At 35.8% G+C, this 123,020-nt stretch overlaps 5 protein-coding genes across 7 annotated transcripts; all 5 read left to right on the forward strand.

Moving 5' to 3' along the window:
• Positions 1–8,949: 8,949 nt before the first annotated feature.
• Positions 8,950–12,300, forward strand: LOC129453143 (uncharacterized). Its single transcript, XM_055217215.2, has 3 exons — positions 8,950–9,281; positions 9,360–9,807; positions 10,833–12,300. Exons 1-3 carry the CDS (start codon positions 9,111–9,113, stop codon positions 11,840–11,842), a joined length of 1,629 nt encoding a protein of 542 aa, XP_055073190.2. The 5' UTR covers positions 8,950–9,110; the 3' UTR covers positions 11,843–12,300.
• Positions 12,301–13,752: 1,452 nt separating this feature from the next.
• Positions 13,753–16,924, forward strand: LOC129453145 (uncharacterized). 2 transcript variants are annotated; one of them, XM_055217219.2, is made up of 4 exons: positions 13,753–13,857; positions 14,251–14,428; positions 14,512–14,914; positions 15,225–16,924. In XM_055217219.2, the coding sequence occupies exons 2-4, from the start codon at positions 14,258–14,260 to the stop codon at positions 16,229–16,231; spliced, it is 1,581 nt and encodes a 526-aa protein (XP_055073194.2). In that variant the 5' UTR covers positions 13,753–13,857; positions 14,251–14,257; the 3' UTR covers positions 16,232–16,924. The 2 variants fall into 2 exon arrangements, with proteins under 2 accessions (XP_055073194.2, XP_055073193.2); XM_055217218.2 differs by lacking the exon at positions 13,753–13,857 and having other exon boundaries at positions 13,891–14,428.
• A 1,134-nt stretch (positions 16,925–18,058) lies between these two features.
• Positions 18,059–19,558, forward strand: atpv0e2 (ATPase H+ transporting V0 subunit e2). The gene is made up of 4 exons (XM_073861463.1): positions 18,059–18,332; positions 18,482–18,525; positions 18,793–18,896; positions 18,999–19,558. The coding sequence occupies exons 1-3, from the start codon at positions 18,229–18,231 to the stop codon at positions 18,888–18,890; spliced, it is 246 nt and encodes an 81-aa protein (XP_073717564.1). The 5' UTR covers positions 18,059–18,228; the 3' UTR covers positions 18,891–18,896; positions 18,999–19,558.
• A 1,948-nt stretch (positions 19,559–21,506) lies between these two features.
• hoga1 (4-hydroxy-2-oxoglutarate aldolase 1) lies at positions 21,507–34,063 on the forward strand. Its single transcript, XM_055218537.2, has 8 exons — positions 21,507–21,693; positions 22,079–22,293; positions 25,657–25,785; positions 26,435–26,562; positions 27,333–27,467; positions 29,778–29,874; positions 33,312–33,445; positions 33,779–34,063. Exons 2-8 carry the CDS (start codon positions 22,092–22,094, stop codon positions 33,932–33,934), a joined length of 981 nt encoding a protein of 326 aa, XP_055074512.2. The 5' UTR covers positions 21,507–21,693; positions 22,079–22,091; the 3' UTR covers positions 33,935–34,063.
• A 20,090-nt stretch (positions 34,064–54,153) lies between these two features.
• lcor (ligand dependent nuclear receptor corepressor) lies at positions 54,154–110,523 on the forward strand. Of its 2 annotated transcripts, none has more exons than XM_055216744.2 (7): positions 54,154–54,308; positions 84,035–84,100; positions 89,940–90,019; positions 90,555–90,678; positions 93,120–93,461; positions 93,597–93,693; positions 97,140–110,523. In XM_055216744.2, the coding sequence occupies exons 1-7, from the start codon at positions 54,212–54,214 to the stop codon at positions 98,191–98,193; spliced, it is 1,860 nt and encodes a 619-aa protein (XP_055072719.1). In that variant the 5' UTR covers positions 54,154–54,211; the 3' UTR covers positions 98,194–110,523. The 2 variants fall into 2 exon arrangements, with proteins under 2 accessions (XP_055072719.1, XP_055072720.1); XM_055216745.2 differs by having other exon boundaries at positions 93,123–93,461.
• The last annotated feature ends 12,497 nt before the right edge of the window (positions 110,524–123,020 follow it).

The following is a 123,020-nucleotide window of genomic DNA, read 5'->3' on the forward strand; positions in this document are numbered from 1 at the left end:
TTTGCTTTACAGTGTCGTAGAGATAAGTGGGTGGGCTCATTTTACTCGGGCATCCAATCAGTCTCTCAGAATCATCCCAGAGCTATTAAGCCACGCCCCTAGCAACAATTTTTGGCACCCTAGCAACATCTCCCATAGACTGCCATTATAAAATGCCAGGATGGATATCTTTGCAGCACAGTGTCATAGAGCCTTGGGGGTGGGCTCATTTTACCCAGACATCCAATCAGTCTCTCAGGATCCTTATTGAGGTATTAAGCCACGCCCCTAGCAACGACGTTTGAGCACCCTAGCAACATAACATTTAAACAGTTATATCTCGACATCAGAACATCGTAGAGACACGGGGGTTGGACTGTTTTACTTGTGACTCGGAGTGTAATAACTGGCCACATCATTGGCCACTCCCAAGCCACGCCCCTAGCAACCAAATATGAGCACCCTAGCAACCGAATAAACAAAGCCTTATATCTCTGGATCCGAACATCATAGAGACATGGGGGTTGGGTCTTTGGGTCATGTTAGCTTCATGCTAGCTTAATGCTAAGTCATACTAGCTTCATGCTAGTTTCATGCTAGCTTAATGTTAATTTCATAATAAATCTTGCTAACTTCACATTAAATCATGCTAGCTTCATGCTAACTTCATGTTAACTTCTTGCTAATCATGCTAACATCATGCTAGCTTCATGCTAATCATGCTAACATCATTCTATCTTTATGCTAATCATTCTAACATCATGCTAACTTCATGCTAATCATGCTAACATCATGCTAATCATGCTAGCCTCATGCTAATCATGTTAGCTTCATGCTAGCTTTATGCTAATCATGCTAGCTTCATGCTAATCATGCTAACATCATGCTAACATCATGCTAACATCATGCTAACATCATGCTAGCTTCATGCTAATCATGCTAGCTTCATGCTAATCATGCTAGCTTCATGCTAATCATGCTAGCTTCATGCTAGCTTCATGCTAATCATGCTAGCTTCATGCTAGCTTCATGCTAATCATGCTAGCTTCATGCTAGCTTCATGCTAATCATGCTAGCTTCATGCTAACATCCTGCTAACATCATGCTAACATCATGCTAGCTTCATGCTAATCATGCTAGCTTCATGCTAATCATGCTAGCTTCATGCTAATCATGCTAGCTTCATGCTAATCATGCTAGCTTCATGCTAGCTTCATGCTAATCATGCTAGCTTCATGCTAGCTTCATGCTAATCATGCTAGCTTCATGCTAATCATGCTAACTTCATGCTAATCATGCTAGCTTTATGCTAGCTTCATGCTAATCATGCTAGCTTCATGCTAGCTTCATGCTAATCATGCTAGCTTCATGCTAGCTTCATGCTAATCATGCTAGCTTCATGCTAACTTCATGCTAGAATCATGCTAGCTTCATGCTAGCTTCATGCTAATCATGCTAGCTTCATGCTAGCTTCATGCTAATCATGCTAGCTTCATGCTAACATCATGCTAACATCATGTTAACATCATGCTAACATCATGCTAGCTTCATGCTAACATCATGCTAGCTTCATGCTAATCATGCTAGCTTCATGCTAATCATGCTAGCTTCATGCTAATCATGCTAGCTTCATGCTAATCATGCTAGCTTCATGCTAGCTTCATGCTAATCATGCTAGCTTCATGCTAATCATGCTAGCTTCATGCTAGCTTCATGCTAATCATGCTAGCTTCATGCTAGCTTCATGCTAATCATGCTAGCGTCATGCTAGCTTCATGCTAGCTTCATGCTAATCATGTTAGCTTCATGCTAACTTCATGCTAATCATGCTAGCTTCATGCTAATCATGTTAGCTTCATGCTAGCTTCATGCTAACTTCATGCTAATCATGCTAACATAATGCTAATCATGCTAACATCATGCTAATCATGCTAGCTTCATGCTTATCATGCTAGCTTCATGCTAATCATGTTAGCTTCATGCTAGCTTCATGCTAACTTCATGCTAACTTCATGCTAACTTCATGCTAACTTCATGCTAACTTCATTCTAATCATGCTAACATCATGCCAACTTCCTGATAATCATGCTAACATCATGCTAACTTCATGCTAATCATATTAACATCATGTTAGCTTCATGCTAATGATGTTCGCTTTATGCTAGCTTCATGCTAATCATGTTAACATCATACTACCTTCACGTTAATTATGCTAACATCATGCTAGCTTCGTGGTAATCATACTACCTTCAATAAACAAAGCCTTATATCTCCACAACAGAACATCGTAGAGACACGGGGGTTGGACCGTTTGACTCGTGACTCTGAGTATAATCATACATTGCCCCCAGAATTTTGCCACGGCAAGCACCACTTCACATTTTCTTCAGGAAATGTACCTATCTAGTTATTATTCTTCTTCTGATCCCCACTTTTTCTGACTGTAACTCCTCCTAGAGCTTTCAAGCTACACCCACAAAACTTTACAAAACTTTTAAGACTGGTACGTAGATTTATGCTATGACTTTTCTAACTGATGGGACCTACCGAATTCCTAAACGGGGCGCTCAAACACCCCAAAATTTCCATTGACTTAACATTACGACCAACTTTGACGGGTCATAGCTGCGAACGAGAAATTTGTAGAAACTTGTGGCTTATCACAGTTGAAGAGGCTGGCAGGCTGTGTAGGAAGATACATCACAATGGGGTGTAAGCTGTACCCCTGGGGTGTAAGAGGCACCCAAATTTCCCCATTGACTTATAATGGGGCAGGAAACACGCCCATATAAGGGAATAAAAACGTCCCAGATGGAATATCTTCATTCTGGAGTGTCGTAGAGACATGGGGGTGGGCTCATTTTACTCAGGCATCCAATCAGTCTTCCAGTATCTCTACAAAGCTATTAAGCCACGCCCCTAGCAACAATTTTGGGTACCCTAGCAACATCTCCCATAGACTGCCATTATAAAATGCCCAGATGGATATCTTTGCATCACACTGTCATAGAGACATGGGGGTGGGCTCATTTTACTCAGGCATCCAATCAGTCCCTTAGGATTCTTATAGAGTTATTAAGCCACGCCCCTAGCAACCAAATATGAGCACCCTAGCAACAGAACAAACAAATCCTTATATCTCTGCTTCAGAACATCATAGAGACACGGGGGTTGGACCGTTTTACTTGTGGCTTGAAGGGTGATCATTATGGGATGCCAATTTTCTCCTTAGCAACCAAACTTAGTACCCTAGCAACGGAATAAACAAAGCCTTATATCTCTGCTTCAAAACATCATAGAGACACAGGGGTTGGACCGTTTTACTTGTGGCTTGAACGTTGAACATTATGGGATGCCAATTTTTTCCCTAGCAACCAAACTTAGTACCCTAGCAACGGAATAAACAAAGCCTTATATCTCTGCTTCAGAACATCATAGAGACACAGGGGTTGGACCGTTTTACTTGTGGCTTGAAGGTTGATCATTATGGGATGCCAATTTTCTGCCTAGCAACCAAACTTAGTACCCTAGCAACAGAATAAACAAAGCCTTATATCTCCGCTTCAGAACATCATAGAGACACGGGGGTTGGACCATTTTACTTGTGGCTTGAAGGGTGATCATTATGGGATGCCAATTTTCTCCTTAGCAACCAAACTTAGTACCCTAGCAACGGAATAAACAAAGCCTTATATCGCTGCTTCAGAACATCTTAGAGACACGGGGGTTGGACCGTTTTACTTGTGGCTTGAAGGTTAATCATTATGGGATGCCAATTTTCTCCATAGCAACCAAACTTAGTACCCTAGCAACGGAATAAACAAAGCCTTATATCTCTGCTTCAGAACATCATAGAGACACGGGGGTTGGACCGTTTTACTTGTGGCTTGAAGGTTAATCATTATGGGATACCAATTTTCTGCCTAGCAACCAAACTTAGTACCCTAGCAACGGAATAAACAAAGCCTTATATCTCCGCTTCAGAACATCTTAGAGACACGGGGGTTGGACCGTTTTACTTGTGGCTTGAAGGGTGATCATTATGGGATGCCAATTTTCTCCTTAGCAACCAAACTTAGTACCCTAGCAACGGAATAAACAAAGCCTTATATCTCTGCTTCAGAACATCATAGAGACACGGGGGTTGGACCGTTTTACTTGTGGCTTGAAGGGTGATCATTATGGGATGCCAATTTTCTCCTTAGCAACCAAACTTAGTACCCTAGCAACGGAATAAACAAAGCCTATTATCTCTGCTTTAGAACATCATAGAGACAAGGGGTGGGACCGTTTTACTTGTGGCTTGAAGGGTGATCATTATGGGATACCAATTTTCTCCTTAGCAACCAAACTTAGTACCCTAGCAACAGAATAAATGTTAGCTTCATGCTAATCATGTTAGCTTCATGCTAGCTTTGTGCTAATCATGCTAACATCATGCTAATCATGCTAACATCATGCTAGCTTCATGCTAATCATGCTAACATCATACTTAAACATACTAACAGCCGGATAGCCTACTAAACTAAACTTCTGTCAAACCGTTTTAAACGTTCCGGCTACACTTTTTCAAGCCAACATAAAGTTTGTCCTCAAACTTTAATATCTAGTTTTATATATTTTCAGTAGAACATATCTGAACATTGGTACATCACTAACAGGATCATTTACACGTGTGCTCGACTTCATGCTATAATACAGGAACCGACATGCGGATGACATCAACGTGCCGCGAGAGCGGTTTGAAAGCAAACTCTTCTGATGCTTTCTCGCCTCACCCTCGCGGTACTTTGATGTCATCAGCCTGTCGTTCTTGCTTGCAGCGCAGCCCGAAGTCCTTGCAGGATGATGACCGCTGTTGTTATAGTCTTTATTTTCGCAACTAAACTCCTTTTTTGTTTTAACATTCAAACAGACTCACGGTTCTCCCCCACACTCGTGCAATGCATATTGCATACATTATTCCAGAAGTAAAGTGATTTGTTCTCTGTGGATAAATAAACATGTTCTCTTACACTGGGAAATTGTAGCGCAATATAAGTGTATTAATTATTTGCGCGCGTTTTTGAATATGGCGACTTGTGGAATAAAAACTGCACGACGACAAAAGGTAAGACTTGTTTTTGCATTTAGCCCTGTTTTATTAAGAGTTTTATTTAGTGTTTTAGTCTTAGTTAGCTGGCTGGGTTAACTACGTGTGCTCTATCACATCATTAAAAGTCTTTATTGTGTTTAGTGTTTATTGGCGCCTGTCATGACAAGATTTGTGAAGGGATGTTACAGTATGTTTTGATATTATCTTGTTTTAGTTTATCTGTTGCTGGAGTTGCACTTAGTTAAGAATGACAACATTTGAAAAGCATTTTAAACAACCATGATTTCTATTTTTGATTTTCTATTTGTTTTTCAATTGTATTGCTTCCGTATTGTTGTCAGTAAGTGTACATCCGTGCAATCATGTATGATTTTGTACAGGTTGGTGGAGTACACGTAATGGATATAATGTGGCTTCATAGATTCGTTATTTGAATGGCCTTCTTGTACGAATAATTTTTGCCATACCCTAGGTTTTCGTGAAACGCCGCCACTGCATTAATTGCATAGGAGGAAAAGTTCTCTCTTAATTCTCATAGTGATAACAGGGGTGCAAACTTGTCACCTTTCGGCGAAATTCGCCGTTTTTGATCCAAAATAGGTCATACTTGTGATTCGTCTAGATCCGATGAGTTTTTGAAAATGAGGGGTGAGGGGGGTCTGCGACAGGGTAGCAGTAAATGAAATTATGAAAATCATGGGTAACACTTTATTTTACGACCCGCAAAGTACCGCGTAATTAAACCGAATTTACAGCGTACCTATTTGTAACAACAGAGTACCTCTACAGTACGTACTTGTAGTTATAAGGGAACAATATTTTAAGTTTGGGGTAATAAGGGGGTAATAATATATGGAAAATTATTCTCTAAGTATTTCATAACTACAGGGTACCTATTGTAATATTACGTGGTATGTATGACTTACGTCTATGGCTAATATGGTCTATGTGTAATATGTTTTTTTTTTTTCATATTTGCTACTTACCTGATGAAGTGTTTTGTATAGCCTACAGTTGATGTCTACAAGCCACGTCGGCAAATAAAATATAACACACAATAAAAATAATAGCAACTTGTACCTCTTTGATCTGTATATGTATGCATGAGTTACCAGGTAACTTTTATATTTGCCGGCTGTAAATTGTGGGGCTTATTCCCCGCTTGTTCTGTGTATGTACCAGGTAACTCTCATATTTGCGGGCTGTAAATTAAAGTGGGGCTTATTCCCCGCTTGTTCTCTGTATGTACCAGGTAACTCTCATATTTGCGGGTTGTAAATTAAAGTGGTGCTTTGTTCACCTCTTGTTATAAATGTTATAGGGTAAATACCATAAACATACAGAATATTGTTATTTTTATTTTAAAACAACTTATTTCAAAACATCTTTAAAACATAATTAAGCCAACACTTAATGTTTATTATCACATAACTTTTATTTAAAATAAAAAGTCATGACAATTTTTCATTGTTTTGGCGGCTGGCTTCCTCTGTTGGTGTTCTTGTCCACGATCGGATGATGAGTTGATGTCGTCTCAAATTCTGTTCTGCATTACATATAAAAAACATAAATGAAAGCCTTCAGTAAATGTTTCTTCACTGTGCCTTGACAGAAACAGAGTTTTCTGAGCCAGTTACGGTAATAAATTTAGGCTAACTTATGTGCTAGCTAACCTGCTACCGTTAGCTGGCAACTTTCTTGAAAAAACATTGTTTGAAATGCGTGAGTCATGTATTAACAAAACCAGTCACCTTATCCAGCATGCGGATCCTGCTAACATCACTCACAGCCGTATTCCACAGTGTAGAACGTTTTTAAAACCTCTTAAAGAAATTTCACCTCAGGATCGCGTTCCAGCAAACCTCCTGCAGACGGCCGCGCGCTCTACACCTGCGCAGTAGCCTACGCATGTAGTCGTCTTTTGCTTAGCGGGAGCTGATATCTTTTGTTGTTTCATTTTGGTTTGCCATTGCATACATTATATTTGGCTAAAATCCTTGTGTTTACAGTAAATAAATTGCAAAACACCACTTCAAATATGTCCGCAAATGTAGGAGTTTCCTGGTAAATAGGGAATAAGTTGCTATTTTTATTGTACTTACCTTAAAAAAAAGATAACCACATTAAATCAGCTGTACTTTTGTTATTAAAAGCAAGTAATATAGTCTACTAAAATAAAAGTGATGTGCTGTTATATTTATTTGCCGATGTGGCTCGTAGACATTGACTGTAACATTCAGAAGTCAATATGAAAAATTCACAATAAAAAAAAATAAAACATAATTTTCCCATAGACTTGACTAAGTCATACATACCACGTAATATTACAATAGGTACCCTGTTGTTATAAAATACTTAGAGTATAAATAATTTATAATTCTTCATATTCTTAACCCCTTATTACCCCAAACTTAAAATATTATTCCCTTATACCTACAAGTACGTACTGTAGAGGTACCCTGTTGTTACAAATAGGTACGCTGTAAATTCGGTTTAATTACGCGGTACTTTGCGGGTCGTAAAATAAAGTGTTACCCTGCCGAAGTTTAAGCAGTCTGCAGATTGAGCGCACGCACTTAACTCATAGTATTTTCTCATTCGAGGTTACGCGCCCACGTCACGTTGCTGTGCGCGTGGTCATAAAAGCTTAACATTTGTATATACACCGCAGTTTTAAATTAAGTTATTTTAAGACGTTGAAACACAAACAACAGTGCTATATGCGCTATATACCTGTTTCTGTTTGAGAGGAGCGTGGAAGCCGCGTATCCGCTTCTCATTAAGCTTGTGAGTATTTGTGCCGCTTTATTAACCTTTAATACACAAATGCGTCAAAATTCCCGGTTTTTGCAAGTGTCCTCATAAACACGACAATTTTCAGGGCTTAAGAGAAAGTAAACAGCTAAAAGAGAAAACACATGTGTAACAGTATATTAGATCCGGAGTCAGACTTCGGTCTTAAAGGGGAAGTTACCTAATTTTGCTCCTGTCTGTCACTCGTGTTAATCAAACAGTATTGAGAGAAAATCTCTCACTGCTCTTAACTAAATCACTTTTCTACCTTTAATAACATTTGTACGTCGAATTGTACACGAGTTTGATTCGAGTTGCTCGTTCAGGGTTCATATTCTTAGAGCTATGACTGTGGAACAGAAAAAAACTAAATTATTTGTTTATGTGTACTACTAAATAATAATAAAAATGCACATTTCTGTAACACTTTACAAAAAGGTTGTATTTGTTTACATTAGTAAATGCATTATGAACGAAAAATGAACATTATATTGTATATAAGCATTTATTAATTCTTGTTTATGTCATTACAGTAATTGGTGTTAGTAATTGATGTTGCATTAACTAATGCTAACAGTTTCAAATTTGATTTAAATTAAAATGCTAAAATGAATAAGATTTACAATAAATAAATTACAAAGTATTATATGTATGTATGTATGAATGTCATATATATATATATATATATATATATATATATATATATATATATATATATATATATATATATATACATACATATATATATATATGAACGCTTGTGTCTTCGTCACCTTTTTCACCCCTGATGAGTTTGCACCCCTGGATAAATACAAGGTTTGGCGTGTGACCTGACTGAAAATGCGTGTGAGAGCCTTGAGGAAACAGTGGAACATGTAATGATGATATGTAATGTATATTGAAGAGAAATGTAATGTCTTAAAGAGGAACAGGTGGTAATTACAGGGAAACAAAGATTAACAATAAGTGAAATATTGATTGTATTTTAAATAGAATATAGTTATAATCTTCTACACTCCATTGGTGCGCAACCCGTCATAAACTCAAAAAACGAAGAAGACGACGAGTTGAACCTTTTCTCCCTCCAGTAAAGTAGGAGGCGCTCTGGAGCTGTTTAGTCAGACGATAAACACACTAAAGAAAGAACTTAAACCGCTGTGTGTTTACACATCAGTTTTATTTTAATGTTTTTATGTTTTATTGAGTTTAAAGATAGTCTTGTCTCTGTGTACTTAGTGTTGAGATGTTGACGATGGGAGATGAGATGGATGTGACGTGCTGTAAATCAGTAGGAACTGATCTGTCCATGCGGGATATTGATGATTTCATCACAGAAATCTCTCAGCTGAAGAAAGAGGTGGCGTTACTGGAGGCAAAGCTGAGGTCGAGAGGAGATGAAGGACTGAAGAGAGAGGTTTGTACAGCTTTAACATCCTTTACATGAATCACTCAAATCAAATCATTAAAAATCTTACACTGAGTGTGTTGTCAGGTTTGTTGTGAATCTTCAGTGTGTGTGACTGATGGGAGTCTGGATTCAGTGTGGATCAGCAGCAGAGATCAGAGCCGCACACCACAGCCACTGCTGGACAAACACACACAGGACTCAGAGCTCAGTCTCACTTTACTCTGTTATACTGAGTCAAAGCCCACAGATGATCAGGAGGACACTGCAGTGTGTGACAGTAATCAGGGCTCACAGGAGGATCAAACCTCCACACAGTCTCTGGATTCGGTCTGTAATGCTGGAGAACATCAGCAGGTCCTGAAGATGTGTTCAGTCAAACTCATCGACTGCAGGAACATCATGATGAAGATGATAAGAGAACCCACAGCTGAAGAACATCACACTGAAGAAGATGAGGATCCCACAGCTGAAGAACATCACACTGAGGAAGATGAGGATTACGATGATAATGATGATGATTTTATTCCTTCAGGTATGTTTCCTCCTTCAGTGTTTTTCCATAGAAGAACTTTATGAACTAGAACTTTCATGAGTTTTGTAATATAAGTTTAATAATTTTTATGTATTCGTAATTACACTTTTGGGATCATTAATAACATGGGTTATAATGGATATATATAGCATCACTGTTATCATTAGTTTTCGTCATTTTAAAGTCCCAGCCCATGAGCCCATAGCACTGGTGGTGATCTCAGATGAGGTTCTGTTGACACCATGAACAAAGTCTAACATATGTGATGCGGTCTGGATAACCCATCACATGGTGAAATTTTACCAACTATAATTTTGTGAAAGCTAGGTTTTCAATGTTTTTCTTTAAAAACTTGTCCACAACGAAAGTTATGGTTAGCTTTTCATAGTTGATAGATTTGAAGAATAATAATTGAATGAAAACCCATTTTGCAAAAAAAGACAATTGAAGAAGGTTTAATTAATCAAAATTAAAAAGCAATAAAGTATAATCTGTGTGAATATAACCATTCATATGTACAAATGATTTTACCATTATGTATTTGAGTTTGTTGTGCATATATTAGCTGTGTAGTAGCCTGTAAAGAATGGATTATTGTCTACATAATGATCTTTTTCATATGGTTTTGAGAACGAGGCGTTGGGTCCCACCAAAACATCCTGTTTTACACCAAACCCATTAGTAATGGCCATAAGACCCAGTAGACGAATATTCTGATTGAATTACCTCTTTCCCTGCCAGCGTTTTTTTTTTTTTTTTAAAGTTGCCACCCAGTGCCAGTATTTTTCATGATTTTTACAAAAGTTTAATACCTTACAGAAAATATTCTACTTAAAATATATAAACATACAATATATATATATATATATTCATATGTTTTAATCAAACGGGTTTTATTATATTTGGGTTATATTTGTCTCGAGTGTCCCATGCAGCTATAACAGGACTGACAGCTGTTTCCTGTTCCTGTGTGAATGTAGAAAAAAGATACAGAAGTCAAAAAATAAATGTTTTTTTTTTTTCAGATGATAAGAGTGATTCATGTTCGGACGGAGAAACCTTCTCAGCATCAAAAGAGCGCCTGACAGCACAAAAGCTTTCCTCCATCACCGGTAAAAAGACATTCAGACATATAGAGAGAAATAAGAGAAAACACACAGATCAGAAACTCTTCCCCTGCACCAGATGTAAGATCAGCTTTACTACCTTAAAAGAGCGGAGCCATCATTATTCAAAAGTGCATTTAGTAAAGAAGCACTTTCACTGTGAGAAGTGTGGGAAAAATCTTTTTGCATCAACGTCTACTATAAATAATCACATGAAGACACACAGTGATGAAAAGCTTTTCCACTGCAGTGAATGTAACAAATATTTCTCCAACAAAGGAAATCTCGTCGCTCATAAGAGAACTCACACAGGAGAAAAACCATACAAGTGTCCTCACTGTGAGAAGAGATTTCGTAATTCAAACTATATTAAGAGACACGTGCGTTTACACACCAATGAGAGACCGTATCAGTGCAGTGAATGTGGAAAAACCTTTAGGGATTTAGGCTCTTTAAAATCACACCAAAAAACACACAGTGAGGAGAAATCCTATCAGTGTTCATACTGTGATAAACGTGTCCGCTATAAATCTCATCTGATATCCCACGAGAGGATTCACACTGGAGAGAAACCTTACCTCTGCTCTCACTGTGGAAAAAGCTTCTCTAATCCAACTGCTTTTGGCGTTCATCAGAGAGTTCACACTGGAGAAAAACCTCATTCCTGTGATGTTTGTGAGAAGAGCTTCAGTCAACATAAAGATTTAGTGAGACACCAGAGAATTCATACCCGTGAAAGACTTTACAAATGCTCTCAGTGCGATAAGACATTCGCTCGATCAGATGTTTTGAGAACCCATCAGAGAGTTCATACTGGAGAGAAACCTTACCACTGCTCCATCTGTGGAGAGAGATTCGCTTATTTAGGAAGTTTTCAGGGTCATCAGAAGAAACATGCTGAAGAACAAACTACAATGACATCATCATAGCCCTGTTTTTTTAATAATTTTTGTGATTTTCCATTAGGGCTGCACGAAATAGGATCAGAGCAGTCGTCATGTAAAGGGGGATTGGGTTGCAGTGACAATTCTTTATTGGTTCACATCGCAAGCTTCATCTGCACTTTAAAAACACTGTTTAAAGGTCCCGTTCTCAAAACGATCTCTCTTTACTTCCGGTCATATAGTACTTGTGTAATCTGAATGCACAGTGGGGTGTGTGTGTGTGTGTGTGTGTGTGTGTGTGCCTTTTTGTAAACATGAGTCGTGATTAAGTGATTCCTCCCCTTAGCCCTGCTGGTTACTATATGTATGTTTTGTTTCCATTAATCTTAATTTTGAGTGTGTGTGTTGATTGTGATGCATTTTGAAGTGGAGTGATTGATGTATGTTTTGGAGTGCTCATTTTAAAGGGGTAACGTGTAAATAAAATCTATTTTTGTACTATACACACGTCTCTTGCTCACTCTTCTTTTTAAAGAGGAACGAACGTGTGTGCCTTAGCGCCCTTTTGGGTGTAATGAATATTTCCCTGGGTGTAAGTCCCGGGGTGGCGTAGTCGGAGTTTTATGCAAAAATCCTTGCTTTCGTCATGAAGCTAACCATTCACCCCCTCGTCATGCCACACAGGTTTGTAACGATATGTGAGGGAGAAAATGTTGACAGAATTTTTATTTGTAGGTGAACTATTCCTTAAAAGTGCTCTATTTTCACATAGTTTTGTACATAATATACCAAACATTCTTCTTTGGTGTGTATATATATATATATATATATAAAAATTAGGGATGCACCGAATCCAGATTTTTTAGGTTCGGCCGAATCCACCGTTTAAGATTCGGCCGAATCCGAAACCGAATACCGAATCCTACTCGCATCCTTATTCCAACACAGTAATACACATTAATGAAGTAAAAAACGTCCACAGCAGTGTATTTTTCATTTTATTTAATTTTAACTGTACATTATGCCAGGATGACAAGTTGGAAAAAATATTTTGACAATTACCATAAGCCTATGCATAATGAAAGCGATGCGTTGCGACACGCTCGTTTTTCCAATAAGCAAGCAGCTCCGCGCTGAAAACTATATTTAACTTTGAGTGAGAAGCTCCGCTCGTCAATGTCAGTCTTCACACGGCCGTCCAATTACAGTGGAGGAGGGGCGGGACATTACCACAGCAACCAACCGGCTCACAGCTGAAGCATCACACCTACCAAGTGCTCGGCTGAAAAACAGCTGGCATTTGGGGTCCTCAAGGCGTTTTCAGCGGTGTTTAAAAGTTTTGGTGTGTCCAGCTGACCGAAAGAAAAAGCTCATCTCCATGTCAGCACCCGATGTGTGTAATCAACGGCTGCGTGACGTCGACCAGCATAGCGCAAGCCTAGGGTTCGGTTCGGTGGAAAAAAAATCTAGGATTCGGCCGAACCCGAACCCCGCCAAAAAGCCCAGTATTCGGCCGAATCCGAAACCGAATCCTGGATTCGGTGCATCCCTAATATATATATATATATATATATATATATATATATATATATATATATATATATATATATATATATATATATATATATATATATATATATATATATATATATATATATATTTATATTTCAAGATTGTATACCAGAAATTTTAACAGGAAAAAAATCTCTTTTTTTCTAATTGCCTGTTGTTCGACTTAATACGGAGCTGCAAGAAATGACAAGTGGATGACATCAGAGTACCGCGAGAACGATTTAAAACCAGCCTCCTTCGCAATATTTCTCGCGGTACTCTGATGTCATCTGCTTGTCGGCTCTTGCGGCGCTGCGTAAAGTTGACTACACCTAAAAATCTTACTGGTGATCTCGACTGTGTAGATATGTGTATGTCTTCAGTAGTTTAATTGCTTAGGATGTAATGTTCTCTCTTACTTCTCAGCGTGATAAATACAAGATTTGTAGTGTGACCTGACTGATATTGCGTGTGAAAGCCTTGAGGAAACAGTGGAACATGTAATGATGGTATGTAATGTAATGTATATTGAAGAGAGAGGTAATGTCTAAGGACGAACAGGCTGTAATTACATGGAAACAAAGATTAACAATAAGTGAAATATTGATTGTATTTTAAATAGAATATAGTTTTAATCTTCTACACTCCATCGCAGTATGTGGCGGTATGCACCTATGAAGTTGTTGCGCAACCCGTCATAAACTCAAAAAACGAAGAAGACGACGAGTTGAGCCTTTTCTCCCTCCAGTAAAGTAGGAGGCGCTCTGTAGCTCTTTTAGTCAGATAGATAAACACACTAAAGAAAGAAAGAACTTAAACCGCTGTGTGTTTACACATCAGTTTTATTTTAATGTTTTTATGTTTTATTGAGTTTAAAGATAGTCTTGTCTCTGTGTACTTAGTGTTGAGATGTTGACGATGGGAGATGAGATGGATGTGACGTGCTGTAAATCAGTAGGAACTGATCTGTCCATGCGGGATATTGATGATTTCATCACAGAAATCTCTCAGCTGAAGAAAGAGGTGGCGTTACTGGAGGCAAAGCTGAGGTCGAGAGGAGATGAAGGACTGAAGAGAGAGGTTTGTACAGCTTTAACATCCCTCACATGAATCACTCAAATCAAATCATTAATAATCTTACACTGAGTGTGTTGTGTTGTCAGGTTTGTTGTGAATCTTCAGTGTGTGTGACTGATGGGAGTCTGGATTCAGTGTGCAGAGATCAGAGCCGCTCACAACCACAGCCACTGCTGGACAAACACACACAGGACTCAGAGCTCAGTCTCACTTTACTCTGTTATACTGAGTCAAAGCCCACAGATGATCAGGAGGACACCACACTGTGTGACAGTAATCAGAGCTTACAGGAGAATCAAACCTCCACAGAGTCTCTGGATTGGGTCTGTAACGCTGGAGAACAGCAGCAGATCCTGAAGATGTGTTCAGTCAAACTCATCGACTGCAGGACCCTGATGATGAGGATAAAATCTGAACCCACAGCTGAAGAACATCACACTGAGGAAGATGAGGATTACAATGATGATGATGATGATTTTATTCTTTCAGGTATGTTTCCTCCTTCAGTGTTTTTCCATAAATAAGTTTTGTAATATAAATTATGTAATGATGTTGGAGCTGATGGTGTAGTGGATGGTGCTCTGACACATGGTGCAGACTCACTTCTGGCGACCCGAGTTCAAACACAACATATCTATTTTTTTATATTATTTTAATCTGACAGGTTTTCTCAGATCACATCACATATATTTGTCTCGAGTGTCATGCAGCTATAACAGGACTGACAGCTGTTTCCTGTTCCTGTGTGAATGTAGAAAAAAGATACAGAAGTCAAAAAATAAATGTTTTTTTTTTTCAGATGATAAGAGTGATTCATGTTCGGACGGAGAAACCTTCTCAGCACCAAAAGAGCGACTTACAGCACAAACGCTTTCCTCCATCACCGGTAAAAAGACATTAAGACAAATAGCGAGAAATGAGAGAAAACACACAGAGCAGAAACTCTTCACCTGCACCAGATGTAAGATCAGCTTTACTACCTTAAAAGAGCGGAGCCATCATTATTCAAAAGTGCACCTATTAAAGAAGCACTTTCACTGTGAGAAGTGTGGGATAAATCTTTTTGCATCAACGTCTAATATAAATAATCACATGAAGACACACAGTGATGAAAAGCTTTTCCACTGCAGTGAATGTAACAAATATTTCTCCACCAAAGGAAATCTCGTCGCTCATAAAAGAACTCACACAGGAGAAAAACCATACAAGTGTCCTCACTGTGAGAAGAGATTTAGTCATCAATCTTATATTAAGAGACACGTGCGTTTACACACCAATGAGAGACCGTATCAGTGCAGTGAATGTGGAAAAACCTTTAGGAATTTAGGCTATTTAAGATCACACCAAAAAACACACAGTGAGGAGAAACCCTATCAGTGTTCATACTGTGATAAACGTTTTCATCAGAAAGGTCATCTGATATTTCACGAGAGGATTCACACTGGAGAGAAACCTTACCTCTGCTCTCACTGTGGAAAAAGCTTCTCTAATCCAACTGCTTTTGGCTTTCATCAGAGAGTTCACACTGGAGAAAAACCTCATCCCTGTGATGTTTGTGGAAAGAGCTTCAGTCGACATGACCATTTATTGAGACACCAGAGAATTCATACCCGTGAAAGACTTTACAAATGCTCTCAGTGTGCCGAGACGTTCTCTCGATCAGATGTTTTGAGAACTCATCAGAGAGTTCATACTGGAGAGAAACCTTACCACTGCTCCATCTGTGGAGAGAGATTCACTTATTTAGGAAGTTTTCAGAGTCATCAGAAGAAACATGCTGAAGCACAAACTACACTAAATTCATAATAGCATCTTTTATAATTTTTATTCACACCTTAGCATAATTTTGCTTAAACTTAACTTTAATTTTCTTGTATCTATCTATTGAAGTAAAATGTGCATTGTGTAACTTAGAAGAATCTCTTGACAGAATTTATCTGCTGAAAACTTTTGTCTCAGATAACTCAGATCAGATAAAGATTAAGATCAAATATTGGGTGTCCACTAAAAGTCTAAAGGGGGTCACACACCAGACGCGCAGCTCGAGCTTAGTTTGATAGCATCTACTTCAAATATATACAATATATGCAAAATAAATAAACTTTTTTTTTGAGCTGCGCGTCTGGTGTGCGACCCCCTTAAGAGCCAGGGCATTATTTGAAATTTTTATAAAATAAAGGTGTAAAATGTTGATTATATATGGTGATCAGGTGATCTCTGGCCTTTGGTGTGAACTTTTACTAGCCTGACTCTTCATTAGATTATGTTGCAACAAAATAGAAATGTAACTTGATCCAAATTATTTGTGCCATACACATAAATAATACATAAATGATGTGACTTGCTGAGAAGAGCAGTGATATAACTCAATGGTTACAGGTGTTGTGTAAAATTAAGAAGACCTATTTTGATTTGGCTTAATTGGCATGCTTTATTTCAAAGATAAAGACTTAGTTGTTCTTTATGCGTTTTATTTACCATTCGTGGACCCCGTTCAATTTCATAATAGGAAAAAATAATACCATGGAAGTAAATGGGGTCAACGAACGGTTTGCTAACAAACATTTCTGAAAATATCTTCCTTTGTGTTCATCTGGGCGGGGAGGTTTATGCAGGTTTGTAACAACATGGGGGTGAGTAAATGATGACAGAATTATCATTTTTGGGTGAACTATCCCACGTTTTTTGTATAATACTACCATCTAGTGCACGAGCGGTGGTACTACGACTTTTGAAATAAAAAAATCTAAGTTGGTCATTAATACTTTATAAATGTTTATATGCAGTGGTGTCTGAAGTGGGTATACTCTAAATTTATGCCCCCAGTAGAAGTGGGTATACCCTTAATGTATGCCCCCAGTAGAAGTGGGTATACCCCATGCCATCAAATAAAGAGGTGGGTATACTCCGTATACCCTGCACTACACCACTGTTTATATGTCCTATCTGTTTACAATAATTTACAAACACAAATCTATGATAAGTGCTCTCATGTAGATTTTACATTTATGTATTTAGCAGAAACCTTTATCTAAAGCAAAAACTCTGGTTTTCTTAAAGCGAGTAGCCTACTTTTAAAGTTGTTTAAAGTTGCGTTTATACGTACAATTTACGATTTAACTACTGAATTTAAATACGTTTAACGATTTGCCATTATAAACTCCTTTATTGTTAATTATTCGTATTATTTTATTTTTTAATAATTGTTTTGTTAAAACCTAAAAAAACATTATTTTTATACATTGAAATACAAACAATAAATCATTAAAAGCTATATTAAGATAACATATATTAAGAACCGTTAGTTATTAATTTATTATCACCACTGCTGAGATTAAGAATGGATCTTTTCAATGGCCCAAACTTACGAAATATGATTTTAAAAAAATTATAAACACGTGCACCATAGCTACTTTATTATTTTATTATTCATACTAATGCTCAGGTATTCGACTTCATGAGGTATCGCAGGAACTGACAGACCGATGACGTCAAATAGCCGCGAGAGTAATGCAAAATTAGACTTCTCCGTATATCTTCACGAATCGTTCTCGCGGTAGTTTGACGTCATCCTCCTGTCGGTTTTTGCAGCGCCACATTGCTAGCTAAGTTGCTATTGAGTGTGACGTATAGTGTATTCACTTTAAACGACAGCTTGTTCAGCCAATAGCGTGCGGCCTCGGAATTACACCCCTCCAATCAGAAAGAGGTAGGCGTGTACGAAAGATTAGTGCGGAATCGCGCTGTATATTTCATTGATAATTTGATTTCTGGATTGTTTTTATAAACGCACTGCTGTCGCAATGGTTTACCACTCGCTGGCGTTACCCATGATCTGCTTTACCACGCTGTGGGGTTTGGTGGGAATTGTTGCCCCGTTTTTGGTACCGAAAGGACCGAACAGAGGGTAAGAAATGATGCTAGAAGAGGCCGAGCTCGTTTATTCACGCTGATGCATCTCTAAATGCTTTCATTCTGTTACAATATTTCGGTTTTATTTTGATTTATTTTATTGTACCTGATGTGATTTGTGATTGTAGTGTTTTATTATTACAGTGTCATCATAACCAGTTTGGTGCTGACTGCGGTTTGCTGCTATTTATTGTGAGTATAAATAATAATAATATGATAATGTATAAAACATTTACATAATAAGCATATAATTTGCAATTTACCATTGAGATTATAAGGTTTTTATCCACACTTTCATCTATTCTTAAACGTCAATCTGTACTATGATTGTTGACCCTTTATAATCACTAACATCTATATTGTTTGTTGATGTTAATTCTTGTGTACTCACTATGAAATACTAAAACGTGATTAATTTAATTGTTTAATATTGTATTTTTGTTTCTAATATGTGATATTCTGGTTAATAGCCATACTGGCTCAGGTAAACCCTCTGTTTGGACCTCAGCTCAAGAATGAGACCATCTGGTATCTGCGATACTTTTGGGAATAAATTGAGGTAAATTCATGCATTGTCTGTGTATTTGTTAAAACTGGATTTAATTATTATAATAAGCTGATTGTTGTGATTAACATACATTCTCATTTTCATGTAGTACAGGTGCATTGTTTTCCAGTTCCAGTTGGACCATTTGTTTCATCAGGCATTTATCTTAAAATCACTATTATAATCATTCAAATCCACTACTAAATAATGTAAAAAAATAAAGTTGAACAGCCCTGCGTACCCACTTTTTATTATGGTTAAGTGAAACCCCAATTGGAATATGTATGTGTGTCCTGAAATTAATATTTATTTTAATTTTATAGATCAATTAAATGTATTTAATCAAACATGACTGAATATAGTAATTGTAAAATACGATACATCTTATAATAAGTATAAACAATATGAAATGTTAAAGTGATGTTCTTGTAATGTGCATTGCATTTAAAGAAACAGACATGTCAAGTAATGTTAGTCTATTTTTATTGTGTATAATGGTCCTCACTTGCCTCTGTGACATACTTTATTCAGGTGTGTTTATTATATGTTAAAAGTATTTATTTATTGTCATTTTTGTTTGCAAATGTGATGGATGTTTTGTTTTTTTCATTGTATGTGAGTATGAAAGTTGATGTATAAGACTAAGAAAATAAAACTGAAGTGAAAACAGCCTACTAATGGTTTCAAATACTTATATGCTTAGATTCAGGTAAGCACGACATATGTGCAGTAAATAGTAGCAGAAAAATCCACTTCTATACACTTTAAATTGATTTTAAGGAATTTATTGTTAAATATGCCAAATAATGCATTGAATTAATGATAACTTGTTCTCTACATAGAAGGTATGTGACTTTATTAAGAGCAAAATTATCCAGAAATGTTTTTACATGTCCATTTAGAGCCCTAGTCATTATAATGGTGTACTAATTATTTTTTTGTACTGCGGCATAATAATGATCGGTGATATCTAAGCATCTTGTGAATCCCTACTGAAAATCCAGCTAAGACCAGCAAAAGCTGGTGAGCTGGTCTAGCTGTGTTTCAGTCACTTTTGACCCACCAGCTTTGCCAGGTTGGGAGGACCAGCTCAAAGCTATTAGCAGCTCTACTTTATTATTGCACAAAGACACAGGAAGAGTTTTAGGTAATGATGTCATTTTAAACTATCTGTTATAAGAATAAATATTGCAAACAAGTTAACTTTGTTACAGAGTTTGACTTGCTTAAAACTGTACGTTTGACCAGCATAATTTCTAAAAAAAATTCAGTGTTTAGTTACCAAGTTAAACCAGCCACTATGGCTTTCCTCATTAATATCAATTACGCAATGACGTGAATATACTCATAAATATAAACGACGTAACCCACGTTCGGCTGGTAGCCCCTCCTGAGGTGCATTTTCCAAAAGCATCGTTGCTAACTAAGTTAGCAACTTAGTTGGTTGGCAATGGGAAATTGCATTGCAACCAACAAAGTTGCTAACTTAGTTAGCAACGATGCTTTTGGGAAATGCATCCTTGATTTGTTAAACAGCAGATTGATTAATAATCAATATTAAAGCCGCAACTTAATTAATATTAATCCTCATACAAGGGAGACGTTACGCTTTATCGACTTTATGCGGCGCCGCAGGAACCGACAGCCGGATGACGTCAAAGTACCGCGAGAACGATTATGGAAATCATACGAAGTCTAATTTCGTCTCGCTCTCGCGGTACTTTGACGTCATCCGGCTGTCGGTTCTTGCGGCGCTCATGAAGTCGAACAAGACTCTAGACGTCACCAAAAGTTAATGCGCATGCGCGTGGAGCACGCTACGCTCTAGTGATGGGATTTATGGCTCTTTTAGGGGATCCGGATCTTGGCGATCCGTTCCTTTCAAAGAGCCGTTCAAAAGAACGGCTCATTTGGCTCTTTTTAAATATTTAGTCAGTTTTAAGAAGCCAGCTTGGGGCATCTCAGTTTGTCCTGTAAAACTGTAAATAATCACTGGGAGGAATGATGAGGTTAGATTTGTAGTCAAATCATTAAAACTCAGATATCACACACCAATATCTGAGTTTGAATTATTCTGAAATATTGATCATTACCTCGTTTGTCATGTGTAGACTATATTCCATAGGGTTGCACAACATTAGACAGTCACATCACTATTTTGGATTTACCTTTAGTACAAAGTGTGTGTATGTGTAAAGCTACGTTGACTTATGTTATTTATACAATACCTACTCACAAAAAAAAAACAAAGCCGGCTGCAATGAATTTCTGTGCAAAATAGCTTTTACTACAAACACTTCCACAATTTAGAATTAATAAAATGAAAATGTCTACATACAGTCCAATATTACTACTATTACTAATGTAAACTTTGCAAATAGGACATCAGCCCCTTCAAGTCTTAAATGAACAACCCCTGCGCTGGGTGCGCCCCTCCCCCTATAACTGTTCTGTCTCACGGATGAGCTAATTTGTGTGCATCTGTGTGTGAAACACGCATAGGAAAAAAGAACGACAGAAAGAACGGCTCCCCTCCAGCCGCGACTCGGCTCCCATCGTTCATGTTTGTGAGCCGTTCAAAAGAATCGGTTCGTTCGCGAACGTCACAACTCTACTACGCTCCTCCTGTTCATAACGAAAGCACGGACGCGGCTCTCTCATAGGGCTCTCTGCTAAAATAAATCATAATCTAACTTACTTCGATAGTTTGCTTCATAGACACGCGATGTTTATTGAGCTGTGACACTATTTTTTTTATTTTAATCGACTTTATACAGCTTGTGTTAAGTTATTTGGACTTCTGCAGCAGGTACAGTATCGCAAAACAAGCTGCATTCACTATACTACATACCAATCTGTTTATTTTATTTAGGCATGTGATTTATTTATAGGCTATACAAACATGACTGTGCAAGAGTAGCTAAGAAAATAAAACAAAAGTGCTTTCACTTGCAGGCAAATATGACACAAATATAATTTATATAGCAGCAACATCCACTTCTATACTCATTTAATGTACTATGAAGAAATAGGTTTATTAAAAATAATGTTTTCCCAAATCTGTCAAAGATTTTTCAAATATTTTGTCAATATTTAGAGTTGATTATTGTGTTGAATATTAACCACAAGGTTTATGAAACAGAGGTTTATTTTTTACATACTTTATATATATATTTACATATTTCTTTCTACAGGCGAATAACAACCATGTTTGCAATCCGAAAAGTCAGTCATCTATGCAGAAGATCAGCAGTTTTACCATGGAGAGGTTTAAGTCAAAAAGCTGTACAGAGACTGGACATCAGTGGGATTTACCCTCCTATTGCCACTCCATTTACTCACAGTGAAGATGTGGACTATCAAAGACTCAATGACAATCTCAAGAAATATGCTAACATACCTTTCAGAGGTGAGACTACATTCAATTTACCGGTAAAACATTTCAGTAATCAAAAAGGCAAAGCATTAGAGTTTGTAAAAAAAATGCAATGCCATGTTTAAAGAAATGTGTCTGTATGTGGCATATTTGCTGTATCGTGTATTTTTAGTATGACCCATATTTATGTTGACAATAGTTAACAGATGTTAGTGAGGCGATAAACCTCAAGTCATGTTGCAGGTTAAAGTCCACTTTACACCTTTCAGAATGTGCCACCTAGTGGACATTTAAAAACATTACATCTTATTTGAGTTTAAAATTAATATTTAATTTTATTTTGTCCATTAAAGATAATTAGCAAAACATAAAAAAAAAACAAAGCACATACATCCCCAGGAAATTATCAAAAAGGGTGCTATATATATATATATGAAGAGTTTGGTTCCAAAACGCAATAAATCATGGGTCTTCAACTGGGGGTCCGCGGCCCCCAGGGGGTCCGTGACGGAACTGCAGGGGGTCCGCCAAAAGATGTTTGACCACAAGCTATTTTTTGCTAAAACGTAAAATATATGTACAAAAAAATGTTACATGTCCCCTTTAAGTTGTGCACGTGCGTGGCCACGAAGGCGCGCGTTCAGTTTAGCAAGCGAACCAAAATAAAATATCTGAAGATTATAAATGTACACTCAGGAAGCAGCAGTAGTGACAGAAAAGGCATCATAAAACAGGTAAATCTTATAGGCATGTGTGTCTTTCTTTCAGAATGTCATTTTTAGAATCAGTGCGACATTGTCTCATCTATATTTCTGAACTTGGACGGCTGTTTCACGCGGTTCAGATTTAAAGCGCTAACTCAACAGGCAAATGACACCACACCGCGTCTGCATTTTAAACTGTGACAAAACTATCGCTCGCATTTAAAAATGTATGAAACGTGCCCCATGATGGTGCTTTGTGCAAGATTCATAGTCAGGTTGAAATCCGCCTCTTAAAAAGTTGCCCCAAAGAGATGCACGCGGACTCAATGCATGTTCTCCTATCTGATATGAAGTTATGCAGAAAATAAACCTGCGTTACTCAAACTCGTGACAATATGACGATATACGAGAAAGGCAACAAACCTCTGAATTACAAAGTAGCACAACTTCTATCCCCACCAGAATAGAGAGTCTTTGTGCCATTCACCATGATCAGTCATCTTTATAAACTGAAAGCCCAGGTTCAGGTAAATTCACAATAAAATGAAAATCTATTACACTGCAAATACATTAAAATAATATTCTATTATTATTATTATTATTATATTCATATTATTTTCATTATTATTATATTCATATAAAAACTAAATCTACTTTAACAAAAAATATGCATGTACAACAACAGCATAATAGTGCCAATGTACTGTCTTAATATAGTATGGCTGTGTGACAATATGGTTTGTTGCTATTTATAAAACAGTTCCAGTCCTTGATTCTGATTGGTCAATAGTTGTACTATCCACTTTGCGTTGTGCCTGATACGAAAAGGCAGCCTCTCGTACCTTACTGATTACTTAAATATCAGTTTTACACATTTAGTATCAGGGGGTCCCTGCTCCATGCCTCTCTCATCTAAGGGGTCCCCGACCCAAAAAACGTTGAAGACCCCTGCAATAAATCCATTTTGACAAATTTTGGTAAAAACGTGTTTTCTATACCAAGAAAGTGACAAGATGAAAACAACTATTTTCTGTTACAAACTTTCACACAGCATCTTTAGGTTATAAAAACATAAAAAATTCAAATCCATAAATTGATTTTCAAAGATTTATTATAAAAACAGATTATTTTTTCCACAAAATGCAATAAATCCATGACAAGTCTTTATTCAAAATGCTATAAATCTATTGAATCAATAGCCTATATAAATGTGCATTCATCTTTGCCATGTTATATTCATTTAGTTGACTAGTTGTACACACTAATTAAAAATATAAACATTAATGTTATTATTAATCAAAACACTTACTTTGTCATATTAAGAACCCTGTCATTGCGGTTATACTTGACGTCTTCGCTTAACGTTTTTCACAGCGATCATCTGTAAAATGTTTTTGGTCCTGCTCGATTTTCGTTGACTTTGAGTAAAATTATGTAAAGTTTTTCATAAGATCCTCTGGGGTCAATGTGTTAGCATGAGAAGCTTGATGCTGTCGGGAGAACAAGCACCCGTCTCCCGAGTGCCTCTCAGGGAAATTATTAGATGCTGATGGCTTACGTTTCTTTCCCATCACAGAAAACCATCACAGGTTTATCAATGCAATTAAAGTATTATTTTGTTTTGTTTGTTGATCACAAAGTACAAAGTAGATGAGGAAAACTAGGACTCCATGTACTCAGCGTGCCGCCATGTTTGTTTACATTGCGTGAATGGTGCGCTGTGGGATTTATTGCGTTCTGTAAAAAAGTGGGAGTGGCGTTTATCGCATTTTGGGAAAAAAGGGAGAAAAGATGACAGAATAACACGGCGGATATTGGATTTTGCGTAAAATTAAGAATTTACTTTTAACTACTGACCTGATATAATGCTGATTTTGGCAGTAACTCATTTTTTTCAAAAATGGCGTTTATTGCGTTTTGGAACCAAACTCTCTCTCTCTCTCTATATATATATATATATATAGGTCAATGATGTGATGTGACCATATGGTTCAATTAAATGGGTTAAATAAATAAAAAGGGTTAAAATTTCAAAATAACGTGCAGATTACTTGCATACATTCTCTTTTTGAGGACCAAGTCTAAAATGTCTGGTTTTATTTAATTTTGAAAGAATATTTGGGGGATAATTGCAAAAATGTCAATCGCTCTTTGTCAGTTGGTGTAACCAGTATTCTTTTTTTTAAATATAAATATAATTATGAAAATGTAGAATAAAATATAATCAACTTACATACATTTTTATATAATTTGTCAAAGATTATTTAGAAAACAGCTGTTTTCAGCACATGTCAGGACAAATATTACAAAAAACTCATTAAAATGTACATTTAGAAATAACTAATAAAATTATATTTTAAAATGTTTTTTTTTTTGCTGATAATGCTTACATGCCATCAAGGTGGATAAAATATTTAATATTTCTCATTCTTTGGCACAATTGGTGGTGACATTTTCAGGTCCATTCAGTCTTAACTTCCATAAAAAAGTAATTGTTTAGTGCATAAAATTAACACAAATACACTATGTGCATTGAAATTAACCCGAAGCATGCTTTTAAAACAAGTTATTCAAAAAGTTTCTCATCTTGCCAAACCGTTTTTGTCACTGATATATATATATATATATATATATATTTCAACATGTATTGAAGCAGGGTTTAGACATTTTATAACTTTGATTTTCCACAGAGGTCTTGTAGTACAGGGCTCAAATGGGGAATATCCATACCTGTCACCTGAGGAAAGGGTTGAGGTGGTGAGGAAAGTAAAACAGGCCTTGCCAAAAGACAAGTTAGTCATGGCTGGATCTGGCTGTGAATGTAAGTCACTACTGTATGTCTTGGTCTTCAGCAGTTTTTGTATTTACTATTATTTACTGTTGATTAATATTAACATTTGTTGCCATTATCATCTGAGCTGGACCCTAGATCTTGTAGTCTTGTTCATAAGACCTCATATAAATGTGGCATGGGTCTTGGTTTATATATGAAGTGGGTTTGTATCTTTTTGAGGAATCTTATAATGGGTCCAATAATATTAACAGCAAACTTAGTTTTTTTATGGATATTTATTAATTTATTGAAATCAAGCTGTAATGTTGCTCTTTGTGCTTAATGAACATTTAGTTAAATACATATAAAGCTCTTTACGATTTTTATGATTCACTCACTTTGCTTTAAAGCCAAACAGTAATATTATTTTTTGACAGCTGAAGCAATTAAAGGAATGGATGGGATAGAAAAATACAAACTAAAGGTATTAAATAATTTTACCACTAGGAGGCACTATATCGTCACTTATTGGGGATCACTTATCAGTACTAATCAAATGAATGTACATACAGATAAGGTCCTATTCTTGGTCTGGGTCTTGCAAGGTCTTACTTTAAAAAGAAAACTGCCATGTATTATGAGAGCAAAACTACCTGAGCCTGTATAATCTTTCTTTCTTCTCTGTCTATTCTTGTAGCCACCAGAGCTACGATCCAAATGAGCCAAAAAATGGCAGATGCAGGTGCTGACTGTGTGTTAGTGGTAACACCATGTTTTTACCGCGGTCGAATGGACAGCCGTGCTCTTATAAGCCATTTCACTCAGGTAGTCATAATATGACCCATTTTATGATTTACTAAAATCTTTCTACATAATGTAAAGATCATCCTGCGATTAATCGCATATAAAATAAAAGTTTGTGTTTGAACAAAATATATGCATGTGTATTTAGTGTAATTATTATGTATATCTAAACACACACATCCTTTTTAAAAAATTTAAAAACATGTTATTTATTTATATATTTTTTATTTATTTAATTTATGTATAAAATACTATATATATTTGTATATGTATTTTATATATAAATAAAAAATATAAATAAATAACATGTTTTTTAAATTTCTATATGTACATTTTTTTTTAAATACATACATGCATGTGTGTGTATTTATATATACACAAAATAATTACACACAGTGCACACACATATATTATGCAAAAACAAACTTTTATTTTGTATGCGATTAATCACGATACATTTTTTGACAGCCCTAGTAAAAATATAACCTTGATGTCTTCTTTATATTATTCATATTTAATATAAACATTTTATTCACACTTTGATCTGGTAATTAGATTATGAGACTTTAACCTGGATTTCACAGACAGGGTCACATTTTGGGGTTCTGTCTACAACAATAAAATACTACCCATATGAGTTTATTAAAACTTTTATGCATAGATTATTGACTGTGTGGAGAGAATATTGTTGTAAGAATACAATGAAATCCAACAGATGATCAATTTTTGTGCTAATGTGCAACTTTCATTGTTGTTTATTAAAATGCATTATTGCATTTCTCAATTCCAAGGTGGCAGATTCCAGTTCAGTTCCAGTTGTTTTATATAGTGTACCAGCAAACACTGGTCTCGACCTGCCTGTGGACGCAATCATTCAACTTTCCCAGCATCCAAATATTGTCGGCCTCAAAGACAGTGGTGGAGATGTAAGAGTTAATATAATATATTATTATTTGATTCACTTGTTAAATACGCATAAATATACATATATGTAAACATATTGGCATTGCATGTTTAATTTTGGTATTTACTGACCTTCATGTTATTGCAGTTCTGTATATTTTGATTAACTAGTCCTTTAATTTTCAAATTGTGGCATTTTTGGAGATAAAAGTAACAAATTTCTCATTTCAAGCATTTAGTTTTCACTATTCTGCTATTCCAGTTTAATATGCAGAGTCGACTGTATGTGCATTTTTATCCAATCCCCCAAAAAGTGATAGCTTTGTAGTCGTATGAAAACATTACTTGGTTTGTCTGAGCATCCCGACACAAAAACGTTGGCATGAGTTTAGAGAAGGCCAGCTGTCTTTTAACAGTGGCAGATGGAGAAAGTCTTTAGTAAAATTGTTTTTAATTTCCTTTTTGGTGGTGCCAATGGCCCAGAAATTACACAAGTAATGTACTTTATCTCCGTGTGGTGCATGTTATTGCAGACATCCCAGGTGAAAAAAAGTTAATGCACTAATTTTCATGCACTAATTTTTTACAGTGTCTTTGTTAGAGTGTAATTAAATATTTAAGTACTGATTAGGCCTAGTAATGATCAATAACATGTATTTACTATAGGGTTAGAATTAGGGTTTGATTTAGGGTTAGTTGCATATAATTATACGTATGGTCCACTTTTAACGCGTACGTAAAGGTCCATGTACAGTGCGCTTGATGCAATTTTCGTCATTAGAAGAGTGTGCTCGTACTGTACGTGGATTTTGAAACATTGTTGGTTAGTTGCATATAATTATACGTAGGCCGAGGTATGGTCCACTTTTTACGCGTATGCAAAGGTCCATGTACAGTACGCCTGACGCAATTTTTGTCATCAGAAGAGTGTGCTCGTACTGTACGTGGATTTTGAAACATTGTAGGTTAGTTGCATATAATTATACGTAGGCCGAGGTATGGTCCACTTTTTACGCGTATGCAAAGGTCCATGTACAGTACGCCTGACACAATTTTCGTCATCAGAAGAGTATGCACGTACTGTACGTGGATTTTTGATACATTGTAGGTTAGTTGCATATAATTATACGTAGGCCAAGGTATGGTCAACTTTTTACGCATACGCAAAGGTCCATGTACAGTGCGGTTGACGCAATTTTCGTCATTAGAAGAGTGTGCTCGTACTGTACGTGGATTTTGAAACATTGTAGGTTAGTTGCATATAATTATACGTAGGCCGAGGTATGGTCCACTTTTTACGCGTATGCAAAGGTCCATGTACAGTACGCCTGACACAATTTTTATCATCAGAAGAGTGTGCACGTACTGTACGTGGATTTTTGAAACATTGTAGGTTAGTTGCATATAATTATACGTAGGCCAAGGTATGGTCAACTTTTTACGCATACGCAAAGGTCCATGTACAGTGCGCTTGACGCAATTTTCGTCATTAGAAGAGTGTACACGTACTGTACATGGATTTTGGAAACATTGTAGGTTAGTTGCATATATTATACGTAGGCCAAGGTATGGTCAACTTTTTAAACGTACGCAAAGGTCCATGTACAGTGCGCTTGACACAATTTTCGTCATCAGAAGAGTATGCACGTACTGTACGTGGATTTTTGATACATTGTAGTGTCGGTTGCCCATGTGTGCTTGAGAATGTAGTATGTAGCCCAGGAGATGCATTGCATTTTGTCGCAGAGCGCATGCGTCTTATGTCTGCGTATACACGTACGAGTCAAATTAACTACTTTGCGCGTATGTTCACATAATACAAACTCTTTAGGTGCAAAGTTGTACTTTTTGAAAGGGTACCACCTTAGTGACAGGTGAGGTACATATTTTGACCATTTATTTTCTGACAGTATATTTGTAGTGTATAACTAAGACTTTATTTCAGCACAAAAATTTATTTTTTAATACATTTAAGTATACTTTATTTTTACCTGAGATACTTTGAACTTAGTGGGGAATTAAAATTTTATGCTGTTGGAAGTCTGTTAATTTTCTCTTAATGGCCCGGTTCTTCCCTCTTTAATATTTCACAATATTAAAGTAAATAAACATTGACTTGAGTTAAAATGTTATCACTGCAGTCAAGCCAAAGTTCTGCATTGGTATTAGTCTTCTAGAACTATACCATCCAGAATTATATACAAATAATCATTATAAATGTAGTTGTAAAAGTACTAGATAATAACATTATTTGTCATTTTTTCATGTTTTCTGTCTTTATTTGCACTTTTTTTCTATCACCTTAATACATTTCGATGTTTGATAATTAATAGATCACAAGAATAGCTCTGATTGTGCACAAAACCAGATCACAGGATTTCCAGGTGCTTGCAGGATCAGCTGGGTTTCTCATGGCTGCATACTCTGTAGGTGAGAATAAAGTCTTAACAATATTTTTTTCCACTTTTGTACCTTTTTTAAAAAAACATTTCTCCATTGCATATTTTAACATTTTAACTTTCTACTTGATATTTGTTCAGTTTTTGTGACATACAGTAGAGCAGGGGTTTCAAACTTTTTTGGCAGCCAAACCCCCTTGACCTAAATAATTTACTTTTAAGTATTTTAAGTTAGTGAATATTTCAATAACTGAATAGCAAATTTGCAACTTCGAAAACATTCATTCTTTTACATAGTAAAAGTAGTTTACATAGTAATTGTTATAATGACCTGTTATTCGACCTTCATCTGGTAGTTTTCTTTTATTGCTACATGAAACGTATCCATTCTCAGTTTTCTGATATATTGTAGTGTTGTGTAATGGTCACAGGACATGCAGATTATATATGAAGAGTTTGGTTCCAAAACGCAATAAATCCATTTTGACTCATTTTGGTTGAAACGTGTTTTCTATACTAAGAAAGTGACAAGATGAAAAACACAATTTTTCTGCTACAAACGTTCGCATCTTTAGGTTAAAATAACATAAAAATTCAAATCTATAGTTTGATTTTCAAATATTTATTATAAAAACGTATTATTTTTTCCGCAAAATGAAATAAATCAATGGCAATTTTTTTTTTCAAAATGTTATAAATCTACTGAATCCTATATAAATGTGCATTCATCTTTGCCATGTTATATTCATTTAGTTGACTAGAGGTATACTGTACACTGATGTCGTTGAACTTTTTTGAAAGCAATCAGCTGTAAAATGTTTTGGTCTTGCTCGATTTCCGTTGACTTTGAGTAAAATAATGGAAAGTTTTTCATAAGATCCCCTGGGGTCAATGTGTTAGCATGACAGAAGCTTGATGCTGTCGGAAGAATAAGCAACAGCCGGCATTTTTCCGTCGCCCGAGTGCCTGAGTGGCTTACGTTTCTTCCCCGACACAGGAAACCACCACAGGTTTATCAATGCCATCAAAAGTATAATTTTGTTTTTGTTTGTTTGTTGATCACGAAATACAAAGTCGATGAGGAAAACTAGGATTTCGCCGCGGCCATTGTTGTTTACAATGCGTGGAATGGTGCGCTGTGATTGGTTAAGCGGATTTATTACATTCTGCAGAGAAGGAGGACTGGCGTTGATTGCGTTTTGGTAAAAAAGGAAGAAAGATGACAGAATAAAACGGCGGGTATCGGATTTTGTGTAAAATGAAGAATTTACTTTTTAAAACTGACCTGATACAACAATGATTTTGGTGGTAACTAATTATTTAAAAAAGGCGTTTATCGCGTTTTGGAACCAAACTCTTTAGATTTATTTATTTATTTATTTATTTATTTATTTATTTATTTATTTATTTATTTATTTATTTATTTATTTATTTATTTATTTATTTATTTATTTATTTATTTATTTATTTATTTATTAGTAAGGGTTTTATTTAGATTTTTATTTAAATTTGTTTTATATTTTATTAATCATTGTTTTTCATCAACTCATGAACCCCCTGCAATTCCCTGGTGAACCGCTAGGGGTTCCATTTTGGGAAAAAAGGGAGAAAAGATGACAGAATAACACAGCGGGTATCGGATTTTGCGTAAAATGAAGAATTTACTTTTTAATACTGACCTGATACAACACTGATTTTGGTGGTAACTAATTATTATAAAAAAGGCGTTAATCGCGTTTTGGAACCAAACTATTTCTTTATTTATTATTTTATTTATTTATTATTAAGAGTTCTATTTAGATTTTTATTTAAAAAATGTTTACATTTTATGATTTAATTGTAATCATTGTTTTTCATCAACTCACGAACCTCCTGCAATTCTCTCGTGAACCGCTAGGGGTTGCGTTTTGGGAAAAAAGGGAGAAAAGATGACAAAATAACAAGGCGGGTATCAATTTTGCGTAAAATGAAGAATTTACTTTTTAATACTGACCTGATACAACACTGATTTTGGTTGTAACTAATTATAAAAAAGGCATTTATCGCGTTTTTGAACCAAACTCTTTAGATTTATTTATTTATTTATTAGTAAGGGTTTAATTTAGTTTTTTATTTTAAAATTGTGTACATTTTATGATTTAATTGTAATCATTGTTTTTTATGAACTCACGAACCCCCTGCAATTCTCTTGTGAACCACTAGGGGTTGCGTTTTGGGAAAAAAGGGAGAAAAGATGAAAGAATAACACGGCGGGTATTGGATTTTGCGTAAAATGAAGAATTTACTTTTTAATACTGACCTGATACAACACTGATTTTGGTGGTAACTCATTATTAAAAAAAAATTTGTTTATCGCGTTTTGGAACCAAACTCTTTAGATTTATTTATTTATTTATGTATGTATTTTATTTATTTATTTATTTATTTGTAAGGGTTTTATTTAGATTTTTATTTTTAAATTGTTTACATTTTATGATTGAATTGTAATCATTGTTTTTCATCAACTCACAAACTCCCTGCAATTCTCTCGTGAACCGCTAGGGGTTGCATTTTAGGAAAAAAGGAGAAAAGATGACAGAATAACGCGGCGGGTATCGGATTTTGCGTAAAATTAAGAATTTACTTTTTAATACTGACCTTATACAACACTGATTTTGGTGGTAACTAATTATTTAAGAAAAGCATTTATCGTGTTTTGGAACCAAACTATTTATTTATTTGTTTATTTATTTATTTATTTATTTATTAGTAAGGGTAAATTGTTTACATTTTATGATTTAATTGCAATCATTGTTTTTCATCAACTCACGAACCCCCTGCAATTCTCTAGTGAACTGCTAGGGGTTCCCGAACCCCAGTTTGGGAAACCCTGCTGTAGAATATATGCAGAGCCTTTTTATGATGATGTGATTTGATATGAAGAGCTCAAATACAAAACCCTCTTAAGTGCGTCTGATGTTTTTTGTAAATAAGCCTTTTTTATCAGACCCTTAATGGATTCTGCCAACAAACCGGTATTTCTGAATGGCCTGATGATGGGATTAAGTGAATTGATGAATGTATAATACATGCAGAGAGCATTCGGTTGATATCATTATCTCATTTTTGACTGAGGTGGCGTTTAGAGGCTTTTGCATCTGAGTTCCCTTTATCTTGTTTGGAAACACTGTTGATCAAATATCACAGACTTTCTACAAAGCCTGTTAATCCATAAACAAAATCAAATATATCACTCGGTTGCAAATATAGAAAACGGGGGTGGTGAGTTCCATAGCCATTTTTAGTTAGATGGGAGGAGCCAACCTGTCAATCAAACTCGAGTGGTCTATACTTTGTCAAAAACCCCAGCAGCATTTTCAATTCAACTACACTGGCTTCAAATTTTCCCTGTGGTCATTCGATGTCAAACCTTAACGTTATTTTGCATCGCACCTATGCGATATTTAAGGTCCCATGTTTTTGTTACAGGGGCGGTGGGAGGCGTGTGCGCCCTAGCAAATGTGCTGGGTCAGCAGGTGTGCGAGCTGGCACAGCTGTGCGTTTCAGGACGCTGGGACGAGGCCAGAGAGCTCCAGTATCGCCTCATCGAACCCAACACAGCAGTGAGCATCACGTCACCATGGCAACATGGCACATTTATACAACAGCTACATTTACTGCTATGTAGGCATGATAAACATTGGAAGCAACCCTTCCCCCAAAGAGCCGTCAAACAAAGGCCATGAGAAAATGGGGTGCAAATATGCATTTGAAAAAAAAACAAGTTTATATATATATATATATATATATATATATATATATATATATATATATATATATATATATATATATATATAATATAACAGATTTTTAAGAGTTTGCAGTTGTGCATTTTCTCTTTAACTAATGTGACTAGTTGTTAAAATGCAACGTCCCCTTCCCCCCTTTTTTTACAGGTAACTCGACAGTATGGTGTGCCGGCTTTGAAACAAGCCATGGAGTGGTTTGGATATCATGGTGGTGTGTGTCGGTCCCCCCTACAGCCTTTATCACAGGCAGATTTAGAAATGCTTCGAGTAAAATTCACCTCTAATGGTTGGTTGGAAATATAGGGCAACAAAATTAAAATAAAACTATAGGACCAATAACTTAAAATTGAAATTAAATTTCAATGTTTCATTTTTTTTTTTGCTGTGTGCTCATGTATGAATCATTTACAATAAGATATTTGTTATTATTAAAATGGATAAATTATATATATATATATATATATATATATATATATATATATATATATATATATATATATATATATATATATATATATATATATATATATATATATATATATATATATATATATATATTAGGGCTGTCAATAGATTAAAATATTTAATCGCGATTAATCGCATGATTTCATGAGTTAACTCGAGATTAATCGCAAATTAATCGCACATTTTTTTCTGCTATAAATTTACCTAAATGTAACACTTTTCAAGATTTTAATGCTCTAATCAGCATGGATTTGGATAATATATATGCTATATGCAAATATATGTCTACAACAGCCTGTTTACATTTTCAACAGAACCATCAGCCATAGTTTTATAAATGTTTTTGCCTTAAGAAGACCTTGTTCTTTCTCCATTTCTGTTTGCTGCTGCATCATTTGTGACCTGTGCTGGCAAATTGAGTTGGGATGAGCAAATTTTAAAATAATAGTTGTTCATATTTTGACATTCTCTATTAAAACATAGAACAATGCATGATTTGTTGAAATATAACAAAATATGACAGAACTACACGTGTTTGAAGTTGAAAGAGTCAAATTACCACAAAAATTTCCACATCCATACATTATATTACCACATCAATACCTTAAAATCACTGGTAAAACTAATAGATTTAGCACACACAAAGCAAAAACATCATCAATGTATGTTCAACTTTTTTTCCTTTTGTTTGATTGACATTGAGACAGACTGCTTAAAATCTAAGTGATCTAATATAATGTTACACATCAGATAGTTTTACCCAACAGTCAACCAAACATTTACTTAAAACATAACAGATTATAGAGCCTACCTGCGTGAATTCTTATCAAAACAGATATTTGTAAAACTGTAATTTTGTGTAGATGTCTATATATCCGGGTCGCGCACTCGCGCGTCTGTGTGCACGCGCTTCAGATATCAGTCAGTCAGCGTGAGGGGATCGCTTTTGAGTCTTGTCGCTCTTAATAACTCTTGAACATTAATCAGGTACCGAACTTTATCTCTCTTAATGACTCTTTTAACATCAAGCAAGTCCTGCAGTCTATTTTCTAAGTCATGCATAAAAGCGAAACCAAAATGAATTGAGACGCATTTTTGTATTAGATAAGCATTAGGAGGACGGTAACGTTACACCTCTCAGACGTATAAATAAAGATCATATCAGATGTCCAACGAGCATTTAGAGCATTGGATTTGGTAGACGATTTGCTTAATGTTCTTATTTCTATGAAAACCTTTTACTCATTTAGAGAGAGTCACATTTGTCTGCGTCTCTGTTCATTCAACTACGGGGTGGACCGAGGGTCAAACAGAAATTGCGCGTTGCGTTAATCTCCGTTAAAAAAATTAGTGGCGTTAAAATGAATTTGCGTTAACGCGTTATTAACGCGTTAATTTTGACAGCCCTAATATATATATATATATATATATATATATATATATATATATATATATATATATATATATATATATATATATATATATATATATATATATATATATATATATATATATATATATATATATATATATATATATGCATTAACTAATTCATCCTTGTTGGAAAGTGTTATAGAAGAATCACATATTAGATGAATCTCTTTAATGTCACGTGCAACCACAAGTGGGCGCTCTAACCCACCAGGAAACCCTGTTATGATTGTTTGATGAGGTGCAAACCTGCCATCACCTTTATAAAAGGATAAAAGCATTGGTATATGAGTCATGCTGAGCCAAAGAGTAGATTGTCGGAGGGTGAGAAAAAAAACTATCATCTGACTTCTCACCGGGAGCAAAATGACACGAAACTTTAGTCGAATAGCTGTCATTATCATCTCTCTTTACCTCATTTTCAGGCTATTTAGAGTGCTGTCACTCTGACATTACATTTCTTCCCTTGTAAAGTTCTTGTCTGTCCTTGTTGCCAAACCTTAGATTAACGTTTCTTTCTTCTCACAGCTCCATACATTTTTGCGGTATAAATGTGCACTTTTGTTGGTAGTTTGCCTGTTACCTTTTCACTCAGGAATGTATTGGTTAGAAGAAATGCTTTAAATGTATTTGTATAAATCATTCTTTTGACCCATATTTGTCTCTAGAGCTTTCGGCCTAAAATATTTGATTATTAAATTATATTTAATAATTTGAGAAGTTTACCGATCAGTATACTGCACACTGACAGCATCTTTTACTTTGTACCACTTTAAATGAGATGTCTTTGACTACTAAAGTGTAACTGTTCTGTAGAAATGTGTTGATAAATCCACTTAATTACACGTGTGACCCTATACCAAGCCCTAACCTTAAAGGGGACATATCATGAAAATCTGACTTTCTCCATGTTTAAGTGCTATAATCGGGTCCCCACCCAGTGCTTCTATCAATCTAGAAAATGTGAAAAAGATCAAACCAGTAACTTAGTTTTGGTAAACCATTCTCTACAAGCATGTGAAAAAATAGGTCATTGAAATTTGGCCCCCTTGTAATGTCAGAAGGGGATAATATATCGCCAATGAGATCAGCTCATTTGCATTTAAATTGACACACCCAAAATGGCACATTTTTGCTCACGCCTACAAAGTGGCAATTTTAACATGTTACAATGAATTGTCTATATGGTATTTTGAGCTGAAATTTCACATATATGTACTCTGGAGACACCAAAGTTTTATTTGACATCTTAGAAAAGTCTTGTAAAATGTCCCGTTTAAAGGATTACCTTTCTTAAAAAATCCTGATAATTTACTATCCCCCATGTCATCCAAAATGTTTATGCCTTGCTTTGTTCAGTCGAAAAAAAATTAAGCTTTTTTGAGGAAAACATTCCAGGATTTTTCTCAATTTAATAGACTTTATTGGACCCCAACAGGTTACAGTTTAAATGAACAAAGAAAGACATTTGGGATTTTTTTTTAAAGAAAATTGAGTAATCCTTTAACCCTAAACCAAACTCTAAACCTACTCTGAACAACACACATGCACAAAATAAATAAAAAAATGTAACTTATTTCCCGCCAGCCATTTTTTCACAAAATGTCTTCCAAAAAATTTATCTTCTAAAAATATATAAACAAACATACAAATGTATAAAATGAAAAAAAAAAAAAAAGATCCTCTGCTTTCAAATAAACACACAAACATACAAAATGGTAAATAAACGTTTCATCCCATTCCCATTTATATTTTTTCTCTGCTTATAAACTCTTAAATAGGGTTATTTTTCTTAAAAAATCCAAAATTTTAGCAAAAAGCTAAAATAATTGCATTTTTGTAAAGGAATTTTGCTAGAGATCAGATTCAGGATGATTGTCAAACATACACAGAGTTTAAAATTAGTAAATCATTTTTTTTTTGCTTCAGTTTTTTTATAAATTGGGTCACTTTTATAAATCTGAAATAATAATGGTTTCATGCTGAATAAGTAAGCTTTCCATTGTATGTTAGGATATATATATATATATATATATATATATATATATATATATATATATATATATATATATATATATATATATATATATATATATATATATATATATATATATATATATATATATATATATATATATATGAGAGAGAGAGAGAGAGAGAGAGAGAGAATCACCTTTTAAGTGTCCAAATGAATGTTTGGAATAAAAAAAATTTATAATTTTGACCTCAAATGTACACTCACCTAAAGGATTATTAGGAACACCTGTTCAATTTCTCATTAATGCAATTATCTAATAAACCAATCACATGGCAGTTGCTTCGATGCATTTAGGGGTGTGGTCCTGGTCAAGACAATCTGTCTGAATGGGAAAGAAAGGTGATTTAAGCAATTTTGAGCATGGCTTGGTTGTTTTTGTCAGACGGGCCGGTCTGAGTATTTCACAATCTGCTCAGTTTCTGGGATTTTTACGCACAACCATTTCTAGGCTTTACAAAGAATGATGTGAAAAGGGAAATACATCCAGTATGCGGCAGTCATGTGAGCTAAGATGCCTTGTTGATGCTAGATGTCAGACGAGAATGAGCCGACTGATTCAAGCTGATAGAAGAGCAACTTTGACTGAAATAACCACTCGTTACAACTGAGGTATGCAGCAAAGCATTTGTGAAGCCACAACACGCACATCCTTGAGGCGGATGGGCTACAACAGCAGAAGACCCCACCTGGTACCACTCATCTCCACTACAAATAGGATAAAGAGGCTACAATTTGCACAAGCTCACCAAAATTGGACAGTTGAAGACTGGAAAAATGTTGCGTGGTCTGATGAGTCTCGATTTCTGTTGAGACATTTAAAAGGTAAAGTCAGAATTTGCCCATAAACAGAATGAGAACATGGATCCATCACGCCTTGTTACCACTGTGCAGGCTGGTGGTGGGGGTGTAATGGTGTGGGGGATGTTTTCTTGGCACACTTTAGGCCCCTTAGTGCCAATTGGGATCATTTCAATGCCTACCTGAGCATTGTTTCTGACCATGTCCGTCCCTTTATGACCACCATGTATTCATCCTCTGATGGCTACTTTCAGCAGGATAATGCACCATGTGACAAAGCTTGAATCATTTTTAAATTGGTTTCTTGAACATGACAATGAGTTCACTGTACTAAAATGGCCCCCACAGTCATCAGATCTCAACCCAATAAAGCATCTTTGGGATGTAGTGGACAGGAGCTTTGTGCCCTGGATGTGCATCCCACAAATCTCCATCAACTGCAAGATGCTATCCTATCAATATGGGCCAACATTTCTAAAGAATGCTTTCAGCACCTTGTTGAATCAATGCCACGTAGAATTAAGGCAGTTCTGAAGGTGAAACGGGGTCAAACACAGTATTAGTATGGTGTTCCTAATTATCCTTTAGGTGTGTATGTATATATATATTGAGAAAATCACCTTTAAAGTTGTCCAAATGAAATCCTTAGCAACACATATTACTGATAAATATATAAAAAAAAAACATGTATGGTAGGAAATTTACAAAATATCTTTGTGGAACATGATGTTATACTTAATATCCTATAAAGATATTTTGGGCATAAAATTTTATTATTTTGACCCCAAATATTGTTGGCTATTGCTAAATAAACCTGTGCTACTTATGAATGGCTTTGTGGTCCAGGGTCACAAACAGTTTTTTATTTTCTTATGGAAGTACATAGTAATTTATGACACCTAATATAAAGTGGGACCCATGTCATAGAGAAAATATGTTATGTGTATCTTTATCTTCTGTAACTGTTACTTAAACTTATTTACAAGACTTTAACAGTTTATTTTGTCAAAAATCAATTTGGCTAACTAAGAATTGACAGAGTAATTCAATTGATTGATTGAACCAATGAGGTCCTCATGTGTTTGAAAAGCATTTATCATCTTATTTAAGTTTTTTTGACTGATTTAAAAACATTAAATAGCACACAAATTGAGTGAGTTAAATTGTTGTTGATGCACAACGACAACAATGCAAAAAAGTACCAGAAAAATTCAGTTTAAAGGTGCAGTGTGTAATTTTTAGAAGGATCTTTTGACAGAAATGCAAAATAATATATAAAACTATATTCTCAGGGTTGTAGACCTTTCATAATGAGCCGTTATGTGTGTCCACGGTGAGCCGTGGACTAAGCCGTTGGTTGCAATTCGCAACCTCACCACTAGATGCAGGTAACATTTACACACTGCACCTTTAACTGGGGTAGGCAGCATCCACATGTCTGAATAGACTACTTCACTACAATATAAAATACAATAGTATGAGGACTGAATAATATGTCCATATATTGAATATTACAAATAAATAAGATAAAATGTATACCTTGAGTTATTAAGTTGCTTTAGATAAAAGTGTCTGCCAAATACATAATTCTAATGCAATAATCTATAAGCAGTTCAAGAATTTTTTATGCAGAAATGGACATGCATTACGTTCTTATTTCAGTTATAGTAATAAATTGATATATTGTTCTTGTTTACTCCATTCATCAAGAGTATCTCAAACGCATAAGAGAGGACACACACATAAGGTGAGTGTCTTATCTTATTAAAACAAATTCTTATAGTAAACTCCCATAAGTTCACTTAAGAAATACTTTAGTAAACCATAAGGTAGAATAATGGACAGGTAGTGAATCGGATCTCCTCAATGTATTCATATATAAAAAGAAAACCGCCTTGTTTCTTTGTCAGTGTGCCTTACATTTTGTTTGCTAACCTTGAAGGCTCTTTCAATTAGGAGAAGCTCTACTGCCACAGTTTGTGATTTTGGACACAGGTTACATATTTCATTTAAAGCATTTCATTTTGAGGCTGTGAGACATAAATCTAAGGTTGTATAATTATAAAATATTAATTTATTTGTTTGTGTTCAACTGAAGAAAGTAAGTCATTAGCAGTTGGGATGGCGCGAGTAATTCTGAGAGAATTTTCATATTTGTGTGAACTATTTTTTTCATATATTAGATCATGTTTATAACTAAAAATATAAAATTGGCCTTTTAGTTTTAGTGCCTGAACAAAGAAAATATTTTCTATCACACTTTGAATGCCAGGTAAAGGCAGAACGGTTCTGAATATTTCAATATTTTGCCATGGCAACAGACCCTATGCTTAGAAAACAGGTTAAACTGTTGCAGCATTTCACACGCTAGCATCATGAGGTGATGCAAATTATGGTGACTAAAAATGTCCCACTGTCAACAGAGCTGGTAGATAGGTTAAAGTCCAGTTTAAACAACCCGAAGCAAGCTTTGTGGTAATATGATGGAATCGAGAAAGGATATGAACTTTAAATGAATTCTTAAAATAAAACTACAAATGTTACCGAGGGGCAACCTTCCGATTTCTCTGATGAAGCCAATACGGAAGTGACTTAAACTGCAATTCATCGACTGGCCGCTAGAGGCCATAGACCGTCATATGAAAATGCCCGACTTTTAACAGGAGAAAATAATATTTTTAGAGCCTGGTACAAAAAGTGTTTTTGGTCTGTATATACGGTTTTAGCAGTAACAACACAAACAAGCGGCTGTCGCGGTCCACACGTAACTTCCGGTAAACTCCGCTAAGAATAAAAAACAACAAGGTTCTTTAAACGTAGTTTATTTAAGAACAAGCAAAAACATTTGTTATTTTCGACGAGGCATTTTTTCAAGAGATCAGTTTAGCAACTAGTCAGACCATTAAAAAAACTAATCCGGAAGTAAAGTTCAGATCCAGACGTGTATCGCGTCAGCACATGTGCGTCCGTTGAAACCGTCAATAGCTAATTTTGCCCTTCATGACAACTGTGGGTGGTAAATTTTTTTGTAACTCATCCGTTGTAATTATATTAAGCCTTAAAGTAATAGTCTACTCATTTTCAATATTAAAATGTGTTATTACCTTAACTAAGAATTGTTGATACATCCCTTTATCATCTGTGTGCGTGCACGTAAGCGCTGGAGTGCGCTGCGACGCTTCGATAGCATTTAGCTTAGCCCCATTCATTCAATGGTACCATTTATGGCGCTTTTCCATTGCATAGTACCCCACGGTTTAGTTTAGTTTGGGTCGGGTCAGCTCACCTCACTTTGGCGTAGTTAGCTTTTCCATCGAGTTTAGTATCACTTCGCAGTGGGAGGGATTTAGGCGTGTCGTTATATTTGCGCTGCCCACAGCTGTGACATCATACAAGTGAGAGGAGAGCGTTGTTGTACATTCCCATACATTTATTTTTTTTCTCAGTCCGCCACAAAATTAAAATTGGCCACCACAAATAGATGTTTGCACATCGCGTTTATCACTACCTCTGTATCACATGACAGTTTCAAACACCCGCGGCGTCAGCCGACGGCGCTCCGCTGAGCCTCACTGAAGTTGCATTTAAGCATATAACGTTAATGCTGACGTGCTCGTCGCGAATGTTCCGCCACAAACTGCAAGCCTGGAAAAACCTGTTATGGTGTCCCTGATTCTCAACATGTGGATGTTTTTCGTCGCTAAAAGGGTGTTTGGGAACTTATAGCAGAGCACAGATGACAACATGTTTGCTCGAGACAGCGCAAGCTAGCCTAGGCTAGCACAGGTAAAGCTAGCGATGACGCTGTTCGTTTCTTTCAGACCAATCAGTGATTTACAGTGTTTTCGCGTCACGTTTGGTATCAGCTCGGGTCGCTTGGAACCCCAACCGAGGTGGTATGAAAAAAAGTATCGGGTACCACGTACTGCACCTAATGGAAAAGCTCCCAAAAGTAAGATGACCCGACCCAAACTAAACCAAACCGTGGGGTACTACGCAATGGAAAAGCGCCATTAGAGATAAAGTTAGAAGTGACCAAACACATCAATGTTTTTCCTATTTAAGACGAGTAGTTATACAAGCAAGTTTGGTGGTACAAAATAAAACGTAGCTCTATTCTAAGCGGATTTAAAAGAGGAACTATATTTTATGGCGTAATAGCACTTTTGGGAGTACTTCGACCTGGCGCATTAACACCCTCCCTCTCCCATTATCAGAGTGAGAAGGGGAGCGGACTTTTCAGGCGAGTCGAAGTACTCCCAAAAGTGCTATTATGCCATAAAATATAGTTCCTCTTTTAGATGCGCTTAGAAAGGCGCTACGTTTTATTTTGTACCACCAAACTTGCAGTATAACTACTCGTCTTAAATAGGAAAAACGTTGATGTGTTTGGTCACTTCTAACTTTATCTCTGATTGGTACCATTGAATGAATGGGGCTAAGCTAAATGCTATCAAAGTGTCACAGCGCGCTCCAGCGCTTACGTAAACGCACACAGATGATAGAGGGATGTATCAACAATTCTTAGTTAAGGTAATAACATAGTTTAATATTGAAAATGAGTAGACTATTCCTTTAATGTCCAACCACTATTTTGGTTATGGCATGCATTGGTTATGGTAGGCAGTTCTGTTTGGGATGTAGATCAGTTTGCTAACGTTATGTTGATTTTGTGTACAATAACCCTTTAAGACTGGCTGACTTACATAGCATTACTTAAAGGGATAGTTCACCCAAAAATCATTCACTTATCCTCAAGTTGTTACAAACCTGTTAACATTTCTTTGTTTTGCTTGACACAGAGAAAGATATTTGTAATCAAGCAGGAAACAGGAGCACCATTGACTTCCATAGTATTTAATTAAAAGTCAATGGTGCTCAAAAATAAACATTTCTCAAAATGTCTTCCTTTATGTACAGCAGAACCGAGACATTTATACAGATTTGTAACAACTTAAGGGTGAACTATCCCTTTAACAGCTAACAATTCTATATCTGGGTGTCTCTTAATTTACTAGTACTACTTATTTTTCTGTGTTACTGATACTTATATCTGTAAGTTAAAATATGCAAAAATTGCAAACCTGTAGCTGTCCAAAATAAACATGATTTGTTTTTCCCCAAAAAATGCATTGAAAATGTATAGATTCTGTCTGTCTGAGCCTTGGTGTACATTTGCAGACAGCATACAGTAGCAATCCTCAAGCGTTCGTGTGAGGATTTAGGAGTGCAGAGGAGGGAGGGGGATTTTGCTTTTTTGCCAGCTAATGGTTTACTAAATTTGGCTCTCCATCTGTTGGCTCTTACAGATCTACCTATTCCCTAATCTAGGAAGAGATTCTTAGGCAGGAGACTTTGTAGGGAAGTGGGGAAGAAGGTTGTAGACATGGTTGTTTGTATGATATGTTTTGTGTGCATTAAGAGGGAATATACACTTACCTAACTTACAAAATGCTGTGCACAGAAAAACTATTTTGTAATGGAAGGTATAGCAAATTTGTTTCAGCTATAGTACTTACATTAAAAAAAAAATCACAGTTTGGTTGTTGTGTTTTCGGAGAGTACAATCTGTGCAATGTTCGTCATTAAAGCGTCAAGCCAATACCTGCTGACAGTTGCCAGATAATTAGGACTTACTGGAGCTAAATTTGTGAGGATTTTGTATAGGTCCGTGGCTTTGATGCTCGACCAGAATTTGCAAATAAGGCAATTATTTTTAAGTGTGCATTTTTGGGTGAAGCTGTCGACATTGCACATCAGTATGTACATTTGCTTAACTTTGAAATTGATCATTTGAATAAAGCTGTTTGTGCGGTGTATAACAGTGTCAGGCTTGATTTTAAAGATGCCACATTAATTCAGTCATCTATTTACATAGAAAAAATAATTTTTGATTTTAGTTGTCATCATTATGTATTTGTTTGTTCTGTGCAGCTTATATCATAAACAAAAAAGCAAGTCCAATTATTCGATCGAGAGAAGGCAGAAAGGTTTTGCTATGGCAATTAGCAGTACAGACTCTAAGACCTGAATTTCTTTGATTAATTTTAAGTTAATAAGATTCCTGCTGTTTCACTCCAATTAATTTAACTTACACTTTCTCTTGAATATATTTACAGACGTTTGCTTTAATGCTAAAAAGCTATTTTTGCAATCGTGTTTATGAGATTAACAATGCAGAATTATTGTTTTTCACCCCCGCATTGTCTTACACTCTATAAAACAAACGGTGCTACACAGCACCAAAACAGTTGCCCTGGATCGCAACGACAGAAGAACCACCCTCAGCGCCATACAGCACCGGTGAAGCACCAGTGAAGCACCTGTGTAGAACCAGATAGTGCTATGTAGAACCATATGTGGTGCTATAGTGGTGCTATATGGCCCCTATATGGTTCTACACTGGTGCCTCACTGGTGCCTCACTGGTGGTTCACCGGTGCCATATGGCACCAAAATGGCTCCTCCATCGCCACGATCCAAAGCAACTGTTTTGGTGCTATATAGCACCGTTTGTTTTTTTAGAGTGTATATCAGGTATCCGGACCACGGAGAGTATAATTAAAGTATTTCTTGACATTTTCTATGCATTATTAGGTGATAACATGAAAATGCAGATTTAAGTCAATGGTTCTCAAACTTTTTGGCATGCACCCCAAACAACCAACCCACCCCCTTTAGAGGCTGTTTACACTTGGCATTAATATGTGTTTTCGTCGATCGGATCACAAGTGGACGACGTTAATGCCAGGTGTAAACGGTGTTCAAAACGTTTTGAGCTCGTCCACTTTCGACCACTTTCAACCACATCCAGAGGTGGTCGAAACCACTTTCGATCGGATCGCTTTGGAGTTGCGGAACGCACATGCGACCGCCTTCTCTCCGCCCATTTATCTAATCTGACGTATTAAACACAAGTTTTACGTCTTTTTTGACTTCTGGCATGAACATTCGGTGAACAGCGCTATTTTTAGCCTTTCATTGATAAAACTAAGCAGCTGATCTCCGTAGTTTCGGTTTGAAAGCGTGTGAAAGTTGCGCGATCCTATTTCATCAATTGCGCTGAAAATTCAAAGAAAGCTCTTACATACTCATGTACAAAACACTGTGCAGCATGTTTACTTGCTAAATAAGCAGTGCACTCCGACATAATATTAGTTTGCGTCCATATAAACTCATAATTACTCCCGCTCGGGTTTGAATGACAGCTGAGAGACTCGCCCACCGTCTCACAGACCACCCCCTCATAGTATTCAGCACAGAAGCGGTCGAAAGTGGACAAAAGAGACGGATTGAAATACCAGGTGTAAACGTCATGTGTCTCTCTCGTCCACTTGTGATCCGATCGATGAAAACACATCTTAATACCAAGTGTAAACAGCCCCTTAGAGGAAGCATCCCTTCACTGCCCACTACGAAAATTCTTCACATAAAAAGGATCTTAAACTCAAAACATATTCAATTACACACTGTAGCTTTATTCATTTTTCTAAGGTTTGATTACAGATAATTTATGATAAATTCATGTACACAGCAAAATCTGGAACCTCAAAATAACTTTATAAGAGTTAATTTTAACACTTTAAAAGTGTATCATGGGGTCCACTCCCAATAGAGTTATTTTAACACTTTTGAAAGTGTTGGCACATTGACTCTTTTAAAGTGTTAGCAATTGACACTATACAGAGTTAAAAATCTAACTATAAATTTACACTAATCAGTGTTAAATATTTTTTACTTGTTAAAAATTAACTCCCTCTGTGTAATTTGTTAACTCCAATGTAGTGTTATATTTTTTTAATATGGTGTTAATATGGTAAATGTAAAGACAGAAACATATTAAGGTACTTTTGGGACAAAAAATATTTTAAACAGTTTTTTAATGTAACAATACAACAGTATAATCTTTCATTCTCATTTTAAAACTATTAATGATTTTTTTTTAATGTCATCTGATCAACATTTATTCATGACAGAAAAATTGTCCTCAATGTATCATGCATTTAAGTGTTCATTAAATTAACATATTAACATCCGAGCAACTAAAAAGCACATTCCCAATGTATAACAACAGTAAACACAGTTTAGGGGATGCTTCAGTTCATACAAACAAGTTTGACTTCATTTCAATCCAAAGTCAGAATATGATGAACCAGTAGCTGTAAGGAGGTGATATGATCCTCGACGGTCAGACCTTCAGACTGGATATTTAACTTTTCTGTTAATAAAAAAAATAAAAGGGAAAAATTCAGTATTAAAAAACAATACAAAATGCAAAAAAACAATTTATGTTTTGCACAAAATACTCACTTTGTTATAAAATTGCTCTTCGTCTGAAGAAATTTTCATGTAGGCCTATTTCTGTGCTCTTCTAAAGTTCCCAAAGCAAATCTCCTGCACACATTTGTGGATTTAAAAATATATATATTAAACTTAAACAGCATATAAAGCAAAAAAAAAAAAGATTTTATAAAATACATTAATTTATCATAAATTCGGTGTAATTAAACAAAAAAATAAGCCTAATAACCAATATCACTACTTTGTATCATTTAATATGTTTTGTTTAATTAAAATGTTACATTTTTGAACTGTTTTTGTCATAAAGTTTCTTTGCGGGGGCCGCGAAGGAATGTACCGTTTACAAGGGGGGCCCGCATGCAGAAAAAGTTTGAGAACCATTGTTTTAGTGTATACTGCTTTCATATTTGTAAATTCAACATTTCCAGAAGAATTCTGTTTTTACAGTGGGACGAGCCCCTGGAACCCCATACCACACCTGCTTCTTTATTAAAGGCAGGGTGCATGATTTTTGAAAATGTGGAAAAGGGAGTCGGGCCGACCAAAACACATTTGTGGCCTCAGCAGTAAGGTGCGTGCATAGACTGTAAAAAAATATGGACGACGCGACGTCGCCTCCCTCCATTGTAATGAATTGAAGCCAAAAATGTCCGACCATGGTTGCCACCATGTTACGTAAAAACATCAAACTCGTGCGACCAATTTAACCATTCCAATCATAACGATACGCTTTATTTGCTGCTTTATGTGCTGTGTCATGTTAAAGGTTCTTTAAGGAACCTTTGAATGATTCATGTATTGCACCTGTCAGAAAAGGGTACTGTACCATTTCTGATGCTGGGGTGGTACCCTTAAAAGTTAATTTTTGAACCTTTATGGGTATGGAGCACATTGAAATGTTGTACCTTTTTTTCAGTACCGTATTATACCCTACACTGTAAAACAATCTGTTAAAATTACAGTATTACTGGGTATTACTGCGCTGTAAAAAAATTTGTTGAAATTACAGGGTATTAGCAACTAGCTGCCAGTAACTTACTGTAGATTTTACATTTATGTTATTTACTGTTAACAGTTTGTTCAAAGTTAAATGAACATTAAACATTTTCAGTCTTTATCTTTTACAGTAAGTTACTGGCAGCCAGCTGCATAATTACAGCAAATGGCAACTAGCTGCCAGTAACTTACTGTAGATTTTCCATTTATGTTATTTACCGCCAACGGTTTGTTCAAAGTTAAATGAACATTAAACATTTTCAGTCTTTATTTTTTACATTAAGTTACTGGCAACCAGCTGCATAATTACAGCAATTTTTTTACATTGTGGCAACTAGCTGACAGTAACTTAATGTAGATTTTACATTTATGTTATTTACTGGCAATGGTTTGTTTAAAGTTAAATGAACATGAAACATTTTTAGTCTTTATCTTCTACAGTAAGTTACTGGCAACCAGCTACATAGTTACAGCAATTTTTTTACATTGTGGCAACTAGCTGACAGTAACTTAATGTAGATTTTACATTTATGTTATTTACTGGAAAAAGTTTGTTCAAAGTTAAATGAACATGAAACATTTTCAGCCTTTATCTTTTACAGTAAGTTACTGACAACCAGCTGCATAATTACAGCAAATTTTTTACATTGTGGCAACTAGCTGACAGTAACTTAATGTAGATTTTACATTTATGTTATTTACTGGCAATGGTTTGTTTAAAGTTAAATGAACATGAAACATTTTTAGTCTTTATCTTCTACAGTAAGTTACTGGCAACCAGCTGCATAATTACAGCAAATGTTTTACAGTGGACCTGTTGTTTACCTTAAGGAACAATTTTGTGCCAGTTAAAGTTTAGGGGTACAAAAAAGTTAACTACACCTTTAAAGGGCACCTATTTCATTGCTAAAAAATTTTTTTTGTATGTGTGTATTTGGTATAATACAATGTGTTCACGTGGCATACCGTATATTTTTGTAGCTCCAGATATACTGCTTTCCTCAAATGCATTGATTTTGTACAAAATTTATCGATCTGAAAAGCTCTGTGTCCCTGATTGGCCAGCTAATCTGTACGTTGTGATTGGCCTGCATGAATACCTCTGACGTCAGCCGGAAATGTGCCGCTCCTTACCATGTTTGAAAGATTCGCAAACAATGCAATGCAAACAGGAGTTAACTTACAGGCTGTAAGTCCGAAGCGGGAGGAATTATAATAATGTCGGTCTTGTCTACATCACCAATCCTAGGAAGTAAACTGTTGCCTACAATCGGTGTGTTTGTTGTTGTAGTCCAAGAAAAGATTTACGTTGGAGACGATAACTTGCGTCATTATTTACTTTGGGGTTTGTACCTTTTGCATATCATTAACATATACTAATACACACTTACACACCAAAGAAAATGTAAAATCGTGAATCGGACCATTGGTGCTCTTTAAAGGTACCCAATAGATCCTTAAGGTACAGTAATGTCCCCAAAAAACATTGTATTATGTTCAGTATAGGCCTGCCTGTAAAAGTACAAAGCGGAACATTAGGGTCCCAGCCCAGTGACAGAGAAGGTACAAGTTTTACATTTTTTTGACAGTGTATTGATTGTTTTAAAATACATTTACTCGAAACTAAGATAAACTATGATTTTCTCTTCCGTACAATGCAGCACAGCACACTGAAAGTTAAAGCAATCTCTGTTTTTATTAAGCACAAAAGTTGCAAAAGCTGATACATAATCCTTTGTATTGGCCCCATAACACACATATTGTGCTTACCATTTCCCATGAAACACTGTCTATGAAGTCCCTCCCCCACAGTGTTGGTATTTGAACGTCAGATTATCCCTAAATGCTTTGAGCACTGAGCATGAGACCAGGCTAAAGAACGCATTAGGCAGAGAAGAGTTAATAATGTAGGCCTTGTGCGCGAGTCAACTAGTAATTTTATGTACATTTCAAATGTTTAGAAATGTCTTCTTACCAAAGGTCATACAGTCGCATTAAAAAGACGCTGAACCAATCAACAGGTCAGCAGCTTGGTCTCCATGGGAACACGACACAAAATTGGTTTATTGCGTTGGTCTTTATAAGCATTCAACAAAACTGTTACAGTTTACCGTACCATTGCCAAAATGGGGTATTCAGATCAGTTGTGAGTGACTGCTTTGTGTTTGCTCATGGGACTGATGGCTTTTGTTTATGCCATACTGCAAAGAAGACCTTGAGGGTATGGAGTCCTGGTACATATAGCGCCTCTGTTTGTGTGTATAGCTGTTTGTAAAGACGCTTGTAGATGATTCTCTGTAACATGATCATTTTGTCTCACTTTAGTTTCGGTGATAGAGACTTGGATTTACAATACGGCGGAGAGCTTTTGTTTCACGCAACTGGTTGAATAAAATATACTGTACTCTTTAAAAGTATTATGTCGAACCCCGTCTTGACTAAATGTCAAAAAAAGTTTATTTTTCATATCTTTATAATATAATTGCTATTTATAGCTGTAATTACTTAATTATATTCTTATGATATTTATCCTTGTTTAAAAGTAATTTTGTCTATAAGATGATTTAAAAGTACACCCACGTGCGTAGTACTTTTAATTGATTAAAATTGAGGTGAAACAGGTTAATGAAGGTTTGACTTAAATGAAGCCACTGCGCACCCGCCAACTATTTGGCCATTCGGCCTGCATACATCCAATTTTTTTTCGTTTATTCATGTTCTCATTCATACAACGCACAGTTTTGTGACATTTACACAGCCAATGATGTCTTTTATACAATGATAAATACCACCTGCAGTGTATTTAAAGACCTTGTAATTGTGTTGCAGATGTTTAGTGCATCAAGATCTTTGCCAGTGCCCCTTATTTGTGTTCATTACTGATTCATGATTCATAGCGAGCTGGGAATCAAGATGAGATGCCGCCTGTGTAGGTGTGCCATCTACATACACTGTAAAATTCCTTGCTGCATTTGAAATTTTAAGTTTAATCAACTTGATATTGCAATTAATTTGAACTTTCTTTGCTAGTGAGGAGTTGCTATAAATTATAAAAATTAAGTTTAATTATTAAGTTATTTTAACTTTATTTTTATAATTTAAGGCAACTCCTCACTAGTCAAGAAAGTTTTAATTATTTTTGTTAATTAATAAATGTAAGTAATTCAAGTTGATTAAACTTAAAAATGTTAAGTGCAACAAGGAAGATTTACAGTGTAGGTCTAAAAAAGACAAAAAAAGTTTTATAAGTTATTTCAAATCAGCAATAAAGTGACAATGGTGGTATGGTCAATTTAGCTTCTTTATAGCTGAACTGAAAATAAAATGATTCATTGAATTTGCCCAAGTGAGTTGTTGCATGCAATGAAATTATCTAAAATTAAATATATGCATTTGTGCAAAAGTCACCATGCCAGAATTAGATTTGTTGTTTTTGCAATGTTATAGTGATCATATATAATTGTTTCTCAGTCTCTTTAATAGAATATATACATCTAGAAAATACAGGAAATATGTATATAGTATTAAAAACTGTATAAAAATGTAAACTGATGTGTCAGGTAGTTTTTAAGGTAAACTCCCTTTCCACTTATAGCAGGAAACTCTCTTAAACCTAAATGAAAGTAAATTCTAATTTTTAAATTTTAAAGAAATTAGTCTTTTTACTTCATTCTGCTCAAAAACGCTCAAGATGTGTTTAGTGCCAAGAGAGACCACACTTAACACTGACGATGCCTAAAGAAGACATTTCGTCCCGAAAATTTATTTTTTTGTAAATATTTCCTGTATTTTTTGTTTGTATCTTAATAAAATAGATTGAAAAATAAATATGGATGGACCGTGTTGGCCTAGGAAATTTGCACAGTACTGTAGTTAAACTTAATTAATTGTTTTAAATAGAACGATTAAATTGAGTTGATCAGAGTAAAAATGAGTTAAATTCACTTTTATCTGTAATCACGTTAGTTCTACTTAAATGTAGAAATATAAAGTTATTTATATTTATAAAGTTAGTTACTACAGCAACAACACACATTAGCGAGCTAACCATAACTTACACTCAACTGAAACAGAAGCTGATAAACAATTGCAAAGTAAATGCTTTCAAATCAACGCATTTACACTTGATTTCTGATCAAAACAATACTAAAAAACTGATACACGTCAATGTTCTCATCCTAAGCAAATGCTGTACTTGGGAACCCAACAACAAAACAGCATACAACAATAACAACATGCTAAGTCCCCTCTTTTGTTATCTTTATTAAAGAGGCATAAAATAACCCTTTGATATTTCTCATTATTCAGTCTCAAGCAAAGTATGCTAGGAACAGGAAATCCCCGCCCAGTTTGAGCAGTATTCACTCAAAAAAAATAAAATTTCACGTTTGCATAATTCTTTCATGTTGTGATAACTTAAAAAAATCTATTTAACAAAGTGAACTTAATTTAATATAGTTCATTCAACAAAAAAGTGTGTCTTGTCAGCTTTACTTAAAAATGATTTGTTCAGCCGACATAACATTGTTGCATAAGAGTAACAGATTAATAAAACCAATACAGCCTTCTGTATCTCATTGGCTGAGGATTTTGCAGTGTATTATGGGTAATTTTTGTTCTGGCACCCTCTTGCAGAAGTGTAGCACCATTAGATAGCTACGTGAGTACTAAGTGGCCAAATATTAGTCAATTAACTTGTTCTAATATATTTTAGAACAAAACAAACAAACAGTTTGGAATGTTACATTGCAAGTGGACTTAAATTTTAAATAAAAGGGCTGGCGTTTCTAATATGGCATTATTCAAATTTTGTTTCATCATTAATTACATTTTTCATGTACAGTAACTCAGTTTTTATTTGTTGACTCTACTAAGGTTTGTTAAGTTAACTTTAACTTCTTTTGTAAAATAAACTAAATTATTGTTTGTTGAGATTACTTAAACAAATTGTGTGGAACCTGTTGACATAATATTTTTAATTAAACCCAACATTTCATTTTTTGAGTGTTGATTAAATAGTCAGTTTACATAGGTTGATAGGTTGAAAACACACGTGACGTGATACATCAAGAAACCACTAAATATTTTTTTATTAAAACAAAAAAATGATAATTAGGGTCAATATTTTTTTTCCAGTGCTGGCCTTTCCAGATGGTGTGAATTATGCTATAAATAAGGACTGTTAAAAGACTAATCGTGATTAATCGCATTGGAAAAAAAGGTTGTTTTTGCATAACATGTTTCTTAAATTTCTTAAATGTATGTGTGTGTTTATATAATAATCACACACAATACAAACGCAAATATATTATGCAAACACAAACTTTTATTTTGTATGCAAATAATCACGATAAATCTTTTGACAACCCTACTTTAAATATATTTTTTTGTTTAAGGTATGAAAATGTTAAAATGTTTAACAACATATAAATAATTACAACATGTTTTTTTATTTTTTATTAAATTATTTCTTTAGGTAGGTCTACGGGTATGCTGGCATGCCATTTTGCAATGCTACACCATCTTCAGGTATAAAGAAACATTTTATATACTTTTTTATTTATTTCACTTGCCTTTCTTTTCGCTTGCCATCCTAATACAGTTTCACAACATAGCACAAGGACATTTGTGTCAACCTGTACAAAAACAACCCTGACTCAATTTTCACTTTTCAATTCCTTTATTTACCTTACCTTAACTACACTTTTTCTTTTATATTACTAGGTTAAAAACATGACAAAGAAATTCTAGTTTACTACATGGAATCACCTTAAGCGCAAAGTTAATTATTCGATACTTAATGTTAAAGACCTAATTTATTAGGCAACTAAAGCACTGCACTTGTTTCTAAAAGCTAGAAACAAGTGCAGTGCTTTAGTTGCCTAATAAATTAGGTCTTTAACAGAGGGTTCACAGTGGTATTACTGGGGGTCCTTTAAATATTAATCGATTTTTCTTTTTTTTTTTTAAATTAAATTAGGCATTTAAACAAAACTCCATTAACAATACAATACAATTACAATAGAAAAAATGTAAAAAGTTTGATCACAACATTATAATAATACATATTATTATTATTATTATTATTATTATATATTTGATATTAACACTTTTATATTGGATTATTATATGACACTATTAAAAGGGTTACCAAATATGATCATATCTAATCATCTGGTATCATAAAATATAAATATATAAAAATCTATCATATTTAGTACGGTAGACTGTCTTTCAAATAATTTCATATGAGTAGGGTCTGTTTTTGTTTAGGTAATTTTGGCTTGTCTATAAAATGATTCTTCTATATGAAGGATTCTTATGACATGATCGTTGAATCCTTTAGAGAAAAAATATATACTAAAGCAACCAAAAGACCTTAGGCATAGGCTAATAATATTTGGAAATGGGAGGGACATGCTGCAGCATTGAAGACCTCCACACTCGTGCCCAACCCACAGTGAGAGAGGGATGAGTATTGATGACGTCGGCAATGGGAAGCTCCCTGCAGAAGGTGCGCGGCTGCGCGCCCGCGGGAGGGGCCGATAGAAAATGGCGAGTCTGTGCAGAAGGCAGCAATGCACGATCGAGAGGCGCGGCTTTCGGCAGGAACTTGACTCGTGGCGGCATAAACTCATTCACTGTGTAGGTAAGCTCGTTTAACCTAACATGCATACGTGTACGGTGACCCTTCAGATGTTGGTTAAATGTCTGTATTTGGTTTAAATCTGTTGCCTTTCGCAGCGAGCGAAGCGGCGTTTTTGTCTCGCAGCGATTTTTTTTCCGATAGCCGCTCGCGCCCGCTGGACGTTATCAAAAATCGCAGTTATGAGTTTAGTTACGCGCCTGTTATTTTAACGAATATTGCTAGTAGTGGGTGCGCGCGTGTGTCTTGACATCTTCATGTGGCTGTTCGTTTATTTACCCGACATTGTTCCGTTAAGTTGCATTTTTTAGGAAATTTTGGGCGATGTTTATTTATTGTAAGCAGGGCGTGTTACGTGTACAGAGGGAATTGTACAGCGGCCAATCAAACGCGTTCGTTTTGCCAGTGTGCGCGCTCCCTGTTTTATTGTAGGCTACTGTATTATTTGGGGATGGGGGAAGGCTGTGCGCGTCCCCGCCCCGCTGTCATGCTGATGTTCTACTGTGCGCGTTCTTCTCCCTCCCCTCAAATGATCGGCGCTGGGGGAGCGCGCATTGCTGCAATGGGGAAATGTCAGAAAATAATTTTGTATTTTAGGGGAAGGTGGGGGGTTGACAAAGAAAATGACACTGCGCATATTGGCCAGTTGTTATCGGGGCCTGGGGGTCTCGTTACGTGAAACACTTTTGTGTAATGTCTTTATTTTAAGCTTATGTGGAAAAATTAACGCTGATTTTGTAGTCCGTTTGATATTTTGCGATATCAATCGATCGCTCGTTTTGAAGCAAGCGGACGTAAATGAAGAGTAAACAACGAAATTATCTTGCTTGAATTCGGACTCGAGAGCACACAAGTGTCATTTTATATGTTATTTACTAGTTTACCATTTCCAAAAATCTTCCAAAAATGTTTTCTTGCCCCTCCCCCGTTCAATCGGACAGCATTAATTAGCTTTGTTTAATCGCTTCAATTCGTTATTGGGAGATTATCTGTTGAGTCTGAACCTCGAGTTGAGTTTTTTTTTCAAACCTCGGTTTGTTTGTATCTTTTTTTAATGTCAGACAGCAAACCCTTGGCTTTTGGTATCTGCTGCAGATTTTGTGTAGGTTAAATGTTACTCTTTCGACCGCTACAATTTACATTTCAGCTATTGCAAAATAGTCACAAAAAGTCCGTAATGCTGAATTAATGATTCTTAGGATATATGAGTTGTGGCATACAGAAGTAAATCACTAGAGACAGTAAAGCTTTTACCCTTGATATTCTGTTTGAATAACATGTCAAACAATTTAATGCTCTGCATTATATATGTATGATACACTCAAATCTATTTTGACTATGACAAAGATGGTTTTTATTGTCGGATATGGCATAAGTCATTGATATCTGCCCTTTGAATTCAGTAATCCCCTCTTGCTGTGGTCCCATCTGTATCAAAGGCCAGTTTCAGGAAGTAAAGGCATTGAGTTGGGTTGGGTGTGCACATATTGGGTTCAATGGACTTTTCTGTATCAAAATATGATAGATAATTGACATCGAGTTTATTGCGTTAATATATATATTTTAAGTTAACTGTGATATAAAAGTGTCTAATTTTTTATTTCACTTTCAATTAATAACATTTTTACAGTTTTTTGATGATGATTTAATTGCCCAATCTCTTTAAATAATTTTGGTGCGTATTTTAAATCACAAACATATTTAATCTCTTGTGCCTTTTATATCAGACTGTGCAGATGTTTTTTAATTGCCTCTCTTAAGAAATTAGGGGTTGAAAGCTAAGGAATCTTGGAAATATTCCAAGTTGGAAAATTAAGGAATTTAGGGAAACACTAGATTCCTCAACATCTGACTTATCTTCATCAATTCCCACACTATAAAAATATTGGGTTGTTTTTAACCCAGGGCTGGGTAACTATAGGACAGAACACATTTCTGGGTTAAAATGACCCAAATAATGGGTTGTTTTAACCCATCTGCTGGGTTGTTTCAACATGGTTGATTAAGAATAACTCAGCAGTTGGGTTAAACAACCCATTATTTGGGTCATTTTAACCCAGAAATGTGTTCTGTCCTATAGTTACCCAGCCATGGGTTAAAAACAACCCAATATTTCTTAGAGTGCATATATTCCCAAGTAATTTCCATGAAAAGTTTCCAAAATTCCCAGAATTTTGCAACCCTTTGAGAAATAAATTGTTAATGTGTTTAAAGAAATACATGCTGAATAATTTAGGATTGGTCTTGTTAAATTCGTAATGACAGCTAATATTATGCAACTCTTCATATAGCTTTTATTGCACATTAAGACAAAACAAACGTATACATTTAAAAGTTGAGTCACCAAGATTTTGCTTTCTTGTTCTGTTGATAACACTCAAGGAACGGTCATAAATCATTTCCTTAAACTTTTTCAGGGGTCAAAGTTTCAAAATTTGAACTTCATGCTCTCCTGCATACCTATGTTGCAAGTTAACTAACCAATGCTTATAAACAAGAATTGAATCTGTGCAAACCAGTTAATTTGAGGCTAAAATTACATCATTTTTAGTTTGTTTAATATTAAATTGCATTTAGTGTTTACAAAGACTATTATGTATATTGTAGGTAACTCTGGATGTTATGAAATCGCTATACTTCGGAGCTATGCTATAAAATTTCTTTCTTTTTAAGTGTTTTAAATCTCACAATTAAGCTCAATTTATATATCAATTCTTCATTTAGTTAAATCTTGTGTTGTAATGATGTTTTTTGCTTAGAAATTCCCTTTGTTTTCTGTTTATTTAACCCATTTGCGCCTGATGCTGCCCGCCGAAACTTTACATCTACCGCCGGATACTTTTATTTCATGTTTCTAAGTGCTACAGAGGCTTAGATATTAAGTTTTTGGTAGACGTTGACAGTTCTTAGTATTTTTTCTGAAAACCCTCAGGAGATAAGGGTATTTATTCTGAAATAACATAGGTTTTAGCAGTGAATAGGTTAAATAGCTCAGACACATATGGACCAAATAGGTCAGATAGTTTGGCTATCCTGTATTCCTTTCCTAAGGATTTGTCAGCGGACATTTGGTGTCATGCATGAGAGAGTCACAAATTCAAACAAAACTGAAGGTCAGAGCTGCTTGCTGTGAGAACCATTACCATCAGGAAAAATGTCACTTTTTATTTCTGTCTCAAGTCATCATCTACCTCCCCCTCTCTCATCGAAAGCTTCCTTATGCATCCTTCATTTCACAGATCAGCAACAATCTTATGGCCAATTATGTCCCTTGAAACCTCTCATTTAAGTACAGTGCTATTTTGGATTTTCTTTGACATTTAACACATTTTATACATTCCAATGTCACAGTCACCAGCGCATAGACTACATATCGCAAGATAATTTTTTGTTTATAATTGCACACTTTGCTTCATGTGGTTTGAAAATGTTTCGGCATGTATTCGGAGTGACTTTAAAACGTTTCTAGCAGCTCTTCAACATCCACCCCCAAGTGAAGAGGTTGTTAAAGAAGCGTCTAAAGCTATCTGACGACAGTTTCCAGCAGATTTAATTGGCATGTAGGCTGCAAGAATGTGCATTGATTCAAGTTGCATTCTTTTTGACCATTGCAAAAAATATTAAAATATAATACAAAAAAACAATGAATTACATATGGATCTTTTTTTCTTATTTAAAGAGTAAGAGACTGCATACTTGTTGTGTAGAAAAAAATCTAAAGGTTTTTATAAATAATCAAGTAGTTTACACATTTGACGAACCCAATGCGACAGCGCATTTAATATAGGTTTGCACAATATAAAGTTTAAGCATCGACACCACAATGCGTGCATTTGCAGTAGTCACATTGCAGAACATGCAAAGCTTTTTTTCCAAAAGTAAAACTATTTTAGGCACCCTTTCCCACGGCTATATACACCTCAATATCATGCAGGACTAATTTAAAGAGAACATATTATGAAAATCTGAATTTTTTCATGTTTAAATGCTATAATTGGCTCCCCAGTGCTTCGATCAACCTAGAAAATGTGAAAAAGATCTACCTAGTAGATGCAAGCATGTGAAAAAATAGGTCAGTGAAATTTGGCTGTCCTTGTGATGTCAGAAAGGGATAATACGGCCCCTAAATCTGCACACAATCCAACCACAGCACTGCTATTTAGTGCAGAGATCAGCTCATTTGCATGATAAATGACACACCCAAATTTTTTTGCTCACACCTATAAAGTGGCAATGTTAACATGTTATAATAAATTATCTATATCTATATTCACATATGTACACTGGGGACACCAAAGATTTATTTGACTTTTAAAAAAATGTCCCCTTTTAGATAATTTAAGGAATCAAATTACCTTTGCGTTACTATTGCAATGCTCTTCAAACCGAACTACAGATGTGTAAAATACGCATTTAACTTTGCTATGGTTTGGATGCCGTATCAAATGCGTTTAACTTTTAATTTCACATGAAATATTTAGCAATTCACTGAAATATACATTTCTGCTGGAGAGATTTCTGATGAAGGCTTAGCAGAGTTTATTAATAGTGTAAATGTCTCACTACTGCACAACCAAGGAACTAATTTGTTCTTTTCACAGATGACACAAAAATCCTATTGATTCTCCTTGAACAGCTAATACAAGGTTTTCACTACATTTACATAGAAGCATTGAAGTGTCTATGTAAGACCCTTATAAAAAGGTAGCACTATATAATGTCACAGATATAATACTTTTCATTTCTGACGGATTTTGTTCAAAGTCAAGAGTTAAGAACGCACGGCATTTATGTCATGTTTCTGTGCCGAAAAATATTCTGACATCTGGGAAGTCTGTCGTAGCCGTGCATTAAAACCCCAGGAATTCCCATTCTGTCAAACGGCATATAGATTACATTTGTAGCTTATCCCAGTTCTGACTTCAACATTGGACTGATTTAATGGAAATCGTGTTCGGTACATTTGTGGCCATGTACGTGGCAGAGGTGGGAATTAAATGGCAATGTTTAAAAAATGCTCACGATACAAGTTTACATCAACGTCAAGATCTATTTGGATTAGACTTCTGCATTAATAATTTTTTTATTTTATTCCAATTCAGGATTTTTGTCTAACAGAAATAATTTGGTTTGCGTTGACCATTTTTTCATCTTACAGACTTGGGTGATTCTCACGAAATCCAGACTACTGAAAAGGTGTCCAGCATCAGATTTTTTTTAAAAGCTATTGAAGCCATTTTTTGGCACATATAAGATTAAGGTCTGAACTTACTATAACCATTATTTTTAGAGGATTAAAAAAAAATATATCATTACCGCAACATGATATTACACAATATATGTGCATTTACAAACTCATGTTTCGGTAATGAGAACTAAAAAGTTGTCTAGGCACTATGACAAACAGAATTTCAACTTTTATCCGGAGAGAAAAATAAGAACTGCTTACCTGGTAGCCATCTTGAGTGTCACAGTCAATTATGTCCCTTCCAACAAATCTTTTTTTTTTGAAAATGTTAGTTCCTTGAGGGCTTAATCAATGATTGAAAATTGTTGCGGAGGATGAGAAAATTTTTCTTGGACACATTTGTATACCTTATTATTGTCTCTACATTTACCAATGATCACCAAATACCACATGTTTCTTTACTGTAAATGTTTATAGTATAACATGCACATATAGTATAACATTTATTTATTAGATTTTTTAATTATAAATATTTCCATGTTAAAGAGCACAAATCCATTCATGGACACGTTGCGGTAATGAAAATTTTCCCATTAAATGTGGAAAAAACAACAAAATTGTTTTGTATGATGTCATTTAAAATTATGTGCAAAATAGTACATGAAGAGATGTTTGTAACTGCATGCTTCTTATTTTGACACTCTTACTTTGCATTTATTTTTTTATCAAAATGTTTCATGACACCTCATAAGTCTAATTTGCGAGAATCACCCACTTGTTCTTAATACTCACAATTATGATTTTTGGTCCCCCATAAATATAATTGTGAAACATTTATCAAAAACCTTTAATGTTTATTTCAGATATAGCTACTTTAACAGTCAATGTGATAATGGCACTTGCTCATTTTCCTCCTCTCTGTACCGCACTGCAGTTCACTTCGGTTTTTAGCTGAATGAATCCCTGTAAATCCAAATGTGTCAAAATCTGCCATATGGTTTCGCTTTTTTTTTCCTGTCTTCCTCTCATGTGATACGCTGTGATTTGTTTGCCATTAAACCCCCCTCATTCGCTGTGACCGATATGGGCTTAGATTATGAGCTCAACATGGGATTCCCTGAAAGCATGCATGGGGATTTTAAAGGAAATGTTAGAAAGCTGATGTGCTTTGCTTTTTAATGTGTAACAAAAAATATTTTTAGTACTAGCCTAATACTTTAGGTAGGTTTTTGTATCTCATGTATGTTGGACACAATGATACATGACCTATAGACCCATTCAAGGTTTGTAAAATGTTAAGTTTTATGATGTTTTATGTCATACATTTTCTTGGAAGGGGGGGCCGCAAAGGGATGCTTCGTACAGAAGAGGCGCTGCACGCCAAAAAACTTTGAGAACCACTGAATTAACCCACTTGTTAAAATCCGTTCTTGTGAGATCAGGCCGTCAATCTGTCCTCACCTATACGCTTAAAATCCATCAGTCAATCGTTGAAATCAAGTCATGTATATTTAGTTTATAATCTGTGCTATATGTTTCATTACTTTTCCCCAGCATCTCAGTTTTGCATCCATGTGTAAATCACATAACGGCCCTTTAACCAGCTGAAATCTCATATCAGTTACATGACCCTGTGTTTCCTGAAGATGATTTTATACACTGGTGATCTGGTGATTAATGTCCTCGGGGTCTTTGTGCTATTAAATGAAGATTAATCCGCGGGTCCTGATGTGTAGCACCATTGTTAAATAGCTGGCACTAATTAAATTTTTATGATTTGGAAAACCCTGAATTATTATGAAACTATTTCCTCTCTCTTAATTTGAATATTATTGGTTTAAAATGGCAAGCGTTTTAGGGATTTACATACAGTTCCTTGCAGTGCTTATTATCTCTTTAGTAGCGTTATTACTTTTGTCAGTGTTTTCAAACTCTTACCGAGCCAGACCGAATGTTATTATAAACTCCATAGCCTATGGTAATATTTGCATATGAAGTATACATTTTTTTAGAGTTTAAACTATGTAAAACCTTTACTCATAAATCATATGAAAACTCACAAAACTATAGACTTGATGATATTATGCTATGTGCAGAAGTAGGACATTTGTGTGGTTGCTTGCTTGGTACATCTTGGGTTTCTTTGCACTCTTAAAACATTTCCTAATCTTTTTGAGTTGATATATTAGGTTTGGCACATTTATTGGAAAGCTCATTTTGTGGGAGTGTTTTTGAATAGATATCACACCACTTGCATGGTACAGATGTAGACCACACATTCGGAAATATAAAGGTAAAAAAGCTGTCTGGCACTTTGAATGGGTCCTAATATTTGCCATTAAGCTACAGATCTGTACATTCGAGGTACTGATATGTTCCTTTGAGGTATTAAGTACAAATGTGTACCTTTTGAAAGGGTAATGCCCCAGCTTTTGTTGTTAAAGGAATAGTCTACTCATTTTCAATATTAAAATATGTTATTACCTTAACTAAGAATTGTTGATACATCCCTCTATCATCTGTGTGCGTGCACGTAAGCGCTGGAGCGCGCTGCGACGCTTCGATAGCATTTAGCTTAGCCCCATTCATTCAATGGTACCATTTAGAGATAAAGTTAGAAGTGACCAAACACATCAACGTTTTTCCTATTTAAGACGAGTAGTTATACGAGCAAGTTTGGTGGTACAAAATAAAACGTAGCGCTTTTCTAAGCGGATTTAAAAGATGAACTATATTGTATGGCGCAATAGCACCCTTGGGAGCACCTCGACTCGGCGCAGTAACACCCTCCCTCTCCCATTATGAGAGTGAGAAGGGGAGCGGATTTTTCAGGCGAGTCGAAGTACTCCCAAAAGTGCTATCACGCCATAAAATATAGTTCCTCTTTTAAATCCGCTTAGAAAAGTGCTACGTTACGTGCTAGGTTACAGGTGAAGCAGCTCTTTACGCCTTCTAAGTCTCATAATCGGTGCTCATTTATATCCAAGAGACTCAATAATAATCGTTTACATTTCAATTCTTTGAATTGGGGATGCACCGATAGGTTTTGGGCCGATACCGATTTAAACAGACAACTTCTGGCCGATACCGATATATTAAACACTTGTATACAATACTATACAGTTGGTCTATTGCTAGTTTATTTCTGCATCAAATTATTTTTACTGAACATGGATTGAATCTAATTAACATTCAACTGACCAACATAATAAGAGAGGCACAAATTAAGCTAAAACAAATATAATAAGACAGCATGACAACCTTCAAAGGTGGTTTTAGCTATTCAGCATTTATTTTATTAACAACATTAACTCATTTTTTACATATAATGGATTTCTTTATGCAGTGAATTAATAAACAATCGGTATCGGCCTTTCTCGTGCTATTGCCGATATGCCGATGGTTTCAAATTCATCAAATATCGGCCGATTAATATCGGTGGCGATACATTGGTGCATCACTACTTTAAATATTTCATATTTAAAAGCGTTTTTGTGCTGCTGCGCATCCATGTGTGTAATAAGCAAACTCGCTTTGTCGTCCCGTTTATAGGCGCATATTTCTAACGCACTCATTAAATAACAAAAACACTATTGTGCCATTGACTTTAGACTTTAGACCAGGTTTTTGTTGGTCAATGGCGTAGTCTATTTTAGTTGCCTTAAAATATCAACGCTCCAACAATGCGCCTGAACACATCTTGTTTTTAGACCAGAACACCCATGGGCGCAACAATGGGCGCAAATGCATTTGCTATTTAAACAACGTGGTGCAAAACGTGAAAATGATAATTGCGCCGAGTTGAAACTAGCAAAATACACTTGCTTCGTGCTCATTTAATAACAAAAACACTATTATGCCTTAGACTTTAGACCAGGTTTTAGTTGATCAATGGCGTAGTCTATTTTAGTTGCCTCAAAATAGCAACGCGTCAACAATGCGTCTGAACACACCTCATTTTCAGAACAGAACGCCCATGGGCGCAACGTTGGGCGCAAATGCATTTGCTATTTAAACAAAGTGGCGCTAAACGTAAAAACGATAATTGCGCTGGGTTGAAACTAGCAAAAGACACTTGCGTCGCGCATTGCGCTGGGTGTATGATAGGGCCCATGGTCTACAACTGTTAAAAAAACAACTTTTTAAAATACATAGTTTTCAATCTCTCACTTATTTTCCAGCAGTCTGATGAAACCAGTTGTATTAAATATAGGCAGTTTAAATTCGCAGTGAAAATGCACTAAATATATCAACTGATTTAATCTTGATTCATTAAAGAGTGGCAAAACTCTCAAGAATTTTAACACAATTATATTTTGTACACTAAAATGTATCACGTGAAAACCTGTAAAGTGAAAACCTTGTTAACTTTTTTTAATTGGCATTTAGCAGCAATAATCACAAACCTCTTCTGTAATCAAAGTCGCAGAGAAAATTGTAAATTGGCATTTACAGCAAAATACAAAGACATACATTAATGCGTAATGCATATTTATAATAAATCTTACATTCAAATGAGCAGTACAACCACAAGCAGATGGTGAAAACTTCTCAAACATGTCAAATAAATGTTAAAATTGAAAAGTATGTTTATAGACCTACCTGTTGCAAAACTAACTTGTGTACCCTGATAAGACGAAGCCTTGTCTCTAAAAATGTTCAATCTTTAACATTAAAGCTACATTAAACTGTATTAAAGGTAGATAAAATAATACATAAGGTATTTGAAAGACAATGTAAGTATTAATATACATAGACGTGCAGTCAGAGAAGATACCTGAAGATCACAGACAGTTTCTTGCGATGCAGATTATAAATGTGACAAGTGCTATAAATGGTTTGTTTTAATAGGTCTCTTTTTATTAGACAAACACTTTTATTGCTGCTAATGTCTTTCATGTCTAAGGTGTTGTATTAACAGAGTTTCAAAACTATCTCTCCAGTGGTGCATGCTTTAGTGATAATAAATTCATTAAAATAGTTTTCTCGCAGATTGCTTGTTGCACAGACCTGTGATGCCATTCACGAGTTGAATTAATGCTTTCCAACTTTTAATAGGTGCACGCAGCAGCCCAAGTTAAGAAGTAGGCAAGAATTGCGGCACCTTTATACGCAACCCACTGCGCGTTTAAACTGAGAGAAAAAGAGAGTACATGGTAGTGAATATTATGAAAAACAGTTGGAAAGACAAACATGTTTATATGATAATGTGTGGATCAACCTTCAAGTGCTCCTGTATAGCTTAGTGGTAGAGCATTGCGTTAACAGCAGTGCAAAAGGTCATGGGTTCAAACCCAGGGAACACACGTTGATAAAAAGTATATCTTGTGATGCACTGTAATTCGCTTTGATTAAAAGCGTCTGCAAATGCATAAATGTAAATGATGTAAAATTTATAGTGAATAAATGTTTACAGAAAAATGTTGCTGCAGAAATGTTTAAAACATGCCGAAATTCAAGCTGTGATACATTTATAAATGAGAAGGGATGTTTTTAAACATTAATTTTATGAATGTTATGTTACGATAATATGGATAATAGGTAGGGGTGTAACAATACATCGATTTTATTTCTAACGATCCGATGCATCGATTCCACACATAATAAAATCGATTTGAGGTGTCTTTATTATAGGGATGCACGATATATCGGCCGACATATCGTTATCGGCCGATAACTGCTTATTTTTAATATTAACGGTTATCGGTCTGATAGCAAAATTAGGCCGATAAATGAAAGCCGATAAATTATGGATTATTTTGGTTTGTTGAACCACTTCACTTGCTCATTGCTGGCCATGTGGAGTTTTGATTGGTGCTTTCTGTGACATAGCACGAAGATGACACGTGTTGCGAGCTTAAGAAAAGTATGCTAGTCTAGAGCAAAGAAAAGATGTCCGCGGTCTGCAAGTTTTTCATTGTGAAAATAATATGAATATTTATGGGCCTATATATATCGGTTATCGGCCCCCAAATTTAAAGAGTTATCGTTATCGGCCAAAATTTCCATATCGGTGAATCCCTACTTTATTAATATTTTTGTTAGTTTGTTGTTGTAAATGTTCCAATTGGGACAGAGATTGTGCTATTTTCAAAGAGTTTAATTAAATATTCATGTTATATATTTTGGTTGCATTTGTAAGTAAAAATGTAACTGCTTAACTAGGCACGTAATATAAAATATAGATAAATTAACCGAATTGGATTTAATCGCGATCGCATTGCTGGTGGAGAAAATCGATTTTGTATCGAATCGTAATGAACTGTTTCATTTACACCCCTAATAATAGGTACACTGTAAAAAATAATTTGCTGCCTTAAAATTTTTTGTTGAATCAACTCAGATTTACAAGTCATTTCAACTTACTATTATTTATCTTGACTAGAGATGACTTTTCTCAACTATATTTTATAAGTTGTGACAACTCATCTTTGTTGACATGACTTGTAAATCTGAGTTGATTTAACAAAAAATTTTAAGGCAGCAAAGTATTTTTTACAGTGTAGGAAACCATTAGGGCTGCAAGATTAAGGTTGCAAAAGGGTGAGACGTTTCCAGTAAATTTCCAGAAACTTTCCATGGGAACTTAATCTGCATATGCATATTCTAAATTAAATGTTTTTTATGGAAATTTATAGGAATTATATCATATACAAACATGACCAGTGTCATAGAGAATGAGACGTGGTCTGGGAACCACATGCTCATTTTCTCGTATTTGAGGCATGGTTTACGAATGACGTCGTCATTGTCTTGCTGCCCGCTCCCCGTGCTGTGGATCCCTATTTCAGGGAAAAATTTGGTCCATGGTTTTTGTATTACCTAATACCTTGCATGCATGTCTTAGCCTGGGTTTCCCCATGCTGCCTTGCGCGCAATTTTATTCACGCTCCAAGTCTAGCATGGGGAATCCCAGGCTAAGACATGCATGCAAGGTAATACAAATTTTGAAGAATCTTGATACTTGCGCTTATCAAGCCGTGGATTTATTTAATGAAAAATCCTACTAATATTAATGATTTCTGAAGGATTTTTGGTTAAATAAATGCAATAAGAGACATTAAAAAATAGTCATGTGTCCAAACTTTTGGGTGTACAGTAATTCTGTATGATAAGCAGAATGTAGAAGAAAGCGCATCACAGCTTGAGCTAGCTATGATAGCTAGCCTCATAAATTTTCAATGAAATAGTGCTAGCTTACATTTAGATATCTGATTTACTAGTTTCAAGAATTTTTCTTTGCATGTTATGGGAGAATGCAAGTGCATGCAGGGGGTGTGGCCTCAATGGCCCTTCAGTAAGCAGTGTGCTGTGTGCATGTGACTGAGAAATGTGAAGAATAGAAATTGCATTAAATCTTGTTTTTAATTTTTTTTGCGGCACAGTTCTTTTTTTAACTACATTTAGAGTTCCCTGTTATAGCATTTTTTTCAAATTCCCAGTTTATTCCCATTAATTCCCATAGAAAGTTTCCAGCCTTAAAAATTCCCAGATTTTTAAAACCCTATGCAAGATACATTTTCTTTTCGAAATAGCTCAAATGTGCATATCGCAATACACACACTGCAATTGTTTGCAATAACGAAACGATTTTAATACTAGTTATGTCAAAGTCAAAAGTTTTAGGTCGAAAGATAGCAGAGAGACTGGTGAGATTGTTGTTGTTATATAATTTTTTTATGTTTATTGAAATTTATTTTACACACTTAAAGGGGACATATCATGAAAATTTGACTGTTTTCTTGTTTAAGTGATATAATTGGGTCCCCAGTGCTTCTATTAACCTAGAAAATGTGAAAAAAAGATCAACCCACTAACTTAGTTTTGGTAAACCATTCTCTACAAGCATGCGAAAAAATAGGTAATTGAAATTTGGCTCCCCTTGTGATGTCAGAAGGGAATGATACCGCCCCTTAATCTGCACTATCCAACCACAGCACTGCCATTTAGTGCAGAGATCAGCTCATTTGCATTTTAAAGGACACACCCAAAAACCGCACATTTTTGCTCATATCTACAAAGTGGCCATTTTTACATGCTATAGATAACTTATTATATGATATTTTGAGCTAAAACTTCACATATGTACTCTGGCGACACCAAAGATTTATTTGACTTCTTAAAAAAGCCTTGTGAAATGTCCCCTTTAAAGCATTATCATATCACAAATTGTATATCGCATCATATGCGCTGTTTGAGACCATTGTATCCATATAGATCATAACATGGTGGATTAAAAGTTGTATGATACAACGATGTAAAGTGTAGTAGCACGATAACAGCACAATACCACAACAAACAGCACTGCAATGCTTTTAAATGCATTTTTGGCCTTCAAGTGTCATTAGTTTTGTTTCTATATCATGACATATAGGCCTATAAGCACTAAGAATGTTTTAATGGCATCTCTAATGCATTTTTGCAAATTAAATTTGATTCATAGTTGGTTCGCTCATTCGTATTTGTTTATGAATTCCCACTTAAGTACATCAAAGTCTGAATCTGTCACTAAACACTTGCAGTGTCCATATATATATTTCATTTAAGACATGTAAATGGTTAGTTTTACTTTTCTCGTGTGTTCATTATTTTGCCAAACTCTATGCTGTTATGTGCTTACATACTTTTTTCTTTATTTCTTAATATGTTAGCTAGATCCCATAACCTTTACAGATAAACAGCCAGGCAGATCTAAAGAGAAACTCGGGTTAAAAACAGCGTCAATGCTGAATGTGAAGTACTCAACTAATAACATGCACATAGCGCAAGATGATACAAGGCCAAACCTTTTTGTAAAGGGCTTTCAATATCTGATTGTTGTTTCCGTAAGCTATTAAAAAAAGAGGGAAAAAATCATTCATTCAACGAATTTTACTAGAGATGTACTACAGATGTTATGTGGGTTTACTTGGAGCCCTCCACATCACTTTGGCATGCGCCCGCGTTGAAAATAAACCATTTGGCTATTTCACAAACGCAGAGCACCTTTCAAACAGAGTATTGTTGTATATTGATCCAAGCCTTCTTCAAAATAAAGGATTTTTGAAAGCACAGTAAATGAATGGGCGACACAATGTACAGTATGGATGGCTCCGCCATATGATGTTTTTTGGAAGCATAACTCTAAAAATAATCTTCTTTACAGTAGACTCAAATCCAGAGATTTACTTTAACCTAATGCTGTACATTTGGTACTTAATGTCCAAGAAGACATTGCTTTTGTTAATCGCCACCATCAAAAGCTTAAAAATTGCCTGTCGTAGTTCTTTTCACAATGAATAGTACCCATACAATATGTGCGTTAATTGTGGTTGGTGACCTAAAAGGTCCTACTGTCCAGTGGCAACATTCGTGTGTTACGTTTTATTGGCCGTATGTTTACGCAGCTATATTTTTACATTATTTTTTTAACGTTAAATCTAGGTCAAGAGGGGCCCAAATGACATTGTTTGACCTGTTATTCAAATGGCACATCTGCAGTCGAAATGTTCTTGTTGGGATTAAAGATAGCAAAATGTTATTGATGCAGGATGCACGTTTTTATGTGGTCTGTGTGCAGGAGCTTGTACCTAGTTGCGTAAATAATCGTGCACTTTTTTTGTATTTCCGGAATTTCGAAAATCTTTCAGGTAATAAGAAAAATCTGATAAAGAAGACAAAGGTTGCTTTTATGTTCGGTTTAAAGATACAGGGCATAATCTTTCTGATCTTCTGTTTACTAGGTTAGTCCAGCATGCTATCATATTCAGTCTTGTTTTTGGATAATAGTTAAAGGGATAGTTCACCCAAAAATAAAAATTCTGTCATCATTTGTTCTATTAAACAAAGGAAGATATTTTGAGGAATGTCTATAACCAAATTCTTTCTGAGCACCATTGACTTTCATAGTAGTATTTTGTCCTATTATAGAAGTGAGTGGTGCCTGTGTTTGATTACAAATATCTTTCTTTGTGTTCAGCAGAACGAAAAAAAATTATACTGGTTTGTAACAACATAAGAGTGTTTACAATATTTTCAGTTTTGGGTGAACCATCCCTTTAAGGCCAGATTACTTTTCTGTTATTTTTAATGATACACAAGGTCTAACTTTAGAGTTTTAGAGATTGGTGATAATAATAATTATATGAAAAACATGAACCTTGATTAGTGATACACTATATAACCCACGCCGAAAAATCTGTGATACTTGACCCCTTTAAGAATTTGATTGCTGCTGATTGGCTAATTAATAGAAGTGGTAGGATTTTGACAAAATTGCTGATTGGCTGATTATTAGATGTCATTCTGCCAAGTCAGTTAGTTCTAAAATAGGGCTGCATAACGATTAATCGCAACTAATCATTTGCAGAATAAAAGTTTTTGTTTACATCATATATGTGTGTGTACTGTGTATAATAGTTCTGTACAAATAAATACACACACACACACACACACACACACACGCGCGCGAGCGAATGTATAATTTTTATAAAACAATATATTTATATATAAATATGAATACTTAATATATAAATATATTTTTTCTTAAAATTATACATGCATTTGTGTGTTTATTTCCACAGAATTAGAGCTGTCAATTGATTAATCGCGATTAATCGCATTTTAAAAACAGTTTGTGTTTGCATAATATATGTGCGTATTGTGAGCAATTATTATGTATATAAAAATACACGTGTACAGGTATTATTTGGGAAACAATTTATATATGTATAATTTCTAAAAAGACATGTATGAAGAGTTTCGTTGTTTGGTTGTGTATTCCAATTAATATCAATTCAACTGCAGTTGGTTTGTTTTGATTTAAACCTTCATAACTTAAGAAAAAATACAGCTAAGTAGCACCATATAGACGGTTTCATCAGACTCACGTGATACACGTCTGGATCCGAACCTTACTTCCGGTTTCGTTTTTTAATGGTCTGACTAGTTGCTAAACTGATCTCTTGAACAAATGCCTCGTCGAAAATAACAAATGTTTTGGTTTCCTAGGTAATCTATGTGTTTTTTTTTGCTTGTTATATAAATAAACTATGTTTAAAGAACTTTGCTGTTATTTTTTTTTAGCGGAGTTTACCAGAAGTTACGTGCGGACCGCGACAGCTGCTTGTTTATGTTGTTACTGCTGAAACAGTCTATAACAAAATAATAACATAATAATAAACATGTTTTGACCAAAATAATAAAAATAGATTTATCTCGTTTTGCAACGAAACTCTTAATATACATTTAAATGAGTCTTAAATACATATATGCTTGTATGTTTGTATTTATATGTACTAAATAATTACACACAGTGCACACACACATATATTATGCAAAATCAAACTTTTATTTTGAATGCGATTAATCGCGATTAATCGTTTGACAGCTATACAAAGAATTATTATACACAGTACACACACATATATGAAGTAAACAAAAACATTTATTTTGCAAATGATTAGTTGCGATTATTCGTTATGCAGCCCGATTCTAAAAATAGAATAATTTATTTTTTCTTTTTTTCTTTTTCTATTTCTAATTTCTCAGTCTTATTTCTATTTTTAGAAATTATTAAAAAGTAAAAAGATATTTTGTGTAAAATAACATATTACATCACATCTTATAGATTATAAGATATCAGGCATTTGCCACTCTTTCTTTCTAGATATCAGCATCCACCATTAAAAACCTATTGGTCTTGATTCCTGATAGTCTATGTACAGCGTTCACCCATTCTTCGCAATATTTTCCCAGTAATTAACCTATAGCAGTATGCATTTAATCCAAATACTTCCTATAGCATTCTCAAGGAACATTCTTTTGTTCCTAACTTCACCGCTGGTTTCTTCATCAGATGCTACTTCACATCATTTGAGAATCATAATTAGCCATTCATCTAGAAAGAATGATTTGAATAAGGGCTCCTTTTCGTTTTGAAAATCAAAAGCCAGACAAGATCAGTTTTTTAAAGCAACTTTTCAATTGCAAATGCAGGCACGTTATATATATAGTCTATAAAATGATTGACACGCAGCGGAAGACAAAGGGATGGAGGAAAGGCTAATTAAGAGAAGTATAGTGATTTCACACGGTGTCTCTAAGCAACGTGCAAACCCTCCTTTACGCCCCGAGGTTAGGAAACAAATGTCTGTCGAATAAGAGTCTGGAGCTACAAACTTCCCAAAGCTATTCTGCCTTCAATATAAAACATGTGCACCTTGTGACCTCATAATTAGTTTTATTCTACACTACTTCAAATTAATTAGTTTGACAGGAGCGTCTGCGTACGAAGAACAACGAAATTGTAAAAGTAGTCAAAATGACTCTCGCATACTATTTATATCATTAATCTTTTACAGGTGATGTGTCACTCTTATTTGTCTTTACAATGTAATGAGTATGAAGAAAAGTATTTTACTGAGATGCTTGCCTTTTTTTAACGGGGAAAGTAAAGCATTTGGGTGATTCTCGGGAAATCCAGTGTCCAGCATCAGAATTTTTAAAAAGCCCTTGAAGCTTGATTTTTTTTGTGCACATATAAGTTTAAGGTCTGAACTTATTATTTTAGAAGATTTAAAACATATTTTCTATAAAATTATTTAAATTTTTTAGATTATCATTATCAAAAATTATCATTACCGCAACATGATATTACAATAAATATATGCATTTACAAACTCATGTTTCGGTAATGAGAACTAAAAAGTTGTCTAGGTACTATGACAAACAAAATTAAAATTTTTATCTGGAGAGAAAAAATAAGAACTGCTTACCTTGTAGCCATCTTGAGTGTCACAGTCAATTATGCCCCTTCTAACAATTTTTTTTTAATGTTAGTTCCTTGAGGGCTTAAACAATGATTGAAAGTTGTTGCGGAGGATGAGAAAAATTTTCTTGGACACATTTATCTTCCTTATTATTGTCATCACCAAATACCACATGTTTCTTTACTGTAAATGTTTATAGTATAACATGCACTGAAGCTTTTTATTTTTTTATTTTTTTTTATTCTAAATATTTATATGTCAAAGAACCCAAATCCAGTCATGGACACGTTGCGGTAATGAAAAATTTGAAAATGTGAAAAAACAACAAAATTGGTTTGTATTATGTCATTTGAAATGATGCGCAAAATAGTACATGAAGAGATGTTTGTAACTCTATGCTTCTTATTTTGATATTTTTACTTTGCATTTACTTTTTTATCAAAATGTTTCATGACACCTTATAATAAGTCTAATTTCGCAAGAATCGCCCATTTGATTGCTTTTGTGTTGTAGACACGCATGTGGTCGAAATGTGTTTAAAGGGGACATTTCACAAGACTTTTTTTGAGATGTATGAGTATGTGAAGTTTTAGCTTAAAATACCATATAGATAATTTATTATTACACGATAAAATTGCCACTTGTAGGTGTGAACAAAAATATGCAGATTTTGGGTGTGTCCTTTAAAATGCAAATGAGCTGATCTCTGCACTAAATGGCAGTGCAGTGATTGGATAGTGCAGATTAAGGGGCGGTATTATCCCCTTCTGACATCACAAGGGGAGCCAAATTTCAATGACCTATTTTTTTCACATGCTTGCAGAGAACGGTTTACCAAAACTAAGTTACTGGGTTGATCTTTTTCACATTGTCTAGGTTGATTGAAGCACCAATTATAGCACTTAAACATGGAAAAAGTCAGATTTTCATGAATGTCCCCTTTAAACAAAAGCAGAGGGACTCGCCCCCAGACCACCCCCACAGAAATTTTGGACAGAAGCGGTCGAAAGTGAACAAAAGAGACGGATGTGTCTCTCTTGTCCACTTGTGATCCGGTCAACCAAAACACATCTGAATAGCAGGTATAAACAGGCTCTTAATGTGGGCGATGCCCGTTTAAGTCCAGCTTGCAACATTCACAGTGAAAATGTCTTCTTAATTTTTGTCTCTCTTTATTTGTTTAAAAAAAATGTGACACAAGGCCAAAAATTAAAAGAAGCAATTTGTACTTTGTTGAAATCCTGTTGAGCAAAGAGAAAAGCGCCTGAACATTAATTTTGCCTCCTTTTTCGTAAATATTTGAAGCAAGGTCATGTGTAGGCAATGCCTTTGTGTTGGTGTTTACTGGTTCTTTGGAACTTAATTGGATCTGCCTAAATGTGTTCATTGGAGCATAGGTTAGTTATAGAGCACTTTAAGTAAATATTCGTGGAATAAATAACTTCATTCCACTGATATAAAGCCGTTATGCGATATACGTGCTATTAATTTGGCATTTATACGCGTGTGAGACTTATCCATTGCAGGTGACAGATGTAGTATATTTGTTGGACAGCTGTGTGTCTCTGTATTTTTTCATCCAGCAAAACTTTCTCAAGGGTGAATCTCATGGCAACTGTACATGATGTAGTGCACTGTAGTCTCAGTCATCTTGACATCTGTTGTGTACTCCACTATCAGTATGATCATCTTAAGCAATCAATCATTTCAATAAATCTTTCTGTTCCTTAAATTTGTTTTACACAGAAAGATGGTAAATTAACCTATCGTTGTTAACTTTAAACAAGACTTTACAACGCTCTGGTATGCAGCAGTCTGCTTCAGCCAGCACTGCGAGGTTGTTAGATCCTCGTACATACAGCTCTGGGAAAAAAAATGTAAATACCATTTTAGGAATAGTTCAAAAATAAATATTTGATGAAATAACCTTGATATTAAATAACGTCTTTCATGTGTCCTATCAGTCTTTTGGATGACTTTGTCACTCCTGAGGTTTCCTTTTGTTGGAATTCAACAAACACTTGACTAAAATGGTCACAATACATCAAGAAAAGATGATTCAAGGCAAAACTGGAGTGGTCTCTTAATTATTTCCAGAGCTGTATGTCTGGTAAACATTTTTAGTACTTAAAATGGGTATATTTATACAAATTATGCAAAACAAACGATTATTTAGTTTGACCAATTTTCTGTTTGTCTTACTGTTGTCTTTTGGATATACTGTAGGGAAGAGTGGGGCTCAAGTAACGTTTTTTTTTTTTGCTTTATCATTCAGAAAATATTTAAGGTAGATTAATCTTTTTTTACATAATCAACACACACATATCCTGCTACAAATGAACACTTAAAGTTTGTTTGTAAGATTGACCGTTATCGTACAATTATACTGAAGGTGACATAAGTGCAAACTTTACAACTTACCCCATAGGTCTGGACCACTATAGGGCCAACTGTCCAAAAAATGATCAACAGCAGTCTGACTTCAGGAACTGTTCCGGCTTATTTCAAGAAGGCAACTGTTGTTCCTCTAATTAAGAAGAACAATTTGGACAATACTATTTTAGCTAACTACCGACCAGTATCAAAGCTTCCTTTTATTTCTAAAATCTTAGAAAAAATTGTTTTTGCACAATTAGAATCCTATTTAAATACAAATGGTATTTTAGAAAATTTTCAATCTGGTTTTAAAGCTTTTCATAGTACCGAGACTTGCACTTTTACGAGTTTTTAATGATTTTTTATTAACTACAGACCGAGGGGACTCTGCGATTCTTGTGCTCTTAGATCTGACCGCCGCCTTTGACACAATCGATCACGCTATTCTTATTTCGCGCCTAGAGCGTTGTGTAGGCATTCGTGATACTGCTCTGCAGTGGTTCAGATCATATCTATCTGACCGATTTTTTTCTGTAAAGCTTGGTGACTCTACATCATCTATTGCCCCCCTTCTCTATGGAGTCCCTCAAGGCTCAGTTCTTGGACCACTACTGTTCTCTTTGTACCTTCTCCCGCTTGGTAATATTTTTAAAAAACATTGCGTTTGCTACCATTTATATGCAGATGACTCGCAAATTTTGAAAAAAGACGTAAATGGATCCTTGACTCCTTTACTTGATTGTCTCAAGAATATTAAAACCTGGATGTCTTTTAATTTTTTTAATTTAAATGAAGAAAAAACTGAGATCATAGTGTTAAAATTGATAGTGATTTTAAGCTGGATAAGCAGATAAATATGGTGGTTAAATCTAGTTTTTATCAGTTGAGCCTTTTAGCGAAAATTAAACCTGTTTTATCTTCTAAAATTTTTGAACAGGTGATTCATGCTTTTATTTCGACACGTTTGGACTACTGTAATGCACTTTACATTGGCGTGAATCAAACTTCTCTTTCACGCCTACAGTCCAAAATGCAGCTGCTCGTTAGTTAACAAGATCACATAAACATGAACATATTACTTCCATTTTGGCTTCACTCCACGGGCTTCCTGTGTATTTTAGAATACAATTTAAGATTTTAATGTTTGTTTTTAAGTCATTGAATGGGTTGGCACCTCAGTATATTTTGGAGCTTCTTCATGGTTATACCCCATCAATGTCACTGAGGTCTGGGGATCAGCTTCGACTGATCGTGCCCAGGACTAGATTGAAGACCAGAGGCGATCGCTCTTTTACAGCAGTTGCCCCCAAATTGCACCGCACATTAAAGCTGCCCCTACTCTCCACACTTTTAAATCTTGTTAAAAAACATATCTTTATTCCCTGGCATTCCATGCACTAAGCTATTGTGGTCTTCGTTGTCGTTGTCATTGTTGGTGTTATTTTATTTATTTGGTGTTCTAGTTTTTTATTGTCATTTTACTTTAATTTGGTCTTTTTATTTTAGTTTTATTTCTTAAAGGCGGAGTCCACGATGTTTGAAAAACGCGTTGGAAAAGGAGACGGGCCGACTACCAAAACACACTTATAGCCAATCAAATGAAATCAAATGCCGGGTTGCGTATGCGTGGGGCGGGTCTATCAACAGAAGGTCCAGATTCTATTGTAGGGGCGTGTTTGTTTGGGTGATTTGAAATATCAACATTGGCTTTCAAACATCGTGGACTCCGCCTTTAATTGTAAAGCACTTTGGTAACCTTGAGGTTTGTTTAAACTCTGCTCTATAAATAAAGTTGGATTGGATTGGATAGGTGGTGTTAATTGTAAAGAACAGAGAGTTTGTTGTTACACCTGCTTGAAAATTTTATTTAAACACAAATAATTCAATTTCATTATGTGTTTATACTAAAGGTGGATATTGTTTATATATCTGCATATATTAGATAGATAGATAGATAGATAGATAGATAGATAGATAGATAGATAGATAGATAGATATCCACACATTCATCCATCCATAATCCTTCATTTAACCATCCTTGTATTCTTGCATCAATGCAAATAGATTTTTTGGGGGGCTGGACAAAAAATCATAATTGTAAGTTATTTCCAGGGGGGCAAGGTTTCATATTTTATTGAAGCCTCCCCGGGCGCCGCCATTGATTAGCGGACCCCCACCTGCTGCTAGGATTCCATTGACTCCCATTCATTTTGGCGTCACTTTGACAGCGAATAACTTTACATCTGAGGTGCTTAACGACTCCATTTGTCCATTACTTATTTGTAAAGAAACACGAAAATGTTTAAAAGACACCATTACCTTGTGTCTTACGTTATGGCTCCGTAGAAGCAGTTTTTGTAAAAATATGATTGCATCATAACCTGCAACTCTCTGTCGCACAGTAGAGAACGCAGGCAGTCTTATTGGCTAATCTTACTGTCTATGAGGCAATCGGGTGGACGTGGAGGCATAAAGTCAAGGAAGAAGCCTATAGAGAGTCCATTAAAGCAACGGGACAAATTTGTTCAACAACAATTTGTGTGGGCTTTTTCCTAAAAAAATGTGTCACTCTTTACTGTCTGGGAGAAATAAGAGTGGACATTAAAGTTGAAATTAAATTGAAATGAAAAACTATTTTGTTTAGGAATTGCTTATCTGTGAGCTTAATTTTTTTTAAAGAGCACCAATCATCCGATTCACAATTTTACATTTCCTTTGGTGTGTAAGTTTGTATTAGTACATGTTAATGATATGCAAAAAGTACAAACTCTAAAGTAAATGATGACGTAAGTTATCGTCTCCAATGTAAATCTCTTTTCTTGGACTGCAACAAAAACACAGATTGTTGAAAACAGTTTGCTTTCTGGGATTGGTGATGTGGACGAGACTGACATTATCATAATTCCTCCCGCTTCAGCCTGTAAGTTAACTCCTGTTAGCATTGAATTGTGAGCGAGTCCTTCAAACATGGTAAGGAGCGTCACATTTCCTGCTGACTTCAGAGGTATTCAGGCCAATCACAACGTACAGATTAGTTGGCCAATCAGGCACACAGGGCTTTTCAAATCTGTGTGTTTCAGGAAGGGTCCGGGAAAAGATTGCAGCGATTAGCAATTAGCAACATGATCCAACTTCAAACTATCCAATTAATTCCCGATGGATGAATTAAAGTCCCACCCCTACCTTTTTTCATTTCAGAAGCCGTTTCACTTGGATACCCGTCACCACGGGGAACATAAGACAATCGCTACTTCCGTTTCATGGCGACTTTAAAGTGCACCTATTTCATTGCTAAAAAACGTTATTTTGTGTATTTGGTATAATACAATGTGTTTGCGTGGTTTATGCAACATGATCTCACAAAGTTCCGTGGGATAGTCACAGAGTTTTGTGCTCATTTTTCCGTGGCATTCTCACGGATCTCCGCATTTTTCCGTGGCCCTGCTACGGACTGTCTTTTCCGTGGCATTCTCACGGATTGGTTACTCAACTGCTTTTTCCTATTTTCAAACCATTTTCGCTTCGGTTTAGGGTTAGATTTGGTGTTTGCGTTAGTATGTCACTTTAAATATTGGTTTATACTATTTTTTCTGATTTATTCTTTTATATTTTCTAAACTTTAAACAATTGTCGCCTGGCGTTGGGGTTAGAGTTGGGTTTGGGTAGGGATGTCATTTCATGTAAATCTAACCCTAAACCGAAGCGAAAATGGTAAGAAAATAGGACAAAACAGTCCAGTAACCAATCCGTGAGAATGCCACGAAAAAGACAGTCCGTAGCAGGGCCACGGAAAAATGCGGAGATCCGTGAGAATGCCACGGAAAAATGAGCACAAAATTCCGTGACTATGCCACCGAAATTCGTGAGATCAGGTTGGGTTTATGATAAAAATCGCATTATTTTCCACATACCGGACATTTTTGTAGCTCAAGATTTCAATCTCTTCCTGAAACGCATGGATTTGAAAAGCTCTGTGTCCCTGATTAGTTAGCTAATCTGTACTTTGTGATTGGTCTGAATATCTTGACGTCAGCCGGAAATGTGCCGCTCCTTACCATGTTTAAAAGATCAGGTTGCTAACAGGAGTTAACTTGCAGGCGAAGCGGGAGGAATTATGATAATGTCGGTCTTTACTACATCACCAATCACAGGAAGTAAACTGTTGCCTACAATCTGTGTGTTTGTTGTAGTCCAAGAAAAGAGATTTACGTTGGAGACGATAACTCATGCCATAGTTTACTTTGGGGTTTGTACCGTTTGCATATCATTAACATGTACTAATACACACTTACACACCAAAGGAAATTTAAAAACGTGAATCGGACAACAGGTGCTCTTTAACAGGCCTTGACACTTTATGTATTTGTAATTTTATTTGCTTTAAACAAAAGGCACATTGTACCTCACTGTTTAAAACGAGTGTTTCATTGTATGTATTGTAGGTTTTTATTATAAATACCAAAACCTGCAAGTTCTCAATCGTAGTGCTTTATTTTCTTTTACCTGGCATGTTTCCGACGATTTAGTCAATTGAATTCCTAATCATTTCCTTGGATAATTAAATAATTGGATAATTAATTAGTTGTTCTGCTTTTGGCACATGGCACAGTGAATAAATCATCGGCCCCAACAGAATGGTTGAACAGCTCAGCGTGACTCCTCCTGTGTGTCGCCACGCTGAATTTTAGCCGACAGCTTCCTGTCAGAGGATTGTCAGGAAAACATTGCTGTGTTGGTTTTTTTCTCAATTTAGAGAACACCCCTCGGGGTCACAAAAGGCAGCTTCTTTATTTATTTGAATTGCTCTTTGAAAGAGCAGTAGTGTGGCTTTTTTAGTGGGTTAACTCCTCAACCCAACAAAGAGGAATGACCCAGTTTCTTCCGCCCCTCCCCAAATTGAACATGCTGGAAGTGAAATTGGATAAATGCAGTTGATACGAAACCTCTCGCTTTAAACAAAACAATGGATGGGTTCCATCCAGGAGGGGCTGGTTTTGAATGTATTTGTTTTTTGCATGTCCCTTGAATTGCTTGGGATAAGTACTGTACATATCCGAATCTACCCTTATCTCATTGTTTGGAAAAAATTGGAGATTCTTCTAACTAAGATTAATGTGTGTGTGTCCCGCTGTAAGTGTGTGCAGGTCAATTAGATTCATTAAATTGGTCAATATCTTCATCGAGAACTCGAAATCAAGTTTGCTTCGACACTGCGTCTTGTTTTGGTTGCCTTAAGCCTTGCTGTCACGCTACTGCCGTTTTTCATCCCTCTCGTGGAATGACCCTACCAAATAGAGAGATGGTTGTAGTTGACACAGATTTCCCCTGAAGTACAACCCCAACCCCCTTTCTACCCACTTTGCATGAAAGATGGTAAGGATTGGGGGAGGGAGTGGGTTTAATTTAGGGTTAAGATAAACCATGGGGAGGCTAGTATGCTGTCTCTAATATGCTGATTTTAAAGATTTAATGAAGGTATTGTTTTCCCCAGAGAGAGAGAAAGCTGTTTTTTTCCTTTCCTTTTATGGAAGATGATATTGATCTTCTGGGCGGTACTCGGTTTCTTAAAATGTTACAGTTAAGTCAGGAAATACAGACTATACAGCTTTAAGACGGCCTGACATTTTTTAAAACAGATTTGCTATTTTAAGTTCATAATTAATCCATAATTAAATATAGTTAATGTTTTTATATCAGATTTAATTACATATAATATCCCTTTGTATGAACAACTTTCTCAAAACACATCTCACATCTTAGAGATGGTGTCCTTCATCCATCTCGACTCTGTACAATATATATATATATATATATGTATATATGTGTGTACAATATATCGATCTTATCTACTGGTTAGAGACATGGGTGCTTGTTGCCCAGTGAAAGTAAATTATTCATACATCCACTACACTATATATAGACTATTAATGGTCACCAGGAAGTTCAAACAAAAAGCTGCTGATGCAACCCTCCCTGGTGTCAAATTGATTAGCCCGTTCACGCAGCCCTCCATGGGAGATCTCCCCCCGCCCTGTTTGTGCTGTTGTTCTTTTAATTTTCTGTATGTATGCAGTCCATACATTCCTTGTTTTCTGGGATTTAGGGGGTAGTGTTGTATGAATGTTAGTTTTGTTTGTTTGAATGAGTTGTTCTGTTCTGATATCCCACACGGTTCCTCCGTCCCTCCTTCAACGTCAGCGTCTCTTGCGTAAAAATTTACAAGAAGACATTCAGTACTGTACCACACAGTGGTTTTTAAAGTTTTTAGTATGCATGCCCCCCTTGTGTAGGATCCATCCATTTCCCCTCCAAGAAAATCATGACAAATTCATGAAAAATTCTAATTAGAATTTTAAATCAAATAAAAGCACATACAAAGTTTTCCCTTTTCTTAATTTTGATTTCACAGAATTTACAATAAATTAACATATTTCATACTGGGGCCCAGTCACTCTCTGGGGACCCCTGCAGTTTTAGAACCACTACATGCATAATAAACCACTTACTAGGGGTGTGACGCTCACTCAACGAGACGAGACAAGATTTTTACGCACTTTAAGAAAACCTCAATGATAAAATATATGAATGGGAAATCACATAATTTTTTAATGTTTTAACCAATCTAGGACTGTCCCTAACAATAATTTTGCTAATCTCCGACTTCTCGACTCGTACAATATATCGATCTTATCTACACATTGATTTTTTGGGTAATAAAAAAGACCTACAATAACTTTTAAAATGACATATAATAAAGATAATGCAATAATAACTGGTTCAAATAAAGTATCAAAACCAAGTAAACACATGGTTTTATTAAACAAAAACATTAATATACAGCCGGGGAAAAAATTAGGAGACCACTCCACTGTTTCAAGTTTATTGATTTATATAGCACATTTAAAACAGCGCACAGGCTGACCCAAAGTGCTGTACAAAAATGCATAAAAAAGCAAAGATAAGAATAATACTAAAAAGAGAGAAAAAATAATAATAATCGTAATAATAAAGTTAAAAGTGTTGCCTTAAAACATCATTTCCAGATGTATTGTGACAGTTTCAATCTATTGTCTGTTGAAAATAAAAATTATCTAAAAAAACAGATTTTTTCCGCGGCTGTATATGTAATAAAAACGCATCATTATTATAACAAATGCCTGAAGAGGGCACCAGCAGACTCACGATTGTTTGTTGTTTTTACTTTTACTTTAGTTTGAGAAAATATTTTTGGCTAATGTTTAAATGCATATAAATCTTTAATGTTTGTCTAATTCTTTACAATAGAAATGATACAGCCACTGTCATTCTTAAGCAAGAACATTCACACATTATGTAGTGGTTTCCCTGACAGGGTTTAAATTTAATCCAGGACTAGGCTTTAGTTATATTAGGACATTTTAAGTAGTTTTTTACAAACAAACCTTACAAAAAAAACTTACTTGTGCGCATCTTGAGATCAAAACAATGGCACTGATATGCTAAAATCTGTCAGGGTGTTGTTCAATTAAAAAGCATTTTAGCCTGGGACTAGGATAAGCCCTGTCTGGGAAACCGCCCCTAAATCATGTAAACTCAGAGTGAGGGTTTAAAATGAGACACTTTACATTACCACACAGACTACTACTTACCCCAATTTTTTTTTTCATTTTCTGCAATGTTTGCAAATGTTTTATCTTATGAGTTTTTATTATCTCTAAAGGGATGCTCCACTTTTTTTTTTAAATATGCTAGCTTCCCTAGAGTTAAACAGTTTTCTTACTGTTTTGGAATCCATTCATCTGATCTCCGGGTCCGGCGCCAGCACTCCTAGCATAGCTTAGCATAATCCATTGACTCCGACCAGACCATTAGCATCGCACAAAAAACAACCAAAGAGTCCTGACACCTTTCCCATTTAAAACTTGACTCTTCCGTAGCTCGTGCACTAAGACCGACAGAAAATCAAAAGTTGCGATTTTCTAGGCAGATATGGCTAGGACTATACTTTCAAACTGGTGTAATATCAAGGACTTTGATGATGTAACATGGCTGCAGCAGGTGTAGTGATATTACACACTGAACGAAAATAGTCCCCTTGGTTACTTTCAATATAAAAGTGCTAGCGCCAGGAGATCAGCTGAATGGATTCCAAAACGGTAAGATTCAAATGTTTAACTCTAGGGGAGCTGGAAAATTAGCATATATTCAAAAAACTTTTTTTTTTTTAACTTTTTTAAATAGTTTTTCTTATAACATCTCATAACACTTTTGTATTAACATAATACCTTTTGAGTGATTTTAAATGGACCATTTAAAAAACGATTGCGTGTTTTTGAAAAAGTGTTACACTTTTGACAAGTTGTTTTCAAAATCCTAATAAAATTCCTTATAACCATCTCCTTTTCATTCTTTTTAATTACCACCGATCGCTGTGTATCAACATCATTATCCACAATAGTTTGAAGACTGCTGCAGTTATCCCCATAATGCAATGTGTTTAACGAACTGGAATGTTGCTACTATTTAAAGTGTTCATTTTTGGTTTCAAAGCTTTCTTTGTAGCCAACAATTTGGAATGCAGACTGAGCGCAGTGTGAACAGCTGATAAATAGTGAATCACACTAAGCCCTTGTGTTTTTGCCAAAAAACACTGCATATCTGAAGGACAAAAACTAAGTGCGTCTCTTCATCATCAAAGTGCATTGCTAAAGAAACTTAAGATTTATTTTTTTAGAAAATGCAATTATGGTATGTTAAGTTTAATGTGTGGTCAGGGTTTATACATTGTAAATTCTTTTTTTTTTAGAGAGAGTCTAGAAGCTTTATTGTCATTTCATACATAGCAGTGCACTACAAAGTCAAATTAGACGTAAACGTTTCTCCAGGACCATGGTGCTACATACAGACACTGAACTGAAAAGTGTATGTTTTCATATGTATTCAAATATATATTTACAAGCTATATGGCTATATGAATAAATAATATATATAATCGTATAGCTTGTAAATATATAGTGTATTACTTTAAAAATCTGTACTTTGTAAATTAGAAAATAAATATAATAGTTGGCGGTTGCACAGATGTTCATCAGCATTTATTCTAGGTCTCATCCAAATAAATGCGCTTAAACATCTTTATAAATGCAGTACTATTGTAAAAGAGCTTAATTTTGTTCACATTTGTCAATTAAAATTCTTGTCATGACTACTGTAAGTCATTCACCGAATATAATCATCTTTCATTTTTGAGGCTTCGTCCATGTAACTGCCGTTGATTCAGGATTTGAAGTTAATTAAACTGAGTTGCAGTATTGTATTGGGCATTAATTTAGTTTATAAAACTGAAAGCAGTTTGTGCTTGTGTGGGTGGATGTGTGATTCTGTACATACAGACCTTCCATACAGCTCATAAGAATGAACCTTTGTTTTCTCCACAGGGTTTGAAAGCATTCTGGAGGGGCTGTTTGGACCAGGACTAGTTAAAGATCTTACCCTCTTTCAAGGTCAGTGCTACATTTTGTTAGTTTTCAAAGACGTGTGAGAAAACCAATACAAGTGAAAGATGAATAAAAAGGGCCAAGCTTGATTAATCTAATTAAAATCAATATTGCAATATGGCTCTCATATAGCTGGTATATGTAAAACCCTCTAAATTAACTTGATCTTTACATTCTTGACACAAAACATTTTTGCTGCTACAAGATTATATAATGTACACATCAAGGACAGAATATTTAATAGAAGAGGAGATGAGTCAATTGGCCAGGTGTGGAGGAAAAGGTGTTAAATCACACAAGGTCTTTCCGTAGTTTTTCACCAGAATAAAAGCACAAAAGTACATTTTTTTAGTTAAAACAAGTCGAAGTTGGTTGTTTAATGAAGACTTGTGAATACACGTATAGCAGCTATTGGCTGAACAAAAAATGGGCGATATATGACCTAAAGTTGACTGCACCACTACTAAATGTTTTTTAAATAGTTTAAAGCAGACAAAATTTAAATACCAAATCTTATGTTGGGAATCCAAGAAAACAGAGCTGACCACACAGTATTACCGTATTTTCCGGACTAAAAGTCGCTCCGGAGTATAAGTTGCATCAGTCAAAAAATGCTTAATGAAGAGGAAAAAACATATATAAGTCGCACTGGACTATAAGGCGCATTTATTTAGAAAATTATGATTCTTTTTGGGGGCGTTTTGTTTGTTAAGTCTATCTCAGTTGTGTTTAAGTTTGTTTCAGTTAATAGTTTTTTTCAGGGGTGGGCTACAGGAGCAACATATAGCGCCCTCTCTTGGCTGTAGATGGTAATGTTTTCCTTTGGTTCATGTTAGTCAGTATGAATTAATTTTGACGTCGCACCTAACTATAAGTCGCAGGACCAGGCAAACTATGAAAAAAAGTGCGACTTATAGTCCGGAAAATACGGTATATTGTTCAGATATGATGACATTTATAGTTCATCAATGGTCAAGTAATGGTGGAAGTAAAAAAAATGTTTTAGATAAATTAAGTTGAATTCCTTCATACACAAGTATGTTCAAGATATTATTAATTTAGATCTATAACTTTAAAATTGTTACCAGGATTAATGTACAGATCAATAAAGATACGTTCTGGTTATTCTTTTGTAATTTTAATTCATTTCATAATAGGGATGTCAATTTATGCAATTTCCCATATTCGATGATCATTTAAATTAACAATCAATCAATCGAATAATTGTTAACCGTATAGTGCAATAAGCCTTTACTGCATTGGCGTATAGCCAATGAGTGACATAGAAGTGTGCGTTCCTCACGCAAATTAAATTTTTTTTTTGCCTAAATAAGTGGGATTGTAAAATGAGTCTATGCAGTTGTTGTTTTAATAAAATCATCAATTTAAACTTATCTCGTAATGAAATACAATGACTACTAGAGACAGTGTATAACTCCGCCTCACATATGGGCACTCTGCAACAGTCGCATGAAAGTCCATGCGTCCATGACCTGCAACAGTCAAGTTGGCAGCACCTCAGCCAGTCAATAATGATAATTGACATCTGTTGCGTTCAGAGTGTAACTACAGTTTACATTTTACAGTTTCTTGCCAGAATTTAAGATGACATTTTAATCTGTTCATTAAAAACGGATTATGGTCTCCTTCCCTGTGTATAGCAGCGTTAGCAGCATGGCTATGCTAAGCTTGCAGACTTTCCTGAAGAGGGTCTTTACTTTCAGTATCCTAACCGTATTTGCATTTTCTGTATCGGACCCTATCAGATTCACTGCGGATGCCATTTCGTTACATTTGCAGACAGCTGTGTCTCGCATGACGTTAAAAATCCCAGGTGTGTGTTTAGAGCTGGGTTTCGATTCAGATGTTCCAGATCGATTCGATTTCGATTCACAAGCTATCGAATCGATTATACTTTTGATTCCGATTCTCGGATCGATATTTATGCTTGATTCTCGATTCCACTCAATGAATATAGTTTAATACAAATACTACATAAAAAAAAAACAGTGAACATAACAAGTTTACAACGATAATTAATCAAAATAAATTATTAGCCACAAACCTGTATATTAAACTCTTTTATTTTAGGTACACTTGGGTACATTAAACAGAACCCATCTCTAATTTTCAAATGCATACAATTATGTTAAATACAATACAATTTTGATTCATGATGAAAAATGTATACTGAAAAAAGTAATTCCTTGATCAAACAGGATCAGGTTATTTAATTTGTAAAAAATTGATTTGTGGCCTTTGAGAATCGATTTTGAGTCAACCAGGTTTAAAAAAACGATTAATCGAAAAATCTATTTTTTTGCCTAACCATATGTGTGTTTGGCATTGAGCATTGTTGTGATCATGGCTAGTTTAACTTCTGCGCGCTCGCTTCATTTTTTTCTCTGGCTGTATGTGTTTTGCGCATGCACCGCACACACGATCAATCGTTAAATTATATCAATTAAATTTTTATCGACAATTAATGGAAGATCGTTAAAAAGCCCAGGTGTGTGTTTGGCATTGAGCATTGTTGTGATTATGTCTAGTTTAACTTCTGCGTGCTTGCTTAATTTTTTCCCCGTCTGTATGTGTTTTGCGCATGCGCCACACACACGATCAATCGTTAAATTATATTGATTTAATTTTTATCGACAATTAATGGAAGATCGTTAAAAAGTCCAGGTGTGTGTTTGGCATTGAGCATTGTTGTGATCATGTCTAGTTTAACTTCTGCGCGTTGGCTTAATTTTTTTCTCCGGCTGTATGTGTTTTGCACATGCGCTGCACACACGATCAATCATTAAATTATATTGATTTAATTTTTATAGGCAATTAATGGAAGATCGTTAAAAAGCCCAGGTGTGTGTTTGCCATTGAGCATTGGTGTGATCATGGCTAGTTTAACTTCTGCGCTCGCTTCATTTTTTTCTCCAGCTGTATGTGTTTTGCGCATGTGCCGCACACACGATCAATCGTTAAATTATATTGATTTAATTTTTATCGACAATTAATAGAAGATCGTTAAAAAGCCCAGGTGTGTGTTTGGCATTGAGCATTGTTGTGATCATGTCTAGTTTAACTTCTGCGCGCTCACTTCATTTTTTTTCTCCGGCTGTATGTGTTTTGCGCATGCGCCGCACACACGATCAATCGTTAAATTATATCGATTTAATTTTTATTGACAATTAATGGAAAATCGTTAAAAAGCCCAGATGTGTGTTTGCCATTGAGCATTGTTGTGATCATGTCTAGTTTAACTTCTGCGCGCTCGCTTCATTTTTTTCTCCGGCTGTATGTGTTTTGCACATTCGCCGCACACATGATCAATCGTCAAATTATATCAATTTAATTTTTATCGACAATTAATGGAAGATCGTTAAAAAGCCCAGGTGTGTGTTTGGCATTGAGCATTGTTGTGATCATGTCTAGTTTAACTTCTGCGCTCGCTTAATTATTTTTCTCCGGCTGTATGTGTTTTGCGCATGCGCCGCACACACGATCAATCGTTAAATTATATCGATTTAATTTTTATCGACAATTAATGGAAAATCGTTAAAAAGCCCAGGTGTGTGTTTGGCATTGAGCATTGTTGTGATCATGTCTAGTTTAACTTCTGCGCGCTCGCTTCATTTTTTTTCTCCGGCTGTATGTGTTTTGCGCATGCGCCGCACACACGATCAATCGTTAAATTATATCGATTTAATTTTTATTGACAATTAATGGAAAATCTTTAAAAAGCCCAGATGTGTGTTTGCCATTGAGCATTGTTGTGATCATGTCTAGTTTAACTTCTGCGCGCTCGCTTCATTTTTTTCTCCGGCTGTATGTGTTTTGCACATGGGCCGCACACACAATCAATCGTTAAATTATATTGATAAAATTTTTATAGGCAATTAATCGAAGATTGTTAAAAAGCCCATGTGTGTGTTTGGCATTGAGCATTGTTGTGATCATGTCTAGTTTAACTTCTGCGCTCGCTTAATTTTTTTCTCCGGCTGTATGTGTTTTGCACATGCGCCGCAGACATGATCAATCGTTAAATTATATCGATTTAATTTGTATCGACAATTAATCGAAGATCGTTAAAAAGCCCAGGTGTGTGTTTGGCATTGAGCATTGTTGTGATCATGTCTAGTTTAACTTCTGCGCGCTCGCTTCATTTTTTCTCCGGCTGTGTTTTGCACATTCGCCGCACACATGATCAATCGTTAAATTATATCAATTTAATTTTTATCGACAATTAATGGAAGATCGTTAAAAAGCCCAGGTGTGTGTTTGGCATTGAGCATTGTTGTGATGATGTCTAGTTTAACTTCTGCGCGCTCGCTTCATTTTTTTTCTCTGGCTGTATGTGTTTTGCGCATGCGCCGCATACACGATCAATCGTTAAATTATATCGATATAATTTTTATCGACAATTAATCGAAGATCGTTAAAAAGCCCAGGTGTGTGTTTGGCATTGAGCATTGTTGTGATCATGTCTAGTTTAACTTCTGCGCGCTCGCTTCATTTTTTCTCCGGCTGTGTTTTGCACATTCGCCGCACACATGATCAATCGTTAAATTATATCAATTTAATTTTTATCGACAATTAATGGAAGATTGTTAAAAAGCCCATGTGTGTGTTTGGCATTGAGCATTGTTTTGATCATGTCTAGTTTAACTTCTGCGCGCTCGCTTAATTTTTTTCTCCTGCTGTATGTGTTTAGCGCATGTGCCACACACACACGATCAATCGTTAAATTATATCGATTTAATTTTTATCGACAATTAATGGAAGATCGTTAAAAAGCCCAGGTGTGTGTTTGCCATTGAGCATTGGTGTGATCATGGCTAGTTTAACTTCTGCATGCTCGCTTCATTTTTTTCTCCGGCTGTATGTGTTTTGTGCATGGGCCACATACACGTGCACAATCAATTGTTAATTTTCATAGATTTAATTCTTATCGACAATTAATTGAAGATCGATTGTTAACTTCCCTATTTTATAATAATCACGCTTTTACTAATGTTAATAAAAATGTAAAACTTAAATGTGAAAACACAAAGTGAAATAAATTATTATGAATTATTTTGTTTTCAAAATGGCACATTATGAAACAATTCTTTTAAAGCTACACACTAAAAAAGCTGGGCTATCTTCAAAAAAGGAAGAATCCAACCTGTTGGGTTGTAATTTAACTATACTGGATTGTTTTAACCTAAAATGCTGGCTTGTTTTAACCCATTATAAACCCAACAGCTGAGTTTGTCCCTTTTTTTGACCCTTTTTGAATAGAGTCTATTTCAGTGCAGATAAATTAATATCAAGATGTTAAATCTCGAAAGACTAAAAAATAAATATTGCAGTATAATTTTTAGTGTTATTGTGCCCTATTGCACGAGGGCAAGTTTTTAAGTAAGTTTTTTTTTTAAACAGACATAGCATAGGCTACTTAAAATACTAGTGTGAAGTCGAATTTAATTGTAGAGCACATTACATACACAACAATTATTCAGACTTTTGATTAATGTCTTCACACCATCCGACCTTCTACCACTACTGTCAGTTGCTTAGAAACAATGGAGTAAGATGTAATTCTGTTTCCTCAAGTGGAGGAGGTCTCCTGTTTTGATTTCTGTCTTGCGTTGTCCCTCCCCCCACCTTCTTTAAATCCAGAATGAAAGATTGCAGTACAAGCATAAAATCTAAGATATATATAGATATAACACCTTTAAAATTACACTTGGGTTGCATTCAAAATAAATGTCAATGCAGTGAAAAGAATAGCATGTTTGTGTCACATGAAAGTCTTGCTGGTTTGGAAATGGATACCAACTCATTAACTCTAATTGTTTTGCAGATTGTGAGCCAGAGGGAGTGTCCGATTGGTCATTTAATGAAAATTGTCTATTTTGCTGCTTAAGACGTGAAAAAGTAAAGGTAACTACTTTACGATTTTTATTATCTGTGCATTTTGGCAAACAACACATTATGATGCCTGCATTACACTTCACCTGAAGCAGTGAAGTGCTGTTAACTTTTTAAGCATCTTAAATGTATTCATAGTGGCTGATTTTGCAGAAAGGAGAGTGGATCATTTCTAAGTTTTTAGCATTATTATATATATATTATACTGTCTGAGCTTTTACATGGAATCATTGTAAGACATGGGAGATGTTGCCGTAAGGCACAATTTTTACATTTTTTACCCGAGCTTTTCAATCTGACCTTGAAAAGTCATTTTGCTTTTTATTTTATGAAAGAAAAAAATCATATTAAATGGCATTCAGCTATTTATCACTTTGATGCAATCAACATCTATAATAAACATGTGCCTTAAAAAGGATTTAAATGCTTTTAAACTGGATTCCACTTATTTCAGAGGAAAAATGTGTATATCACTGTTTACATTTCGAAATGAAGCAAATAGCTTCTGTTTGATTTTAATAGATTTGTGTCATTTTATTCTTTCTAGGAGAACTTTGGTTTGAACAACCAAGTGTTATCAGAAACGGACAGCTTCAAGCAAGAGGAGTCCAATATTAACAAACTTGAGAAGCAAGCAGAGGACTTCCTCAATGTTGTCTTCTACAGAAAGGGTAAGAAAATGAATTTATGTAAAATATGGAATATATCCCATACAGAAATCTGATATATTGCCCTATATGAACTTATGTGTTTAAGATGTACTTAAATATAATAGATGAAAACAAAAAAAAGCGATAATAATAAACAAAATATTAAAAAAATGCATTAAGTGAAAGTGCATTAAATCTTTTCGGGGTTTTTTGTTATTCATTTTTTAGTAATTTTACATTTCGAGGGCGTTAGACTGAAACAGCATAGATGATTAAAATAAATTAAAATGTTTTTAATTCATATTTAATTAGTTATTTTTTGGAGATTGAAAAATAACCTTTAAAAGACTCTTAAACTAGAAGTTTAATAACTTCTTTATGACTATCGAAATGTCACTTCAACACATATTCACAAAAAGCAGCCAATGTATTCAGGAAAAAAATTTTTCATTCAATTTACTCAATTTTGTTAAGGTAAGTGGTTGCAATCAATTTATTTAAGTTACATTTTAAATGTTTTTTTTTTCTAAATTTTTGTTTAAATGTAGCTCAAATAAATTGATTGCAACCACTTACCTTAAAATTGAGTAAATTGAATAAACAATTTTTGCAGTGTATATAATGGATATTCGTGTATATATATACAGTGAGGAAAATAAGTATTTGAACACCCTGCTATTTTGCAAGTTCTCCCACTTAGAAATCATGGAGGGGTCTGAAATTGTCATTGTAGGTGCATGTCCACTGTGAGAGATATAATTAAAAAAAAATCCAGAAATCACAATATATGATTTGTTTAACCATTTATTTGTATGATACAGCTGCAAATAAGTATTTAAACACCTGTCTATCATCTAGAATTCTGACCCTCAGACCTGTTAGTCTGCCTTTAAAATGTCCACATCCACTCTATTTATTATCCTAAATTAGCTGCACCTGTTTGAGGTTGTTAGCTGCATAAAGACACCTGTCCACCCCATACAATCAGTAAGAATCCAACTACTAACATGGCCAAGACCAAACAGCTCTCCAAAGACACTGGAGACAAAATTGTACACCTCCACAAAGCTGGAAAGGGCTGCGGGTATATTGCCAAGCAGCTTGATGAAAAAAGGTCCACTGTTGGAGCAATCATTAGAAAATGTAAGAAGCTAAACATGACTGTCAAGCTCCCTCTGACTGGGGCTCCATGCAAGATCTCACCTCGGTGGGGTCTCAATGATCCTTAGAAAGGTGAGAAATCAGCCCAGAACTACACGGGAGGAGCTGGTCAATGACATGAAGAGAGCTGGGACCACCGTTTCCAGGGTTACTGTTGGTAATACACTGATGTCAGGGTTTGAAATCATGCAAGGCACGGAAGGTTCCCCTGCTTAAACCAGCACATGTCCAGGCCCGTCATATGTTTGCCAATGACCATTTGTATGATCCAGAGGAGTCATGGAAGAAAGTCATGTGGTCAGATGAGACCAAAATAGGAGTGGGCCAAAATCCCTCCTGCAGTGTGTGCAAACCTGGTGAAAAACTACAGGAAACATGACCTCTGTAATTGCAAACAAAGGCTACTGTACCAAATATTAACATTGACTTTCTCAGGTGTTTAAATACTTATTTGGAGCTGTATCATACAAATGAATAGTTAAAAAATCAATCATACATTGTGATTTCTGGGTTTTTCTTTTATAGATTATGTCTCTCACAGTGGACAGGCACCTACGATGGCAATTTCAGACCCCTCCATGATTTCTAAGTGGGAGAACTTGCAAAATAGCAGGGTTCAAATACTTAAATTCTTATATACTTACTTACTTAATACTTATTTTCCTCACTGTATATATATTGTTTTGAAGATTAAAATTGTTTCCTTACTGATAATGTTTTGATGAAGGAAGCAAAGCTAAGGAAGTTGTCCATTGTTAGAATTGCTGGACTTTACTACCCTATGGGAAATGTTTAAGAGCACATCTGCCAAATCCATCGGCTTTGATTTTAACAATGGCAGCATGGCAACCAAGTGCTTGTGCAACCGTGTTTTTAAGGTCCGCATATAAAATGCATTTAAGGGAAGAACTGATAAGAGAAGTTCCTGTAGTCAAATATTAACTTGCATTGTATGCGTTACTCGACTGCTCAATAACGATTTTGCAAAATGCATAAGAGAAATGTTCAAATATGTATGAACGTAAGCCATAGACTATGAATGTCTGAAATACTTTCTAGTTTTGTTTCAAGCCTTGAAAGTATTTAAAGATTTTCACAATTAATAAAATGAAAATAACCTCAAATTCTTGTAGCTTCTAAACTAAAGAGTCATAAAAAACAATTTCTCTAGAGAACATAAATTACATTATTTTTACTATTGGAACCTGACTGTTGAACTCCGTTAACCATTGTTTGCCTGAAAAATGTAACACAGACAACACATTCGTTGGCTCATTACATCATACTTAATTTTTCGCCAGCAGACCTCCCAAGATTTACAGACCCCCACATTCCTCTAGTGGCTCGTGAGATCATGCAGCGAATGATCCGACAGTTCGCTGCGGAATATACCTCAAAAACCAGCTCAACTCAGGACGTACCCAATCCCCAGTCCCAGCCCAACGGCACCAAGGACCAAAGCCTGCCGAAAGCGCCCTCGCTGGAGCCGGACGCCTCCACACCCGCTCCCGCCTGTGGCGGCGCCGGTACCGGCCCAGCTGCCTCCGCACAGAATCCCGTCCTCAGCAAGCTTCTCATGGCAGACCAGGACTCCCCGCTGGACCTCACCGTCAAGAAACCAGAGATCGAACCCAGCGAACAAGGTCAGGATCTTACATTTGCAGTACATTTTCAGTGACTGTGACGCTTAAAACGTAATAGTAAATTTAATAGATAAGGATAATTGCTTAAAGACTTAATTAGATTTGATTAAATGCTTTTGCTTTCTCCATTGGCAGATGGAGTCCTTGACCTCTCAACTAAGAAGAACCACAGTCATGGTAGTGTCTCACTTAAAAGCTCTCATGGTTTCTCAATCGTGCCCACAATTAAGGGGTAAGAATAATCTTTTTTTTAATTGGCACGGCATGAGGTCAACTCCTGTTGCGTCAAACACATGGTTTCTATTTACAAAGCCTATTAGTGGTAACCAGTAACATATGTGCTGGCGAATTAAAATCTTTAAAAGAGTCTACTTTTGTATCATTAGATATAAATTACAATATTAACTGCTGAAGAACGATAACATGCTTCTTCAGCCAAAAGAAAAGCATTGTCTCTAAACTGTAATTATTTTAAATTCACTAGCCATCACGTTATTCTCTCTCAAAAAAAAAACACACACCAGGCAATAGCCATCATTTCACCGTCTTAGTTAACTATACCTGATACAGTCTAGCTTTAAGTAACCCACTTCTCACTAAAGTAAACTTGAATTTGATTACATATCTTTTCCAAAATAAATTGCGAGATGATATTACATCATGTAAGCAAAGTAAGCAGTGATGACAAGGTGTTTGGTTTCATTTATTTTTTATTTATTTCATTTTATTTTTTTTTAGGTTATGGTTAAACGCCATCATCATCAAATTTTCACTGGCAGCCCAAAGTTTGCTTTGAGGTCCAGGCTGTGTTCAGACAGCTATTAGACAATGTTTTAATGCAAAATTGGTTGCTGGGAATTAGGGATGTGCAATAAATCGTCTGTGATTATCATGCGTGTTTCATTAGTAAAGCCAGTGCCTTGATTAGTAGTAAATCGCCATCAGGTGCGTTCAGATGAGCGCCATTTACTACACAGAGTCGTAGTTCACTAAGAAGCTAGGCAAAATCGCCCAGTCGATTTTCTTCGATTATGAACGATTTTTCCTAGCTTCTCTGTGAACTACAGCTCTGTGTAGTAAATGCTGCTCCATCTGAAAGCAGGAGATGGCGATTTACAGCTAATCACCAAACCGGCTTTACTGATGAAAGGCGAATTTACAATAGAATGACTTTACCAGTGAATATAAAAATGTGCTGTTCACACACTCAGTGCCGTTTTGTCTTTTTACCAGTAAAATATCATTCACACATCAGCACCAAAATACCGGTAAACTCGTGAGAAAGCGGAATTTACCCCTAAACTGCCGTGCGGCGAGCTCAGTGTTGTATTTGTAAACAATGGCGGGTTATGATTTCATATCCTCAATCCGTATTTTGTTGCTTTCACTTCTGTGGCAAACACTGACAGTCGCACAGTTGCTCGTGACCAAACACATTTAGGAACTGAACTGGGGAAGAGTCACAACTTGTGTCTTGAACAGCAGTAATGTTTGCACATAGGCTACACGGAAAGTGACGCGGTTAATTTTGCAAATAGATGGTAAGCTGTTTTAAACAACTTTGGTGAAGAGATGTGAACGTTAAAGCTCACATAACACACACCGTTTTTGCCAATCTAATGTTAATCTTGGTTACCTATAGAGTAGTATTTCATCCTTCATATGTCCAAAGAGTCTTTCATGTTGTCAGATTATTAAAAGACAGAACGGCTGTTCAGTTTTTTGCCGGAAAAAGACGAACACTTGAAGGTATACGATGGGCGGAGATGAAGAGTTACGAGTAGGCGCAGCCTTTGGATACTCATCTAACAACTGTGACATTGATGGAAATCAAACTTAAATAAAAACTGTTTTTAAATAACTATGGTTTACAGTCAGATACAGCCTTACACATATGATCTGGAATCGGAAACTGAGTCAGTAATTGATCAACAGGAACAACAGCAGCGATTATAACAATTACAGCAGGACATATCTATCTGGTAATTAATCCTTGTTTGTTTATCCTCAATTTTTCATAAAAAACAACCTAAATCTTGATGTGCTTTTTTCTGCATTTGCCCGTTTTAAAAGGTGTAAATGTTGTAAATGCAGTACAATGCCAACTGAGGCAGAAAATGTGATGCACGTATGGGCCGATTGTAAACAAAACACGTGAGATTTTAATTTACTTACACCTGTGGTTGCGACTCCTAAACAGAGTCTTTTAAAGTTGGGACCGCTCCATCAGTTGTAAACAAGTGGCAAATCCGGCTTCAAACTGAGCCTTGTTTGTAAAGCAATCCTCTCCGAAATGCAGCCTGGGAACAACATAAACCCGTTCGCAAATACGTCGCTGTCCGGGAAAAACTAACTGCATCCACTGTTGTCTTAAGACAGGGAAAGCTAAATAAAGTTTTCTTCTCCTTGCATCCAAAAACACACTTCGTTTGTCGAGCAATCTTGATAAAACAAAGTTGTCGCGTGCTGTGCAGTGATACCGGTGACTTCTACTCGATGGAGCAATGCTAATGCGCATTCTTGCTCTCACTTTATGTGCATAGCAGGCGTGCTTTTCTGGGAGTAAAGGCCCATAAAAGGAATATGGGGTTACTCAGTCGTAACGGATACCCCTGTTCGAAAAAAAAAAACTTAAACTTGTAGGAAAAAGAAGGCGTGAGTTTGGCCTAGAATTACTCTGTCACAAGTGTTAATAAGTCAGAATGCATGAAAAGGCATTAAACCCCCCATTTAACTTATGTGCTTGACTTTAAGCAGCGCGCGCGTGGTGAGATACGTCAGTAAACAGTGCGGGGTTAACGCGTCATCTGTATCAAAATGTTAAGATTGGCCCGAAGCTGTCAGCGCGGTCTGACGTCGACCATTCTAAATGCTGGTAATCCTATTTTCCTTTCACACATAAGATTTACCAGTAAATTACTGGTAATCTTACAACCTTTGTTCACACATGATCTGTTAACTGCAATTTACCAGTTAATTACCAGTAAAGACTGTACGTGTGAAAGGGGCTACTATTTATAATGTTTCGAAATTGTGTGAGATGCAACAAACATGTATTGCATCCATTATAATCGATAACAAGGCCTACGTTATAAGCCGTACTGGCTTGCAATGTAGATTGGGCCAGATATTTATTCTGCAGTGTAGACAACAACATTGAATAACAAGATTATGATGTTTATGAACAGCCAGTATGCTTGCGCTGAACTCTGCACGTCAACAGTTGCATGAATCTATGTAATCTTATTTATTATTATCCAATACTAGGGGTAAAACTCTTATAGACACTGGGAACATAGCAGACCATTTTACTGTAAAAATCAGGGCAGCTGCAATGACTCACATCAGTTGCGTAGTTTTATGCATATATATGTGACGCTTTTGGTTGCTTTATTTGTGCAGAATTGTATTTTTGGATAAACTATTATTTTAAGCATCAGGGGCACAGTGGTTCATGGATCACCCATTGCACTATTTGAACCATCAACCCTGTCCTAGACAGTCTGTTTCCTTTCCTCCACTGGATGTGCTACATAGTTTTCTACATATGCATATTTGTTTTCTTGACCATGTAATGCTTTTAAGAAATGTGCAATTTCTAGGTGCATTTTTGTTCTTTGAAGAACAAAACTATATTAATATACTACATCCTGATATATCTTTTTATCTATAATTTAGGCGTTCCCAGAGAGCTGATCACAACTATCGGGATGTTGATGATGAAGATGGCTTGCCACCGAGAAGCTTGCATGATGGAATAAGGGAGAATTGTATTAGTTCTGGACCCCTTAAACCACCATTGGCCCGCTCGCTCCTCATTAAAGAGGAACTGCTGAGTCAGAAACACCGTCTCATGGGCCAACCAACTGCTCTTTCACTGGCTAGCCTTGAGTCCGTAGGTCTCCTCAACAGCCAAGCCCAGTCCCTTCTTTCACGCGATGGAACCTGGGGAAAATCCCACTTGGATGGCCTCCTGAAGCTTAAACAAGTTAGCGGGAACCTTGGTGACCTCAATGACCTGCCTCATTTCCAGGAGAACCATGGTGTGTTCACCAAAGGCACAAAATCCATTGATGTCGGTTCCATCACGGTAAAGAAAGAACCGGGGCATTCCCCTCCGGTGGACTTGAAGATTCCGCAAGTTCGAAGCATGGATCTGTCATGGGAATCCCATGGGAATTCCTCGGATCTCTACAGTTACGGCTCCATCGCTATGGGCAATGTGCACTCGGAGAACGCGCTCAGCAGGAAGCTGAGAGCCATCTTGCCAAAGCAGAATCGCAGAGCCCTTGGAGGCCTCCTTGATGGAGGGGCCATAGGCGAGTACTGGGGCGCAGATATCGAACAACCAAATTTGGGTCCCCAGTACCCGACATCAGATCCGGAGGCAGATCCAACAGGTTCCAAGCAACCCCGAAAGAAAAGGGGAAGGTATCGCCAGTACAATACCGAGATACTAGAAGAAGCCATTGCCGTGGTGATGGGTGGGAAGATGAGTGTTTCGAAGGCGCAAAACATCTACGGTATTCCCCACAGTACCTTGGAGTACAAGGTGAAAGAGAGGATGGGCACACTGAAGAACCCACCAAAGAAAAAGCTTAAACTGATGATGAGGGCCGAGGGGCAGGACTCCGGGATCACCGCTGAAACCGAAACCACATCGACGCCCGCTACCACACCCATTGCGACAAAAGTGGATGTCTTTCAGGCGACAGGAGACAAAGTCGAGTAGATTACACAGAACACCTCATAAACTGGAAACGTTGACAAAAAAACTGTAATGATTTGGAATTAAGGATGGGGCTTTAATTGTGCCAATTTACTTGCAGTATCTGGGTGAGCACAACTGCAGGAATACATGGGAGGATTTAAGCGTGACAACTTGGGATAAAAAACTAATTGGCATTTATCTTAGTTGACACCGCAAGCATTTGTTGAAGTTTTTTTTACAAAACATTAAGCAACAAATGCGTACAAAAGCCATAAGAGAGTCATGACAGAGACATTTTATTAGAGAAAAAGAGAAAGCAAGCAGATAAACCCTTCATTCGCCCCTTCATCTGAACTTTTTGAGCTGCACCATTAGTGCTTTGGACGGCATGCAATTTTGAGAAATGAGAAGTGGGGTTTGGAGGGTAACTTGCTTGCGATGATTTGACCCTTCACAATCTTCTTTGATTGGTTCATGAAATAAGTCTTTAAACTAATTTAGTTCAAATGGAGTTGACAAGGATTCTCACCAGGGATCTGTCGCTAGGGCCCCGTTTTTCTATTAACAGGTAAAAAAAATTCTTTCAACTCTCCATCGTTTCCTCCTTTTATATTCAGCGCCATTGAAACAGACTAAGAATTAGACTTGTCCATTTAAAAAAAAGAGAGAGAGAAATGAAGCTTATGATTAGTCATTCAGGGATGCATGTTTGTGATGTTTAAAAAACGTTTTTTTTTACGTTTCTGTAACTAAACTTTCTTTAACTCTAGCGCTTTCTTTTGCACTACACTTTCAGTCTGGCGCTCGCCAGAGCCTAAATCTGGCAATTAGACCTGATTACCTCGACATTGCTTGCATTACACCATTACTGTTCTGTCTGGCATACCACATAATACTCATTCTACAATACCATTTTTTTTCTCTTGGCGAGAGTCTCTCTCTCGTGAATGGATTTCTACACCCGTGAAGGGACAATGCCGACTTGAACCACGCAGAACAGGAAGGTGTTTTCAATTCACATCTTTCTACTTAAATTATTGGAGGGAGGGCGCCTACAGTCAATTTCGGGCTGTTTTTCGCCATTCCCTCATCGCTGCTTATAGTCAGTCACTGACGTGTATATTTATAAAAAGAAGAGCATTTTTGCCGAGGGTTGGTTTCGGGGAGGGTCGGGTGGGGTTAAATATATAGGGTAGGGTAGGGTTATGACTATATTATAAAATTAGCATACAGAGAGCAGAGAAGCCAATTCTTGTCTCTGAATAGTTTTTTCCTCATGTAAAACTCAGGGCAACTGAGACAAATATAGCGATCATGTTTTTAGAGAAACAATGCAGACCTTACTTGAAGTGGAACCTGTGACCCGTCCTCATTCAGTGAGTTGGGTCAGAGGCAGGGCTTTATACCGGGCGTAAGTTGGGTAGAGCTGAGCCATGGATTGTGGATATTGGTGGGATTTTATCATTCGAAACAGCCAGTTGGGACCTCTCAAAAAATAGCACTTTGTTTGAAAATAAAGCGATCACGTTTGGATGCGTTTCAAAGTAGCTTTTGCAGTAGCAGACAAGATCAAACAGGAAATGTTTTGACACCTCCCACCATCCTGCAGCTTAGACCCCAACATGCTCCTCAAATTTTTGTTTATTTTTCACTGAAAAAAAATTACCTCTTCAATATGCAGTGGTTGACAGCTTGAATTCCCAAATTTGTCTGTTGTTGCCATCACTGTCTATTTTCATATCGCCCCTTTTCCAATATAAACTGTGTCGTTTAATGTATATAAAAAGAAAGGCTTTTGAAATGGCATGCTCTACTTTGATGTTGTTCGAAGGGCATTCTGGTCTATCACTGCCTGGTGCTCACCCAGTCTGTGACAAAACTGATGTTTCAAACTTCAGGGTTTCTGACGAAACTGTTGAAAAACACTAATGTAATGTACCTCTTTATTTATTTGATTATTTAATTTGAATCATTACTGCAAATGGCATGCACCAGTTTAGTGGAGGCTAAATAAATTATTTAATTAAATATTCAAATCTGACACTTGGTGGCGTACTATAATTCCCACCTCCCTGGTAGCGTTTGGCGACATCGTACATTAATTATTGCTTTATATTACATATACGAGTAAACAATTATTTATTTCAATAATTTTAAAGGGGACATATCATGAAAATCGGACTTTTCCATGTTTAAGTGCTATAATTGGGTCCCCAGTGCTTTTCAGTCCTTCCAGAAAAACGCTGAGTTTTTTTGTGATTGTTGCAGGCAAAAATCCTTGCGGCACGTTTTCTTAAAAAAATGCGATGTTATATGCTGGATTTTTATGCGATGAAATTGCGGGAACTTGCCAAATTGAGGGAACTTGCAAAAACTGTGTGAACTTGCAAAAATTACATCACTTTCTAACATTCCCATGACAACGGGGACATGGTTGCGCATGTGTGAAGTAAATGCTACATTTTTCAACTTTCTGCTAAGATATATGACTTTTTCTACGAAAATGCGGGGATTATGAAATCATGCAAGCCCGCATATTTTATAAATTTTGCGGCGAAAGTGCGGCGTATTTAAAAAAAATACGGCCCCCCATAAACATGCATACTTTGGCTGATTGCGATCTCAGAATCGTGTTTTTCTGGAGGGACTGGCTTTTATCAACCTAGAAAATGTGAATAAGATCAACCTAGGAATTTAGTTTTGGTAAACCATTCTCCAAAATGGAAAATATTTGGCTCCCCTTGTGATGTCAGAAGGGGATAATACCACCCCTTAATCTGCACTATCCAACTACGCCACTGCCATTTAGTACAGAAATCAGATCATTTGCATGTTAAAGGACACACCCAAAACGGCACGTTTTTGCTCACGCCTACAAAGTGACAATTTTAAAGGAACAGTATGTAAGAAATTTATATCAATGAATCATAAAATGGCCCTGATGTGTCACTAGACATTAAGAAATCATTTTCATTTCAAATACTTATATCACTCATAACAGTGGACTGGCCAGGATATTGTCATTTAAAAAGTGGTGTTGCAGCACTCAACTGATGTTTATGTTGTCATGTTGTGTATTGGCCACCCGTTGTGTGATTGCAGTACCAGTTTTGGCCACAATCCTACATACTGTTCCTTTAACTCGCTAATAAATTATCTGTGAGATATTTTGAGCTAAAACTTCACGGATGTACTCTGGGGACACCAAAGATTTATTTGACATCTTAAAAAAGTCTTGTGAAATGTCCCCTTTTAAGTTATTGCCTTTTTCAGTTCTGTCATAACTATATAAAGACACGTCTTAATTAATAGTTATTAAATTGTTTATATAAAAGTTGATTTTTGGAAATTCGTATCAATTTCAATTGCATACTTGTACAATTTATTATTAACTAGAAGAAGAATTTTCGTATTAATATTTTGACAATGGAGAATTCTCTTCAGTGTAAATCTGGCATCAAATGCACCAACACTTTATCAATGCTGAGCGTTTAAAGTGTCTAATTAGATTTAAACAATCAATATACTCTATTTATCAATCAATGTGATTTGAAATACTACTGACTTTTCCCCATTAGTAAATTACTAGTAGTAAATCATAGCAACAACTAGATTATTGGTCCAACCAGTATTTCCCCCTATAATTGGCACTTATGAATTGTTGCACTGAAGGCCATGACTGGAATTTGTTTTGCAGCACTTAAATCTTTAGGCTCTTGAAGTTGAAACAATCACCTCTCTGTAATCTTGTGGTTGCTGCAACCTAATTTATCAACAGCGGTCCGAATAACTACGGTGCATGCCATTTCAACATATATTTATTTGATTTGACGTTAATGATTAATGTATTTTATCACCGGGTTAACAGCTCCCCCTGTCCGAAAACGATTTCTCCTCTCGAAACGAAACCTTCTTTACTCAATGAATGTACCGAATAGTTGTTTGAAAAACAGCACTTTCACATTTCATCCTATAAACAGACTGTTTTCGTTTATTCTCTTGCTGCTGCCGTTTTCGTTCGTTTGATTTTCTGAAACGTACACACCTCCTAGCCTTCAGTACTTTCGTATCTCAGGATAGATAGATTCCGCAGAAGGGTCCGCGATGCAGACATAACTACCTGTACAAGACGTGCAGAGATGTGTTGTAGTAACTACAATCTTCGCACAATATACCTCATCTTCTGTAATAAACGCACCTTTCTGTGCCGCATAAATACCGTTCAGGGGCACACGAGAAAGGAGCGGTTGAACTCTGGGAAATTTCTCACCATCGTTTTCGTCTTCTGTGAGACGGGCGGCCTGGCCGATATTTATCAATCGCGTACTTTTTCGCCAATAACAAATCTTGTCTCTTAACGTCGCTTTGTAACGTTCCTCAAGGAAAGGCTGTAGGTGAGACGCTACCCTGATTTCTATACACCGGTTTGAACCGTCACGGTTGTTTACGTAAAATGGAGATCTGAAGGGGAGAATATGGGGCAGGTGGAAATGTTAACCTTCTGTTGTCTTTGTGTGATCTCTGTACACTTGTTTTTAAACTGCATTCCAAAAATTTCAAAAATGATACCTTTATATGGAAGAAAAGTCTATACGTATACAAATGAATATATATTATATTTATTTTACTGTTCATCCTTTTATTTGTTTTGGTTTTCTTTTCTGGATTATATTGAAATGCTACAAAGAAATGATGAAAATCAGACAGCTATAACCTCAGTTTGTGTACAGTATGATGTGCCATTTGTTTTCTTTCCGAAAAGATGCTTGGATAGGCTTTTTTTTGTTTTTGACCTTCACTGCATATCCACATAACATCATTACCTCAGGTGAGATCTCTCCAGAGCAGCTGACTGTACATTTAGCTGTAGAAATCAAGACCTTTTCTTGACTTTTACACGCATTTCCAAAACACAACTACTACTTTAAGGAAGCAGTTTTTAAATAACATGTAACTGTAGTCCTGTTTTTATTTCTTTTTTGTCGTATTTAAAAAAAACATACAGTATAAACCTTAGCTTAACTAAACCACGGGTCTCTTTTTAAATGCAACTATTGACATTAGCACACAATAGAGATACGACACTTGCACGTTAGCACACGCTCCAAACACAACAATATCACGTGGGTGGGCTATCTACTTTATTATCAGGGTATTGGTTTGATAGCTCCTTAACTAAAACTAGTTGCTTGTGAAGGTTTGGGCACTCCAAAATTAAAGTCGATTTCTTTTTCGTTGTTGTCGTAACTTTGTTAGAACCAACTGCAATTGCATTTCATGTTTTTCGAAGCATTCGAGAATCTAAATCATCGCATTTCAAGTTGTCGTACTACATTTCTTTTAAGTTTGTTGTACATGTCATTTGCTAATCCAATATTAATAGGCACACCTTTATTCAGTGACAAACATTTGGGACCTCGTACTGAATCTGCTTTATGTTATGTTCGCTATAAATCAGTAGAATGGGTTTGTCGGCACACACTTGGTCTATACAGTAGATGCCCGCTGTTTTGTCAATCTATGCACTTGAGAAAGTAACATTGCACCATAAATGTTTATTGTATTTGTGTTTATATTGTTAATTTAGTTTAAAGGGTTTTGTTCCTATTAGACAACTTCATGGCACAATAGTTATAGTTAAATAATATTTTATTCGATTTAGTTGTCTATCATTTGCAGCAGTATAGCTTAAAATAGCTGTTGTCATGGTACTCGCAGCACACGCCAGGTAAAAGACATATTTTGAATGTAAGCTCCCAGAGAAACATGTCTTGGGAAATATCGTTAGAATATGCAGTTATAAATTACTATGATAAATTATTATTATTGCGGTTTCATCTGGAGTGCCTGTTCAATCGCCACTGACAATTCGAATCGCATTTAATCACTGCAGTAATCCATGAAGCGACAATACAGTAATTGATAACAACAATCGAGAATCATTTGCCAAGGTGACTTACAATCGAGAGCAACATTTTTCAATATACTTCTCTGGGAATTAGCATACAAATGGTTAAATTTTTGTTGTCTCCGTTATAAAGTACAGTATGTGAAATGCTGAAAGAGTAATGGGTATAAGTGAAACTGTGAATCATATGGAAGAGAGCCATGAAAAATCAACATCCGACCACATTGTCTTATGTTCAGATGAGAGAAGACTCGTCTCATGCTTAGTTGTTTAGTTCGAGGTCGAACAGAGCTGTGGGGAAGTGGGCTTCATCAAATGACCAACGTTCTGCTCAAGAACTTGAGAGCTTTTGGTTATAAAAGGGCTCATGTGTTGCCATGACAATCTTGCAGGATCATTCACTTAATAAAGGTGTGCCTATTCTAATTCTTTCATTTGCGCAAAAACATTTTTCATTTATTTTATAGCTTTATACAGTGTTGTGCGTTCTACCATAGTGTCTACTTTTATCTTTTTGTAATATTCCTTTGTTGGAGGAGAGAATAACGGATGGAAACATGGAGGTTATATTTCCAAACAAGCGTCCTCGTTTTTCGTACTCTGTTTCTTCCTACTTTGCTCATCCCTTTGACATTGCGTTGATTTTGACCAAATCCAGATAATGTCATCCATGACTGTTTCAACCCTGCAATCCATTGAGTTCTGCAGGATCAGACTTGTTAGTTTTGCTACCTCAACTTGCAAATAGTTTTGACATACAGTAGAAGCCCTTTGGTAGTGAAGCAAAAACGACTTGTGTCTCGAGGGACTGACAGGCCTTAATGGCTCCGTCGGGTTGTGGGAATGTAATGATGGTTTTACCGGCTTACCTGCTGGAATCCGTATGTAGCATTTCAGATGCAGGGATAACACTGGCTCATCCTCCAAAAGATCGTCACGGTCCCAATCTGTTGGAAAGCAGTTAAATATACATTCCACATTAACATGCAGATGTAAGATTATATTGGAGATACCTTTTTAATCGCTTGCATCTTTAAGACCAGTGTTTGGGAAAAATTCAGGTTGACCACTAATCCCCTTTAGGTCCTCGTCCAGTTCAAACTGCCCCCACAAACAGCAAATCTTTTGGGTTTTGTAAATCGCCATGCAAACCTCTCTGGTATTTGTTCGGGGAGTGCGAAAATGACTGTTGTGTTTTCCAAGATCCTAAATCCGACAGCCAACTCTAGAATGTTTGACATGTTGGCATTTGTTGGGACGGTGTGAACCGGCCTTTAGGTTGGAAACGTTGTAATGTACATTTGTGTAATCGTTTCGAATATAGTATAGTTTGTGCCCTTGAAATACAAGCCAAATCAAGTTTGTGGGCAGTATCTTTGTTTTGCGAGAAATTAGTTGCTTATTAAGTTCGCATTCATACGTTGAGGAAAGGCATCTTGTCTGTGATGCATTCTTCATGTTAGACTTCATCTTCATATAAATGCCTTTTGCTATCTGTTGAGTTGTGTTAATAAGTACTTTTTAAAAATTTGTAAATTCTCAAAATAGGTTCTTAACGTTGTAAAGTTTCGGCATTCAGTGTAGTATAATGATTGGATACCGGTCTCCCGTACCCCTTCAGGTTAATGCATGATTATGAGAGTGGAATGATTAGTCTCGGCTAAAGATTGGCTAAAGATTTTTCTATATTTCTTAATACTGTTGATATTGTGATTATTAAAAAAAAACAAAAAACATGAAAACGCTCGCTTTGATCTCCATACTTTCACCAGGAGTTACCTCTTAAGTGGTTTAAGAGAGGATGACTTTAATATCCCCCTAACTTTAACCCGCCACTATAGTGGTTCAAAAAACGTCTTTGGTGTAATTATTTTGCAATATTAAACAATGAGTCAAGCAAGGCAATACTTACGATTTAAGTCCCCTTAACTGAGTTTACTGGCCTAGACCCATGGTCACCTAACAGCCAAACAGCTCTACGTCCTTTTCGAACTTGAAAAGATTCAGCCAAATACTCTTAGTTCAGTGCTTTATGAGCAGCGAGGATTGTAAAGTACAAATTACCCGGGGAAACAAAAATGGACGCTTAAACTTAAGTTCTTTTGTTTGGTCAATTGAGACCTACAAATCCGCAAAGACTATTTGTTTTGTTTCCTCTGTCTGTACGACGTGTGATGATGTGTTTTAACTTAAAAGAAAAAACCTTACAACGCAAAATACCTCAGATAATATATCCATGTAAATCTTGACAGCCTCCACTTGTAGATATAGCCCAGTTCACTGCCTCCCCACCCTCATCTACGTGGTCAAGAGGACCACACTTGTCTGTAATATGTCTTGTTTTCAATGCCTGTTGTACACTGTGGAGGTTTTTCTTGTCATATTTGTTGTTATTAATGAACAAATGAAACCATTACTTCATTAATCAATAATTTGTGTGCTTGATAACGTTTTTGACTTTTCTGAACACTCTCTCCATCGCCATTTGGTTAAATGGTTCTCGAACTCACGCTATTGGTCGAGCCCGTGTTGCCCAAACAGAGCGTTAACGGTGTTTTCACGGGAGTCACCCTAGAGTTGTCTTGTTGTTGTGCGCAGTGGCAGCCGGTGACTTCTTTTTTCGAGGGCGCTCGATGCGAAGTTCGTCACAACATGTATGTAGCCTATCATGTGTGTGGGTTGTAATTTCAAAATGTGGGTTTTGGGCATCGAGTGATCCTATATGCATCACGTTTCTTGTCAAAATAAGTGCCTGCTGCAGACGCGTCTAAAGGGTTTGTGATAGGGAGACGCTCGCGTTTGCCAGATACTCGCATAATCTCATGTATAATCAGAGTTTACTGTTAAGTGAGTGTCTTGCGTGTATTTTGTGAACGTGAGCTTCTCTTTTATCATGGATGGTTTTGATGCTTGTCCAGCAGGCACTTATTTTGACAAAACACGAACAACACACATGACACTCCGAACACTTATTTTGAATTTGCGCCCCTCGGCTGAGCAGTCACGAGCCGCCACTGGTTGTGCATATTAAGCTAGTCCAGGCGAGAAGTATTTTTAAGTTTAAAGAAATGACTCGCTGCAACTTGGCTGATATTGACAGCATTGCAGCAACAACAAAATATGTTTTCGTAACAGTTGACAGTTTAAGTTGATGGTTTGAGGCAACACGTCATGATGCTGCAACGTCAAGCAGAGTTCCACTTAATGCTAATGCGGTGCGCAACTAACAATAGGAGTAAAACATAAGTGATCCGTCGCCTGATACGGTTGGATGTCGTTGAATAGAAACATTTCTTAGCAGCTATTAACTCAACTAGTTACTACTGAAGAGCTGATAAAAAAGGCAAGGTATTTGCAGTAGCAGTGCAGTTCAACTTAGCATCTCGAATTAATGCAGTAATAATGGGACATGCTTGGTAAAGTACCAAATCATCTTTTCATTTTCTAGTTAGGAGATTTTAGTCGCAGTTTGTGTTACTAAAATGATGACGTTATAGCACTAATGGCTCCAAGAGTGGCAACAAAAACAAGTTTTTAATACTATTAAGAAAATCATACTGTTTTGGGCTACTAAATGAGCTTTGTTTTGCTTCAGGCATAGGTTGTTGAGTTCACGCCATAGTTTGTGCATTTGTCATATGTTGGGTTTCATAATTTTATATATCATTTTCATCATCAGCTAAACTGAATGTAGGGGGAGAATTTGAGAAATTGAAACAAACAAACTTTTTTATGTAACTATACATACTTTAGGACAAGCTATAGATTATATTAATGTGTTCTTAAATCTATCTATATATAAATATATACATTGAACAGTCGCAGTGCATTGTATATAATGTTCTGTATAGTTAAATACTTATCTTCTGGAAAGAGTTCATCTCTTCCTCATTTGATTCAGGGAACCGACGTTTCAGTGCAGTATATTTAGACTCGTGTACGGCTAGAACCATTTGTGTAGTTCATTTGGGTTTATTTGCTCACATGCTTCTTTTATCGTCAACATATTGGAATAGTAGGTAGTCCTAAAGTGAGCTATACAAAGGATAAATTAAGTCATTTAACGCTGCCATTGTGCAGTTTTGACGATAGTGTACAAACAGAATTTATATAAAGAGGAAACTGCAAACTTTTTAAGGTGGATGTATATGTAGTCTCGTACCCATTTTTAAATTTTCCGTTCAGGCACCTCACAGGAATTTTTAAAGTGATTTTGAAGTATTTATTCCCCAATGAGTATCAACCAGGATTTTTCGTATTGCTTGTTATTATTGCTTGCTACAAAGTGTACATGTTATGGACTTTAAGTCGAATGGTTAAAATCATTTGTGAACACTGGATCTCTATTGGACGATGTCCTAAAATCATCCTTATACGTGACAATGGGGAAACGTGCCCTGGATGTGCTTAGCCGCAACTGCTTTTTCTTAACGATAATTAAGATGTTTATTATTATTATTATTATTATTATTTCTTGTGTGAAGTGAAACATTGCTGTGCGTGTGGTTGTGTATGAGCGTGCGGAACGGCTTGACGTTTTTACGATTTTGCTCTTCGCTCGAGCGTTTTGTGGATAGACCAATACTTTGATGATTTTACAATTTCTAAAAAGATAAACCTCCGATAAGCATCGGTCTTATTGACCATCTACGGAAAATTTCTATATCTTTTCATCTTAAAAATCGATCCTATTATTACTAAGCCACAACTACGAATCCCTCAGGGACGAACGACACTCTGATTCAATCTATTCAGGTACTTTTTCTTGATTCTGCGGCCTAGCTCTTAAAATATTACAGAAACCGTGCGTATATTTTGAAATAAAAAAGCGAGCAAAAGAAAACGGTTGTGTCATTTTTAACCTGTTAAAGTCGCTTTTACACCGCTGTCCTTTTTAGTTTTTGTATTCTTCGTATCCAGACTTAAGTACAATATACTAAATGAATGTCAAATTAAAAAACTTCAGGTGACACTTAACAGCCAGGCAGTGCTTTCATTACGAATTCTTCTGCACACACTGTGCCTCAAACGCCTGAAGATAAGAGGACACTATTTTGAACCACACAGACCATTTAACGACAGTGGTTGACCAGTCTTAGCACTCCAATACAGACGTACCTCTACAGTGTGACGCCTGATCTTACACATTCGCAGTCCGCGCATTTGGAAGTTTCGACTTTCGTCTTTTAGCGTGTAAGTATTTCAATGTAAAAACTGACTGAAAAAACGGTTTATTTTTCGGACTGTTTTCATTTGTGAGTGTAATTTGCTGTATTTGTCAGAAATTGGGCTAGCGCATAACAAAGGCAGCGTTTGTTTTTTCGTAAGCTTTTTTAGGTGCCTATTGTCAAAAAAGCTCAGAGAATTGACGACAGGATTTATGGCTGTAGTTGACAAACAGTTTTTAATAAATGTTATTGGAATTAAGTGTATATCAAAGCTGTTTCAGTTTAGCACAGCAGTCACGTGGAACATCTGGGCAGCATTACGTCTTAATTTAGTTTTAGTTGTTCAACTTTTTCTTTCCTGTTTTCATGGGTTTTAGTTTACGATGGCTGATAGTAGACTGCAGGCTTGTTTATCCACACACGGGCTTGGATTTTAATATAAATGTATAAAATAAAAGAAATACTTACATGTTAACTCTTTTAATACGAAACAGATCGTAGTCGTTTTTAAAACGCGTAGGTTTGCCAGTTTGGGATAAGGTGCTGCTTTTTTCGAATCTTCTCTGTTTTCGATATACCTCAGACCGTCTAGATCGAAATGAGTGCTTTTTACGAAACGGCATCTTGCCTACTGGTTCCTCTGATTCAGTCTAATGGTCGGAAAGACAGGCGCTCCAAAACTGGAATAGACCTCATTTCAATATATACTGTTTACTCTTTGACAAAAAACATTGTATAGTTTAATATTTTCTTGTACTGTAGATTTATTTATGTATATTAATTTGTTCCTTTTTGTACTGTGTGTTGAATTTTTGTTCTATACTTATATCGATGTCTGTGTTAGAGCACTTATGAAGATCACAATAACTATTTTTGTTTGATTGCACTATGTTTCTTTTTTTTGTTTTGTTTTGAATGCAAATTCTTATTTACGAGCTGGGCTAATGAATAATAAGCTGTCTCCTATTGTATGTGATTTTTAAAAAAGAAAAAAGGAAAGGAAAAAAGACATTAGATTTTCTGTGGTCTGATTTAAAGCAGAATAAAAAAAGTTTTCTCTTTCTTTTTATTTGCATTGACCGTTAAGCAAATGCTGACTAGATCCGTCTTTGTGCATGTGTGAAGTTTTACTGGTTATATTTTACCCATTAGGAAAAAAATGCCATTTTTCAACGCATTTTAATTGTAACATTGTGCAAGTTAGTATTCACTGGATGCTAGAAACTTCTTATGAAAACCACTATTCTTCTAATAAATTTTTGTTGTGAAAACAAAGTGTTAAGTTTATTGTGTTGCATTTTCCTGCACTTCCTAGTAGTGATGCAGGTAAAAAAAATTTTTAACTTTATTGCGGGGCGGGTTGGGGCGGGTCATTAAAAACAAAATAAACAAACATGTTTATTCCCTGTAGCATATATAAAATATTTGGGAATATTTCTTTTTATATTTTATTAGGTTCTTTGATAAGGTTAAATTACGTAGGCCTACGTGGCAATGTAACTTCCGCAACGTAACTTAAGCTATGTCCCTATTCAAGGGCTGCGATCTTCTAAGGACGTATTTTAAGACCGAATGCACAGCAGCGCGACTTGAGGCTAGAAAGGCCATCCCAATTCAAAGGATGCTTAAGATGAAGCCTCACAATGCGTCCTTATTTCTCCGCGCTGTTAAGGATAGAACGAATGGATCCTTAACAGCGGTTGCTATCCCAAGATTCATTGCGTGCCTGTAACGGCTAAATATTTTTAAATAAACAATTAAAACCTTTATTAAATAAAAGTGTGTATTTATCAGAAAACATTTTTCTTGTCACTGTTTTAGCATTATAAGTTGTTTTGTGTTAATATTATTCTGTTTATGTTGTGTATATTTCTAAGGTTGATTCATTTGATATAGACAGTTTCATCGGACGCACGTGCACTGACGTCTAGATCAGAACTTTACTTCGGGTTTCGTTTTTTTAATGGTCTGACTAGTTGCTAAACTGATCTCTTGAACAAATTCCTCATTGAAAATAACAAATGTTTTTGTTTCCTAGGTAATCTATGTGTTGTTGTTTGCTTGTTATATAAATAAACTGCTTAAAGAACTTTGATGTTATTTATTCTTAGCGGAGTTACCGGAACATGCAGACCATGACAGCCGCTGGTTTATGTTGTTAATGCTGATAGACCGTTCATCGGGCGCACGTGCTGTGACGCGATAAACGTCGGGTCCGAACTTTACTTCCGTTTTTTTTAATGGTCTGACTAGTTGCTAAACTGAACTCTTGAACAAATGCCTCGTCAAAAATAACAAATGGTTTGGGGTTCTATAATCTGCATGTTGTTTATTTTGCTTGTTATATAAATAAACTACTTTAAAAGGACTTTGTTGTTATTTATTCTAAGCTGAGTTTACCGCAAGTTACGCGTGTTTGTTGTTACTGCTGAAACCGTCTATACTGTTGAATAGTTTAAAGCGTAACTAAACCCCTGGTCAGAGCCTGACTCCACCCACTGGCAATATTTGAAAAATGCAAGAAAAGTGGGCAGATCTCAACGGAGATAGAGAGGATAAACTAAGCTCGTACCAAGCATGTGGTGAGATCGTAACAAGGGCGTGGTGAGCTTGAACCTGCTTACATCACGAGTTATTTTTTGGACCCAACATCCAATAGGAAAATTCAACTGCAGTAGCCACCGTTCAACCTGAAGAGGGCATCACTCAGACGTTTTTACACCATATTATCGCCCTGTCCCAAATGGCACACTCCGGACTTGTGGTCCTCCTCAGAGTCCACACTTTGATGACATCACGTAGTCCAGACTTTAGGGACCCTTGATGCGAGTCCACGTGGGTGCACCGGAGTCGTATTTTGGGACAGACTCGAGCATCACACCGGACATAGGTAGAGAAGTTGCCCGTCAGTGTGAACTCCTCCCTTCCGTCGTCTGATTGGTCTGATTGCCCTTTCGCAAGGACTTCTGGGTTGGCAAAGTGCGCGAAGCCTGCTGCAGTGCGGGCTTCGCTGAAGACCGCATCAAGGGGGCAAAGGAGGCGCTGATGAGCACACTTCAAAGCGTAAAAATGACAGATGGGACACCCTACGGACTCGTAGACTAAGCGAGAACGCGCAATTTAAGGCCACGAGACCGAAAGTCCACATGAAGTGCGCCATTTGGGACAGGGCCATTGTAGTATTGAAACACTTTATATCCAAATGTCAAAAAACTTACTAAAATCAATGAACAGCACTAATAAAGCATCATTCTTACAGATCATTAACTAAAAAAAGTTGGTTAAGGGTTTAGTTACTCTTTAATCTACATCAATGTGCCATATTTTCTAAAATAAAAAAAAAAAATTCTGATTCCATATTTATTTTAATAAGTCAGAAACGTCTGTTGTGTCCTGCTGACAGGCGCGGTGGGCGCGTGCAGCAGGTGACGCAAATTATGGGTCCTCCGAAGGTTAGACCATCTCATTTCAGTTCTCTTCGCGAATTTTTGAGGCTGCCTTCTTTAAAGACCGAGTGCTCACCTTTTAAGTCGCATGCTTAAGGTCGCAGCACTTGAATTGGGACACAGCTTTGATATCCCAAACATTTGTCCTCACGTCACGGAAGCGCCAAGTAACGTTAGCTCGCGCTGCCAGCCACAACAACAAAAACAAACGGAGAAATAAAAGATGAAAGACGTTTTGCGGGAGAAATTAAGGTAAGGAACTTGTGAATAGATACAAACGATGTTTTGTAAATGTTGAAAATGTTATCGTTATCCTATATAAATATGGCCGTGCTGGCAGACCCGGCGGCAGACACAAATTCACGGACGGGCATTTCATTTTTTAGGGGGGGCACAAATGAGAGCAACGTCACTGCAATGCATAATATCATTAGTTATGCATTAAGTGGACAAAAAAGCGAGGAAGAACTAACATACCTCTCCATTAACGCAATACGGAGAAGTCGTAAAGATTGGACCTAGCTTAAGCAATCTAAACGCAAATAAAACACGTCGCAGGGCTCGACATCAACGCTTGTCCGGTTAATATCAGAGATAAGTGGATTTTTTAAAAGGCCAAGTGAAAGAGAATTTTACTTGCTCGACCGAACAAGCTGCCTAGTGAGTCTGATTAAAAAAACGCCAATAACAATCACCAAAACAGGATGATGATTCTGCATCCTTTAATCAATGGCGACCGAAAGTGCATAATGTAAAAACGCAAAGTTAAACAAATAAGCAGCAAACACAAAGTGTGTTAACAAAGTGGGTTAAACATACTGCGGTAAAAATTTGGATTTTTTAATAACATGATACAGTTAAGCAGCATCACATCACGGTTGAAAATGTGACAGATTTAATGACAGTTCACTACAAGTAATTAATATTAAGCCACTTACATTTTAGACGCAATGTTGACTGTTTTTGTTGTTTCAGCAGCGAAAATAGTGAAAGATAACAGCAGAACCATAACGTGTCAGTCTCACTGCAGGCAGCACTCAATCGTGTCTTAACATTAAGCGGTGGCGCGCTTAGCAAACAACCAAACATCCGCGCTCACTACTGACAAACCAATCAAATTCGTTTAAAATATATATATTTTTTAAATCAGACCAAACACATTTTTATTTTTATTCATGAGTTATATATGTACAAAACAATAACTTTTAATTAATAACAGTGGCCTATTGATAAAAACATGGAGCTGGTGAACAGGTGAAGGGAGACCGCAGGTTCGTCCAGGGCGGGCACTAGTGACTCACAGGGCGGGCCCGGCCCCCTAAAGCCCGCCCATGGCGCCGGGACTGCGTGCTGGTTTCTATGGTTCATTCGCTTATGTTGTTGCCAGTTTACAGGCGATGTAATCTAATGGCTGTTTTCAAGCACCTTTTATGCTGAAATAAAGCCTCTTTTTGTTTACATTACAAATGCCTAGTATGTCTATTTTCATGGTCGCGGGTGCGTGATGAAAAAATAGATACAGTGGTTTGGGGCGGGCCAAATATTTCATAAAAGCGGGACCCGCCGGTTGGAAAAAACGCCGCATTACTACTTCCTAGTAAAGCTTTCTTCCCCAAAATACGTTTTTGAGACAAACTTCATAATGACCTTTTAATTTTGGTTGCTACTTTCCTATTACATTTCCAATTATGTTAATGTGCCATTTACTGTACGTAATAACCAGTCAGCAACACCAAGATACGCATGTTGAAAGGCTAGACCGTTAAAGATTAATGACAACAGTGACCTTAAATGCATTACATCAACTAAATCATTTGACTTCACCAATTTTTTGATTGGACCGAATTTTAACAATACGAACACACACCGCTTACGCGCCATGGGTGTGCATTGTTTTTAACTGACATATGTCAGGGAGTGGAAAGGTCAGGTCCATAATCATAAAGACTTACCTGCTGTGCACAGCTGCAGGTGCCCTGCAAGCGCTCCCATTACTCAATAACAACCGCAGAAAATGGATTAAATTAAGCAACGCAAAAATGTCTTTTGTCGTAAGGATTATTGTGCTGTCAGACATGGAAGAACATCTATATCTACTGCCCTTAATGCTTGAATGTTTACATGCATCACTGTATTAAGCTGTTAGTTGATCAAATATTCAACATCAGTCTATTTGGAATATTTCTATAGCTCATATTTTTATTAAATTTTCAGTTGTAAGGTTATTAAAGGGATACTTCACCGATTTAGCATTCAGCTTTGTATCTGTAGAAACCCGGCAGTATTACTGAATGACCATGTTTCCCTCCATCATTTCCCTCCATCATTTCCCACTGAGAGGAGAGATATCTGCATTTTGGTTCTGCAAAAAAGTCCTCAGATGATGCAAAAATCGTCATATTACATCATCGGAGGACTTTTTTGCAGAACCAAAATGCAGATATCTCTCCTCTCAGGGGGAAATGAGAGAGGGAAACATGGTCATTCAGTAATACTGCCGGGTTTCTACAGATACAAAGCTGAATGCTAAATCGGTGAAGTATCCCTTTAAAATATTTATTTTGGGGTTTTACATCTAGTGTTAACAATTCGTGTTTCCTGAGCATTTACTGTGCTTTTCTTTGCTTTGAATGCAAAAGTATTAGGTTAATGTGGTCATGAATTCAAAGATTGAATATAATAGGACCACTGACTATCTATTACAACATTCTCATAACATGTAATGTGAGTTATGAGTGTACTTGTGTGTTTTTTTAACAACTACAGTATTTGCAGAACGTACATTATGGTAAACCAATTTCCTGTTCTTTCTTTTTTTTCTTAACTGAGCAGTGAGTCATTTTTGTGTTAACTGACCGCATAACCCCAAATATACGTTACAGTATCTTATTAGTAGACCGAATGATTCTGATCGTTTGTATTTGTGATTTCCAGATGTTTCGGTGCTCAACACCTTTTCTATATTTGACAATTATTAAACACGCCTGTCACCACCCACATCTTGTCTAAAAACAGTAACAGCCAGAAAGGCAGATACATTCATAATTTCCACCTATTATTACACTTATTTCCTTATAATCTATCCACAGATTTATTTAAGGGGAGCTCAAACACATCATGTAGTGAAATAATTTGCTATAAATAATAAAATTGTACTGTATAATATTTTATAAAAAACATATTTACATATGGGGACCACATAAAAATTATGACATAACAACAAATTGTCATAAACCAGTGCTGCTATCTGTGAAGAAATATTTAAACTCAAACAAAAAATTATATCATATCAACATGTATTTTGATGTTACTTTAACTTGACAAATTAAGTTAAAGCACTTCAACTTGTTTTAGGTTATGTCAACTTACAAACTTACAGTATCATTTAAAACTTAACAACTTAAGTTGTTTGAACGTCATGCTGCATTTTTGTACAGTGTACTGTTGATAGCTTTTAAAGGAGTAGTCCACTTTAAAGATGGGGCCCATTGACTCACCATAGTATTTTGTTCCTACTATGAAAAGGCAATTGACCCCATTTTTAAAGTGGACTACTCCTTTAATATAACTTGAAAACTATAAATGCTGTCCAAATGTAATTAGAACAAAATGACCTCACATAACTGGTAATACCAGAGTTTTTATCACCGTGAAACAATGTACGATACAAAAAGTTTACCATCTTAGAGTACAAATTGTGGTAAGTATGTGCTTAATAACAGTTATAATTAAAATGGGGTCTTTAAACATTTTTCTTCCCTGTAAGGGGTCTATGATCCCCAAAATCGCATTAATGGTATATGGTATGTTGCTGGTAGCTAAACTTGAGCAGATAGGGTTCTCTTGTGTGAGGGGTATCCTGCAAGTACCGTTACTATACTAAAAGCAGCGTGCTTATTATAGTAATCAAAACATTAAAGGTGCCATAGAATGTAAAACTGTATTATAGGCATAGATGAATAATAAGGGTTCTGTACATGGTAATGACATATCATGAGCCTCAAACACTGTTTCTACCTTCTTATGTAAACCACGTGCACACAAAAGACCGTTGGAAAACAGGCCAATCTCAACATAACACTGACTGTGGCGTCACAGTCGAGATGTACGACCCAACATTAAATTACACATTAAATTAATTAAAATTGTTAAAATCCTAAATTTTGTGATTGTGTTAGCGTTACATGCTTATTAATGCTATATGCTAACGTTTAGCCTGAAGTTCTACTGTTGACTTTACAGTTATGTTTTGCAGGCCCATACTGAAAAAACCCCCCCAAACTTACCACTCAAAAACCTCTATTAACAATCTTCAAATAATTTGTTGTTCCTTAAAATTTGTATTTTCATCTGATACAGGTTCAAACATTTAAGGTCTGTTTACTAATGTGAGCTACTGGCATGAGCCACAGAGCTCAACATTATTATTCATGACCCTTCCAAATAAGGCAAAAATAGACCATTTCATTCAAATGACAAATCCTAGGGTTGTAAATGGACATGTAAAAACGTTTCTGGATACTTTTTGCATTTTATAAAGTTACATACCTTCTTATGTAAATATTAAAGAACAATTAAACTCATTATTTCAATGCATTCTTTGGCACCTTTAAATTACACATTAAATTAATAACAATGTTGTTAATACTAAAAACAAAGCTGTGACTGCTGAGTTCATGCTATATGCTAGTTAATGCCATATGCTAGCGTTTAGGCTGAAGTTCTATAACCATGCATACGCTTAGTTAAAGCAACAGTGCCTTGATAATGTTTAAAATAAACATGTTTTGACAAGTAAAATGTCCTAGTTCATAATTTCTAACGATCAATTTCTCACGTCTATGGGTTTCACACAGTCCCTGTATGATTTGCCCTGAAAATACAGTGTTTCCCACAGGATTTTGAGGAGACTGTTGTGGTGATGACGTCACCCGCTAATTAGCATATATGTGACGTCATCATGTCGTGTTTGCGTTGGATCTAGTGTTGGCACCTGAAATATGTTTCACTTCTACTCTTTGAACTGTATTTGATCTGTATTATATATCAAATTATATTTTAAGCCGAATTAAGCTGTTTTAAGTAGTGAAATAAAATGTAAATGGGAATCATGAAAATTCTATTTGTGGGGGCCAGTGTTGATTCTGTGGTGGGCCACCACAAATAAATCAATGTATGGGAAACACTGAAATAAAATAAATACCTACAATTTTATTAATTTATTTATTTTTTACCTAAACCACAAAAGCAATTTAAATGATTGCATGATTTTGGGCGATGAAAATGTATTTGTTTTGAAAATACCCTGTATGAAAAAACCCTATAGACGGTTTGATCAGACGCACGTGCGCTGACGCGATACAGGTCTGGATCTGAACTTTACTTCCGGTTTCGTTTTTTTTAATGGTCTGACAAGTTGCTAAATTGATCTCTTGAACAAATGCCTCGTTGAATATAACAATGTTTTGGTTTCCTAGGTCAGTGGTTTTCAAACTGGGGGCCGCGAGATGGTGCCAGGGGGGCCGCAGTTTTATGACATTTTATGAAATACATTTATTTATCATGAATTCTGTGTAATTAAACATAAAAAAATAGGCTACTAACCAAAAGCACTACTTTTTTGTAAAATAATTTTTTTTTATGAAAATGTTGAGTTTTGGAACAGTTTTTTGTCACAAATTTTTGAAAGAATGCACCGTACACAAGGGGGGCCGCATGCTGAAAAAGTTTGGGAACCACTTTCCTTGGTAATCTATGTGCTGTTTTTTTGCTTGTTATATAAATAAACTACGTTTAAAGAACTTTGTTATTATTTATTCTTAGCGGAGTTTACCGGAAGTTACGTGCGGACCACGACAGCCGCTTGTTTATCTTTTTACTGCTGAAACCGTCTATAACACTGCAAGTGATAATTATATGAATTCAGCTACTAATAATAATATGCTATCTGCAAAGTTACTTCCCTAATATCCAATCTTACTTCTTCTAATTGGTGATGTTGTTTGTTTCTCGCTAAATATCAAGTCTTGAAGTTTTGAGGCCATTTAACCACAGTCGGTTACTGCATGACATGCACCAATTACCTATTCTTACTTTATTCTCACTAATTTAGAAGAGAAAAAGTTTGTCAGCATTCCTGTACTTTGACTTCCAGAGTATAAGGAATGTATTTCTTAACTGTTAAATCACTTTTGGAGGAAATATCAGCCTATTGTCTAAACCAGTGGTTCCCAAACTTTTTCAGCGTGCGGCCCCCCTTGTGTAAGGTACATTCCTTTGCGGCCCCCCAAAGAAAATTTGTGACAAAAAACTGTTCTAAAACTCAAAATTTTAATAAAAAAAAAAACATTATACAAAAAAGTTGTGCTTTTGGTTAGTAGCCTTATTTTTTTAGATTTAATTACACAGAATTCATGATAAATTAATGTATTTCATAAAATGTCATAAAACTGTGGCCCCCCTGGCATCATCTCGCGGCCCCCAGTTTGAAAACCACTGGTCTAAACTATGACGTACAACTGTACAAATAATTAAAACTAGCCAAATGTAAAAACAAGGGAGAACTTTCTTGGTACCTGTAGTGCTTGAATGTGGTTATGGAACAGCAATGCATGATGGAAAAGCAAATAATAAAATATTGAATAAAAAATTAGCTAATTTAAAATAAATAATTATACAACAACATTAAAAACATCAAACTATATGGTTGTGCTTTGCTTATTGCAGTGATGCAATATGAATTATCTACTTATTGTCGTTCTTTCTCATCATGAGATGTATTTAATTAACACATGCAAACCCACAATTCAGCTAAATCTTAGCAAGGCACTATAGATTGTGTACGAAATTCCTTTGCATCAATGAAAGTATGCAAACTTTGAAAAACCATTAATGTAACCTTATAATAACTGGTCTTCAATATCCTAACCATAAGTACCTAATCATTTTCCAGGCACTTTGTCTGTCCACTGCATTTATGAACTCAATACTTGAAGAAGCTTCAGAAGAGTCTTTAGATGGATACATAGTTGTTTGGAGTATCTGGTTTAAGTTAGTAAAAACCAGGATGAGGTAAGGATAATAGTGATAGACCGATATATCGGCCGGCCGATATATCGGGCCGATATTTGCGAGTTTTATGTGTATCGGCATCGGCCGATACATGGCTGCCGTGTTTTTCCGGTATAATTTACAGACAGAGTGCTGGAACCCGCAAGCGATTGCAGGTCATGTGACTTAAAACAACCAACCTTTCCACGACAACATTTAAAGCTCGGCTTAACAGCTGATCATAGCTGAACAAAGTGGGTTTTTTTCATCTCTATGGGGCTGTTTCCTGGACAGGGATTAGACTAGTCCTAGACTAAAATAAATGTAAGAACTGTGCAAACTAATAACATCTCTTTTTAACAACATGCCATTTTTTTACATAATTTGTATGATGTAAATTGAGTGAGCAAAAGCAGTATCGGCTCCAAATATCGGCTCAAGAAAATCGGCAGCCTGTATCGGTCATCGGCTAAGGCTGATGAAACAAAAATCGGGATCGGCACTGAAAAATCCATATCGGTCGATCCCTAAAGGATAATATTCCTTCATAGCAACAGACATAACAGCAACTCTGTAATCATTAAGACAGCTTGGATTAAAGGACTTTGCTACAAAGGTTATCATGGCTAACTTGAAGCATTGTGGGTTGTCGAGGGCTGTTAAAAATAGCTGTGTAGATTTCAGCCAGCTGGATGTATAGCGGCAGCATAATGTTTGGTCAGCTTTTCTCTCGTTTTATTATTTGCTATATTGTAGCTCTTGTCTAAGTTTTTTGTAGTTTTTAAAAATTGGTTTTACTTCATCCGTACCCTCCTTATGTCCTATTTGTTTCTCAAGCCAAGCATCACTCGCAATATTGCTTAATTTTATCATAAGGGTATTAGACTTAAACGTTTGTTTTGATCAAACATTTTTACCTGTTAGATAAAAATAACCAAAAAACGTCACATGGACTTACATTGAAAGGAGGGACCCAAGCCTTATCTGGAGACAAAAATAGGGGTGGATCCTTTAGATTGAGCTAATAAGCAACCAACAAATACAGAACTGTCCACCCTCACAACCACCCAGTGTAATGCTAAAAATTGTGTGTGTCTACACTGTAAAAAAAAAATTGAAATTACAATGTTATTGCAGCTGGGTTGCCGGTAATTTACCGTAGATTTAAATGTAGGTTATTTACTGGCAAGAGTTTGCTCAAAGTTAAATAAACGTCAAACACCAACAAGTCTGTATCTTTACAGAATAAAACCATACAATAACAGCCTCATGCAAAGCATTCTGGGAACCAGAAATCATCATCAACCTTTTTCTGTTTTTTGCTTCAGATTTTGTTTCCCAGAATGTTTTGCTTGATGCTGTTTTTTTAGTTTTACTCTGTGAAGACAAAGACTTTTAAATGTTTAATGTTCATTTAAATTTGAACAAAATGTTGCCAGTAAAAAACATAAATTTAAATCTACAGTAAGTTACCGGCAACCCAGCTGCAATTTCTACTGAATTTTTTTACAGTGTACAGGTTTGCCGATGCAAGCTATATATTTCAGAATATTCTGAGACGTTTTGTAAACATTTTGTCAAAAAAAAATTCAATTTTGCTACTGTACACTCAAATTAGCCACATCATAAAGAGTATACAAAATGTGACCCGTCTAAGAAATCCAGGCTAAAGTCTTCTAATCTAATAATGATCACAGTTGATTTAATTTTTTTTCATCTTTGACCTTACTTGGTCAATATTAAAATAAATCAAGGTTATATTTTCAAAGAATGCTCCTTAGATCATGTTTGATCGCGTTATGTAGAAAACAGTAAATCACAAAAAATGACCTTAAATGGGTTTTCACAGCCTGGGTTACAAATATTAGATTATTTTGAAAAGCTGGTCTATGAAATTTATTCTTTAATACAGTGCAACCTTTATGAATGTGTATGCATTAGGGGTGTAACAACCGGTATGGATCGATGCATCAATCAGATGTCTAATGATGCGATGCATGCCACGCATAAAATATTGGTATGAGATACCTTTATTATGGCACTCTCCACAAGTTCACCTAATGTTAGTCTACGCATTTCTGGCAAAGCATGCATTTTCATTTAGTGACACTGTCTGCCTGCACGTAAGATTGCAATGCAGCAACAAAACGGTGGTACCAGCGAAAAAACAGACACAGAAAACTTTGTGTCTGCTGGACGCGGTCTAAATTTCAATAAATTTATCAATACCTTTCGAATCAAATAAAATAGAAAACGTATCACATACATTTTCTAGGTATCAGAAAACAGCATATTTGTACACTCTTGACTAGTGATGAGTTGCTGTAACTTAATAAATAAAGTTAAAATAACAAAATAGCTAATTAAGCCTTATTTTATGAAGTTACAGCAGCTCATCACTATGGAAGTTTTTTCTGCCAATTTTAAATTAATTAATTAAATGATTAAATAAAAATAAAAATATCATAATGTCGCAAAATATGTCCGAAAATTGAAGATTCAATCAATTTTTTACAGAGTATATAGACGTTTCAATGGGACGCAGGTGTGTTGTTACGGTTACGCATCTGGATGGAACTTAACTTTTGGTCTCTGTTTAGTGGCTAAATTGAACTCTGGAACAAAAAAACGCATCAATCATTGATCACCGCTATGTGAAGGGAGGATTGGCAGCCGATCTGTAGTTAACATGTATACATTAATTTTACACAGTAACGTTAGCTCAGTGTAGTTTTCGATGCGCTTTAATTATGATTTGAACTAAGTTGTTTATTTTGTTTAAAGAACTCTGTTTTTATTTATAATTTGGGGAAGTTTACAAGAAGTTTTTTCCCTCTAAAAACAGATGTGTTAAAAACGACACAATCAGTATTAGTTTTGGGAAAACACACTAAATGCGTTGTCCCAAAATAGACATATCTCTGTGTTCTGTTATTGGAACAACTTGTGTTGTCACTTTTATTTTTTTTAACACAAAAGTTAACACAAAATGAGACACAATGGGTTAAAATGACACACTTTTCCCCGGAGAAGTAAGACATGGTACTCGTGGGGTGGTACAGGTAACACAGAATTTATACAGATGTGAAGATTAAAATTAAGTAATTTAATTTTGAGACATATTTTGCTGTTAAAATGAATTAATTTAAAATGAAAGGAAACATCTTCTGTACATCACTAGTCAAGATAAAAAAAATTGAAGTTGAAATTACTTGTAAAACCAAGTTGATTATACTTGGGGTGACCAGACGTCCCGAAAAATTCACTACAGTCCCG

This window comes from Misgurnus anguillicaudatus, chromosome 23 (assembly GCF_027580225.2).
Source record: "Misgurnus anguillicaudatus chromosome 23, ASM2758022v2, whole genome shotgun sequence".
Lineage (NCBI taxonomy): Eukaryota > Metazoa > Chordata > Actinopteri > Cypriniformes > Cobitidae > Misgurnus > Misgurnus anguillicaudatus.

What these genes read in the sequence shown, in the direction of transcription:
- LOC129453143 (XM_055217215.2), top strand. Translation starts at nt 9,111, where the DNA reads ATGTTGACGATGGGAGATGAGATGGATGTGACGTGCTGTAAATCAGTA. An exon ending in ATGAAGGACTGAAGAGAGAG is followed by an intron (nt 9,282 to 9,359) that starts GTTTGTACAGCT and finishes GTGTGTTGTCAG; the next exon opens with GTTTGTTGTGAATCTTCAGT. An exon ending in TGATGATTTTATTCCTTCAG is followed by an intron (nt 9,808 to 10,832) that starts GTATGTTTCCTC and finishes TTTTTTTTTCAG; the next exon opens with ATGATAAGAGTGATTCATGT.
- LOC129453145 (XM_055217219.2), top strand. Translation starts at nt 14,258, where the DNA reads ATGTTGACGATGGGAGATGAGATGGATGTGACGTGCTGTAAATCAGTA. An exon ending in ATGAAGGACTGAAGAGAGAG is followed by an intron (nt 14,429 to 14,511) that starts GTTTGTACAGCT and finishes TTGTGTTGTCAG; the next exon opens with GTTTGTTGTGAATCTTCAGT. An exon ending in TGATGATTTTATTCTTTCAG is followed by an intron (nt 14,915 to 15,224) that starts GTATGTTTCCTC and finishes TTTTTTTTTCAG; the next exon opens with ATGATAAGAGTGATTCATGT.
- atpv0e2 (XM_073861463.1), top strand. Translation starts at nt 18,229, where the DNA reads ATGGTTTACCACTCGCTGGCGTTACCCATGATCTGCTTTACCACGCTG. An exon ending in CCGAAAGGACCGAACAGAGG is followed by an intron (nt 18,333 to 18,481) that starts GTAAGAAATGAT and finishes TTATTATTACAG; the next exon opens with TGTCATCATAACCAGTTTGG. An exon ending in GACTGCGGTTTGCTGCTATT is followed by an intron (nt 18,526 to 18,792) that starts TATTGTGAGTAT and finishes TCTAATATGTGA; the next exon opens with TATTCTGGTTAATAGCCATA.
- hoga1 (XM_055218537.2), top strand. Translation starts at nt 22,092, where the DNA reads ATGTTTGCAATCCGAAAAGTCAGTCATCTATGCAGAAGATCAGCAGTT. An exon ending in TGCTAACATACCTTTCAGAG is followed by an intron (nt 22,294 to 25,656) that starts GTGAGACTACAT and finishes TTTTCCACAGAG; the next exon opens with GTCTTGTAGTACAGGGCTCA. An exon ending in GGCTGGATCTGGCTGTGAAT is followed by an intron (nt 25,786 to 26,434) that starts GTAAGTCACTAC and finishes CTATTCTTGTAG; the next exon opens with CCACCAGAGCTACGATCCAA.
- lcor (XM_055216744.2), top strand. Translation starts at nt 54,212, where the DNA reads ATGGCGAGTCTGTGCAGAAGGCAGCAATGCACGATCGAGAGGCGCGGC. An exon ending in TAAACTCATTCACTGTGTAG is followed by an intron (nt 54,309 to 84,034) that starts GTAAGCTCGTTT and finishes TTTTCTCCACAG; the next exon opens with GGTTTGAAAGCATTCTGGAG. An exon ending in ATCGTGCCCACAATTAAGGG is followed by an intron (nt 93,694 to 97,139) that starts GTAAGAATAATC and finishes TCTATAATTTAG; the next exon opens with GCGTTCCCAGAGAGCTGATC.